Source organism: Arvicanthis niloticus, chromosome X (genome assembly GCF_011762505.2).
Source record: "Arvicanthis niloticus isolate mArvNil1 chromosome X, mArvNil1.pat.X, whole genome shotgun sequence".
NCBI lineage: Eukaryota > Metazoa > Chordata > Mammalia > Rodentia > Muridae > Arvicanthis > Arvicanthis niloticus.
The window spans coordinates 33,303,582-33,447,760 of NC_047679.1; the positions used below are offsets into that span (position 1 = coordinate 33,303,582).

The 144,179-nt window shown below is 39.8% G+C and overlaps 2 protein-coding genes, 2 long non-coding RNA genes and 2 pseudogenes across 9 annotated transcripts; 2 read left to right on the forward strand and 4 right to left on the reverse strand.

The window, feature by feature from the left end:
- Positions 1–11,762: 11,762 nt before the first annotated feature.
- Positions 11,763–19,651, reverse strand: LOC143435489 (uncharacterized). The gene is made up of 2 exons (XR_013105831.1): positions 16,216–19,651; positions 11,763–14,041 (listed from the first exon to the last, which is right to left on the reverse strand). It is a non-coding gene; the product is annotated as an uncharacterized LOC143435489 (long non-coding RNA).
- Positions 19,652–20,517: 866 nt separating this feature from the next.
- Acot9 (acyl-CoA thioesterase 9) lies at positions 20,518–56,982 on the reverse strand. 6 transcript variants are annotated; one of them, XM_076918903.1, is made up of 17 exons: positions 56,769–56,967; positions 55,290–55,347; positions 50,773–50,867; positions 49,482–49,515; positions 48,526–48,571; positions 46,263–46,433; positions 45,969–46,006; positions 37,873–37,956; positions 37,237–37,340; positions 28,397–28,473; positions 24,131–24,198; positions 22,865–22,976; positions 22,620–22,710; positions 22,374–22,459; positions 21,729–21,816; positions 21,441–21,591; positions 20,518–20,824 (listed from the first exon to the last, which is right to left on the reverse strand). In XM_076918903.1, the coding sequence occupies exons 4-17, from the start codon at positions 49,489–49,491 to the stop codon at positions 20,736–20,738; spliced, it is 1,215 nt and encodes a 404-aa protein (XP_076775018.1). In that variant the 5' UTR covers positions 49,492–49,515; positions 50,773–50,867; positions 55,290–55,347; positions 56,769–56,967; the 3' UTR covers positions 20,518–20,735. The 6 variants fall into 6 exon arrangements, with proteins under 6 accessions (XP_076775018.1, XP_034341481.1, XP_034341480.1 ...); XM_034485590.2 differs by lacking the exon at positions 49,482–49,515; XM_034485589.2 differs by lacking the exons at positions 55,290–55,347; positions 56,769–56,967 and adding an exon at positions 55,203–55,221.
- Positions 34,967–36,181, forward strand: LOC117694614 (acidic leucine-rich nuclear phosphoprotein 32 family member B pseudogene; annotated as a pseudogene).
- Positions 56,983–74,573: 17,591 nt separating the features above from the next.
- On the reverse strand, positions 74,574–95,311 carry LOC143435575 (uncharacterized). Its single transcript, XR_013106013.1, has 3 exons — positions 95,110–95,311; positions 77,612–77,711; positions 74,574–76,942 (listed from the first exon to the last, which is right to left on the reverse strand). It is a non-coding gene; the product is annotated as an uncharacterized LOC143435575 (long non-coding RNA).
- Positions 83,243–84,228, reverse strand: LOC117694787 (large ribosomal subunit protein uL30 pseudogene; annotated as a pseudogene).
- A 156-nt stretch (positions 95,312–95,467) lies between the features above and the next one.
- Positions 95,468–98,666, forward strand: Sat1 (spermidine/spermine N1-acetyltransferase 1). The gene is made up of 6 exons (XM_034485707.2): positions 95,468–95,713; positions 95,983–96,034; positions 96,175–96,258; positions 97,658–97,759; positions 97,854–97,894; positions 98,136–98,666. The coding sequence occupies exons 1-6, from the start codon at positions 95,648–95,650 to the stop codon at positions 98,304–98,306; spliced, it is 516 nt and encodes a 171-aa protein (XP_034341598.1). The 5' UTR covers positions 95,468–95,647; the 3' UTR covers positions 98,307–98,666.
- Positions 98,667–144,179: the final 45,513 nt, after the last annotated feature.

Genomic DNA, 144,179 nt, shown 5'->3' on the forward strand with positions numbered 1-144,179 from the left:
GATGCCAAGTACCCTGGGTTGCTGATGCTTATGTTCTTGCGCTTGCCTTTTGCCATCTGGATCTCCTTAGTGCTACCTGCCCTGTTTCTGACTGTAGCCTGTCTTTCCTATTATCTTGGTTGTATCAGAACTGTGTTGAGTGAGTGTTACTACTGGGGTTAGAGCTGGGGCCCAAAATCTGCTCAGTACTCAGGCACAGACAGGAAGGAACCAGTGCTACCGGCCAGGAGTGACTTCCTGGGTCCTAGTGGGTCCCAGTTACTCCGTTTGGGGTGGACCTTGCTGTCTGCTTATCTAAGATACTACCCAGGTTAGAACTCCTGGGAGGCTTGCTTCCTCTGGGTTCTGTAAGACTGGGGGCAGAGCTGCAGCCTGGGATCTGCTCAGTGTTTGGGCCCAGACCAGAAGGAACCAGTGATCCAGGCTAGGAGTGACTTCCTGGGTCCTAGTGGGTCCAGGTTACTCCCTGTTTGGGGTGGGTGTTGCTGTCTGCTTACCTAAGATACTGCTCAGGTTAGAGCTCCTGGGAGGCCTGCTTCCTCTGGGTTCTGTGAGATTGGGGGGCCTTATGTCTCCTTTTCAATTTATACACAATCTGTATAATTGGAAAACTCATAACCCACCATTGCCTAAAAATCTTAGAAAATCCACCTCTGAGCCAGGGAGAAGGATTGCTGCCAGAAAACACAGCCTGGATAGAACAGATTTGCCCTTCAATCCAACACTGACCAAGGAGACTTTAAACAATTTTTGCTAGGTACTTTTAAAAAAGGATTAAAGATGGCTTCTAAAAAGATTTCATTTGTCACCCAGTTGGCCCCAGATATTAGGGGGAATAAAGAAAAATGTAAATGTATAAATAGGTTCCAGTTGTTGGAGGTAGCTCAAAAGGTGTTTAACAGCAAAGAACTGATTGAGAGACAAAAGCATTTGCATAAACCAAAAGCCACCATCACCTTCTGGATGATGACACCCAGATTTTTTTTTATTTATTTATTTTTCTTTTTTTTTTTATTAGATCTTTCATTTACACTTCAGATACCATCCCGTTTCCCCATTCCCCCCCCCCCCCAGAAAACCCCTATCCCATGCCCCCCCTTCCTTTTTGCATTTGTACATTTTTTTAAGAAATGTTAATCATAGGCTTTATAAGTTTGGTATTGTTCAATCAGAGGTGTAACCCACTACCCAACCTAGATATATCAACTATCTTTGACTGGTGGAGATACATGAACATCTGCTTCCCTGTCTCCCCCCTCTATCTCTCTTTCATCACCTAGCTTCTCCTCTCCTTCTTCTTCTCCTCTTCTTACTCCTTTTCTTCCTCTCAGTACTCCTCCCACCTTAGCTCCTCCTACACATCACCCTTCCTGTTAAAAGGAAACTTTTCTCTCAAAATACAATTAGAGCATAATTATGCCTATTTGTACCAGTGAGGTACAAGATAGTCCTAATACCCAGTCCATCCTTTTGTTGACTAACCAGCACCTCTGTCATCTATCCTAACTAAAACACTTAGTTCTGAACCTGGCTTTTTCCTTGGCTTTAGGATGAATGTCAGCTGATGACCATACACTCAGATCTTTTCTCTCAAAGTAAATAGCTATAAGTTTTCAACCCCATCAGAAATCCAGAATGACTGAGTTGACTATAATTGTGGGAAGCACAAAGCATAGCTTCTAAAACTTAGCCAATTTATAGAGACCTCTGAACACCTGGACACTCGCTTTACTTCAAAACGTTGGAGCATCTGTTCTTCTGCCTTCTGGCCCAGGATCATCTGACAGACCTTAGTGCTGCAGAATTATTAAGGGCTGATTACTCTGTCTAGGCAGATATAATCAGTCGACTATTCTGCAAGTGTGTCCTTTTCTGGACAGTAATTTGTCTGTAGAAGGAAAGTGGCAATTCTTGCTTAGTGGCTGTCTCACCACAACTGGAGTAACTCCAAGGATGCTCAATTTCTTCTTAGAATTTAACATAGGAAGCTGTCCAGAGAAGACAGGTCTCTAATGAAAATGAACATTAATACTGAAATGTTTGTCACGTCAATTCTAAGGATTTCTGATGTTTTGAAAACCAGCTATCCATGTAAGGTAATCTGGACTGTTGCCTGTTAACTCCACTCAGCTATTTCTAAATAAAACATAGAGAACACCCTTATAATAAACTCCAAGTCATGAATTTGCTATAGTCCCTTAACTCACAGGCTGACCATCTCAAATCAGTTAAAAAAGTTAAAGAAGGACTGGGTCTAAGCTTTGTATTCCTAAGTGTGTTATACTGGTACAATGCCTATGAGAGTAACAATATTCATCTCACTCTTATATCACTAAGAAGCTCATGCCAATGAAAACCTTAAAATTTGTAAACAAAGTAAATTGGTGCCATTTAAGAATTTATATCTTCATCTTGATATTAATTATACAGATTTCTACTAATAGGTTATGGCTATGCAATAAACCCTAGCTAATCCTCTCTATTCTGACAAAACCACTACTTTTCCCTAGGGAGACAGCCCAACATTTACCACCTTAGTCCTTCTAATATCTCAACGACACCCAGATTTATAGATGCTGATGAAAATGTTGGTGTCTTACCCTCTGTCAGAAAAGTATCTCCAAGCTGAAAGTTCTGCCTCTAACTGAAAGATACAAGCAAGACATCTCAGGTTGGCAGCAATGATTCCCCAGGGGTATGGGCAGAAACCAACCCCTGACAACTGGCCCAATACCAATTTCCTATAATTAGTCAACTAATCAGTTGAGCTGCATCCATCAGATTAAACAATACCAATGATCCTGGAAACAAAAAAGGAACTTGCAGACCATAATGCTTAGAATGTGGAGATAGGCATGCTGGTGCCATGGCAGTCACCCTAGAATCACCTGCCTGTGAAGAAACCTGGGACTCTTGATTCTCTTAAGTCTGATTCTTCCAGAGAAACAGCTGTACACTGTTTTGGACCTGAAAGATGTGTTCTTCGGCACCCCACTGGTGGAGGTGAGTCAACAGAGCTTTACCTTTAAATAGACAGACCAAGAGGGAAGTTATAGTGGAGAACTTACAGGGACCATGTTTCCCCCACCCTAAATTAAAAAATTCTCTAACCTTTTTTGATGGGATACTACTGCGAAAACAAAATTTGAAAGCAGCATTGAAACAATAACAAAAATTCATGGTCAGCAAAGGCCACCAACAATTTGTTAAATATAGTCATAATAAAATATTAAGTCCCTGCAGGGGCAGAGTGACCAAAAATAAAAAGGCATGCAAGGGTGTGCCCAGACAAGTCCAAACAAGCCCAAGTGAGTAATGGGCTATCTGGTGTTTACTTCTCTCTCCCTCCCTTTCTGGGAGGTCCAAGGTTTCATGGTCAAAAGTAACTAGTCATCCGGACAGCTCAAATGATTGATGTTTGAAATATCCAATCATATGTAACAGCGCCAAATTTTCCCACTCTCCCCAACCCCTACCCATAAATATCCCAAGCTTCCTGGGCTGGGGGTCGGATCCTCTATCTCCTGCGTGAGATATGTTCTGACCTGAGGGCCCTTGCCATTAAACTACCTTTTGTTATTACATCAAGAAGGTCTCTTGTGTGTCCTTGGGTGCGTGCAGGTCCAGACTTCAGTGAGGGTTCCCTTTGGGGGTCTTTCACTACAAGCTGACCTTCTGACTTTAATTGGAGGTTTCTCCCAAAAAAAAAGGTGATTATAAAAGGGACTGCTGCAAGAGTAACAGACCTTGGGCTACAGAAGCTAGGGAAGTCCAACTGCATATGTCAGAGGCTGCTTATGTTGGCTATCAGATGAGAGGAGGCAAAAGGGGCCTGTCTCAGTGTAGGATTGTGGCCATCATCCTTCAGATTCCAACTCCAAAGATGAAGAGGCAGGTTCAAAAGTTCCTAGATGTAGCTAAGGTATTGCTGCCTCTGGATACCAGAGTTTGTGAAAATAGCAAGGCCTCTAAACACCAGCACAAAGGGAGACACTGAGCCCCTAATCTAGACTGAGACTAAACAAAAGGAATTTGAGGCTTTAAAAGCAGCTCTGATTTTGGCTCCACCCCAAGCACTTCAGACTTCAAAAAACCTTTTCATCTGTTTGTCTATAATACAAAAGACAGTACAGAAGGGATTTTAACCCAAACTTTGGGGCCATGGATAGGACCTGTGGTGTACTTGTCTATGGACCCTGTAGCCACAGGATGGCTCACCTGTCTAAGAGCGGCAGTGAGTGCTGCTCGTCTAATAAAAATAAAAAGCAAGTTAGCTCTGGGTTAGGATCTTACCCTCACAGCACCCAACAACCTGGCTGAGGCCCTTCTCTGAGGAACAACAGAACACTGGCTGTCTGATATCTGTGTGATCCAGCAATAGGCCCTACTCCTGGACTACCTTCTCAAGTGGGCTTGAGAAACCCACCACCATCAATGCTGCTTGCTACCCTCTTGCTTGATGACAACCAGCATGTGCTCACCTATGACAGTCATAAGTTGGAAGATGAAACCAGGTGAGCAGCAGTAGCTACTTGAACTGAAACAATTTGGGACAAAGCCAGCTAATTCAGTCTAGAGGGAAGTGAGCAATCTAACCCAGGCTAACCAATCTAACTCATTTTCTCAATGAGGAAATGAAAATATACCACCATATATACAAAAAGTTGCTATGTATTTCCATGGTATGATCTATAGAAGAAAAGGAGTTTCCCACCACTGGAGGAAAGGACATTAAAGCCAGAGAGAAAAATCTTGGCCCTCCTGGAGGCTATTTGGCTTCTCCTTTTGAGTGCCCTGAGGCAAGAGGTAATTGGGCTGCTGACCTAGATGCCAGACATGTAGGCCAGTGGGGCCTATTGATATTCTGATGACATGCCCTGACTGAGTGTTGCCTGAGACTCTATGGGAATTACCAAGGGGAAATAGAAGACACAAAAGAAGAAATGGACAGCGCAAACATATAGATTGGTGGAAGATACCAAGGAAGAAAGACCATTCTCCCAGAAACAACTAGCAGGACTCTGGTAACTGACCTTCACTAGGCTTCTCACCTGGGGGCCATAAAACTTTCTGAGTTGCTCAGACCAAGATGTGTTTTACCTAGACTGGACAGCCTAGAGCATGGAACATCTCAACCAGATGCCAGGTTTGTGCTCAAATAAATCCAAAATAGAAATCCCTTTCCCAGGAATGGATCCAAATGAGAGGCCAACACCCTCACAAATTCTGGGGAAACTGACCTCACCAGGATCAGCCAGCTTGGGAAGAATACAATACTTGCTAGTTTTTAAAGGCACCTTTTCTAGGTGGGGGTAGAAGCATTCCCCACATGGACTGAAACTGCTCAAAGAGTAGCTAAAAAGCTCCCTCAGGAACATGGCCCATAATTTGACCTTCCCATAGCTTTGGAATCTGACAATGACCTGGCTTCCATAGCCAAACCTCTCAATTAATAGTTAAACCTTTAGACATAGATTGTAAATTTCATTATGCATATAGAACTCGGAGTTTTGTGCAGGTGAAAAAAATAAACAGGATGTTTAAAAATACACAAAACTCTCACTAGAGTCTAATGAAGGGTGGGAGGACCTCCTTCCTTTGCTTTGCTTTGGGCCCCAAACCGCACATAGGAAAGGACTCACTATGAAATTGTTTGGAAGACCTCCTCATTCCTTTTTCAACTCAATGCAGGCCCTTCAGTATCCATAAAGGCTATTCATTGGTCTGCCTAAGAGACCCAGCTGATTTCTGAATCCACCACCAGTTTCTTCTGGTGATATTGTCTAGGTTAAGGCATGTAGCCAAAGAAGCAGTAAAGCCCAAATGAAAAGGACCTCACCGATCCGTGGAGAACTGCAGATGCACCCCAAATCACTCACGAGAAACATGACTTGATGCAATCGCATGAGGTTTACTGGCTAGCCAGGGCTGTCTTCACTTCAAGCCCACGCAGGGGCAGAGGAATTCAGCTTCAAACAAAAGAATTTTACAGCTTTTAAGGGGGGAATCTACAAACCAGGTGGGGGTGGAGTTAGGGAAGGGGGAAAGCTGAGAGTGGAGTTAGGGAAGGGGGAAGGAGAGGGAACAGGTCACTAGGTCATCGATACATTTGATCTCAAATTCTTAAGATGGATGGTGTATCACTTTATGATTGGCTATTTCGAACTAGTTTCACACTATATATCGTGAGCTCCAGTTCAAGGGGGAAGAGGCAGCAAAACCCTTCAGTCTCAGGAGGAGACAAATGGAGTGATCAGCAGACTTGCTAGGGAGATCACTGGCTGCTGCCCTGGGAGAGGTCCCAGGACAGGGATTCCCAGGGACGCCTGGGAGATTCCCATCTGAGCGCTGGGGAAGACGAGGTGGTCCTCTTGGTAGGGAGGACGTGGAATCCCTCTTGGCTGGCACTGGGTGCTGGAGAGGATACAGAATCCCTCCCGGCTGGCACTTGTGATTGAGACGGGTTTTTGTTAGTCTCTCTGTGTATATGTTTTGTCTGGGTTTTGTGTTACTTGTGACGATGGGACAGACTGTGACTAAAGTTTAACCCTAGACCATTGGACTGAAGTTAGAACCATAGCACATAACTTATCAGTTGAGATCAGGAAAGGACCGTGACAGACTCTTTGTGCTTCTGAGTGGTGGACACTTGATTTTGGTTGACTGCCAGTAGGGACTTTTGACTTGACTATTATTTTTGAAATTAAAGCTATTATTTTTCAGGAAGGACCAGGGTCACACCCCAATCAACAGCCATATATTACTGTGTGGCAGGACCTGGTCCAAGATCCACCACCATGGGTGAGAAGGAGGAAGCCAGGCTCCTGAGCCCTGGCCCTCCGCAGAATGAGACACAGACCAAACTGGAAGATTAATCACCCTTCCTTTCCACATAACCTTGCCAGTCTGATGGGACTGGAAGAGTCTTTAATGTTTTCCCACCAGCCCACCTGGGATGATTGCCAGAAACTTTTACAGGTTCTCTTACCACAGAAGAACAAGAAAGTATCCTGTTAGAAGCCCCCTTAACCAATCAGACTGAGACACGGCTACAGGTAGGGAGCGGCTGACAGTTTACCCCGCCAGGCTCTGGTGACAGGTAAGAAGTTACAGCGTACAGAGGGATTACAGGATTATACCCTGCAGGATTTAGTTAAAGAGGCAGAAAAAGTGTATCACAAAAGAGAGACTGAGGACTAAAATACTGGCCGCAGTTGTCGGAGATAGATAGATAGACAGATGATTGATAGATAGATAGATAGATAGATAGATAGATAGATAGATAGATAGATAGATAGGGCAGGGCCTAGACAGAGAAGGAACCTGGGCAACAGAAGACAAAGACCAAATGGGGCAGAGAGATGCAAAGACGTCTGTTAGAAAAAGATCAGTGTGTCTACTGTAAAGAAAAAGGACACTGGGCTCAAGACTGTCCAAAGAAGAAAGGCAGGACCCCTAAGGTCCTGGCTCTCGAAGAAGATGACTAGAGGGGACCCTAAATGTGGAGGGGACTCCTATGGATTTTCTGGTGGATGAGCAGAATATTCAGTTCTAAAACAATCATTGGGAAAATTAAAAAAACAAAAAGACCATAGTCATAGGGGCAACTGGTCAAAAACAATATTCTTGGACTAAAACCAGTACCTCCCCTATTAGAGTGCAGCAGTACCCAATGAGTTGTGAAGCCAGAGAAAGAATTAGACCTCACATTCACAGACTGTTACAACAGGACATTCTCGTTCCTTGCCAGTTGCCATGGAACACCCCCTACTAGCAGTAAAGAAGCCAGGCACTACATTTGACTACATCCACCATACTTAAAGGCATACAAAGAACTAATGAGAGAGTTCCTAGACACTGCTGGCTTTTGACCTAGTTGCTAGCAGATGGCCTACTTGTCTGAAAGCCATTGCTGCTGTGGCCTTGCTTGTCAAAGATGCTGACAAATTGACTCTGAGATAGCAGATAACTTTTGGGGAACCCCACTCCCTTGAGAACATAATCCGACAGCCCCCTGACTGATAGATGACTAATGTCCACATGAAAGGGTGATCTTTGCCCACCCCCTGGCCATCCTGAACCCTGCTACCTTGCTGCCTGAGACTGATAATTCCTCTCCTGATAATTCCTCTCCTGTCCATTGCTGTATTGACATTCTGGCAGAAGACCAACCTTGGCCAGGAAGTTTGAACTGGTATACGGACGGGAGCAGCTTTGTGACTGAAGGTAAGTGGATGGCAGGAGCAGCAGTGGTAGATAGAAAACAAGTGATTTGGGCCAGCAGGCTGTCAGAAAAAACACTGATAGCAGGTATGTTTTTGCCACTGCCCATATTCACGGGGCAATTTACAGACAGAAGGGACTGTTGACTTCTACAGGAAAAGACATTAAGAACAAAGAAAAAATCCTAAGCCTCCTCGAGGCCATCCATTTGCCTTAAAAAGTGGCCATAACTCATTGTCCTGGTCATCAGAAAACTCAGGATGCTGTTACTGAAAGAAATCAGTTGGCAGATTTGACTGCTAAAAAGGCTGCTCAAAGAGCTATGATCCTGACTGTTGAAGGTCTAGAAAATATCTTGATGTCCATGTTATCAGTTTCAAATATACTACAGATAATCATATAAACATAGACAAACTAAGATTTTAACCTGAGTCTCCTTATAGATGGGCAGAAACCTCAGAGAGAAAAATAGTCCTTTCATAGAGAGAAGGACAAAGATATGTGACAAATTTACATCATTTAGCTCATCTTGGAGCTAAACACCTGAAGAACTTGGTAAAGTCCTTCCAATTTTATGTGTTGAACTTATCTGATATAGCTGAAGCAGCAATAAAAAAAAAACTGTGAGGCCTGTGCCCTGACTAACGCTGGGTATTCAAGATGTCCCCCAGGAAGACTTTGAAGAGACAGACCTGGGGCCTACTGAGAAGTGGACTTCACGGAAGTCAAACCTGCTAAATATAGTAACAAATATTTGTTAGTCTTTATAGATACTTTTTCAGGATGGGTAAAAGCCTTTCCTACAAAGACTGAGACTGCCAACGTGGTGGCTAAGATCTTAGAAAAGATCTTCCCCAGGTTTGGAATACCCAAAATAATTGTGTCTGACAATAGACTCGCCTTTGTTGCCCAGGTAAGTCAGGGACTGGCCACCCAGCTAGAGAGAAATTACACTGTGCTTATGTACCCCAGAGTTCAGGACAGATAGAGAGGATGAATAGAGCTATTAAAGAGACCTTAACTAAATTAGCCTTGGAGACTGGCAGGGATGACTGGACAGCCCTCCTTCCTTTTGCATTATTCTGGGTTATGATTTAAACTAACACCTTACAAGATTTTATCTGTGTGTGGGAGGGTCTCCACCACTTACTGAGACAGGTATGATCCTGATGTTGTTCTTTCTAAATCCCTGTTCGCCCACATGAAAACACTTGAGGTGGTCTGACATGAGGTCTGAGAACAGTTAAAAGAAACTATGAGACTGAAGACCTGCGTGTGCCTCATCAGCTGCAGGTTAGAGACACTGTTCTCATCCAGCACCACCAGGCTGGGAACCTTGAGCCTCGCTGGAAAAGACCATACTTGGTGCTCCTGACCACCCCAACAATGGTGAAAGTCAAAGACATCTCTACTTTGATTCATGCCTCCCACGTAAAAAGAGCTTTTAATTATAGGCTCCTATATATTAAATAGATTAGTTACCTTTGTTAGAAGAAGAATAAGTGCTGTTCAGATTTTGATGTTACACCACCAATATCATGCTTTACAGGGTCAAGAAAATCCAGATTATAAAGATGCTGAAATTTCGTTCTATGATTAGAATGTTTTTACATCAGAAGTGCAGAGATGAAAGGGTTAAAAATTTTCAAAAACTCCTAGCAGGCTGAGCAGAACCAAGAGTGCAGGTCAGCTTGGTCATGAGCTCTGTGTTTCAGGAACTTGGCTGACCACAAGATAGATGGTTGATTACGAATAGGCTCTTGAGAATAGCCTATACAAAATGCTCCCCATGACTGTTCCTTGGACCCTGTCACAAACTGAATAATGGGCTGGGACTTTCCACAGGTACTCTCCAATAACCTTCCTTTACTCCCCCTGGGTTATGGTTCCCCCCTGGGTTGTAATTTTTTCCTTGTGGTTTTTGCCTTCAAATTTCCTCCACCTCCAAAGCTAGGGGGTCAGACCCCACTGCCCCTGCGTGGGTTACAGGTCTTGACCTCAGCATGCTGATTGAAATATACCTCTTGCTGATTACATCGAGTTTTGTGTCTTGTGAGTTATTGGGTGGCCATGAATTGCCAAGGTTTGAGTGGGGGGAGTTCCTCCCTTTCATGAGGACTTTACAGTACTAACTACCAAGCCTGATGATCTGAGTTTAATCCCAAAATTCATGATTCATGGTGAGAAGTAAGAGCTTCCTTACTTTTTCACAAGTTGTCTGTCCTCTCCATATGCAGAATATGGTACAGACAAACAAAGACACAGATACACATGCACAACTAAAATTTTAAATGTGATAAAAATATTTTAAATATGGAAGAAAATTAATTATAAACGAATCCTTACCATACTCTGGAAATAATTATTTTCACCTTTCTCTTATATACAAAATGAGGGAATGATTGAATTAAGTGCTAAAAGATTATTAGGATTCATATTTTCTGTAAAGCTAATTACATGTTAAAATTTTATAAAATATCAGCAGCAACTGTAAGCAATTGCACTCTGTTTTTTAAAAGACTAAGAAGCCCTTAAAGGTTGGAAAGGCCAGGTGCATCTAAAGTGTCATTCTAAATTTGGGTTAAATTAGTTAGAATAGAAAGTAGTACAGCCTTTATAGAAATATTGATATTCCTCAAAACCACAGAAATAAATCTGCCATATGATCAAGCAACCTCACCACTAGGTATACACCCAAAGGAAATGAAAGCAGTACCTGAAAGACATATGGTCATAAATAGTTTTTACAGGGTTATTCACAACAGCCAAGTAAATGGATAAGAAAAATGTGACGTATACTGGAATATTATTTGGTCATAAAAAGAACAAAATTATATTCTTTGTACATGGATACAACCAGAGAACTTTATGTTAAGAAAAATCAACCAGGCATGGGGAAAAATAAATATTGTGTGTTTTCATTTGTATGTGGAAGCTGAAACATTCATCTCATTCAGGTAATCTGTAGTAGTTTCTAGAGCTTTAGAAGAGGTGACTACAGAAAGGATGGTCAGTAGGATAAGAAGAATAATTTTCATGTCCCACAGCAAAACAGCTTAGCAATTAAGGACACATCTATTTCAAAATAACTACAAAAGTAGGATTTTGAATGTTCCAACACAGAATAACTTTTTGAGGAGGCTGATATGCCAATTTACCCACTACATACTGTATATATGTATATGTGTGTGTATAAACATATATATGTATACACATATATATATATATGTGTATACATATATATATAAATATATATATATATATATATATTTGCCCACAATTATGTACATAATGTGTCAACTAAAAGAGAATATATTTTTAAAGAAACACAACTAATAATTGATTCTTATAGTAAAAGAAGATTAACTTATCTCTTGGATAATGTTTTTCTTGCTACAAAACAGAGTATGGCCTCGAGCTTCCTAAAAATTACCAAAATTCCTAGTTTGCTTAATGTGCTTACAAATAAAATTTTAAATTTAAATTTTAAAATAAAATTTAAAAATGTGTTTGTGATAAAATAGGTTTCACAAGAGCTATTATCAGAAAGTGAAGCATGATTTTAAAAATTTATTATTTTGCATGAATGTTTTACATAAATGTCTATGCAACATGTGTATACAGTGCCCTTGGAGACCAGAAGAGGGAACTGAATCTCCTGGAACTGGAGTTAGAATAGCCACATGGGTGTTGGGGATCAAACCCTGGTCCTCTGAAAAAGCAGCCAATGTTGTTAAACCCTCTGCCATAGCTCCAGAGCAGTGACGCAGGGTTTTACAGGCACTACTTTCAATATTTTGTAAGTTAATACTCATTATAATATGTCCAAGTTGGGCACTGTTAATGTCAGGGTCAGACAGTGTTTCTCAATGTGACTTGTAAATAAAGTTCAGCTAGTAGGAATTCACTCAAGAAAAAGACAGATGCTTAAAATGAATGCAGTCCCTTGCCATCTAGCCCCACACACCAGAACTTTTGAAAAACTTTGCGAACTTTTGAAATACACCATCCTCTCAGAGGACTGAAGCAAGACCCAAATAAACACTAAGAATTTAGTGCCTTGGTGTGGTGGCAGCATGTCTATTATCCCAGAGGTTGAAAAGTTGAAATACAAGAATCAAAAGCTCAAGCCTGGTCTGGGTTCATTTTCAAGTCTCCTCAAAAGGGTCCATTCAGAAGTAGTAGGAAAGCTGGTCACAAGTTCTCAGAGCTGAAATAAGCGAAGGGAATTCTAGACTGTTCCCAGGAAGTGGGAGCAGCCCCTCGGCTACCGTAACTGTAATCGGATACAGATATCACAGAACGGATACAGATATCACAGAACGGAAATATTGAAGTCTGTGACCGTTATTTTGCCGCCATTGCTGTTGCCGCTAAGGAAGGAGAGTTTCGTCTCCAGCGTCAGGCCCTGGTTCTGGTGTTTCTTGGACCTTGTTAATAAGGTACTGGTGTTACTTGGATCTTGTAAATTTGTTAAAATGGCCTTATCTAAAGCCAAGGCCTTGTCTTTAGACGACTGCCAATGTCTCCTTTGTACGGAATTCCTCATTGAGCCCATAACTCTGCCTTGTAACCACACAGTGTGCAAATCATGCTTTAAAGCACTTCTCCGGAAAAAAAATTTATTCTGCCCCTTCTGCCGCTCCTGTATCTCGTCATGGGCTCGGTACCATACTCATGTGGACAGTCTTATCAATAAGGAACTGTGGGAGACAATTCAAAGTCAATTCCCAGAGGAATGTAGACACCGGAACCCTGGGGAAGAAAGGCCTTCATTGCGCTTCAGTGATGATCCTCCAGTTCGATTGCTAAGTAATCCCGGGGAATTGAGGAAAGAATATGAAGAGGAGATGATGAGGATGGAGGCCGAGCGCCAGGCCACCGAGGAAAGACAAAACAGAGCCACTGAGGAATTCATAAGACAATTATTGGCAAAGGAATTGGAGGAGGAAAAACTGTGGGCAGAAAAGTGCAGACTGGAGGAACAACAGCAAAGAGAGGCAGAAGAGGCTAAAAAGAGCTGCACCACTGATCCAGTCACATCGCCAAGAAAAAAAAAGAGCAAACAAAAACACTGTGACAATGTTCCGAAGTTTTCCCTTTCTCAGCCTCAGCTTGAATCAGCATTGCAGTATGAAACTGTTCAGGACAGCAAGAAAACGTCTGGTAGGGGACAAGAAACGAAAACTGAAGAAAATATGCCAGCAGCTACTTTGTCAACAGGTCCTGAGAATCCTAAACAAGGTACTTCAAATTCACCTTACAAAATTTTTCATAGCTATGATGCAGAAGTGGGCAGTTCACATGAGGCACCAAGCTGCTCCTATCACGACACTAATGTCCCATTTAAGAACATTAAACCTGAAGCTACCACTCATTCTTCTGCCCAGAGAAAGAGCATGAGCAGTGAGTCAGGTATAACAGAGGAAATTGGAAGCTGCACAACTGAGGCAAAAGAAAAAATGTCTCCTCCTTCGAGTGGAAAACATACTTCTAAAAGAAGGCATAAGGAATATCCATCTGAAGCAGAAGCTGATGAGCCTGGCGTTTCTCACGAAATACCCAGTACATCTTCCTTGGATGACAAGGAAGAACAAGATTTAATTACCAAAAAGCTGATAGATTTGGAGCAAATGTATTATGAGAAGCATTTACAAGAAAAACAAGACAGATTATTTGCATTGGAGCTTCAAAGAGCACTGGATGAAGAAGAAAAGAGGAAAATGTGGGATAAGAAGACCTTACGGAACCGTAAGGTCCACTATGATGTCTTCCATCCAGACACCTCAGCAAAAAAGGATTCCAAAGATAAGAACATCTGAAAGGTAAAGAAATATAAAGTATTTAAGATTTAAATTAACCATCTTTTTAAAAGATTCAGTTGAATCACTTAGTTAATGTTAGTGGGAGAAACATGCCTGATTCTACTACAGAGATTTAAACATAAATTTTTCATTGCTCATTGCCAAATAATTTACACAAAAAATTTTTTAAATGTTTTGAGAGGTAAAGAAAATGATACGGGTGTAGAATGGTTTAAAATCCTATCATTGCATTGTGAAGTGGTCTTTTCTAAGATACAATCTATAAATGTATAATTAGATATTTACTTTTTGACAATTAATTTTTATCACTTAATAATATACTAAATATAATTACAAAATATAAATATTTAATAATCATATAAATATTTAATATTTAATTTATTTGATATTTGATACTTAGTATTTAATATTATACTAACATATATTTGAAATTGTTATATATAAGAAATATATATTATTTGTTTATACATATATTTATATGTGCATATTTTATATTTTTATCTTATGTATAAAAATTATAATATACAATTTATTACATAAATATTATATATGATATAAAATATGCATAATTAATATATTATATATTGCATTATATATTATATTAAACATTCATATATGCTAACATACTTTTGTATATTGTATAATATTAATGTTAATATTTTATATATATACTATATGCCTATATAGTATATATGTATATGTAAATATATTTATATAATACATACCATATAATTATATATAATATATAATATAAATATATACTATAATCTATAATTTAAACATAATATAGATATAATAGAATATATTATACATTATATCATATATTTTATGTTATACAATTACATGATATATACATATATTATAATTATATATTATATATCTAAATATATATTTTATTGTATATAGATATAAAATATAATATATATTATGATAAATATATGTAATATATGAATGCATATTATTTTATATTATAATTATATATTGTATATGAATACTAAAAATACATTATATATAACAGTATATACAATATATACAATAAATATATATTATGTATTATATAATATACATTATATAACATTTTATTGTATATAATATATATTAGGTAATACAATATATATATATATATATATTACCTAATATATAATATAATATATATTAGGTAATACAAATTATATATATTTATATATATATATATATAATATAAATATATATTATATATATATATATTTTCATATAATATATATTATATTTCATATAATCTGTATATGTAATATGTTATATGAATGACATATAATGTATGTTATATATTTACTAGTATATGTAAATTATATATTTAATATTATAATTTTTATATTTGAGTATTTTAAAGTGTTATTTGGTACATTCTCACTACCTTTTTTGATTTGCTGTTTTTTAAAACAGGTTCTTTTTAGAGCCTCCTGCCAGCCTTCTGAGCACTGTATTTACATGTGTACACCACTAAGTCAAGCTGCATTTATAACTTTAATGGTCTTTATGATTACAGAGAATAGGAATATGGTTCTGTAAAACTTCAGTGATAAGCAAGGGTTCCTAGACTTCATGCTATCAATAGTTGTTCTGTTGTTAGTAGGGGTGATAATTTAAGTTTGAGGTCTTATGGATATACAGTGCCTTGGGAATATTATCTCTTGAGGTAGTGTATACCCAAAGAATTTCTTGCTAGTCAAACAAGGCTGTCAAAAAGGTGTTTTGTTTATTTGCTTGCTTACTTTGTTTTGAATGGAATAAAGAGTCAGGTAGATCTCTGTTGAGTTGGAGGGCAGCCTGGTCTATAATAGTAAGTTTTAGAGAGCTATGTAGTGAGACCTTGTCTCAGTCAAACCTAATCAAACAATAAACTTAAAATGGAATAAAGGGGTAGAGGTATAACTTAGTAGTAAAGTGCCCTTAGTTCCAATTTCCTGGTCTGGAAAACAGAACAAACAAACAAAAAAGTGAGAAAAAAAAATAGAATAGGAAGATAGAAATTTAATCCAAGAGAGTAACAGCAGAATATTTTATGCTAAGGAACCTGAAATAATTACATTATTTTCACATGGTTTTCCTTATGTAGATAGATACTAATTGTTTATATGTATTGAGACAAGTAGTAAAGTATTTAGGGGCTGGGTTTAGAAGCACTTACCTGATAATCCCAGAACTTTGGTAACTGAGACAATAGAATCACAAGTTCAAGGCCAACCTGGGATCCATGGCAAGACCCTGTCTCAAAAAGATTTAAAAATAGAAGTTGAGAATTTAGTTTAGAAGTAGCATACCCGACTGTGGGTTTGGTTCCCAGTGCCAAAACATAGAATAAAATAAATATAATAATATGATAGTCTTGAGCTGGTGAAGTACACCTTCAAATGTTTCCAGAGAAGGTTGCTATGTGGAACAGTGACTGAAGGAAATGGGGTCCCAGATGAAAAAAAGCTGAAGAAGCCAGCAGACATTAGATTCCAGCATCCACCTGTCAACATGAACCTGATGGCAGCAATCTCCAGGGAACATCTAGATCTTCAGCACCTGATGGGGACTTCCAGAAGCTTCCTGAAGACATCATTCTATCTATTGGTTTTATTTAATTAGAATGAACTTTTAGCAGATAGTTCTAACATTTCTAAGAGTCAGTTATCCTTTTTGTCTTTCACCTAACATTTTAATAGATTTTAATTAGCTTATAACATTGTAGGTTTCCTTATGATATTTATATACATAGTTTTGGCTAACTGTACTCCTAACCCTCTCTTCTCCCTCATGTCCCTGACTCCTACTCCATCTCCTCCTTTCTTCCATCTCCTTTACATGCCAGCATACTTGCATCCTCAATAATCCCCCTTCCTCATTCATATCAAGTAGTCTAAGTGTTCTTCTCCACATTAAATGCTTCATTTCCCTGTCTCTAATGGGCCTATTGCTAGTTTCCAGGCCTCTACATATGCCCACACTCATAAATTCACATACATAAAACTTAGAAGCTAGAATTCACTTATGGAATGTTTATCTTTTATGTCCTATGGCTAATCTACCTTACATTTGTTAATGCTTATCTTAATGTGCTATTCTCCAAAATTTGTAGTTTTGTATGTTTCATGTTATCTACATCAATTTTCACACACACACACACAGAGAGAGAGAGAGAGAGAGAGAGAGAGAGAGAGAGCAAAGAGAGAGAGAGAGAGAGAGAGAGAGAGAGAGAGAGAGAGAGAGAGAGAGAGAGAGAGAGAGGTTCTTGTTGTGCAGCTAGGGATCTCACGCAGTATCCTTCAGGTCCTGGGTAAGCACTCCATCACTAAACTACCAATCTTTTGGTGCCAATTTCAATTTTGCATTGCCTTTTCTTATTAAAAAGTGTCATTTGAGCAATGATTGTGATGGTAATATAGTATTAAAAACTAACCAAACTGTCTAAAACAAAAATATATCTTCTCATCACATCAATATTTTTTCTAAGAGAAATATTTCAGGGTAGAGATTTTTAGAGCTCCTCAAAATAAAACTTATGTAATTAAACCTTCGACTAGACCATAAGTAAAATTTTAAAAGGCTATATATAATATATTTAGGATTTATATATTTGTCTGTAAAGATGTTTCCCTAACTAAGGTTCATTTTAAGATTTTCTCCATTAGTTTTTGCTCTTTCTACCATATCTGAATTTGTTAAACTAATAAAAAGATCAGTGCTCACTATTAGAATGCACTGCTAACTTGTCACTATGGTAAATTTTAAAAATATCAAATTTCTTAGAAATACTAAAGCTGTACAAATGTTAAGAATATGAAATTAAAGGAATAAAATAAAATTAATAAAAATAAAAATGTTCTCATCTATTTTTTGAGAAGGGGGTTTTAGCACAAACTGTCTTCCAACTTACTATGTAGTTGAGGATAACATTATTATTATTATTATTATTATTATTATTATTATTATTGAGACAAGGTCTTACTATGTATCCTAGCTCTCCTGGAATTCACTATTTACAACAAGCTGGCTTCAAACTCAGTGATCCACCTGCCTCTGCTTCCTGAGTACTGGAATTAAAGGTGTGTACCACCATGCTGAGGTTGACATTAAACTGCCTCTATCTCCAGGTTGGAGCTTATGGGTGTGCATCACTATACCCAGTTTATATGGTGGTGGGAATGAACCCAGGGCTCAGGGATGCTAGAAAATAGCTCTACCAACTGTGTTACATCCTCAGCCCTCTCAATTATTTCTTAAGAGAAACAGAACAATCTACAAACAACCTTATCTTTTAATGCATGCTTTAATATTACCTACTTAAAAACCTGTATTAAAAATATAACCTTTATTTTCTGTGCTTGAGGTTGAACTGGTAAATGCTAACAAATTTTGGGTTAAGCTTCTAATATCTAAAATTACTTGAAAAGCTTAATGAAAAAAAATAAGCTATTTGTTTGATCTCATCAGGATTCAAAGAAAGACAATTAACAAATATCAAGTATCAAGGACAGTTTTAAAAGACAAAAATCTGGCTATGTCTAGAGAAACTGAGGACATGTACCTGAGTGTGCTTGACTATTCTGGAACTCTCTATCTTTGCTGTTTGCATGCTGTTTTGCCTAGTCGTTCTTGATACTTCTCCTGAGAAAGAATTTTAGAGGCTAAAATTTTAAAATTTTAGGTGTTTAGGATATTTCTTACAATACTGTGTTTAGAATAGGAAAAAACTTCCAGAAAAAGCTTCAGTGTTCACAAATGGTTAGTCATGTATACAAAGATATGTTGTCAATATCTTACTTAGTGGAGAGTGTCTCTATTTAGCTGACCAGCTAAGTCACAGGTCCCCATGTCATATGTACATCTATGAAACACAGGAGCAAATGGACAGAAATCACCAGGTGGTAGTACAACTTAATCTCATTCAATTAAACTGCATGCCTCAGAGTGAACAGTTTGTTCCCATGACTATTCGTGCCAGATACTATATATGGACTAGTATTATAATAGATATTACATAAATGAGTTTTAAAACATTCCAGTTCATTCCAAGGCAGATCTATGTTTGTTTTTTAGAACCCTTTTTTGGAACACTGCCAGAAATCCCTTTTATCTCCTATATAGCCTCTAATTTGCTCCCTCCTCTTCTAATTTTGATCACATTCCCCTCCCATCATGAATAAACTGTCTTGGGTGCAAATCAATAGCACTATACTAGCTGAAGTATAACACTGTGGCACAAGACAGACAAGTCCCTAGGTTTAATCTGTGACATCAAAAGGAAAAAAAAAGGAATGGGCATTGTCCTCTGAATGTGTCAGGACAATGCTCACAGCTAACCACTGATCTGATCAAGGGGTTCCCAACGGAGGACTTAGAGAGAACACTGAAGGAGCAGAAAGGGTTTGTGACCCCATGAGGAGAGCAACAATACCAACCAACCAGAGCTCCCCAGGGTCTAAACCACCAGCCTGGGAGCACATATGGAGGGACCCATGACTCCAGCTGTATATGTAGGGGAGGATGGCCTTGTTGGGCATAGGTGGGAGAAGAGATTCCTGGTCCCATGAAGGACGAACACCGAGTGTGGGGGAATGTGAGGGTGGGGAGGTGGGAGTGGGGGGTAGATAGGGGAACAGCCACATAGAAGCATGAGGAGGGGGGATGGGATGGAGGTTTCTGGGTGGAGGGGGGAAGTGGGGTAAGGGGATAAAATCTGAAATGTAAATATAGTACCCAATAAAAAAAGTAAAAAAAAAAAAGTTTAAAAAAAAAGGAATTGGTGAGGGGAAGGAAAAAAGCTTAGGTGAGGAGAGGAGAAGCAAGAACAACAATGTTTCCCTTTGAGTTCCCAGTGGATAACTGACACCTCCTGCTATATTCCTGAAATGTAGCATGCTATACTTCTAAGGAGTACCCTGCACTGAAACTGCCAGCAGTCCACTTCTGAGTTGCTGGACCTTAAGCAAGGCATTTAACCTCCATGTGCTTCAATTCTCTGAGTGGCGGCTAGCCCTATGGGGAGATATATCCTGCCTCACTATGATTCTTTGAAGAGATATGATCTCATACAAGTCAAATGTCTGCCTAGCATCTAAATGCTCCAGAAGCATGAGTAGTTACTGGTTTTCAATTAAGATGTATCCTGCCCAGACCATAGCATGGTGTATCTAAGCAATGCAAGAAGAAACAAATGGTTCTGAGTTTCCTCATCAAGCTCATCCCTGAACATTTCTTGGTGATATTTTCAGACTTAAACCTCATAAATCTTTACAAATTTCTTTATCCACTTTCCATCTACCCTCCAGCAACAATAAAACCTTGGGGGTGGAAGCAAAAAGAAATCATACAGAATTGATAGGACTTTAGACAACATAGAAGAACCGGTCAGCCTTAAAAAGAATGTACCCAACTGTATAAAAAGACATTTGGCTGAAATGTATAGCAGACAGGGGTCAGAAGGAACATGGGAGGCTCACAATCACAGTAATGTAAAAGGTTTTATTGTTTAATCATTCTTTCACTCCTCAGCCCCATCCAGTCACTCATTCTGCTTTTCTGATCATTCTCAAAGCTGAATATAGTCCCCTCTATGGAGGATAAAAAAAGTAATGGGAACATCAATACTTTTCAGCACGCCTTTATTAGGCACTATGTCACAGTGCCGGGAGTGCTGGTTTGCAACAAGTGTGATTTTTCCTAGGGCTCCACAGGGTAGTTCTTTTTCAAGGCCACTGGGGCACTCATAGACTTGAAATGCCGCTGTCCATCTAAATACAACATGGACTCTGAAACACAAGAAAGACTCCTCTGAAGAAATTTGCAGCACTTTGAACAACCATACAGATAAATGACTATTTGGGAATAATAGGACAACACTGTATATGCAAAAACCAGCTACAAGGATGCACTTTGGGGCTGAAGCTATACACCTAACCTAAGAGAGAAGCCCCTGACTCCATCTCGTCTTGCTGGCTGCACTAGTCTTTCATTATCAGTGGCTGCTTGCAGTTTGCACCAGCTCTGTGTACACAGATGTGCAAAGCAACAACAGCCATTCCTGGGAGCCAAAAGGCATATTCGGCCTTCAGGGATACAGAACTTCAAAACTATAATCTCCTAAAGACATGTGCTTGGGCTATTGGGCTTGGAGACACTGGTAAGGATAATTTAAAAGCAAGAGAGCTAGGGATATAGCTCAGTGGTAGAGCACATGTCCAGCTCATGTGAATCCCTGGGTTTAAGGATCATTTAAAAGAGGAGGGCTGAGAATATAGCTCAATGAGAGAGTACTTGCCTAACATATGTAAATCCCTGGGCTCAGTCCCATACCAAAGGGGGTTGCTGGGGGTGGTATTGAGAATTTCTTCTTCTCATTAGAAGGAAGCAATCATCACAGCTTACCTCCATATGTTTTGGGGAAAATCAAAGGTACTTCTTTTTCCGACATGAATGTAAAATGAAAGACATTGGTGGTCATATGCTCACGACTGTCAAGAGAGGCCACTTCACTATGGACTCTGACTTGAATGTAATGGTCCTGGGTGAAGCATACCTAAAAGATTATAGACACAATATCTTGTCAGCTGCTTTAAGAACAGGGAAGGAAACCAGTCATAATATAGAAGGTAAAAACTTCTTTTCTAGACTCAAAGGACAAAAAATACTTTTCATCCCTCATGATACACCTACCTGTGAAGAAAGAAAGAGCAATGAGCCAACTTCAACAGGTTTCTGAAACATGATATCATCTACTGTTACCACATATGGTCGGGAACCACTATTGGAGAAAGCCCAAAATTGAAATAAATTGCAAAATTCAGGTCTCAAATGTTTCCCTTAAAAATTCACTGATGTAAAGTAACAATGATTAAAAAAAATCAATGTAAAGAAAAAGAAAATTATCAAATGTAGCTACTATGAGGGTGATATTCATTAAAGCAAAATTGTGGGGCTGAATATGCTCTAAATATACTGTATTGAGTTGATATATAACATTATCTAGGAATGAAAGTTTTATATTAAAAAACATTATCAGAGGCATTTGGCTTTGATTTCAGAAGATCGTTTCCCTGACTTAGACCATTAATTAAAGACCTACTGAAAAAATATGGAAATATGTAAAAAGGAAGAGAAAGAGTGATTTTGGACCTATAAGGTCAGTGTCATCTCTTACATTTGCTACTAGTATGCTAATCTCTCCACCCCCTAAGCACACAGAGATCTTATAAAAGGTATCATCCTATAGTGTAGTCCATACTCAGACTGGTTTAAAATGTTTCCTTGTAGTGGACTGGAGTAAGTCACTTCTCAGAAGGTAACTTTAGTCAAACTTACCCAAAGCTACAAGCAGTAGCCCACGCAAGTTCATATGCTTTTCTCATAAGAAAGCCACCAAAGATCCGATTGAAAATGTTTCGCTCCTATAAAACATAAATGAGTATTAATAAAAGTCTGTGGTTATTTTTATACAAGAAAAAAGAAATTAACACTATAGAAATGTCCATTTAAATGTCTGTCAAAGTTCAATTATCATGAATGCAATCCAGCAAATTCAGAAGATTGCTCACAAAGTTCAAATACCTGAGGGTGACAAACATCCAAGCTCTTGAGTTTTGTATCCTCCATCCACACTGCCTTAGGAGGCAAAATTCGGCTCTGAAAACTTATAGTCCTGTGTAAGTGGAGACAAATGAAATAAACCCTGTTACTGGCATGTTTTCACTGTTGAGAGGAAACAGGTTAGAAACATTCTCCATGCAAGTTGGCTCTGGAAAGACCTTGGATTCGAATACTTTCTCAACTTGGGAATCTCAGTCTTAACTTACTTTGGATCCAGTGTGCTAAGAAACAGTTCATGTATGATGTTCCTCTCCTCAGAACTGGGAGCCACTTTCAGTAATGAACTGGTACTAAAGGCAATCCTCCGGCTCTTGTTCACTGAAGTATACAAAAATGAAGTATGATCAGGAAGCATCTAGGGTTCCTTGCAGACTAAAAAGTATTTCTCAGATTCAAATTGCACCAGAATAATTTATGGATATATACAAGGGAAGGCCACAGCGATCACATAAAATTTCTAGAGATGGAACTGGGACACAGTTCTGTAGTAAAGCACTTTCTTCACATGTATAAGGCCCTGGGTTCTAAACCCAGCACCACAAAAATTTTTTTTTAATTTTTTCCACTGAGTATTTTTTCTTATCTATCTATCTACCTACCTACCTACCTACCTGCCTGCCTTTGGTTTTTGAGCCAGGGTTTCTCTGTATAGCCTTGGTTGTCCTGGAATTTGGTGTATAGACCAGGCTTTCCTCAAACTCAGAGATCTGCTTACCTCTGCCTCCCAAGTGCTGGAATTATTGATTTATTTTATTTTTATTTTATGTACATTGGTGTTTTTATTGTATATATGTTTGTATGAGGGTGTCAGGAGCCCTGGAACTGGAGTTACAGATAGTTGTGAACTGTCATATACATGCTGGGAATTGAACCTGGGTCCTCTGGAAGAGAAGCAGTGCTCTTAACTGCTGAGCCATCTGTCTAACCTGAGTATCTTCTTTCAGATGGAAATTCTGTCAGTTTAATATGAGAACACTGGTTATCATCTGGATCTACAGCCCTGATCTGACTAGTACTTACACAACTAAGATATACTTCCCATTTCACAAAAAAAAAAAAAAAATAGCTACCTGTGTTCCAGAATGGCTCGGCATCCATGCACATACTGGCAACATTAAGTGAATTTAATGAGTTTAAAAATGAGTATATGAAGTTAGGAGGGAAACGATGGCAGTGGGTGGGGAGGGAAGAAAATGAAGGGGGATGGGGAGGGCTTGACCAAAACACATTATATACATGTATGAAATTCTTAATCAATAAAGAATGAAAAGACAAATTGCTTCACTTAATATTGTGCCATCAATAAAAACGTTCTGTGGAATAAAATACAATTCATTTGTCTATCAAAAAAATCCTGACATGAGTAAAACATTTGACTATTATAAGGAATCCATATAATCTTCAATAATTCCTTCTATAGTAAAATTAACATAGTTTAATTTTTTTATTTCACTGTAAGAAAAGTAACATACATTCTCCTTGTGTAAAGAGTTCTTCTTCTTCTTTATTTTCAGGAATGAGTGGATTTACAAATGCCGGCCTAAAGAAGACAGAAAAATTTAGTTTAAGATATTGGCTTGATGATTCACCTCTGTAATGCCAACATTAGAGATGCTGAGACAGGAGGATGTCAAGTGTTAGGACAATCTGGCCATAAATAAATAAATAAATAACATAAAACCAAAAAACCCACAGCGTATGCTATTATCTAATAAAAAATTAAGCTGAATAACTGCCTCCTAGTTTTAAGGTTTTCATCAGTATTATGTCTCAATGGTTGAGTGCTGGGTCTAGCATATGTAAGACCCTAGGGACCAGCATTACCAACATGAAAAGGTCTTCTTTTGTCACTTGTTTTATGTGATGCTTATTGATAGCCTCACACAAGATAACTGAAACAATTAAGTTAAGCCTTCTGTTTATAAACCTAACTATACACTAGAAAGTTCATATTATAAAAAGAATACTGAATTTGGGCATAGCAGCATATGCCTGTAATCCCAGTACATTAGAGATGGGGGAAGGAGGACTAGAAGTCCAAGATCATCATCATAATGAGTTAAGTCCATCCTGACATCTATAAGCCCCTGTCTAAAAAAGGAACAAAGAAAAACAGGATACAGATATTTGCCACATTTACATATGATTCTACTCATAAGAACACAAATATGAGTTTAGGATGGACCCTACAAAAATCTCAATGTCTTCGAAGATAGAAAAGGGTAGGGGTACTTCTGCTCAACAAACACAATAGCCAAATGTAATGTTCCAGTTGTCAACCCGTTAGTTGTGACTCCCACAATGGTTGCGCAGCAGGTATCCTGAATATTGGATATTTATATCACGATTCATAACAGTGATGGAGTAACAACAAAATAATTTTATAGCTGTGGGTCACCACAACATGAGGAACTGCATTAAAGAGTCCCAATGTCAGGAAGGTTGAGAACCATTGCTTTGATAGATCCTGAATCTGGGGCAGGACTTCATGAGGATATTTTAGGGACATCTGGTGAAATCCAAGTATGGATCATATATTAGATTTATATAATTGCTACACTGTTAAATATCTTTTAAACATTGTGATATAAAGGCATTGGAATCACGTAGGAGGATTACTTTGTTCTCAAGAAACACACACTGAACTAGTGATAGGTGAAGCCAACCAAAACTTACATTTAAATGATTCAGGGAAAAATGGTCCATGTGTATATTTACAAATGGTAAGAAAGGAAGACAAATGTGGTACCATGCTGACCAGGGAATTTAGGTAAAAGGTATACAAGGGTTCACTGCATCATTAAAAATTCTTCAAAATAAAAAATAAAACAAATAACAAATATGATGAATCATTAAAATGATAAATAAAATAAAAAATAAAAATTCTTCAAAATAAAAGAATGAATGCTTGAGAACTAAAAAAAAATAATGAGAGAGTTCTTCACTATAATGAAAGAATCCAACACGTCATTTGTGAATCTTAGATTTCAAACCAAAATATTAAATTTTATATATACATATGTATGTGTATATATACACATATATGTATATACATATATGTGTATATATAGATACACATATACATATATATACATTATATATATACATTATATATATATATATTATATATATGAATGACATGAAATTAGAAACAAGACTATCTGGGGAAATACAGAGTAAGAAATGTGAAGAAAAAAGATGGTTGGGGTCAATATGATCCAAACCTATATAATACCAAGTTAGACAGCTTGAGTTTAAACCCTGGAATGCACAAGAAATAGAGATCCAACTTTCAAAAGCTGTGTCTTAACTGTCTTAACCTTTACACACACACACACACACACACAAAATCAATCAATCAATCAGTCAAGTAAATAAATTGAAATTATGGAATAAGTATCCAATCAAAAGATGAAGAAGAATACAGGAGGAAAAACTGAACTCCACTGTGGAGAGATCAGCCTGTCCTTGTTGAATACACAGATCAATCTCATCAACATCCCAAGTGGGGCCTACTGAACTCACATTCTAGCAGAACATTCAGGAATAAGTAACACTAAAAATATGCTCTCATCAGTAACCTGACTGAATCTCACATGAAGCTCAATTGAACTTCAGATACAGGATATAGTAGGTACAGGGTACCAAATAAAAAGAAGTAAGACATCATGAGGAAGCAATAAGACAAATCCAGGAAGTAGGATATTTTGTATACTAGCTATCCCAGCCTTGCAACATGTTAATGATACAAAATAGACAGTAATAGAGACACACAAGTAGGCTAGATGTACAACTTGTAAGATATCAAAATCCAAATCGTGCACTTTCAATAGGTAAATAACACAGTATATGAATTATATTTCAATAAAGCTATTTTTGAATTTTTATAGTTTTATTTTTCAGTGCTGGGAATCAAACTTAGGGTCTCATACATGCTCACCAAATATGCTATCAGAGAAGTAAATAAGTCTCTAGCATGGTGATAAAAGTTATTTAAGAAAATAGCCAGTTTTGGTATCACACTACATGAATTCAAAATATATTATAGGCCTGATATGATGGCAAACACCTAGCATCCTAGCTTTTGGGAAGCTGAGACAGGAAGACAGCAAGTTTGAGACCAACCTGGCCCACATAGTGAGTTCAATGTAAGCACAAGAGACTTGCTAGACTTGCTTCCCAACCACACAAACAGTTGGGCATTGGTGATGATGCAATGCCTGTAATACCCAGAATTAAGATGAAGTCCAAGGTCATTCTCAGCTACACAGTTCAAGGACAGCTTGAGCTATACTAGATCCTGCCTGGGTCAAAAGACAAATAAGCATATTACATAGATTTAAAATGTAAACAGGACATTACTGCTATCGAAGAATATACAGATCAACTGAAGAGAATAGAAAGATTATAAGTACAATAACACACCTATATTATGTAGTACAAAGGACAGTCTTCTCAACAAATGATGCTGGGGAAACCCAATATCCACATGCAGAAGAAAGGAACTTAGAGTCATATCTCAGCACTTACAAAACATAAAATAGCCTGGCAGTGGTGGTGCACACTTTTAATCCCAGCACTCAGGAGGTAAAGGCAGGTGGATCTCTGTGTTCGAGGCCAGCCTGGTCTCCAGAATGAGTTTTAGGAAAGCCAGAGCTGTTACACAGAGAAACGCTGTGTCAAAACAAAACAAAACAAAACAAAGGGCTAAACATTTAAATCTAAGACTTGAAACCATCACAAGAAAATAGGAATGCTCCAGGACATTGAAATGGGTAAGGACTTTTGGGAAGGTATCTCTAAGCCAAAACAAAACAAAACACAACAAAAAACGAACAAAAAAAAAAAACCAAGAACAAAAGAATGAAGGAAAAATAAGCAAATGAGATTACATCAAAATAAAAAGACTCTATTGAGTAAAGGAAAAACTCAACAGAATAGAGAAAGGACCAAAAGAATGGGAGAAAAAGCTTTACAAACATTTAACTAAAATTTAATACTAACAATGATATGGAGGAAAACAAATTGTAGATATTCTTAGAAGGAATGTAAATTAGTATAGCCATCATAAAGAACTTTCTTTTTAGAAATAGATATGCTATATGGCCCATTTATCTCTCATATATATATATATATATATATATATATATATATATATATTAGCATACCAGAGATAGCTATAACCCCTATGTATGCAGCACTATTAACAGCCACTAAGATAACTGAGCAGCTTAGGAATCTATCAGCTATTGAATGCAAAAGTTAAATGGCACACACATATACAATTCAGCTGTTAGGGAGAATGTTCTGTTATCTGCAGCAAAATGTGCTGAAGTAAAGAGAATTATGTTAAGAGAAATGAGGCACTTGTTCTCTCTTCTATGCAGAAGCTAAAAATAAGTCAGTCTGAAAGTAAGCCAGTGACTCCTACAGCCCGGGGAATATAGAAAGTGGGTTTACTCAGGACATAGTGTATGTAGTCAATAAATAAAATATCTACATTTTTTTTTTAAAAAATGCACACACTAAAGTATTCTGAGGTAAAATGTCATCATGTATGAAATTTATTTTAAAATATTTACGTTCTTTAGAAAGAAAATATGAATTTTCAAACATGTTGCAATTAAATCTGTTAAACTCAGGTCACAAACATATAGAAACTCACTAGTTTTCTCTTCAGTCTTATGCTCCTTTGAAGTTTTTCAAATTATGGAATTATAAAAAAAATCAGCAATTACCCCTTATTTTCAGAATCTCGAGCCACCATTACAAAGGTTGCATCCAAAACAGGCCAATATTTATCATCACTGTGCAGCTAAAGAACAAAGAAAAGAAAAACAAAATTACAAGGAATGCATTTATCGGGAAGACATACCATGTTGCTGCTGCATCATCATTATTACTTTAAATTACTATACAGTATAGTCAACACCATATGTGTGAATATGGCTTCAAAGGTCAGAGCCCTAAGAACTAAAAGTACTCTAAGTCTAAGCTTTATCCAAATGTTATACCCATGTCAAAATTAAAACTTACTACAACCCCTTAAAAAACTGAAACAACTGGCCAGGTGTGGTAGCACATGCCTACAATCCTAATCACTTGGAACGCTGAAGCAGAAGAGTGCCTATGAGTGTGAGGCTAGCCTAGTGGGTTTCAGGCTAGCTTGTGTGATTATAGTCCTGTGTGACTGTGGTCCTGCCTCTATTTAAGCAAGGAAGGAAGGAAGGAAGGAAGGAGGGAAGGAAGAAAGGAAGGAAGGAAGGAAGGAAGGACGGAAGGAAGGAAGGAAGGAAGGAAGGAAGGAAGGAAGGAAGGAAGGAAGGAAGGATAAAAAGGAAGGGGAGGAGGAGGAGGAAAGAGGATAGCTAATGTTTTGTTTTGACCCATTCCTTCCTTCTAGCATCAACTAGGACCCAAAGGAAAACAGACCCCACTAAAAGGACCCTAGAATTCCAGCAAGTCATCTGTCCTTTTGACCAGAGGCCATAAGAGATCCAGAAGTTGGACTCTGCATATCTTGCAGAGTGAAGAGGCAGTAGACAGTGAAAGTGTAACTGTAACTAAAGCATAGAAGCAGTGATAATATTAAACTGGACTAAACAGAAACAAGAACTCCTGAGTGATATGCCAGGGTCTATTCAAATAGGTGCCATTAACCATACTGTTCACGGAAAAAACGGAAAAGTATGTCATTTTTAAATTTTTGTTTAATTAATTTATTTTATGTGTATGGTGTTTTGCCTACATCAATGTCTATGCAGCATATGCATGCAATGCAGGCAGGATCCAGAAGGCATCAGGATGCCTTGGAATTGGACTTGGGAATTGAACCAGGATTCTACATAAGAACAACCAGTGCTCCTAACCATGGAGCCATCTATCCTGCCTCAATCTGTGGTGCCATAAAAAGTCAGGGTTCTCTGTCCCACTAGCTCTCCAGATTTTATTGATGTTACCATTAAACTGTCAATAAATATCCAAGTAATAGCCACTTCTATGTAGGACATAGGCTCCAGGCCCTCCTGTCTTGAGCTTAAAATGTTCTTATGGATGCTCTCTACTTTTCCTATTTTAATTACTAGCATATACTTCTTCAGAAAGTCTAGAGGACACACCAAAATCATCCAGTGCAAGTACAGAACCCAGTCCCACAAATTTAAAAACAAAAATTAGCCTTCTACAATTATATTTTACAAAAACAAAAGATGAAATGGTCTGAGATTTTATTCAGACATTTATGTAATTACATCAGAACCCAAAAGGACAAGGAACTTAAAAAACTTGTGCTGAAGGAAACAAAAGGGACCCCTTAAAGGCTACTACACTAGAGGACAATCTAGGTTGCCCATGCCTTTAATTATACAACTCAAGGGGGCAGAGGCAGACACATCTCTGTGAGTTTGAGGCAAGCCTGGTCTACAGATAAGGCTACAAGGAGAAACACTGTCTTGAGGGAAAAAAAGGAAGGGAAGGATGGAGTGAGGGAGGGAAGGAGGGAGGGACAGGCGGACGGAGGGACGGACAGAGGGAGGGGACACACAAGAAGGCAGTAATGTGTAAAAAGGGTCCAGAGGGAGGACAACAAAACCCAAATTTTGAATGAAAATGCCATAATGGGACTAGCAAGACAGCTGAGCAGTAAGGGGCTTGCACAGCAAGCCTGGTAACTTGAGTTTGATACTCAGGACCCACAGAGAGATATAAACAAAGTACCAAATTCACAAAATTTTCTAATCTCCACACACACAAAGAGAAGAAAACTAACTGGCCATAAGGAAAACCAATTCTTTGTGTGCTACTATGTAAAACAGGATCCTAAAGAGGGCAATGCTTGCTATTGTGTGTGGAGAATCAGGCCATATATGATACTTAGTTGAGTTCTAAAAAACATAGCTTTGCTCTCTATAAACACGGAAAGTACTTAAAGCAAAAATGCCTGCCCCCAAGCTGCTTACGTTTTCCAGGTTTCTCCTCAAACAACTAAAGAAGATTATTTAGATATCTTAGATAACTCTTGTAACGGATAAAAATTCCCACTTTTGATTTGAGGACTTTAGATATAGAGTCTAGGTAAATAAAATTTCACTAAAAGGGGCTCATGAGTTTTACCATTTAGAGGACTCTTCATTAATTTGTTTTGTATTTTGAGACAGGGTCTCACATAGCCCAAGCTGGCTTTCTTGAACTTGTTGCATAGGCAATGACCATCCTGAACTCATGATCCTTCTGTCTTGGCCTTACAAGTACTGGCAGCCAGCAATACCTTCAGCTACTTAATCGAGTAATTAAAAAAAAATTATAGACAGCCCTAAATGGGACATCTATATCACCCTGTCCAAGGTTCAGGGAACAACATGGAAAAAGGACAAAAAAATCTAAGCCAGAAGATGGGAAGGATGGCTGTGGAATTCTATCCTCTGGACTTGGCCTGGCTGCTGTATCCATGAACTCAAAGAAAAGCTGGTGAACCTGCATAAGACTGTCCCCTTTAATCCCGAACCATGAAGAGGGGAGGGTGCTATGAGGCCTCACTCCTCCATGAGGAGCTACTGGCAGTTCATGGTTGCTGTGGAAGGGATTGTCAAATTTTTCCATGGCATAGCCACTGGTTAAGTTGTTCATGTTCCAGTAAATAATCCTCCACCCCACCCATGCTTATGCATGTAAACCTAATTAAACCCAGTGGGTAACCAAAATCTTACATGAAAGGAAGAAAACTTGCAAGAAGAAAGGAGGTGGTGCGAGGGGAAAAAAGATGATTATGGGGGGGGGGGTAAGTATGTTCAAAGTATATGACTGCATATGAAACTGCAAAAACCATAAATATAAGTATATACTTATTTCAAAAACAACAAAGGTCTACCAGCTCCTCAACAAGATGCTTACTCCGGCCAAGTTTGATAAAGGGACCTGATGCGCCTAACCAGTTAAAAAAAAGACAGTCATCTAGGAGACAGACTTCAGCCCATTTAAAAGGGAATACTTCAACAGCTGCCAGACTCCAAAGAATTACTGACAGTGTTGACCTGTGAAGAATAAAGTCCAATTTTCCAGTGAGTGCTTAAAGTGAGACACAATGGCCCTACTGAAACACCCAAGCACTAATCAAGAACTTAGACTTCTCTTCAAAATGGTTAAAAATCTCACTGTATACTGGCATGTCTTCAGAACTAAGAAATTTCCTGAATTAAATGCCAACATACCTTGTCTGAGAAATACTGCATAATATATCGCAAAAATTTCTTTATATAGAAAAGTCCTTGTGGACATGTGCACTGCCAACACTAAGCATAAATACAGGCAGATAAATATGCCATTGATATTTTAAAAATTAGTGAATGGGGCAGTTCATGGATGGGCTCTTGTAGAATACAAGCTTTAAGAGAAGATGAACTTTGTGCATCTTGCTAACTGTTGTATGCACAGACCAGAAGAGATGCTCAATAAATGACTGCCAATTGATATTATGAACAGATATTGGGATGTAGGTTGGGTGACTCAAACCCAGGTACTGCTGTTGAGAAGTATATATAGCTGGCAGAAGAAAAATTATGTTTGTACACAGTTCTGTAGGACAAAAGGCAGCAGATGCCAGGAAAAAGAGATAGAGAATGTGTCTTGAAGAAGGAATAATCTCTGCAAGCTGGCAGTGTCAAAGAAGAGGTGAAACAAGATATGACCCCAAAGCACAGTTCAAATGCACAGAATTGAAGCACAAGCCATTCCAGGTAAAGAAAAAGACATTGACAGAGACTTGCTTACTAAATATTTACATTATGATTTACTGTAATTACCACTTGCCCATAGCCATATGTCTAACAATCTGCAGAGCTGGGGTTAGACCCAGGATCAAACACGAGGCAAAAGGCTTATCCCCTCTGCCAACTCTCTGGCATATAAATATTGCAAAAGTCATGAATAGCCCACAAGGAAGGCAGATTTAAAATAAAAGTTTTTGGGCTAGGTATATAGCTCAGTTGGTACAGTGCTTGAAAGAAGACCTGGGCTCAATTCCTACTATGACATAAATCAGGCAAGCTGGCATGCACCTGTAATCCCACCACTCAGAAGGAGGAGATCAGAGGATCTTAAATTCAAAGTCATCCTCAACTCACAGTGAATTCTAGGCCTGGCATATAAAAAACAAACAGACAAAAACCAGTTTTATTTGTCTAACATTAATTTGATTTTTGACTTTTCACCAACTCTCTCTGTCTCTGTCTCTCTCTCTCTTTCTCTCTCTCTCCTCTGTATATATTTTTTCCTAATCTATCTAGTTATACAAGATTCAAATAGCCTTGAACACAGGCCCTAGGCTAGGAATCTACTGTACATAGCAGTGTGCAGGGTAGAAATTTGGTTAAATGGCTATGAATCACAGAGGCATCCACATCAACTTTATGGTTTTTTTTTTTTTGTTGTTTGGTTGTTTTTTTTTTTTTTTTTTTTTTTTTTTTTTTTTTTTTTTTTTTTTTTTTTTTTTGGTTTTTCGAGACAGGGTTTCTCTGTGTAGCTCTGGCTGTCCTGGAACTCACTCTGTAGACCAGGCTAGCCTCGAACTCAGAAATCCGCCTGCCTCTGCCTCCCGAGTGCTGGGATTAAAGAACTTTATGTTTTATTATTTTTAAAAGAACAAAAAACCTAGCATTACTATTAACTACATAAATATGGGAATACAATTCAATCACTTTGATATAGTATTTAATTTAAAAAAATGTATGGGTAGTTAATGCAAATACACCTAATAGGTCAAAGTGCTGAGAATTAAGTGGCTGTTGAACATGTAGCCCAGCATATGGACATCTATATCACCCCCTTTAAGGCTTGAGGGATACCCCAGGAAATGGGGCAGAAAATCTGCTAAGACTCAGAGAGTGGGAGAAGTACTGTGCAGTGCTGTTCCCTGTTCAGTATCTGGCCACTGCACTCAAAAAGCCACAGCACCTCTCGTTACCTGCGCAAGACCTGCAAAGCCCTGGGCCCTTAAATCCTTAACAGTCCCATCAGTGAAACATGAGGGTCTTAGAAAGCCCCACCTTTCGCCAAGGAGCCACTGGCGGTGAGCAAGGGGAAAGAGTCATTTTCTTCAGTGGTGTAGCCACTGTTCCAGTAAATAACCCACCCGTGCTCAAGCAAGCAAACCTAACTAAACTCAGTGGGTCACAAAAATGACATAAATGTAGGAAGGGAAAGAAAGAGAGAAGGAAGATAGGGATGGAAAGAAAGATAGAAGTGATTCAGTGGGACTCAAACGAGGCTAAGACAGGGCAATGGGGGTATATACATTCAAAATTCCCTATATGCCTACTGAAAATTATGAAAGTGAATTTTAAAAATTCTTAAGGCAAATTTACTTATTTTGACAACTACTATACACAGTAAACTTCAGACTTTTCTGAAGTCTGAATTTTTTTTTTGCTTTTTTATTTTTTATTTTTTATTTTATTTTTTTTTGCCGGGCAGTGGTGGCTCAGGCCTTTAATCCCAGCACTTGGGAAGCAGAGGCAGACGGATTTCTGAGTTCGAGGCCAGCCTGGTCTACAGAGTGAGTTCCAGGACAGCCAGGGCTACACAGAAAAACCCTGTCTCGAAAAACAAAACAAAACAAAAACAAAAAAACAACAAAAAAAATTTTTTTCTACCAGGAGTTGAAATGCTTTTGAATTGTATGGTAGAAAATAATGCATCTGGATTATAGGCCTATTGACTATCACATCATATTTAAATAAATCACTCTTAAGTTTTCCACAGTGAAAAACCGGGCATGCTCTAAGTTATTTAGTTTCTGTATTGCTTAGCTTCTGAGTTCTGCTCATTTAGAGGAGCTGCTATAACTTCTACCCAAATGACTATTAAGGGTTGATGGCTGGGCATGTAGCTCAATGGTAAAATATTTGCCTAGTATGTGCAAGAACATGAGTCTAATCCTCAGTACCAAAAAAAAAAAGGCAAAGAACTGAAGGGTATCTTTCATCCCTACAGGTGGGAATATTTGAGAACAGGGATATTACAGACATAATTAGATAAAATGAAAGCCAAGTGTAGCAACTCATGAATATAATCCCAGCATTTGTGAGGCTAAGGCAGAAGGATCGATATGAGTTCCAGGACAGCCTGTGTGACTGAGGTTCTGTCTTAAACAAAAAGGAAAAGAAAGAGCGCCGCGCTCCAGCCCTCTTTTCCCTCCATGGTTTCTCTGCGCTCCACGAGTAACTTGGCTCTGGGGGCTCCGCTCCTTCCAACGGCACTCGCCGCGCAGGCCCGGTCACCTCTCCCCCCTCCACCCCCGCCACCACGTAAAGTTAAGTTTCGAGAGGGGGGACGAGGGGAACATGGACATGAAGAGGAGGATCCACCTGGAGCTGAGAAACCGGACCCCGGCAGCTGTTCGAGAACTTGTCTTGGACAATTGCCAAGCAGTTGATGGAAAGATTGAGGGGTTAACAGATGAATTTGTGAACCTGGAGTTCCTCAGTTTAATAAATGTAGGCTTGTTTTCAGTTTCAGACCTCCCGAAGCTACCTAAATTGAAAAAGCTCGAGCTCAGTGAAAATAAAATCTTCGGAGGTCTGGACAGACTAGCAGAAGAACTTCCAAGCCTCACACATCTGAACCAAAATGAAATATATTAGCACCTTGGAGCCATTGAAAAGGTTGGATTGTCTGAAAAGCCTGGATCTGTTCGGCTGTGAGGTCACTAACCGGAGTGATTACCCAGAGACTGTCTTCAGGCTCCTGCCCCAGCTGTCCTATCTGGATGGCTATGACCGAGAGGACCAGGAAGCACCTGACTCCGATGTGGAGGTGGATAGTGTAGAGGAAGCCCCTGACTCAGATGGAGAGGTGGATGGTGTGGACAAAGAGGAAGAAGACGAAGAAAGAGAGGATGAAGAGGAGGAAGAAGATGAGGATGGTGAGGAAGAAGAGGATGAAGAAGAAGAGGATGAAGATGGAGATGAGGATGTAGAGGGGGAAGATGATGAAGATGAAGTCAGTGGGGAGGAAGAAGAATTTGGACGTGATGGAGAAGTTGATGAAGATGAAGAGGATGAGGATGAAGATGAGGATGAAGAGGAGGAAGAAAGTGGGAAAGGTGAAAAGAGAAAGCGAGAAACAGATGACGAAGGAGAGGATGATTAAGACCCAAAACAACCTGCAAGAAACAGAACTGTTGAGTATTGGTTGGGCTGCTCATGGATTTGGTAGCTGTTTTACAAAGGTAGCTGTGATCCAAGCCCCAGGACACCCCCACCCAAAGAGCCAAAGAATAGTTCCCACGACATTCCGCCTTCCTCTGTTTAGCCCCTTGGTAATCCACCACCAAGCCTGGGGACTTCGCCCCAACAAAATTGCAAATGTTGTTAGGTTTTCGTGTAAGACTCTTGCTGTATCGTGACAGCTGTGATTGGTGAGTTGACCGTCCTGGCTGCCAGTTACACTGCGATTGTAACAACATTTTTACTTTCTGTACAACAAGGAAAAGCTTTGTAAATAAAATCTTAACATTTTGGGTCTGTTTTCTCATGCTTTTCTTTTTTTCTTTCTTTCTTTCTTTCTTTCTTTCTTTCTTTCTTTCTTTCTTTCTTTCTTTCTTTCAAGACATTAGGACATTTTGTGTGATAACTGCCAAAACCGTATTTTCTAAGACTAAGCAAAATAAATGCATTACTCTTGATTTAAAAAAAAAGAAAAAGAAAAGAGACATTAACCCAGGCTTTGTAGCACATGCTATCCCAACACTTGAGAAGTGGAAGCAAAAGAATCAGGAATTTAAAGTCAGCCTAGACTACAGGAGATGAACTTATCTCAGAAAAACAAAACCTCAAAACAACACAAACGCCTCCAACTGCTTCTGTAAGGTTGCCTCACCAGTTGTCCCGATAGCAAAGCCACCAACAACTATTTTACCACCAGGTAACCAGTTCAAGGCCAGCCTGGGCTACATAAAACCCTCTCTCTCAAAAAAAAAAGAGCAATAAACAATGAGTTCATATTGAAGCATAGTGGGCCTTCAATCCAATACAATTATCATAATAATAACAGAAAAGACACAAAAACATAGACACATGAAAACCATGCAATGACAAAAGCATAAAAGTGTCCTGAAAACAAGAAGAGGTAAGCAAAGATAAGCTTCTGCAGGTTTCAGAGGAAATGTGACTCTGCAGCTGATACCTCTGTTTGGGAATCAGAGTCTCCAAAAACAAACAATAAATTGCTGAGATGTGTAAACCACCTGTTGTGGTATTTTGTGTGTGGTACAGCAGTCTAGGAAAGTGATACAGTAATCACTCCAATTAACATCTAATATAACTCAGACTTTTGTGAAATCCTCCTGAGCAAAACCAGAAACAAGCATCTTAATGTATAGTTGTATGATTACAAAGTCATAGATATGTAAGAAACAGATCATGTGTCAGGCTTTTGTGCAACAGGAAGATGCTAACTCCACTTGAACTGTCAATTGTTTCAAAGCTGGGAACTGCATATCTGTCCAGGAATATAGTTTTTTTTTTTTCAAGTGAGTCTAGTAGATTATATTTGAACAGTGGGGGATCTTCGGGTACATACATACCTGGAACATTTTCATCTTCACTTCCATGGATGTATTTCCAACCCAGCTAACATGGCCAGTGAACTTAATGTCCTGTTCAGGGCTTAAGCTGTGTTTACACATATCTGCAAAAGAGAAATTTAAGATCTGCCCAAACCGCATCAGAAAAGTCTACACCATAAGAGAACAATATCATTTGAAAAGCTGCAATTATACTTTTTTTTTTTTTTTTTTTTTTTTTTTTTTTTGGTTTTTCGAGACAGGGTTTCTCTGTGTAGCCCTGGCTGTCCTGGAACTCACTCTGTAGACCAGGTTGGCCTCGAACTCAGAAATCCACCTGCCTCTGCCTCCCAAGTGCTGGGATCAAAGGCGTGTGCCACCACCGCCCGGCTTGTACTATATTTTCTTATCTTTAAAACTAAACTAATTTTTAGCATACAAAACAAATTTAAATGTCTTCATGAAAACTGGAGACTATGCAAAGACTATAAAAATTAGGATCAAGTAAAATTCTTCCACCCATCTATATAAATATCATGTTATATTCTACTTTCATATATACATTAAAATCCCCTATAAGAGAAACAATTTTCCCCAATCCCAATACTTTACAATTACTGAAAATTCTAAGCATGCAGAGAAGCTGATTGTGCTTACCAATCTTGTCCACGAGGACTGTAACTATTGATAATGGAGACATCTTGGTAGAATGATTGTAGTTGTGCATATAGCAAACAAGAACTGTAGGGAACCAGGAGAGTATACAATAACAAAAAAACAGAATTATTTCTTCCATTTACAATTCTCTTTGAAATTCACAAAAGGACTTATTTTCAATAAAGTCCTCTAATACTCAAGTAAGGATCTTATCCTAGAACCAAAGACATTTTTCATTTGGTTAATTGAGTCAGGGTCTCATTCCATTGTCCTGACTGTCCAGGAATTCATTGTTTCCCAGGACACTTTCAAATTTGTGGTGATTCTTCTAACTCATCCTCCTAAGTACTTGAATTATACATGTAAGCCTTCAGGCCTGACAAAATCATTTTCCCCTCTTTTTAAAAATGCTCATTTATTTAATGTGTTTATGTGTGTGCCTGAGTGTATTTATATATACCACATTTATGCAAGAAGCTGTACAAGTCTGTCCTAGTTAGGGTTTCTGTTGCTATGATGAAACACCATGACTAAAAGCAAGATGGGGAGGAAAGGGTTAATTTTGGCTTATACTTCCACATCATTGTTTATCATTGAAGAAATTCAATACAGGAACTCAAATAAGGCAGGAACCTGGAGGCAGGAGATGGTGCAGAGGCCAATGAAGGGGTGCTGTTTGTTGTCTTTCTTTCCATGGCTTGCTCGGCCTTCTTTCTTATAGAACCCAGGACCACTGGCCCAGAGATGGCACCACCCATAATGGGCTATGCCCTCCTCTGTCAATCACTACTTAAGAAAATGTCCAACAGGCCTGCCTACAGTCCAATATTATAGTGGCATTTTTCTCAACTGTAGCTCCCTCCTCTCTGATTACTTTAGCTTGTGTCAACTTGACATAACTCTAAAAAGCACTAGGTCAGAAGAGGGCAATGAATTCCCTGAAATTAGTGTTATATATAGTCAGTTGTGACCTGCCATGTAGATTTTGAAAATTAAACCTGGCAGCTAGAGCTCTTAACTACTGATCCATCTCTCCAGCCCCTGCCTCATCTCTTAGGTGGCATCTCTACTACACCTGGCCTTAAAGACTTTTGTAAACGTAGTCTGGAGATCCTTTACTTTGTTCCCTAGGTTGTAGATTTAGTAAGGAAATCAAATTCCAAAGCCCAACCCCACCAAGCAATTTTTCAGAACAGCAAGGAAACAGTGCCAAATCAGGGTAAGAACCTAGGACATGTCTGACAGTATGAATGGAACACCCCCAGAAAAGAGGAAATAAGCACAGGACTCAGCTGTTTCACCAATTCTTCCCTAATCATGATGCTGTCATTTTACTCAGCTCTCCCTCTTTCCCAACCACACTCTTGGTTCCCACACTGCCCTGGAGTTCTCTGTGTACTCTCTATATCTTAACATACATTATATATTGAGCAAGTATAGCTCTATGTGCCTTATGAATATGAACTCATTTAAATTTACATTACAATTATACATTAACTGGAGTTCCTACTTTTGCCACCATGATCTCCTTAAATGGGTCTCACCACTCTCGGGGCAAAGTCTGCTCAATAATACATGCTAAATGACAGTTAATTATTCCATCCAGTGTACCCGTTAAGTAAAGGGCACACTTGGGCCTGAGATGTTAAAGGCAAGAAACTCCATTTAAAAGCTAGTCAGGTTTACAGAAATCTTTGTGAGTCTGACATGTGGTCACAGTAGTAGAATAGGAAAGAAAAAAACATTGAAGAGATAAAAATATAGCCCTAACAAGACTTGAGTAAATGTGAAGTTTCTAGCTTAGATAGTGAAGAAAAAATCCAGCAAGAGGAAAATGGGCCAACTGCACTGAAAGGTTTGTTTCATTTGTTCAGAGTTGGGAACTGAATCCTAACATGCTTAACTAGCACTCTATTACTGAGCTGTAACTCCCAGCCCAAGATGTTGAATTTGAGAACCCTAATAGGACATCCAAAGGAAGATATCCAGTAGATAGGAAGGCAACCTGGAACTCAGAGGAAGCCAGCAAATGTAGTTTCACAGGAATTCAAAATATTCATAGCAAGTGAAAGGCTGAAAATAGGTGAGATGGTTTATATAGAATGAAAAAAGGTAGCTTTCAAAAGCACAAAAAATATAAACCCCGGGATAGTCAACATTTACTGGATCAACAGAGGAAGAGCCAAAGAGGCAAGAAGAAATGTCACCAGAGACCAAGAATGAGTAAAACCATATCAGAAATCACAAGCCATATCAGGTAAGCATGGGGAAGTACTGTGTAAAATAAAGAAGCCAATGGTTGAGTGTGGCAAGAACATTTTCAATGGCACGGAAGAGCAGAAACCAGAGCATAGCAGTCTGACAGTAACGGGTCTCAATAAATGTCAATGAAACAAAATTCTTTCCAGGAAATCAGCAATGAAGAAAGGTGAAAGAAAGTCTGAGAGTGTTTATAAGAGAAGGGGGTTTATCTACTTTTCAGTTTAAGATGGAGAACCTTGATGTTTATAGCATTTGGGAAAAGTAAAGTTGGGAAATGGCTTGGCATACAAAGCAAAAGGCATACTTGATAAGGCAAGTTCCTCAAAGAAGGAAGTCGAAGTATTAAGAGAACAGGTAGAAGGGATTGGCTGTCCACAAGAGGCAATGAGAGACAACACAAGGTTAAGGTCAGCAAGTTGACTCAGCTGCTAAAGGCAGGTGCTGCTGAGCCTGAGGACCTCAGGTCCATCTCCAGAATCTATGAGGCAGAAAGGGAGAAGCAACTCCCACAGCAGCCCTTCGATTGCCTGTTAACACGTAAAAAATAACTGTAAAAACTTTAAAAAGAAAACTGAGAGTAATGGCAAGGGAGTTTAGTGACTATATCGACAGATAAGTAAATCAAAGTAAGATATACAAATATAAATGTGCATAATTTTTAAAGACCACTAAGAATTTTTAACTAATCTAGAGGAGAAGGGTAGCTACATGTAAGTAGTCTTGCGTGTCCTTTAAGAAATATCAGAGTCTTTCTTCTAGCCCTTTCCCAACAGCTCAGTCTAATAGTCATTAGGAGGGAATAAGAAAGGCAGCCTGGAGCAGGGAGTTCAAGTGGTATGTGTAGGACACTCATGCAGAGGGGTGAGGAGAGCAATGCAAGCATGTTGCAGCTTAAGCACAACGAGGAAGATGATCCATGCAGAAAAGACATGGTTCAGGACATCAGAGTCCAAGTGAGGTATGGGCCATGGCCACGAGGAATTCAGGTAGTAGCCCTGGTAAATGGGCTGCATGCAGGAAGCTGGCCATGTTAGTAAATGTATTAAGGATACTGGAGATAACTGGAAAAGGAAGTGTAAATCTCTAAGTGCAAATCAGAGAGTGCTAAAGTAAACTTGAAGCTATCAATGTAAAAGCAGTTTCCACGTACAGTGAGATCAGTAAATAAACAAAAGTAAATGTAAGTCCATAGACATAAATATCTCAGCTCATCCAACAGGGAGCATACAGGAATAGTGACAACCAATAGCAACAACAACTCCCAGCATACAGACCTTGCTTTCTAAATGTTGTTCTCTACTAAAAAGAACTAAAATTCTTTGGAGATTTGTCTGTCTAGCTGGTCCAGACAAAAGATAGGATGAATCTAGAATGTCTTACTGGCCAAAAAGTTAAGCAGTTCTCAAAGAACAATGGAGGACAGATTTTTTTTAAAAGCCAGGAGGCCATTGAGAAGTCTCCATTTTATAAAGTGCTTACCATGCATTCATAAATACCTATATAAAGAGCCAGGATTGCATCTGTAACCCCAGTCCTGGAAAGGCCAGGCCAGGATCATCCCTGGGGCATGCTGGGTAGCCAGTCAAGTCAATCTGTGAGCTCCAGGTTCAGTAAGAGACCTGTGTCAAAAAACTAATATGAAAAGCAACTGAGGAGAGCACCTGGCATTGATCACTGGTCTCTTCATACATGTGTAAACACACAATGCATCGCAACCATACCTATGAACACATGTATGCACGCACGCACGCACGCACGCACGCACACGTGCACATGCATGCGCAGGCACACACACACCCCAGAAGGTAGCTCAAATGAACTAAGATGATATTGCACTGATTTAAGCACTAAAAAGATGATATTACATTCTATTAAAAAGAGAAATTTCTGAGTCCATATCCAATTAAAAACGGTAAAGTGAGAATTGGGTGTAGTGATGTCTGCTTATAATTATAGCACTCAGAAGGCTGAGGCAGGAGGATCATGAATATGGGGCCAGCCTGGGCTAGGTAGCAAGTTCCAGGCCATCCTATACAGCAATATTTTGTTTCAAAATTTGACAGAAAATTGTGTTACTAAGAATGTAACTCAGTGGTGGAACAGCTACCCACCAAGTACAAGGTCCTGGGATCAATTTCCAGCACTGTAACATGACAAAGAAGAACTTGATAAAAATATCTGTATCAGATAAAGTCTGACAAGGAATGGGATACTTCCAAGGTCCCCAAGTGTCCCTTAAAAACATACTAATTTACTACAAAGGGGAAAAGGAATAATTTTACAGAAAACTTGTAAAATACCACATTCATTAAGTCCAAGTTTACCTCATCAGGAATCAGACAAACAAAAGGTAAGTGTCACTTGACAAGGCACAATAAGAATGGGACATCTCTTCTATGATGTTCCTGCCAAAGATACATATCGTAACACTAATCATGAGAAGGTATCAGACAAGGCCAAAGCAAGGGATAATATATAAGAAAAGCAACTTGCAACCCTCAAAAGTGTCAAGCTTACAGAAACCAAGGAAAGACTTGGGATCTATTCCTGACACAATTACCCAATGCAACCCATGCAAGACAAGCAAACCCTTCTTTAATAAATGACCACTAGTGAAGATTAAATAGGCCCTGAGGATTAAAGAGCATTAATTCTCTGATCTTGATAGTAGTATTATGGTGATGTAGGAAATGTTCTTCTTTATAGAAATATACACTAAAATATATGTTGGTCTACAATTTACTCTCTCATACAGGATTCAGGGAAAATAATTCTTTATATAGAATCTGTAACTTGTCTTTAAAACTTTTTAAAAATTTAGTAACCCAATGAGATTCACTGGAGTGCTTACATGGACCTAAGTGAAGAATTGTCTATATGAACATAGTAGAATGTGCCAATGACTACTATACCAATGAAGAAAACGTCTCAAGCCAGGGTTGAGGGGATGGGGGTTGGTGAAGTTGGTGGAACACAACTTTAATCTTAGCATTCTGAAACCAGAAGCAGGTGGATCTCTGTGAGTTTAAGACTAGGCTGGTGTATAGTGCTAGCTCCAGGGTATTGTGGTGGTCTGAGCATGCCTAGCCCAGGGAGTGGCACTATATGGAGGTGTGAGTTCCTTGTTGGAGTAGGTGTGCCACTGTGGGCTTGGGCTTTAAAACCTTCATCCTAGCTGCCTGGAAGCCAGTCTTCTGCTAGCTGCCTCAGGAACAAGAAGTGGGATTGTCAGCTCCTCCAGTCCCACATCTGCCTGATGCTTCCATGCTTCCTCATTGATGATCATGGACTGAATCTCTGATCCTATAAGCCAGCCCTAATTAAATGTTGTCCATATAAGAGTTGCCTTGGTCATGGTGTCTGTTCACAGCAGTAAAATAATAACTAAGATGGAAGTTAGTACCAGGAGTAGGGTATTGCTGTGATAGGACTGATCATGCTTTTGTTTGGAAAATTGTGGATGTGGGGACTTTGGATTTGGAAAGCAGCAAAATGCTTTAAGTGGGGCTTAATGGGCTATGCTAGTAAGAATATGGAAGACTTTGCTGCTGAGAGTGATTTGAACTGAGAAGACCTGGTCCAAGAGAGTTCAGTAGAGAAGAATTTCAGTATGTGGCCTAAGAGACTGTTTTTGTGGTATTTGGTAAAGAATCTGGCTGCTTTTTGCCCTTGTCAGAAGAGGCTAAGGCAAAGAGATTTATATTAATTGCATTGACAAAGGAAGTCTCAAAAAGCCCAGCAGAGGCTTTGTTCTCTGGTTAAGTCTCATGAAGAGCATTTTGAACAAGTGTAGCAAGCTTAGAAAGGAAAAATATAAAATATATGGTTCAAATATTAAGAAATTACTGGTGTAAGAGACCAGCATCAGTAAGATGAAATCTTCTGGGAAGTGTTTTCTGAGAGCACAAAGAAGCTGTGTTGCAGAGGTAGACAAGGTTGTACCTCGTGCTGCAGCTATAGTTGGTAGTGTGTAAGAGTCACCCAGGTGGTAGTGGTTTTGAAGGCATGAAGGGGTCATGCAAAGAAATTGAGGCTTGAGACCATGAAGAGAGCCTATGAGAGGCTATTGGTGAAGACTAGTTGCAACATTAGACCCCCAGCACATTGGAGATGCCAGTACCATGGGATGACCCCCAAGAACAGCAGCAGCAGCAACAGTACTGGAGTAGAGTCAAACAGAGCCTAGAGTGCTACAGGGGCTAGTACTGGAGAAGTGACCCAAGTCCTTTGGAGGACCTCAGAAGATCGTCTGTGGATCCCAGACATTGGAACAAGAAATTGTAATGTTGAAGTTACCTTGGAAACCCCAAGATGTTTGGGATGCCAGAGCCATGGACTATCTGCTGAGGAAAGCTGCAAACAGGGAGTGGAACCAGCCCAGGAGAAAGAAGTTTGTTACAGTCAACAAATATGAAAAAAGAGTTTGAGATCTGAAGACCACTTTAATAACAGACACAGAGATGCAGAGTTTGGAGTCTGCCCAGCTGGTTTCCTGTCTTGCATTGGGGATTGCAGTTAAGTAATTGGATGTATCTAAGAAAAGACACTGAACTTTGGACTTTTCACACTGATGAGACTACTAGACTATAGGGACTTTGGAAGTCGGACTAAATATATTTTTCATTATGCTATGTTTAGGTATGGCCCCCATAGACACATATGTTTGAACAAGCCTATGGGGCCAGGGAGTGGAATGTGGTGGTTTGAGTATGCCTTAGCCTAGGAAGTGGCACTATTTGGAGGTATAGCCTTGTTGGAATAGGTGTGTCACTGTGGGCTTGGGCTTTAAAATGCCCATCTCAGCTGCTTGGGAACCAGTCTTCTGTTAGCTGCCTTGGGAACAAGAGGTGGAACTCTCAGCCTCTCCAGCCTCACAGCTGCTTGGATGATGCCATGTTCCTGCCATGATGATATTAAATGTTGTCCCAATTAAATGTTGTCCTTATAAGGGTTACCTTGGTTATGGTGTCTGTTCACAGCAGTAAACTCTAACTAAGACAGTAGCCATAGCTATACAGAGAAACCCTGTCTCAAAAGACCTGAAAGAAAGAAAGAAAGAAAGAAAGAAAGAAAGAAAGAAAGAGAGAGAAAGAAAGAAAGTGAGCAAGCAAGCAAAAAAAAATTTTTTTAATTAAAAAAATTTTAAAAAAATTTAAAAAAAGAAAGAAAGAGAGAGTGAAAGAGAGAGGAAGGAAGGAAGGAAGGAAGGAAGGAAGGAAGGAAGAAACAAAGAAAGAAAGAAAGAAAGAAAGAAAGAAAGAAAGAAAGAGAGAGAGAAAGAAAAAAAGAAAATATTTCTTCCTTCCCTAGCAACCAACTGTCCCTAGATACTCAGGGAGGAGAGGAACCTCATAAGCCCCTCCTGCCTAGCAACAGTTAACTGCACATAGAGCTTCCAGGAGAGGCAGGGCCTCTTTATCCCTCTATGATGGAATGCCCAAAGGCCCAAACTTATATGAATCTTGTATAGTCAGTAACTTGCTGAGAGCTCAAGAATGTGATGGCCGTGTCATACCTAGATAATAGTGTCCCCTGACATTGCAGCAAGAACTACATCTAGAGTCTGTGCTTAGCATGTTTGAGGCCTTGGGTTTAATCCCCAGCAGGTAAACTAAATTTTACAACTAAAAATCATCATAAATGAGGCTCATTTGAATGGTAACTCTATTAAAGAGAAATCTTTGTTTAGAATAAAAATAATATAGCAATGAAAAATACTTTTTGCTTTTTTTATGCCCTCATATGTCCAGAATAAAAAATAAAATAAAATGGCCCTTTCTATCAAGGATTCACTGTATACCCATAAATGTTATTAGGAATATAAATACCAGTACCTCCTAGGCTGTCAAGGTCCTCAAGAATCCTGCCAAACCTGTGAAACAAAACAAAATATGAATTAAATGAAAATCACAATAAATTTCCTTTAAAATCCCACAATGCACTTTGAAATAATAAAAGGGCTCTACAATTGACTGTAATAATACTTATACAATGCTTTCTCTCTACTGAAACTACAGTTATACACTTTAAGTAGATTAACTACAAGGTTTATGGATTATATCACACAGTAGTTGTTTTAAAAGAAAAAATTAAAACAAACGGCAACAATGAATACAATACAGACTTACCTTACTGTATTTTGAACAGTCACATATTTGTCTCGCAGTTCAGGGTCAGTACCCAAAGGTAGGAGAACTTCGATGTAACTGTCCTTCATTTTCCTTGGTGGTAGGGCTTTCTGTGATTTAGCCAAAAAACTATGAAGTAACTTCCTTTCCTCCATTGCTTTTACATGGTCTCTGAGAAGAAAAGGCAAGACTTCCTAAAACCAGAACAGTGTTGACCCACAATTCCAATACCCAGCCCTCAAATAGGATAGTCAGACATAATAAATGGAAGAAAGGGGGATCTATGCCTACCTCATCTTCCATCCCTCCACTCCTTTCTCATGACCCTCTTGGAGAAACAGCATTTCTAATGACTTATTTAGCTTGTAGATAGGTTTCATGCTTTACCAACTGAGATAGCTGGGGACTGAGTATATACATAAGAAATGTATACTTATATAGATACATCTAACTGGGACACATAGTCAATTGACCAAAAAGTTTCTCAGTGGTTAAGAGCACTGGCTGCTTGTGCAGAAGACTCTGATTAGATTCCCAGCACTCATGCCTCATACAATGGCTCACAGCCATCCGTAACTACAGTTCTAGAGGATCTGATGCTACCTCCTGGTCTCCTCAGATACTGAACACAGCACATGATGCACATACATGAATGTAGAGAAAACACCCATACACATAAAAACATTAAATATATCTTTTAAAAGGCTTATTCATATTAGCAACATAACTTGGTGGTAGAACACTTGCCTAGCATGTGCAAAGTCCTGAATTCAATACTAAGGAAGAAAGTGGAGAGAGGCAAGAGGCAGGGTAATTACACTACTTTAGAGTCTCAGTATCCTGTCAGATTCATATTTGTCCTCATATTCTCTCTCCTCTCCCCCTCTCTCCCTCTCTCTTTCTTCCTCTCATTCTCTCCCTCCCTCCCCTCTCCCTTCAGTTTCAGAAAAGAGACAAATGAAAAACAAAAGAATGCTATCCAAAGGATGCATGCAAAGCAGAATAAAAGGTAAAAAGAAAGAAAACATTTTTAAAAGACAGAAGGGGAAAACAGAAAACTAAAATAGAACGCAAAAGAGAAAGCAGTAGAAAACTAAAATGTTAGCAGCACTAATTACATACAAAGTCCTTCTAAGTTTAAATGATCAACTATTATTGCCAAAGAGTTTGGCCTACAAAAAATAGTAAGATCAGAGAAACAAGTTAAATTAAGAATGCACAGTACTCTCAACACAAATAGCTCAGCCCTGTGAAAGTCGAATTCATGAGAAAAACTGAAGATGTCAAAAAATCACCAGATGCAACTAACTGAAGATGTCAAAAAATCACCAGATACAACTTTTAAAACTATTGTTGCACCTTGATGTTATTTTAAAAACCTAAGTCCTAGTCTGACCACCACCTCTTGCACCCCAGGAAATCTCTAGACTTTCATGAGGACCTGTCCTACCTAAATCCACCCACGGGGCAATTTGCTCCAACTTTACCACCAAACTCCATACCCAGATGTCAGAAGTCCTGCACTAGGATCTAGCCTGGTGAATACCTCGTACAACCTAATGCTTGTTTTCCTGCAACCTATCAAATCTAGCCAGGGGCTCACGTGCAGTGCCTTGGCTTAGTCTGGCCACTTAATACTGCACCTCAGTCATCTGGTAGACTTCCTCCAGGAAGCATTCTATCTCCAAGGCCCCTCTGGGGATTAGTCTGATGAGTGCCCCTAACCTGTCCATCCAAGACTTTCTTCAACCTTCCAGATTTAACCTGAGTCCCACAAACAGTTCACCACCCTAGTCTGACCTTCACTGCCTTCTCAGAAAAGGATCTGGGCTTGGGTCAAGATCTGCTCTACCCATTGCCCAAAACACAGGACTCTCCCAGGTCACATACCTTTCAATAAAGGGTCAAGTTACATGAAATAGTAAGACCAGAAGACTTGAATTAAAGTCTCAATTCTGAGTTTCAGTTTTATAGTGTGTGAAAAAATAGAACAGAAAAACATATGTGATAACCATGTCATAAATTTTCTTCTGAAAAATCAGTGAATACACCTAAACAGGTTTTGAAAATGCACAATATACATAAATCACACTCTTTCATGGTAATGAGGCATCAGCTGATTACCACACTAAGATGTTGCTCTTTTCCTTCTCACAGGAAAGCCCTATCTCTACATAGGCTCTCCAACGATAGAAGGGATCAGCGACTAAACCTAAATATCACTTAGCATGATCCCCTGGGGATGAAACACAAAAGTACATACCTCCAGACTGTAGATACGCCCACTATCTCCCGCAGCTTATCTCGAACTGGAACAAAGATAAAGACTTTACTCCATGAAACAAAGAAATAGCAAAGTTGGGTTAAGGCAAGATGTTCAAGAACTAAGTAAAATTTCTCATGCTCTCAAAAGGTATGAAAAGATTCAGGAATTCCCATTCAATGCCACTACAAACAGCTCAGGGAAGGAATCAGGTCTCTGGTTCTCTCAATTATGCAGCTTCCTTAGTGCAAATAAACATACTTTCTGACAATTACTGAGGTTTATTTAAATAAGTCAGAAAAAAATTTTTAATTTGTTTACCCAAAAGGGCTTTATTAAAATCAAGAATTTAATCTCTTTAGGATAGAACTCTTTTCTTTTCTACATGTATGCACATATGTAGAGGCCAGAGATCAACCATAGGTATCATAATTCAGGTGTGATCCACCTTGTTTGTTTCGAGACAGTCTTTCACTGGCCTGGAGCTTGCCAAGTAAGCTAGGCTAACTGGCCAGTGAGCCCTGGAGTATACACATGACTCCATGTCTTCAGTGCTGGGATTACAAGGGCATCCCATATGGCTTTTTGACATGGGTACTAGGGATCAAGCTCAGGTTCTCAGGCCTGCATGGCAAGTACTTTACCAATTGAGCTATCTTCCTAGTCTGGGAACAAAGATATTTATAACTAGAATCTCTACCCATCTTCTTATAGACAGCATTAGATCAAATTACTTAGTTCAGCTACTAATATTAATATTCCCAAACCAAGTTTATTGCAATTGATTTTTTACATATGTACACTATTCTAATTAGAGCAGTTTACACCAGAGAAATAAAGCAAGATTTTAATCCAGGTAAAGCAAGAGTGTGATTTAATTTTAACCAATGCCCACTGTGCGAGAGTGAATTAGCTTAAAACAAAACCTAAGTGCTAAAGAGAAGAAGTGATATTACCACACAGCATGGTTCACATGGATAGATGAACATGCTATATAGAAAGGGGAAAATAATTAGTCAGCAGTAATTAGAAATGAGAAAATAAATGTACAGCATTTCAAATAGCTGGGTTTTTTCTATATTTAAAATTTTTCTATATTTCAAAATATACATCCTAGTCATTGAAAATTAAATGTAGCTATACTTGGTACTCCAGTAACTCAATGATCAAATTATTCATTCCAGTCATGGGAAATTAAATGTAGCTATGCTTGTTCCTTTAATAACTACATGATCAAAACCAAATTATTGTTAGAATAACATGCAGTCTCATGAAAGTGGTGTAGTTTCTATCAGACTGCTGTGTATATATCACAAACTCAGTGCATACACTAATTATAGTTAAAATCACAAAAAAAACTACAAAACATAGCCGCTAGCAAATTAGTCTGATTTTTTTAAATTTCTTCCTGAGTAAAAGAATATATACAAAATAACCCAAAGACTGCACGCATTACTGACCCAAAACAGTTCTCACTAGTTTGGTCAGTGTAAATAGTGGTAGATGCTGATCAAGAATTTTGAATTTTACACACATTCATATTCTCTCCCCCACGTGCATAGAACCTTTAAAGATATCACAATTTTAATTTTAATGGACTCCTAATGTCCAAGACATTCTATAGTCTACATATGATAGCAGTGAATGAAACTAACTGTAATCAAGCATACATTAACAAGATCCCTCCATCATAACTACCTATAAGGGTTGAGGTTGGTACAGATGGTAGGCTCATTTCTTATTCATCTAAGTTCACTAGATCTGTATTTGAGTCATCTGTACCTCCATACGGGAAGTAGAAATAAGAAACAGTTCAGTCCCCAAGGTGCCTAAGAACAACTCAGATTCTCACTCTGATTTCTACCTAAAGCTTTTATGCAGCTATCTTCATTACTTTATATTTATGAAATATAGACACTTAACATTTATGTCTCAGGGATGGAGACATGACACAGTAGTTAAGAGTATGTACTGCTCTTGCAAAAGACCCAAATTCAGTTCCCAGCACCTAAATCAGGTGTCTCAGAACCACCTGTTAACTCCAATGGAATCTGATGCTTCTACATGCACATGTATATCTGTATACATATCCAACCACCCACCCCCATATAGATAGTAATTAATTAAATATAAATGGTTGACACGGATGTTTCATTATTGCTAAACTATCATTCTGTGCACCTCCCAAAGGAAAATGGGCTTTTTTTTATCATGTAGGCACAAAAGAATAAAAAATGCCCTGCTTGCCTTGATGTATGTGTAAGGGTTCACGTATTTTGTATTGGGATGCTTGAGCCAATCCTCTGCCATGAGTAAGAAGCCCCTTGTTCAAGGTCCAAAGCCTATAAAACAAGAGAAAGCATACTTAAAACAGTTTTCAGAGCTGCTTCTCTAGCAACCTTACAGTAAGACTTCACTTCTTCCAGAGTATCTAGCCACACGCCAGCTTTAGGCTATATCTTATAGGGATTTCCTGTTTACAAGTATGTGATTTAAGGGCCCTCTTTAAATCAGCTCTATCACTCCAACTATTTATTTTATCATTTCTTTTGTGTGCTTATGTGATGTGCAGTGGTCAGAAGATTGAGGCAGTATGGGGTCTGGATATGCTTGTCCCAGGGAGTGGCACTATTTGGAGGTGTGGCCTTGTTATTGGAGGAATCACTGTGTCACTGTGGCACTGTGGGTGTGGGCTTTAATAACATCATCCTAGCTGCCTGGAAACCAATTCTGCTAGCAGCCTTCAGATGAAGATGTAGAACTCTCAGCTCCTCCAGCACCATGTCTGCCTGGATGCTGCCATGCTCGAACCTTGATGATAATGGACTGAACCTCTGAACCTGTAAGCCAGCCCCAATTAAATGTTGTCCTTATAAGAGTTGCCTTGGTCATGGTGTCCCTTCACAGCAGTAAAACCCTATGACAGGCAGTGTCTCTTTTGTTCCTACCATGCTGCAAACTCCAGACTAGCTGGCCCCTGAGATTCCTTGTGATTCTCCTATCTCTCTATCTTATCCTGCCATAAGAATGCTGGGACTAAAGAGCATTCAATTTCTTTTTTTTACTATTTACATGGATTCCAATCAGAACTCAGGTTGACTACCTCTACTTTTGATTATTGTGACAGGGTCCATGAGCCCTGTGCCTGAAGACTGAACCTAGTGACTAGGGCAAGCTAAACCATTGTGCCACACTCTCAAACCCTTAGCCCCTGTAATTACTTATGTTTTAAAAGTAGAGTTTGTTAGGAACACATTTTAAGACAGAATTAAACATGGAAATTCCTAGAAAGAGAGGTGGCCAAGGAAAGGACAGACCCCAATACAAAGTGTACATTTCTCAAGAAAGTGTCAGCTGTTTTTTTTGAGACAGGGTCTTATGGTCTTGATATGTAGCTGAAGAATGACCCTGAGGTTGTGATCTTCATGTCTCCACCTTCTGAGTGCTGCAATAATAGGTATGACCTACTACACCTGGCACACAAATTGGAAGGTAGCACTTTTTATTTCTGGAATACTAGAGATTGAACCCAGTGCCTTAAAAATGGTAGGCAAGTGCTCTCTCCCTCTGAGCTATAAATAAATCCTCAGCCCAACTACTTCCTGAGATCAAAGACAAACTTTATAATTATCTGCGAAATAAACAAAAGATGTGAACCAGGTTTAATGGATTCCATCTTGCCCTTTCCATTTTATTGGCTTCAGAAGCCCAGAACTAATTTGATAAACAAATGAACACACTAATTATGAACATTTACTTTGTTCTTTATTATCACACCATACTTCCTCAATAAGTAAGATCAACTCAATTACAAACTAATCATCTTTGAACTTTGAATCAGCCCTTTGCACTTAAAGTACTTATTTGACTTGTCTAGAAATTTCCTAGGTTGCTAATGAAATAAAATAAAAGCTATGTACTCAAAAGGGACTTACCAATCCTCTCAAAAATAAACCAGGCAAGTTGATTTTAGCTTACTTTGCTTAAGTGTTGACTCTTAATCGTACACTACCATATCAGTAATAATTATATACATATATATATGTATATAATTATTGGCCTTCTTGAGCTTAACCTTCAAATTTGAGTTTCCTCAGAATGTCATTCAGAGTTTTCTATTTTTCACCATTGTATACATTTTATGTAAGTTCAAAGCTATTACTCATGGAAGTAGGTTATATATTCTTCTATCCTGTCACCCCACAAACCAGGGTTCTGAAAAAGAACATACCTACTTTGAAAGAACATAACAGCATATGGGGATGATAAAGTCATGATTCTGGCAAGATATGTTTGTCAATCTGCAGGAACCACATAAAGATAAAAGGAAAGACCTAACTCCACAAACCTAACCTTTCAACTCCACATGTACACCATGGCACAGACACACACACACACACACACACACACACACACACACACACACAGGGTGGGAGGGAGAGATTATGCAGATATAGACACATACACACAATATTTCTTTCAATAAAAAGCACTGGAAAGATTGGGGAGCTGCTCAGTGGGTAGGAATGCTAGCTGTGCAAGCATGAGGACCTGGATTCAGATATTGGCAACCACATACAAACTCAGGTGTGGCTGCATGTGTTAACTATAACCCCAGAGATGGAAAGATCACCAGGGCTTGCTGGCCAGCCAGTCTAGCCTAAATTATAATCTCTAGTCTCAGTGAAAGCTCCTGTCTTATGGGAATAAGGCAAATAATTGAGCAGGATGCCTGATGACCTCTTGTATCTGCGTGCAAACATGGACAAACACACTTGCACACATACATGTATGTGCAAACCTCACCTCACCCCAAATGCACACAGATATATAAAGAATGTGCTAGTCATTTCTGTTGCTAACATTAACTGGAAGACAAAATGGCCCTGAGTTCCAATGACTCTCCAGAGCTTGGAGTTACAGGTAGCTATGAGCTGTTTGAAATGGGTACTGAGATCCACACTCATGTCCTCTGGGAGAACAGAAAGTGTTCCTAGCCACACAGCCATCTCTCTAGTCCCTGAACTGTATATCTTAAACCTTGAACACTTAAAGAAGAGTGATTTGAAGAATAGATTTTTAACAGCTGTACAATATATTTGTGTTTTAAATTGACTCATCTATAACAACTTCTAGTCCTGCAAGCTCCATGTATAGAAAAGAAATGCACCCTTCCTTGTTTTATAGCATATTACTACTCTATCTTTTTGTGTTTTAGACACAGAAATAACTTACCAATGTGTTACAATAGCACACACTATTCAACATAGTACTCTGCTATAGGTTTCCAGCCTGGGAGCTGTTAATTGGTCTAAGCTATGTCTGAGTTTGTGTAAGTCTACTCTTTGATGTTGCATAATGACAAAACCTCCTGACAGCACTGTGCTCAGAGCACTGGTAGGTGATAAAGCACTGAAGTAGAAATGGCTTAATCGACACCCAGTCCCTCAGTACCTCAAAATTACTTTACTGGCTTCCTTATCCCCAATAAGCTCACAGAGAAGCTCAACATAATCCCTAGGATTTTAGTGGAAACTTCCATGGGTCCTTTAGGATTCTCAGGCCACAAACTCAGGATTGATTGAACCTTTCTAATGAAAGAGGCCCAAGAATCCCAACCTCCCCACGGCCTGCCTAGGGAGCCAGAGTCACCTGAAGTTGTGAAAAGAAACAGCTTGGCTCCATCCTGGGTACCAAATATGGAGAAATGGCAAAAAAAAAAAATTGTTAACCCATTATCAGAAAGAGCAAGGTTGGGGATATCAGCTTGGTAGAGGACTTGCTTAGGATACTTGGGGCCCTGTGGCTGCAACAGCACAAGCAAGGTTAGTCATACCCTGACTACTCAGAGGAAATACCTCAACATGCAGACTAAATCAAGTAGGATGACTTGCATGCATCTGAGAAAAAAACTCCACAAGCAAACACAAGCAATAACCCAATCCCAATCACCCCAGACACTCTATACTTATATAGGGATTGCTTCTCCTATTCAATAGGTTCAAAAGGACTCACAGAAAAGGAACACAAAAGCACAGAGAACAAGGAAGGTCTTCCAAACTGGGGGGAGAGGAGCTTGGGGAAGGTTGTGCTGGGGCTGGAAAGATAGCTCAATGATTAAAACTTAAAAAAGAAAAAAGAAAAATCTTTTTGGAGATTTTATTATTATGTGTCTCAGTATTCTGTCTGCATTCATGTCTGTGCTCTTAAAGGTCCAAAGAGGGGTTCACATCTCCTCCAACTGGAGTCCTTGAACCTGGGTCCTCTGGAAGAGCAGCCACTACCCTTAGCCGCTAAGCCAACTCTCCAGCCCAGTTAAGAGTAAGTACTTCTTGCTCTTGTAGAGGGCCTGACTTTGATTCCTAACACTCACATGGTGGCTCATAAACTTCTGCTACTTCAGTTCTAGAGGATGTGATGCCCCCTCTGGCCCCCACTGGCACCAGTCATGCTGATGGAACACATACATATATACAAGGGAAACACTCACACATATAAAATTTTGCAACACTTTTTAAAAGGTCATGTGGAAGAAGACACAAAGGCAAGGCAACAAAAGTGTTGAACCCTTTCGAATTATGTTGAAAGGTAACCGGTTATGCCCTTCTAATGACTTTCAACCTGTCTTCAAATAGTGTGACAAAGCTTAGGCGCTGGTGGGTATGGAGATAACACACCTCGTTCAACTGATGGCAAGAATCCTAGAAACAGTAAAGGCAGATCAAAGACAGAATTAATGAGACCCACAGCAAGGTCAGGCTCACCAACAGTGGGATGGCTTCTGAACCTGAAGCAAGTGTCATTCTCCTGTAACTAGGCAAGCTGAAAAAAAAAAAAAAAAACCTTGAATACCGTGGGACAGCCAGACATGACTGGCAGTCTAAAGACCATGCTCCTTAACTGTGCCAGTTGGAAATCAGATCTACCAAAATCGCCGAGGTGGTCCAAGGCTGCACTTTCATTACAAGGCCTTCCTGCTTACCAAAGGCATGTTCTAAACTGGGCATGAGAAAAATACATCTGTAAATCCCAGCACTAGAAAAGTTGAAACCTGACAGACTGCCACAGGTCCAAGGCCTGCTACTTGGCTGCTTCTCTCAAAGCAATAAATAAATATACAGATGAGAGCTGAAAGTAGTGACCCAACCTCTTAAGGCCAGCACTTGAAAGACATAGGAAGGTAGATATATGTGAGTTTGAGGCCAATTTGGTTGATTATACATACATACATACATACATACACACACACACACGTATAAATATGAAGAGAGAAGGAGGGAAGGAGGGAGGGAGGGAGGGGGAGAGAGGGAGAGAGGGAGAGAAGGAGAGAGAGAGAGAGAGAGAGAGAGAGAGAGAGAGAGAGAGAGAGAGAGAGAGAGAGAGAGAGAACACGCAGCAATTTGGGGCCAGCCAAGATTACACAGTGAAGTCCATCTCAAAAATAAACAGGGTATTGACAGTGCATGCCCTTAGTCCCTGCACTCCGAGGCAGAGACAGGCAGATCTCTGAGTTTGAGACCAGTTGGGTCTACACAGTGAGTTCCAGGACAAACATACCCTGCCTCGAAAAAAAATTAAATAAATAAGTAAATTAACAAACAAGGGGTTGAAGAGTTGGCTCAGTGGTTAAGAGCACTTGTTGCAAAACGGCCTGATTCCCAGCACCCACATGGAGGCTCACCAGCCCCTCGAACACCAGGCATGCATGTGGGACACAGACACACACGCAAGAGAAACACTCATACATAAAATAATTAAAAAAAAAAACTAAAAAAATTAAAATAAACAGATGAATCAGCTTAAGAGAGCCAAACGGCACTTCACAGTCTTTACACATGTGATAACATTCTTAAGTCAGATTCCAAGTGTGTCAAGCATGTAACCCCAAAAATGTTTTTTAAAGAGAAAAGCGCTGGCAAGGCAAGGCAGAACTGAAAGTACTGGCTTTTGGAAAAAGGGGCTACACCAAGATTCTAGCCACACCCTTGGTGAGCAAAAGGATAGGAATTTCAAGGAAACACCCAACATCTTCCCTTGTGAAAGTGTCAGATGTCGCTAAAGTAGAGTGGCATTTTTCCAGGGTAGGCCGGTGGGCCTCGGTCTGGCAACCGGTGCCTTTTCCTCCCAAACCAAACATCCACCGCCTCCATCCCGCCCGCGGCTTCTTCCGCCCCACTTGCTCCGCGCAGCAAAGGAAGGCGTGGGCACCCTGGGACAGCGCCCTTCCACGCCCTTCCACCTACCGCATCGCTGCCCGCTTCATGGCACTCCACTGCCTACCCACGGGTGGACAACCAAGGTCCTCCCGAGTAGAGACAAACGGGTGGCAGGAGGGCTTGAGCAGGAGCCCACCTCCAAATGCCAGCAATCGCGCAGGACTGAATCTTGTTCCCCACCTTCTTAGTGACGCCACAAGAGCACCCGGGGACAGGGAGGGCCTCCCTGCAGGAAGGGCGGGGCTGCGCTGCCTGAGGGCGGGGCTACGATGCCTGGGGCGGGGCTGCGCTGCCCGGGGCGGGGCTGCGCTGCGGGGGGGGGGGGAGGGGGGCGGGAAGGGTGGTAGGGAGGGAGTACCGCGTAGAGAATGTCATATCCTGCTGTTTGATTGGCGGGCAGCTGGAAACCGAGACAATGAAACTTCCCACTCAACCAGCTAGGTGGGGTCGGAGACTGTTTTATGAGTAGGAATCTTCCCTCCATTGTTAAGTAAATGAACTACTCCACAAGGCGCAGTGCTCCTCCGCTTTAGTAGAACTCTTATTTTTGATGCTTGAACCTTTACTCCCAGTCTGTAGTTCTTGCCCTTGGCATCATATGAGCAGCTTTCCAAAATATGGGTACCGCGCTTATTTTCCCAGAAGTAGGTAGACTGCGGCAGGAGAATTGCTACCACTTAGAAGCCAGCCTGGGCTGAAGTGAGATTTAGGCCTTAAGAAATACTGTTCCTGTTTTTATTTGACTTTTTTTTTAAAAGATGAAGCTTAGTGAGAAAAATTAAGTTGAAGAGAATTTCAAGGGAGGCCCATGCCTGTTATCCAAGCAACCCAGGAGGCTGAGACTGGGAGATCACAAATTCAAGACCTTCCTGATTAGTAAGTTCAAGTCCAGACTGCAGTTTACTGAGCTCCAATCTCAAAATGAAAAGTTTTTTTAAAAAAGGATTGAGGGATAGAGCTAAGTGGCAGAGTGTAAGCCTAGCATGCCAGAGTCCCTGGGTTCGGTCCCCAGTACCAAAAAAAAAAAAAAAAAAAAAAAAAAAGGAGAAAAAGGAACAAAAGAAATTTTCAGGCATGATGGCACATTCCTAGACTAGTCAATTATGAGAAAGTCTTATTTACCTACCAGGAATTCCCTCACTCAGACACATGAACAGGTGCTGAGTCACAATCTACTAATATACAAGTTTACTTAAGTGACCCTTCAAGAGACTACAAATCATTTTCTTAGAAAATAAGTCCTGAGCAATGAACCCCATAGACTCCACTGCAGATAATATCTAAAGTGGGAAATGTCTCATTACTTAGCTAATCTATCTTAGTTCTAAAGTCAGGGAAGCCCTATTAAAACCAGCCACCTAGCATTCATGTGTGTCTCTAGCTTAGTCTTTTAACCAGGATGAAAAGATTAAAAACACTTGCTGCTCTTGCAGGGGAGCACAGTTCCATTCCCAGTACCCATGTGCCAGCTCCAACCACTTTCAAGATCTGTTGACCTCTTCTGGCCTCTGCAGGTACCAAGCCATACACATAGTATACAAACATACATACATATATACAATCATACATACATACAATCAAAGACTCATGCACAAAAAATAGACATTTTTTTATTATTCTTTTAATGTCTTAACAATCCCGATGTCTCATTGTTGTTCTTGTTGCCATTGTAAGGCATTATGTATCACAGTTTGGGAAACACGGATGGAAGGCAATGTAAGTCACAAAACCAGACAGGAAACATGTAACCATGTAGAAAACATGCAGCAATTATGTAATGGTGAAAATCACTATACTTAAACAAGTGATCTGCTAACTCACCATTTTCTTACTTGTATCCCACATCTAATGAAAAATGTAAAATGCCTAATGATAGCTTGACAAATACTTTCTCAGTGTCTTCACTACAAGTAGAACAATGAACTAACAAAATCTAATACTATGTTATATATAGTTCAATCATGTGGTATAAATGAAAAGTATTAATAAATATATTTTCTTCAGCTAACAGAGATTCTGGGTATCCAGTTTAAATAAAGAATTTTCCTGGGAGTCTGTGTCATCGACTCTCAAGCTATTCTGGTTTCATAGATTAGAGAAACTGTGTTTTTAAAATTGACTCATTTCCTGTACTATATAGCTAACTCAAAAGCATCCAGATAAGACAGATGCGATGACACCTGCCTGAAATACAAAATACTTCGAGATTGAGCCAAGAGAGTCACAAATTCTGAAACTACCCTGGGCTTTTTAATGAGTTCAAAGCCAGCCTCCACAAAACAGTGAGACTCTTTCTCAAAATAAACTAAACGGGGGCTGGGGCATGTTTCTGAGATGTCAGCACAGTGGTAGTGTTGGCCTAACACGTGTAAGGTCCTGTGTTTGAGTCCTAATGCCAAAGAGTGGGAAAAGGATCCAGAATAAATTAGGAGACTAAGTTGGTTTTCTCCTGTGAAAAACCATGTGAGTGAACCACCTTAGAAGTAGGTCTGAAGGTCCTTCTTAAATGCATTATCTTTCTGACACTTCATTGATTTACTTTTTCAGAGAAATGATTTTACAGTTTTCATTATGTGTATCTGGGTGTATGTATGTGCACATGAGAGCAGGGACCTGTGGAGTCCAGAAGTGGAGATATAGGTGGTTTTGAGTCATTCTGAGCAATATATGTGAATGCTGGGAACTGAACTTGGCTCCTTTGCAAAAAAAAAAAAAAAAAAAAAAAAAAGTGCATGCATGCCTGTCGTACTCAATGTTCTACTGTAAAGAAACACCATGACTGTGATGGTTTGTATATGCTCAGCCCAGGGAATAGCACTGTTAGGTGTGGTCTTGTTGGAGTAGATGTGCCACTGTGGGTGTGGGCTTTAATACCTTCATCTAGCTGCCTGGAAGCCAGTCTTCTGATAGCTGCCTTAGGAACCAGAGGCAGAGCTCTCAGCTCCCCAGCCACATGTCTACCTGGATGCTTCCATGCTCCCTCCTTGATGATAATGGACTGAACCTTTGAACCTATAAGCTAGCTCCAATTAAATGTCCTTATAAGAGTTGCCTTGGTCGTGGTGTCTGCTCATAGCAGTAAAACCATAACTAAGACAATGACCAAGGCAACTTTTACAAAAGAAAGTATTAATTAGGGCTGGCTTATAGTGTCAGAAGCTTAGTTCATTGTCATCTGGTACTGCTCAACTTGGTGGTATGAACCTGGAAGAATGGATCCTAAAAATGAGGCCAACTACAGTCTCATGCAAAAGCCAACTTTATTTGGAGCATCAGACAGATTCTGAGGGTTAAACAAAGTCATATAAGCAAAGTGAATCATGAGCTCAAGCTCTATACAGTTTCATGGACAACTTTATGCTTGGAGACATCATCTGAATTATAGTAAGATAATAGGTAATTGAAAGTAAATCCACTCCTATTTACTCCACCTGGGAGTGGCAGGAAAGCACCTTCCAAGAACAATCCTGTACTTTGGAGGATTGAGGTGACCACCGGAGTCATACTGTTTTCTTGAAGTTTTCTCACACCCAATCAGAATTCTCACCCAGCTTCATTCATGAACTGCATTCTCTAAATCATCATGGTGGGGAGCATGGTGTCGTGCAGGGAGATGTGGGGAGAGAGAGAGCTTGCACACCTGGATCTCAATGATAACACTTCCTCCAACAAGGTCACTTCTAATCTTTCAAATAGTGCCACTGCCTGGTGACTACACATTCAGATATATGAACCTAAGGGGACCATTTTTTTTAAAGATTTATTTATTTATTTACGTTATTTATTTATTTATTACTTTTTTATTGGATATTTTATTTACATTTCAGATGTTATCCCCTTACCCCATTCCCCCACAACCAGGACCTCCCTATATTATCCCCCTTCCTCCTGCATTTTATGAGAATGTGCCCACACTCACAAAACCCACTCCCAGCTCTCCACCCTTGAATTCCTCTACACTGGGCATCCAGCCTTCATGGGACCAAGGATTTCCTATTCCACCTATGCCCTTACAGGGCCATCCTTCCTTACATACATCTGGAGCTATGGGTCCCTCCCTGTGTGCTCCCAGGCTGGTGGTTTAGACCCTGGGAGCTCTGGTTGGTTGGTATTATTGCTCTCCTCACGGGGCTGCAAATCCTTTCAGCTCCTTCAGTCTTCACTCTAACTCCTCCATTGGGAACCCCTTGATCAAATCAATGGTTAGCTGTGAGCCTCTGCCTCTGAATATGTCAGACTCTGGCAGACCTCTAAGGAGACAGCTATATCAGACTCTTGTCAACATGCACTTCCTGACATCCACACCAGCGTCTACCTTTGGTGACTGTACATGGGATGGATACCAAGGTGGAACGGTCTCCAGACGGCCCCTCTTTCAGCTTCTGTCCCTTACTTTGTCTTCATATTTGCTCCCTTGAGTATTTTGTTACTCCTTCTAAGTAGGATGGAAGCACCCACACTTGCTCTTCCTTCTTCATGAGCTTCATGTGGTCTGTGGGTTGCATCTTGGGTATTTCAAGCTTCTGGGCTAATATCCAATTATCAGTGAATGAATATCATGTGTGTTCTTTTGTGATTGGGTTACCTCACTCAGGATGATATTTTCTAGTTCCATCCATTTACCTAAGAACTTCTCAAATTCATTGTTTTTAATAGCTGAGTAATACTCCATTGTGTCAATGTACCACATTTTTTTGTATCCATTCCTCTGTTGAAGGACATCTGGGTTCTTTCCAGCTTCTGGCTGTTATAAATAAGGCTGCTATGAACGTAGTGGAGCATATGTCCTTGTTATATGTTGAAGCATCTTCTGGGTATATGTCCAGGAGTGGTATAGCTGGATCCTCAGGTAGTGCTATGTCCAATTTTCTGAGAAACCACCAGACTGATTTCCAGAGTGGTAGCACCAGCTTGCAATCCCACCAACAATGGAGGATTGTTCCTCTTTCTCTGCATCCTCACCAGCATCTACTATCACCTGAGTTTTTGATCTTAGCCATTCTGACTGGTGTGAGGTGGAATCTCAGGGTTGTTTTGATTTGCATTTCCCTGATGACTAAGGATTCTGAACATTTCTTTAGGTGCTTCTTGGCCATTCAAGTTTCCTCAGTTGAGAATTCTTTGTTTAGCTCTGTACTCCATTTTTAATGGGGTTATTTGGTTGTCTGGAGTCTAATTTCTTGAGTTCTTTGTATTTATTGGATATTAGCCTATCAGATGTGGGATTAGTAAAGATCTTTTCTGTTGGTTGCCATTTTGTCCTATTGACAGTGTCCTTTGCCTTACACAAACTTTGCAATTTTATGAGGTCTATGGGGACCATTCTTATTCAAATCGCCACAATGCCATTAACTTCTAAGCCATTTTTCTCTAGTTCTCTCATTCTTTTCTTTTGTAATTAACTACATCATTTTCCCTTTTCCCTTTCATTACTCTAACTCTACCATGTACCCTCTCAAATTCTGAGCCTCTTCGTTTTATTATTGTTACACATACAAATAGATATATAAATATAATTTGCTGAGTATATTTAGTGTTGTTTGTATGTGTATGACATTATGGCTGACCAATTAAAGGGCTCATCCATGGGAAAGACTAATTCGCCCTTTCTCACTAACCATTAGTTGCCTATAGTTATTTGTCTAGGGATGGTGTTCCTTAAAATTTCTCCCTTCTGGGGCCTCAACCCTGTCACAGAAGAAGGGGATGGGGGGAATGAGAGAGGGGTTGTGGGAGGGGTGACCAGGAGAAGGGGCAGTGATCAGTAATAAAGTGAGTAAATTTAAAAAGAAAAGATTCCCTCTTTCCACATTAGATTGTCTATTAGTGGCCTCACTGTTTAGGCAGCCATATTATTATAGTAAGTGGTGTACCTTCCCTGTCATTTTTAGGAGAAACAAAAATCAGTCTCACATCAGACTTCCTAGTCTTATCTTTCTGCTCGTTCCTCCTTAAGGTTCCCTGAGCTATATATGAAGGAATTGTGTTATCCACTGGGGATAAGCATTCCACAATAAGTTGTTCTATATAATTTTGACCAGTTGTGGTTTTCTCTGTGATCTCTGTCTGCTACAAAGAGAAGCTTCTTTGATGAGGAGTGAGAGCTATGTATGTCAGACAAAGATGGCTAGTGAATAAGTTCATTCTTTAAATATCAATAATTAACATGATCCCTTCCCATTTGCTACCACAGATCAGGATTTGTTCGGTTAGTTACTACAGTGAGGCTTTATTCTTGTATCAGCTGAATCGGAAGACACCAAGCCCGGAAAAGGCACTGCTATATGTACCCTAGAGTGGCGTGTTCACTTCTGATTGGCTGTTCACTCATCACCCCATATTACACCCTGGGATGGGCAGTGGCTTGGCGCGCTTTCGCCTCTTGCACTTGCGCAGTTTAGTTGTCTACTTGTGGGAGCACCGGATGCCAGCGCCATCTTGTAATGGTGAATGTTGTCACTGCTCGCCGTGGCTCCCTACATCTCCCCCTTTCTATTTTATTAAGATGGAACAGCCTTTTGCCTATCAAGCGTGGCACCAACTCAGTGAGGGAAAGCAGAGGCCTGATCCCCTGTGCAAAATGAGATATTGTAATGGGTTTCTTCTCTTGTCGTCCTGCAACGAGTAATACTTCCCATACCCATCTCGATGCCTTTTGTCGGGGAAAGGGAGCCTCTGCCCTGGGGAGCCACCAGGGGAGGAGGTTTCTTGGCATCAAACCTTTGTGCAATCAGGCATACTTTCGGGAAATCTATCCACACTTGTGGAACATTCCCTGTCGAGTACCCACTCGCAAACACCTCTAAATATTCAGGTACCACAGTTATTCAGGCAAGGGCTGGCTAGACTTAGACCTCTCATTGACCCAGTGCAATGGGCTGAACCCTTGGGTTGCATCGACTGAGGGTCTCAGTCATCAGTTACTTTCTAGCATAGATAGCCAAATTTCAGGGGATGATCCTTGTTCTAAGGCTACAATGGTTTGGGCAATAACGACCTTGTCACGTTTTTGTTGGGCTCTGAGCTTGCAGACCAACTGTAACATGAACACTAATCCACAACATAGGGCTGCACCAAACAGGCCTATCCCCACCCTTCCCTTAAAGAAAGAAAAGGCAGAAGATAATCAAGAAGAAAGTCCTTTAACGATGGAGGGATCCAGGTGGGTGGAGTTGACAAGAATAATTTCTCTGCGAAGTTGTTCAAGAAGATTACCAAAATTTTCAGACCAATTTCCTGAAAGATATAAGGACAATTTATGTGAGAGATTGGCTGCTTTTGTAAAGTTTTCATATTGAATGTTGGTAATACACAAAGCTCCGAATTTCCTTTCACAGCCAATTTATGTCAACTGAAATAAGATATCCAGTCTTTCCTCAACCAAATCTAATCTCTGATTGAGTATCATAATACCTCCTTTCAATTCTGCTGTGGAGGAAGAGTGGGTAGCCATTGCCTGGCTAACTCTTTCTGCCAAATATTGACAAATTCAGTGGTTTGTACTTGGTGAAATATGGCAATAGCTCCAACGGTAGCACCTTCTGCTCCGAGTATAATAGCTGTGACAATGGCTGCCATTATATCAAAATCTCTCTTCTGTTGAAATAAAGTCAAGGTCCCAGACGTCTGAACGGGGATAGGGATCCATTGTGGTTTTCTGGCTATTAGGGCCTGCTTATAGACAAGAGCAGACCAGCACTGGGACATAAAGCAAGTTACATTGGTACAAGTATTAAAGGAGTGGTTGGATAAGATGAAAAGAAATGGAGGATACACACAAACTGGAGTGAGGCATTAATTCGCTCAGTATAGTTAAAGGTATAGGAAAAATTCTGTTTAGCAGAAGCGGCGCCTTTTAAGAAGGCAAGGGCATAGGTTTTGGAAAAGCAGATAGGATAGCCCATCTAAATTCACTATATATACTAGGAACCCAAGCTTGGAGAATCCATGTAGCGATCAAAAGCATTCATAGGGGAACCCGCTGAGGAATCATCATCCACAACTGTGAGGTGTCGCGTCAGGCGTTCCGGCAACCAAAAACCAAAAAAAGGTTTGTCTTCTTCCTGTGGAAAAACACAAACCGCTCCCCTGGATCTTATTAAAATAGGATCCAGGCCTTTCCATTGACCAGTCAAAACATCTTTCCATTTTATCATTTCTTTTGGCCTAGTTGGTTCCAGGCAATGGCGATCAGCCGCCATGTTGCCCTGACTGTCCAAATTCAAAAAATTAAGAGTAAAAAGTGCCAGAGAGACAATAACCCGTGGCACCGTGGGCAGAGCTTCCTCAACTTCTCCTTTTTGTTTTATCAAATAAGTTTTAAGGGTACGATGAGCACGCTCAATGATGCCCTGTCCCTGAGGGTTGTAAGGAAGATCTGTCAGGTGTGTCACCTCCATTTGGCGACAAAATTGTCCAAACTTTTGAGAAGTGTAGGCTGGTCCATTGTCAGTTTTAAGGATTTTTGGCTTTCCCCAGGAACTCCAAGCCTCGAGACAATGTTGATTAACATGGGCCACCTTTTCTCCGGTCAATGGAGAGGCGAACATAACTCCAGAACAGGTATCAATGGAGACATGCAAATATTGTAAATTGCCAAAGGATGGGATGTGGGTAACATCCATTTGCCAGATCTGTAATGGCCTAATTCCCCGAGGGTTAATTCCGGTATGGGAAACAGGTAGGAATTGACAGCAGTTTTGGCATTGAGTCACGCTATCTCTAGCCTCTTTTCTAGTGATGTTAAATCGACATCGTAGCGTCTCAGCTGTCACATGAAACCTTTTATGAAAGGATTTAGCCAAATCCAATTTTGGCGAAAGGGCAATTGCAATCAACTTTGTGGCTCGATCTGCCAGGTCATTTCCACGGGACATAGGTCCTGGTAGGCCTGAGTGAGCCCTAATATGTGTAATAAAAACAGGGAATCTTCTATTAACCAAGGTAAACTGAATCTTTTGAAAAACTTCTACAAGTCTGCTAGATGTCTTAATTAACCCAGCAACTTCTAATGCTTTTACTGCATTAACCACATAGAAGGAATCTGAAACAATATTTTAGGGACCTGGAAAGATTTCCAGAACCTCTGACACCACTAGGCATTCCACAATTTGAGGTGAGGTTTCATGGTATTGTTTGGATGTAACCTTATCATTAACCACATAGGCACCCACTCCTGTTTTTGACCCGTCCGTATAAACTACTGTTCCATCTGGGAGTGGCTCCTGAGACACAATATGTGGAAATATGATAGCTTGAGTTAAGGCAAATTGTAAGATGGGATGCTTAGGATAATGATTATCTATTTGACCATTGAAGGAAGTAACCAGCACTGCCCACACATCAGAGGTCGTCGTTAATATTTGGACTTGTATTGCAGCTGATGCTATCTGTGCGTAGACCTGCCAGGGATGAGTGGTCTGGTCGTTCGCGTGTACGCCAACTCCAGCCAGCATGTCAAAAGTCCATAATTGTTGACCCTCAATGCTTGCATTACCTCTGGCTTGTGCTTGTGACTGCTCATGCCAGAGCACTTTCCATTCCAAATATTGGCCCATATTGGTAAGTACTGCCTTCACTGTGTCCTGCCAGTCTCCTGGCGTCATAGCAGCTGCACTTAATCTCTCCACTTGGGATACGGTAAAATTAGCCCCAATTCTATATGCACGTACTGCCTCAGCTAATTCTTTGACCTGCCTATACTCTACTGGGGCATGAACACGGGCTCCCTCTGCCCCTTCAAAGACCGGAAATGCCAGCTGTAGCTGTCTCCAATCTCCTGGGCTGAGAAATGAATTAGAGACGCTGCCTGGGGCGTAGGCCGGAGGCAAGGGCGGGGCCGAGGGACTCAAGGTCTTTCTTAGTCTTATCTCAGGACGGTTATTTTTTGGTCCATATCTGTTTTGTTCATAGGCGGCTGCCTCTTCCTCTAGGCTTTCTTCCTCTCCTTGTGTTAGATCTTCTTCGGAGCTGCTAAGGTCTATGGCGGCAAGCTCCTAAATGGGGTAAAGGGGAGTCCTTTTGACCTCCACTCTCTCTTCACCAGCCAGTGAAGGGTCCTTATTCTTAATAGGCCCTGCAGTGGCCTCTGTTTCTTTTGAGTACTCTCCCTTTTTACCAGACTCCTGGGTCTGCTTCTTTTGTCCAGGCCTTCTGGCCTGCTTCCCTTTCCCAGGCTTCTTGGCCTTATCTTTTTCCCCAGGCTCCTTGGCCTGATGCCGGCTAACATGCTCTGTTTCTGATACACTGGAGTGGACCTATTCTAAAACCTCTTGACTTGCATTAATAGCTGTGCTGCAAGCTGGATCTTCACAACACAAATAAGCTAAAAGTGAAAGCAACACAAACAAGAGGCCAACTAGTGCAGCGGCGGCAATGGGTGAAAATCCGCTCACAACCAAGGCTTCCACCCCAAACATACCTCTCAGAGACATACCTCGATCCTGTAGTCTTTTAACCCTCCCCGAGTATGGGGGGGGGGTCTCTGCAGCGCCTTGAAGTTCCTGGGTTTTTGGCACCAGATGTTCCGTGCCCCTTCCGAATCCCCTCGCCCGCAAGAGAGACACGGGAGGCAGTGTTCCGGTAGTTACTACAGCGAGGCTTTATTCTTGTATCAGCTGAAGCGGAAGACCCCAAGACCGGAAAAGGCACTGCTTATATGCACCCTAGAGTGGCATGTTCACTTCTGATTGGCTGTTCACTCATCACCCCATATTACACCCTGGGATGGGCAGTGGCTTGGCGCGCTTTCGCCTCTTGCACTTGCGCAGTTTAGTTGTTTACTTGTGGGAGCACCGGATGCCAGCACCATCTTGTAATGGCAAATGTTGTCACCACTCGCCACGGCTCCCTACAAGGATTTACAGAACAAAACTGAAGGATGTATGTGTGTCTGAGTCCTGTCTTGGCATTGCACTCTGGGAAAATAAATGGGGAGGCCTAGGCTACTGTTGGGGTCCACACTAGCCCCATGTTGGGGCGGCCAAAATAATGTTGGGGTCCACACTAGCCCCAAGTTGGGGTGGCCAAAGGTTCAGCAAGAGCGAGGGTGAGGGCAGACTCTACCTAATGTCTGATGTGTCTGATTCGTCTGATCTCAGTCTGATTCTGATCTGTTCTGTCTCTGCCTTTTATATGTCTTACTTCTAAGCCATGCCTCTAAGTTACACCTTTAATCATGCCCTTAGGTCTTGTCTCTAACTCTGATCTCTATACTTCTAAGTCATACTCTTAAGTCACACACCTTTAATCTCACACACCTTTAATCTCACGCACCTTTAATCTCAAGGTATCTAAACCAAGATTATTGGAGTGTGCTCAGCTGTTGTAGGCTATTGTAATCCAAATATCATGTCAGGGTATATGGCTCAAGATGGCTGCAAAGCTGATAGCCGCTTTCTGCTAAAAGTCGGCCCCCAACAGGCTACATTCCATCTTCACCACCAACAGGATCCAGGGGATGTAGAGCTCAACCTAAGATGAGGGTCCACCCAGGTGAGAAACAAAGCATGCTGGGAGCCAAAGCTGGGGTTTCCAAACTCCCAGACACCCAAATGCCCCTGGGAAGCTTGAGGAGTCTGGAATGGAAGGGGCTTGCGATGAGCCTGGGCTAGGAGGAGGGGGAACTCTGGCTTAGCTCAGGGTTTCTGGAAAGCAGAGGATCCTTCTGCAGGGTCCTTATGTGACCACCTCTCACAGTGGTTTTTGATGAGAGAGACAGTCCTTACTTGTCCAAACTATTTATTGGTAATGAAAAATGGATACATACAACTTACTCAGGGTAGACCACAAATTAAATACTTTTTACATAAAGGAATGTCCAGGAAGGTAAGTTTATTGGCTAAAACCCCAGGCTGGCACATCTAGATATCTCATTAGCATGGAGAACTCTGTGCTCTGTGCTAAGTGACTAGGAGTCAGTCATTCCTCACATTGACTGTCATGGTCATGTGCTTCAGGACAGGAATCAGGTCGGGAATAGACGAAATGCCTACTGTTCTCAGATATATACGAAGTTACCAGGGGTTCTGAATCCACGCAACCTTCCCAGTTTTTGTCTGGTGACACGGTTCCACTTGCCCCACAGATGTAGCTCAGTGGTAGAGCATTTGTTAAACATGCAAAAGGTCTGTGTGGTTTGAATGAGAATGGCCTGCATCAGCTCCAATGTTTAAATGCTTGGTACCAAATTGGTTGAACTGTTTAGGAAAAATTAGAAGATATAGCTTTTGGAGGATGTTTCTCACTGGGAGGAGGCTTTGAAGTTTCAAATGATTCATGCTATTCCCAGTGTGCTTTCTGTCTTCTATTTGCTGTATGAGAAGTGACTAGCTGTTCTGCCACCATGTTGCCACTATGTTATCATAAGAGTCTAACCCTCTGAAATGGTAAGACTAATCATATACTTTCTTTTATAAGTTGTCTTGGTCATGATAATTTATCACAGCAACAGAAACCCAAACTTACACAACAGTTCTTGGTTTGATGCTCAGAACTCCAAATTATAATTTAAAATGTGAAACTGTAGGTTCAGTTTCCCCAGAGAAAAACTATTTCTCTAGGGACTAGCATTTTCCAGCACCCACGTGGCAGCTCACAATTGTTTGTAACTCCACTTCTAGGGGATCCAGTGCCCTCTTCTGGCCTCCTTGGGTATTAGGCACACAGGTGGTACACAGATATTTTCAGGCAAAATATCCATACATATCAAATAAAATTACTTTTTAAGAAAAAATATTTCTCTGATGAATTCTAATCAGTAGGTCACACATTAAGTCTGGCCAAAAAATAAGTCATGTGGTTAACTGAGAATGTCTAACACTCAGGGAAGTGTTCTAACTCAGAGAAATCACATTCCAAAGCTCATAGCTAATGCCTAAAGCTATGAGTGTCCCTAAAATCAAATGGTAAACTTTAACTGCACCACAAGATGTGCTGGTTGTTCTGTGCTTGAGGGCCAGTATCCAGCACAACATGCAAACTGTTAGTTCAGATAAAGAATAAGAAGTGAGCAATTAATCTGACAATAATCCTAGATTAAATATTATCCTAGAAACAGTTTCACCCAAGTGATTCAGACACGATTAGCTGGCCCATTTAAATGTCGCTTGCTGAGATTTTGTTCTGTCCTAACTGATTTTCTAATCCATGCCATCAATCATTAGGGTACATGAACAGGAAATGAGATCAAGAAATGAACGAGCTCTGTTTGACTCAGCTCAGCAATTGTGCATGCATTAAATTCAAGAGCTGTAAAGAAAACCTTCACATCACAATCATCTGTTCCATATGTATCTTAAATCCTCACTACGAATGATCTTGATGTTAGAAGCCCAGGATAGAGCTGATCTCACCGCTTACTTAATCCCTTTTTTTACTATTTACCATTAATACCAACATCAATATATATTATAACAATTTTTACAAAAAAAAAAATGGCTTAGAGAAGTTAGAAGCCTTGCCTAAAGCAATAGTCGCAGAAGAACTTTAGTCTGAGGCTCTTAAGACCAAAACAAGACATATTCAGTCACCCACCCTGTCTCTCATAGTCTAAATAGAAATTTGTATAGATGAGGAAACAGAACACACTTTCCAATTACTAAATTAAGCTATGGGGCTTTTAAAAATAAAGGATACATAGTTCAAAAACAAGGAAAAGTTACTCAAACCATTTTCATGAATCAGTTGAGCAAATTTCATTTGCAACTTGGGGCAAAGACAGATGGAACAATTCCATCTTGACTTTCCACCTGTCTAGAGACTAAACTTTATTAACTAAACATATTATTTATTAATCTAAACATATATGAATTAATCTAAAACATATATGAAAAATATAGAGGAGCCAAATATTTCCTGGGAATTGATCTAGAAAGAAAAAATATAAAATGTTGAAGTTGGCAAGATTTCTAAAACACAGGTACTATTACATCTTTGCCATAAAGCTAAACTGCCATTCTGTGACCTTTTTCCCAGAAGTTCCCCATTTTTAGGGCAGTTATTTGTGGGATATAAATTATATATGTGTGTGTGTGTATGTATATGTATATGATGTATATATACTCACAAATTGTGTGCGTGTGCGTGTGTGTGTGTGTGTGTGTGTGTGTGTGTGTGTGTAGGAATGTGCTCATGTAGGAAGGGGCCCATAAATGCCAGATGAGAGCTCCAGATACCAGATCTTCCAGAGCTAAAGGTGGTTTTAAGCCACACCATATAGGTGCTGGAAACTCAGTTCATGTCTTTGGGAAAAGCAGCCAGCACTTTTTTCCACTGAGTCATCTCTCCAGGGAGCCCTTTTGTTATTAAATGAACTGCTGAACTAGTAGCTTCTTCCTAGAAGCTAGCCTTGATACAATACAGAACAAGTGTGCTTTCATTTTTGTGTATAGACCTAATGTGCTTTGTGTTCTTGCAATGTTACTACTTTTTCTCCATAATCTCCACTTCAAGGTGAATTCAATTACACATTGCAGTTTCAAGTGCTACAACTGGGTAATACACAGAAGAAATGTTCTAGAAACCTATACCACATACACAGATGTAAGACTCGATTCCATGTGCCTTATGAAGGATGTACCTTCCATTGTAATAATAACAACAGCATTGCCTGTTAGTTTCGATATTGGGTAAATATTACTGGAAGCAGATAACAGGGATAGATGGCTTCACAATCCAATCTTCTATACCAGGTTTACCTTAACTTCCTACTTCATATGTCACCTGGGAAGTTCAACCCTGATTGTTTCTGATGTCTGAAACCCAGCTGATCATCTACCAATATTTTTAGCATTCATTCCCTTTGTTTCTAAGGAAAGCAATAATGCCAAGCATTGCTGGGACTAGGGTTAGGTGAGTGAGGCATACACCTTGATTATAAATTTTGATTTTAAAGAAATATCACATTAAAGTATTTATATCTTCCTTATCTTTTTGTGCCTATTAAATTTTTGCAAACAAAGAGAATGACACACTTTCCTTACCTTAATTTTAGCAACAATTCACAAGTTAAAATGATGGCACCGTTAAGGCCAAGAAGCTTCAGCTCATTTCCCAGACAGATTATATTTCACAGCTGGCCTTCAACTCAAAATCCTCCAGTCTTAGCTTCCTGAGTAGCTGGGATTATAGGTGTATCACATTGTGCTCTTATTTACAACTCAGTTTCAATCATAGCCTTCTAATTCTATTATAAGATTCATCTGTCTCCCTCAACAGCTTACCCTCACAAAGAATTTATTGAATCTCATCAAGGTAGAGTCTTTTACATCAAATCCAAGACCTAAACTTTAATGACTAATTTCTGCTTTACTCTAGAATATACATAGATAATCACTAGGCAAAAATAGATCAGGAAACAGGGTGCCAAAGCTTACAAGTGAAGGAAACATAGCTGGAATCGTCTATTGCTGGCTAGTGCATTAGTCCCAAGGCACTAAGGGCTAAAGCCTTTTAATTAAAAACAATGGGTTTTCCATTCTAAAATTGTGGAACTTGTAAAAGCTAGCTTCAGAAAACTCATTTTTAAAAAAGTCAACCACCAGAAGCAATTCTTAAAAGTTTATAATTGAGCAGGGATGTTGTTAGAATGTTTCACTAGTATGCACAAAGCCATGGATTTGTTCCCCCAGAGGAGCTGTAATTCTAGTGCTCAGGAAGTAGAAACAGGAGGACAAGAAGTTCAAGGTCCTCCACTCTCAGCTACATATTAGGTTTGTAGGCATGTAGTTTGGGAATGGGTCCCTCCTTCTACCATGAATTCTGAGAATTTAACTCCACGTACCAGGCTTGCCCAGTAAGTGCTTTTACCTGCTAAGCCATCTATCTTATCAGCCCCCATTTCTTTTCAGAGTGGAAGGAAAAGGCATGCATGGATACAGCTTATTTGATGGACATTTATGTTTTTCTCTTTTGGGGATACTGTGAATTGTGCTGTGATTAATCATGTACAATTTTCAAATCACTTTTATCTGTAATTTGAAGCTCCCACCATAGAGACAGTCTCCAAGGTCTCAGCTAGTTCTAATATGCTATATCAAGGGCAGAAGAAGAAATGTAGTTATTTCAGGGTTTTTTTTTTTTTTACCTGTATACTAGAATGCAAACTGTACATTAAAATTTAGATGAGTTTTTGATTATTTATGATACAACAAATATAACTATGTGAGTAGAAATAGTTAATCAGTACTGTGTTTTATGGCACTGAATAAGTGCCTTCTAGAACTTTGCATCTAAAATGCCCCTCCTTCACACTTTCAGTATACCTTGAGTTGGCTTTACTTGGGCTTTTATGTCTATGCCTGCTCTCATGGTAACTCACTCAAATCTATGAAAATCTCCTTTTTGTCTGGTTCTCTCTGTCTCTGTCTCTGTCTCTGTCTCTCTCTCCTAGCGTGTGTTGTGGGAGGGTGTACATGCTTGTGAATATGTGTTTTTGTTGGTGTGTTGCTGGGACTACAACTCAAAGCTTCGTGTATGCTGTGCAAGTGTATCAGTTTTGAATCTCACTTTCTCTTTGGATTCAGAGCACATCCCACAAAGAGCCTGGTCCTCCCTCATTCCTCTTCTCAGAATCATCAGCAAAACAATTTGACAAATGACTTATATTTAGCTAAGATTTATACTGTGCATATACTTCTAATGCCAGCACTCTGGAGGCTGAGAAAGGAAAATCTTGAATTTGAAGCCAGCCCAGGTTAGGTATATTTTGAGATGAAAGAAAGAAACAGGACGGGAGAGGAGAGAAAGATGATGTATATAGGGCTAAGAAAACTTTATCTTCAGCACTTTAAAAATACGCAGAGCTAATAAAGTAATTCAATTCTTCTGAATGAATTTATTGAGTTTCTATATGTTAAATCATGAGCTGGGTACTGAGCCTACACAGGTCAAAGAAGGAGAATTCATGGATTAAGTCTCCAAATTGTTGGAGTGTGAATAGGTAGCTAGAGTAACACAGATAAGCACTGCTAAGCTTTAGGTCATAGAGACAGCAAGTAGTAGCTTTTGAATCCCAGTTGTATGGGAGGCTGTGCTCAGTGAGCTAGAGCTGCCAGTGTTTCAAGGTTCCATGTGAATAACATTATTTAAGTATTCATGCCATCCAGAACACACTACCATATTCTTCATGCTTCACAGGTTTCTCTGTCTTTCCTATGTTTGGTAATTAGAAAAGATTAAGAGGACAGTTGAGAAGGTGGCCTTAAAAATAATAGTTAAAGAACAGCCTTTGTCTGCCAAGCTATCTATCATATTCACACACACACACACACACACACACACACACACACACACACACACACACACAGAGTTTAAAAAATAAGGGCTGGAGAGATGGCTCAGCAGTTTAGAATACGTCTTGCTCTTTCAGTGGACCAGACTTTGATTCCCAGAACCCACATTGTGACTCAAAATCATTTTTAACTATAAATCTAGGGGATCTAACACCCTCCTGTACTTCAAAGGCACCAGACAGGCCCATAGCATATGCCCATATACATACAGGCAAAAGATTCATATAGACATAAAAATAAATCTTAAAATCAATCAATCAAACAAACAAACACCAAAACCAAGCAACAACAACAACAGGAGAGTTTCTAACTCCTGGGAATTCATCATTTTCATTAGAGAGAAAAACGTGGAAATGTAGGTAAATGTATTCTCATAACTTCTCCAGTGCCCAGTGTTCACTCTTTCAGAAGTAGCAGCAAACAATTCATTCTACCATGGCAGAGTATGAGAGGCATGTAGGGGATGATGCAGAACAATGTCAATGCAGAGAATGTGACATTTGAGGGACTTCTGTACTTAGAAATAAAAGCAAAAAAAAAGTTTTCAATAGAATTTTTAAAGTTTTAATATAGTCTTCCACATACTATCATACATCCAGATTCCAACTCATTGAAAATCAGGTCAATTACAGTGACAGGAAGGATGATTTATTGTATGAAAGAAACAGCATCTTCTGTTATATGTCAACCTCAAAAGTACCTCCAGAACCTCCTGAATTTTATATACATTATTATTTTTTAAAACAACTGCAAAAAATCAAAATATCAGATGCCAAAAATAACCAGACTGAAAATCTAATTTTATACACACTATTATTTAAAAAAAAAAACTGCACATAAATCAAAATATCACACATCAAAAACTAACCAGACTGAAAATCTACTCAATAAACTGTTGCACAGTTGCAATAGGCATTTAGAATGGAAGCTGTGAAGTTTCACATTAAATTTTACTCTTTCAGTATCAAATTTATTTTATGTACTTAACTATAAAAAAACAAATAAACAAACAAAATACATGACATACTTAGAACCAGAAAAGCAGTGACCTTTAGAGTCTCTTTCATAACCCGTTTCCATTACATGCGTGCAGCACATCCTAAACTGAGATGATTACCTCATCATCCATTAAGCTAAAGACTTCAGGGTGTTTTCAAATGGAAAAGAATTTATTTTCCAGTTGCCATGTTTTTTTCTCTATATATTGCTCCTATTCTTGAACTTCAATGCCTCCTACTAAAAGTTGTTCAACAGAGGAGGGCGCTGAGCAGGGAAAGAGACAGCAGCTCTCCTTGACATTATAGTACATGAGAGAACATGAGCACGGGGGGGGGGGGGGGAGAGGGGGGTGGCCCTGGAACTGAGCTTTCCTAGTTTATTCTCTCCGTGGGATAAAGACCTCTTTCTTTCCTTCTTTCTTCTACCTACTTGCAAGGTTGAGGCTCAACGAAGTCCGTCCCACTTTTCTCCTGTCTAGTCCCCTTCAGCCTGAGAGAACTGGGTGAGTGACACTAAAGGCTGCAGATAGGAAGAAATCCTTAAGACTTGGTTTCCTCTCTGTGCAGAGGAAAGACAAGCCCTCTAGCTTGTTCCCGTGTCTAGAGGGAAGTCTGGGGTTTTGGTTTGTGTTGCTTCTGTATCTTTTACCTCCTGTTTACAGCAGAATTTGTCCCCTTGGTTTGTCAGTGGAATTTCTCCCCTAGTACACTAGGTTCTTCTAAAAAGAAGAAGGAAAACTAAAGCTTTCATTTAACTCCACCTACCTACATGTGCATGAACATTTTTTTGGATCTTGATAACCCCTGTTCTGATCTGTTAGTCAGTCAGAACCAGGCATGTTGTAGAAAGGCATCTGGCATTGAATTCTTTCACTGAATAGAATTTTGTTTTGCTTTGTCTTGTTTTGCAGTGAGAGCGGTGGAACTCGGGGCCTAGTAAGTACTAGATGCTTAAGTGCTTTATCTTTGAACTATATCACCAGCCCTTGGTTCCTGAAGCAAGATCTCCCTATGTTGTCCACATATCTCCCTATATTGGCCTCCACTTAAAATTTTCCTGCTTTCACCTATCTATTGCAGGAACTACAGGTTTGTGCTATGATGGCTTAACATTTTTTTTTCGTAATGCTGAGAATCCAGGAGCTTGTACAAAGTAAGAAAGTTTTCAATCAGTGAGCTACATCCAAGTCCAAAGAGATATCACCAAAAATGTCTAACCAATTAATAAGAAGGAAGGAAAATGTCCTATTGGCAGAACCAAAGCATGTAACCAAAGTCCTGAAAGTTCTGTCTCATTCACAACTATGGTTTCTATATGTGGCACAGAGCCTAATACACTGTAATTACATAATGTGATTGACTAAATGACTAAAACAGAGTAGTGGCAGTTCTCATATATTCAGTATTTATCTCAGTACTTACATGTTGAGAATGAATAATAAAGACATATTAAATAAATTAGGGATTAGCAATAGACAGAAATATTAATTGAGTACTTGTTGATCAATTATCTCATGTAATTCTCATAAAAAAACAAAGAACTTTATATCTCCAGTTTACAAATAAAAAAATCACATTTCAAAGACATTAAGTAATGGTCCCCAAAGGCATTATGCCTAACAAGCAATAGATAGCAAGAATTTGACAAATTGTTCTTATCAGATGTGTAATTAGTTGTGTCCTTCTCCACCAGCAGAAACATTGGACACTCCAGCCTTGCTGGAGGAAACTGGTAATGAGAGAAGACCTAAGGAAATTGTAGGCTCATGACTCCAACGGTCTAAATGATCATGGGGTCTCAGACTGCAAGACTCAAGTTCCTCTCTCATGTACACATTCAGCATTTCAAGGCCTTCAAACGATGTTTCTTCCTTTTTTGACTTGTTTCTGCTTAGGAACAGATGTCTTCTTACTTTAGCAAATTAGAAGGTAATGATTAAATCCAGGATTCCAGCTTAATTGATGGTTTACAGTTAACATATTGCAAAAAAAAATGTCCTAAAAAATGTCATGTCAAGTGTGGTGACACATACGTGGCATCCTAGCACTTTCCAGACAAGCCTGAGCTACATAGTAAGAACCCCTCCCCCCCCCCCCCCGCAGCACACACCCAAATGGCATACGGATTACATCTATTTTGTGCTAGGAGGAATAATTGTAAATGGCCCAACTGGTTTAGAAGTTATTTCCAACCTGTTTTATCTTGCCCTTACACCAGATCATTCTTTCATTTTAAAAAAGATTTTTCTTTAATTAGCATGTAGTATAATGAGTTTCTATGTGATATTTTCATAACATATATCATTATACTTAGTTGTTCTTTCTGCTCCACCTCCTTAGCCTATTCTTCTCCCTCTTCTTTAATAAATAGTCCTTTCCTTAATAAATAGTCCCTTCTCAGACTTGTATGTCACATATATTCTACTGCTATTCCTTGGTTTCTCTCCTCAATCTCATAATCATTGCCCTTTTGTGACATATTGAACTTCCTCAGCATCTTAGTCAGTGTTCTATTGCTGTGAAGAGACACCATGACCATGGAAACTCTTAAAAAGACAATATTTAGTTAGGGCTGACTTACAGGTTCAGAGGTTCAGTCCATTATCATCAAGGCAGGAAGCATGGCAGCATGCAGGCAGACATGATGCTGGAGAAGGAGCTGAAAGTTCTACATCTTCATCCTGCAGGCAGCAGAAGGAAACTGAGTGTCACACTAAAAAGCCAGCCCCCAACCTGTTTCACACTTCCTCCAACAAGGCCATACCTTCTAATAGTTTCACTACTTATGGGCCCATGGGGGCCAATTACATTCAAAGTACCATGCTCAGGAATAATAAATATGCAATGATTCTTACTTTGATGTCTTCTAAACAATGAGATCTGTCCTAAATGGTGTACAATCACAAATCATCACAGAGGTCACATAATCAGTGCTATTGCCCTTTGTTTGGAGCATTTTATCTGCCTGGCCAGACATCATGGAAACAAGGTCCAGTCAAGAACCTATCACCTAGGATAAACTATTTACAACCTTATCTCACTTTAGAATCAGATCTCATCATCTATAATGTAATCAGCCTTCAACTGTAAGTCACACTTGGAAATATTTGTAAAGAAAGCTTAGAGAGAAGGCAAAGGTAGCAGAATATGTTGGTACACACCCATAATCACACTTGGAAGACAGAGGCAATAGGACTGTGAATTTGAAGACAACCTGTGACACTTATGGACAAGTGCAGCTTCCTTCAGCCTCTTCAAGTAGCAGGTTCCTACTAGCATGGTCTGTCTACTTAACCTGGTCTATAAGCATTATTGATTCATACTATAGGCAGAATTCTACTTAGCAGTTTTGATTTTTGGAAGTGGGGATGGTAAGAGGAAGGTAAGACAGAGGAAGAAGGCTTAGAATGATGAAGTTATGGAGACAGCACTTGTCAATCATAGTTCCTGTTGTAATTTTTTAAAAAGATACATACATAGGAGCATAGTGGTACAGGCATAGAAGATCAGCTCTAGGAGGCTGAGGTGAGAGCCTCAATTTAAAGGCTAGCTTGTGTTACATAGTTGCACCCATAAGAAAAACACAAAACAGACATGTACCAAACAGATGTTTGGTTCTGTAATGCACATGAGGTCATGCTTCAATATCACAGCAACACACAAAAAAAATCATAATAAAACCAGACATAAAGAAACTAGACTAGAGAAACTGAATTTGTAAGACATAGACCAAATGTGTTGATTATTTGATTTTCATCTAGACTCTAAATCAGTACAGTATTTGATATAATAGCTCTTTTTATGCTTATAATTTTTATAAGGAGATATATAAGGGCTGGGACTGCCCAGGTACTTAATTAAAGATTGACTAAGCAAAAGTCAGGAAACTAGTTGTATTTCTGACTTTGCCACTGTCTAGCTGTGAGACCACAAACTAGTAGACTAGCATCTTTGGACTTCAGTTTTCCATAGGGAGATGATGAGGAATTTAGAAGAGAACCAGGAATATTTTATGCTTGTGTAATGACAGAAATGTGCACAACATACATTGGAAGCACTGGAAGATAAAAATAGACAAAACATTGATCTGGTTTTGTTATCTGTGTTTTCATTGATTTCTAGGATTGAAGAAAAACTTTTATGCATCCAAATAATGTTCATGTAGATTACCCTTACTTAGACTGACAATTTACTTCCTAGTTTTTCTGAATATAGAAATAAGAGAAATGTATGATCTCTTTTTCTGTGTAGCATCAAATATATTTTCCTATAAAACAATCATTCTGGTATCTTAAATGCCAAACAGAGAGTCTTATAGAGAAAATCTAGGACACTTGGAGATAAGACAGCTTTACACAAACACAGAGGTGTATATGATCTCATGAGGGAAATGATTACAGCAAAATTTACAGAAGTCTTTCACATCTGTCAAAATCTATCAATGCATAAAACATTAAACACAATTTGAAAGTTTCTCCATTGATTTACAACAAATAAACTTAAGCCTGTTAAATAGTGAATTTATTTTTATATGCTTCTGCAGGTAGGGTGGCTGGGAAAGCTGTGGGTTCCTCCAGGGGGAAGTTGGGCACAGTAGCTGTGGCTACTGCTGGCTCATTAAAGGACTTCTCCACGGTTCCTCATGGCACGGCCCCAATGACATGAGAAAGTCCATGGGTTTTTACAGGCTTTAATGTCATGGCAGATTGTGGTTGGATCTGGATGTGCACCCCTCGTGAAACTCAGGGCAGACTTGAGTTAAATAAGGAGGGTAAAGGGGAGTAGGGTCTAGAGAAGAATGCTCAATTGGCTCTACCCTCTGGCCTTCAGGCATCTCATTAGTATGTCAATCTCTCTAGGGCCTGAGGCCTGTTCCTTGTGACTGATGGCCATAGACCTCTCTGTAGGAAGGGCTGTGGAGGGCTGAAGCTAATTGAAAAGAACCAGGGCCTGGGAGCAGAGCTGAAATCCTGCCGTCCAATAAGGGTTCGGGGTTCCAGGCTTATGCTCGACCAAGCACGCAGCTGCTTCTCACAGCCCACCGCCCCACATGCTTCTGTTTAATAACATATGCTGTACATTGACAAACCTACTAACATTTTACTTCAAGAAATACAGTTTTCAATTCAAATTGGTGACTTTTTAACTTATATTAATATATCTTTTATCTCCATTATAATACAATATCTTTCTAGTGGTTCATTTTTAATCGACGAATATATGAAAATTTTTTTGTTCCCCTTAGTGTTGGAGATAGTGCCAGAGCCTCAAAAACATTAGGCAAGCATTCGACCATGGAGTTACATCCCCATCAGGAATTGGGAAGTTTAAAAATATATCATATTATTATTACAGAACTATGGGTTTGATTTAACAATTGAGGTAAATTAGGGTAGCAGCATGGACTGTTGAAACTAATTCTCAACCATAGCCAGGCAGTGGTGGCACATGCTTTTATTCCCAGCACTTGGGAGGCAGAGGTAAGCAGATTTCTGATTTAGAGGCCAGCCTGGTCTACCGAGTGAGTTTCAGAATAGCTAGAGATACACAGAGAAACCCTGTCTCAAAAAATCAAAAAATTGCAACCATAAGAAAACATTTGATTTTCTAAAAATATGATCAATATGAGTATATAGTTAGGAATAGGACAATACTAGAGACTACAGCATGAATAAGTAAGACATTTTTCATTAGTGACCACTTAAAATTTTGACTTTAGAAACCTCTAAGACAGCTGACAAGCTGGCTCAGTGGGTTAAAGCACTTGCCACATAAGCCTGAGAGTCTAATTCCCAGGACCCACATGGAAGAAAGAGATGAGTGACACCCAAAAATTATCCTCTAATCTCCACATATGTGCCATGGAATACACATACACACACACACAAACACACATACAGAGAGACAGAGAGAGAGACAGAGACAGAGACAGAGAGAGAGAGAGAATAACAACAACAACAACAAACAATTTTTAAAGAAAATAGGAAGACATTTATTTTTATTGTTTTTTGTTTTTTACTTTTGTGGTCATAGGGTTGAATCCAGAGACATTCACATGCTAGTCTATATCTACCTACACCTCCCTTTCTGAGGAGCCGGGTCAAAGATGTGTGCCACCACAGTCAGAAAAATTGTTGTGATGAATTTCAAGCATTCTAGTAACTTGGGTCATTTCACAGATTCCTCAATATCAACTTGAATTACTGAAATGGATAATTCTAAAAAAAAAAAAAAAATCAAACTTCTTTTCTGGTCTGAGGTGGCTAACAGTAGCCAACTTGAGGAGTTCCTCCATGGAAATCCTCTATAAGGTAGGCATGGCCTGAGTTTCCATGGACATGTTCATATCCTTGTAGTTTGGGTTCCAACCCAGGCTCACAACCATCATTAGAGACATATTACCTTTCAAAAATACTCTGAATATAATGCCAGCATATGTTAGTTACTTATTTCACTGCTGCAACAACATACCTGATAATAGAAAGTTAGAAAAGGAAGGAAGGAAGGAAGGAAGGAAGGAAGGAAGGAAGGAAGGAAGGAAGGCAGGCTGGTTTGTTTTGGCTCATAGTTTGGTGGTCCAGTCCATGCACTTAAGTCAGCTGGCCATGTTACATATGCTGTCAGTAAGAAAAGCACAATGAATGCTCATGGTTAGCTAGCTTTCTCCAGTGAAGACCCCAGTCTTCAAAATGGTACTGCCTACATTTGGAGGGGGTATCCTCTCCTCAATTAGCCTAAACCAACCAATCCCTCGAAGGCTTTTCTAGAAGGTTGTCTCTTAAAAGATTCTAGATGCTGTCAAATTAAGTCAATATTAACCATCATATAGCTGATACATCAGCTAGAAAAGTGTCTACTACCTCAGCAACTTGAAACCCCATACAATCTGATCAAAAAGCATAGCAATTTCCCCATGATATCTTCTGCTGGGGACACAAGCTAGGCCAAGCCCATGAACCCAGGAGGTTATTAGAAATAACTGGCAGCAAGATGAGCATGTCAAAGGCTGGAAGGCACCAACAACATGTAATCCTTCACACCAATGAATTCTACATTTTTTAATTTACTACAATTTACACGAGAAGGCTAGACAAAAGTTTAAAAAGAAACAATGTATTGAAATTGAGTTAAGTGAAAAAGTGTGACATATTGGAACACACCTCTAATCCTGGTAGTTGGGAGGTAGGTGTTTGAAACCAATCTGGCTAAACAGAAATATTTTGCATCAAAAATCAAAAAGAAAGTGACCTCTGCTACCCCACCGTGTACCCAGTACCCAGTACTACATCCTTCTTCAGGGTCTAGCATGAAGGATATCCCTGACCACCTCACCCACGGTTTTTCTCCAACCCACCAGATTGAGCCTGAGTCCTACATACAGTGCACCAGCCTACTTTGACACGACAAAGGAGCTCTAAGGGCCAGGATCAACCCTACCTATCTTCAAACTCCTGAGCTCTTTTATAATGTATCCACCTTTTCCACTCAGCCAGATTTACCCTCACACTACAGGTTTGGAAGTAGAAGTACATTCTGTATATCATCTCAGACCCATCTGTCTACCTGACTTCATTCTATCCCAACAATTTCCAATCTCTAGACCCACCCCATGCCCCACATTTTCTCTTCTTCCTCACTCAACCTGTGCTATGCACAACAAACTCAGAACTAACAAAGAAAGCCCACATGCCCAACAATACTAAAGATCAAGCCAGTAGGCACTGTTCAAAACGTACCAGTTCTGTACAAATGTTTACCGATGAAAATTACCTGGGTGAATTCCAGACACAAAATATAAATGAACAATCAAATCACAAACTTCATAAAAGGGCTTAAAAAGTTTAAAGAAGATACAAAGAAACATATCAATAAAATCAAGGAGAAGGGGCTTAAGGAGAGATACCCAAGAAAACACAAACATAAAGCTGGTAGAAATGACAAAGACAACACAAGACTTGGGAGCAGAATTCAATTAAAAGATAGAAATGTTGAAGAAGACACAAGTTGAAATGAAGTTAGAACTGAAAATTCCAGGAAACTTACCAGAAAATTCAAAGGAAAGCCTCACAAACAGAATGACTCAAACACAAAATAGAATATCAGGGATCTAAGATAAAGCAACAAATTTAGATCAAATATTCAAGGAGTATTACTAAACAAACAAAAACCACAGGAAAGGAACACATAAGAAATGTAGAACACCATGAGAAGATAAAAACTCCAACATAATCATCTTTTTTCCCTATTTGCCAAGCTGTGATTGTTTATTAACTGACCAGATTACAAAAATACCATGGGCAACACCTTAGTTCATCCATCTAATAAGCCTGTTTATCTGATCTCCCCTGTTGCCAGCATCTCCACCTTCTACAAAGTGAGTTGTCTTTTTCTTCATTCCACCTCGTGGGGAAGATAATTTGAAAGGCCACAGGAAGTTATCTGCTTCCTTGAAGTGTTTCCCAACTGTATAGATCTCATGAATTAGATCCTCCATGCAGATGATGCCAAATTTACCAACAGAGTGAGCGATCAAGGAATTGTCTGTCAAGACAATCCGCTTCTTATTGATTTTGCTATAAGCCTCGCTTTTAGATGAGCTCATTTACTGACTTCCGGTTGCGGTACCCACATGCAATGTACGGTTCCACAATCCTCAGCATGTTAACGAAAGCCTCGTTGAGCTTAACAAAGGTGCCATTGAAGATCTGTCGAAGACAAAGAAGCTGCAATACCTTGCAGCTTAGTCCACTGATACCTCAGATTCTGATGACAAATGCCAATTTTGGTTCTGCGGTCACATAGAAGTTGCCAGCTTTCCTTGCCATCCTGGCTATGCGAATCTCAGTCCAGTACATCTGCCTGGACTCCATGTGATAGTGCTTTCCCTTCTCATAGATGAGCTTCCTTCTTGCCTTTAGTAATGTCTTCAGAGCAAACTTCTACAGGCACTTCACCTTCAACTCTGCCAAGTTTTTTCCCTTTTTCTTGGGTTTCTGGCACAGCAGGAACCCTTTTCTTAAAGAGTTTCTGGCACAGCAGGGAACCGTCTTTTTCTTCTCTGGCACAGCCTCCATGGTTCCAGCCAGAAAAAGAGAGAAATCTGACACATGCCATGATTATTATCTTAATTACTATTCTATTGCTGTGAAGAGAGACACAAGGAAACTCTTATAGTCGGGACAGGTGCATGAGAGAGAGAGAGAGAGAGAGAGAGAGAGAGAGAGAGAGAGAGAGAGAGAGAGAGAGAGAGAGAGAGAGAGAGAGCAGAGAGAGATACTGGACCTGGCTTAGGCTTTTGAAACCTCCAAAACCCACCCCCAGTCACACACATCCTCCAGCAATGCCATATCTTCTAATCCTTTCAAAATTGTCACTCCACATTCAAGTATGTGAGTCTGTGAGGTGGCCTTTATTCAAACCACCACAATCATAGAAGAAAATTTCTCCAAACTATAGAAAGACACACCCATAGAGATAAAAGCAGCAAGTACATACAAAACTAAGTAGACAAGACCAGAAAAGAAATTCTGAAAAGTATATCATGCTTAAAGCACTAAGAATACATGGCAATGAAAGAGTATTGAAAGCTACAAGAGATATTCCCTGGGGAATCTCACCAGATCTTGGTACAGACCAGTTTTTAGCTCTTTCCCGGTTTAGCTCTTAACCCTCCCTTTTAGCCCATTCCGATTCTGTGGTGTCAGAAGCTGATACCTAGAAACACTTTCTACCATGGATCCCCAGTGGCCACATCTGGCTGGGACTCACATAAGTGACTTTCACTACATTCCCACTGTCACCTTCAGACCTGTAGCAGTGTGCTTGCAGGTATCTCTTTGTCCACCTCAACTCCATTCACTGGAGACTCTAACTCTTGCAACAGACCTGAGATCCCTCTAGACCTTTTGTCTTTATTTCTCCAGACAGAATCTTGGTCCTATTGCAGCCTACTTTCAGGATTCCTTCCTCCTGCCACACCTCTAAGTCACTAGGGACCTGCTTCTTGGTGTGAACAGGATCCTACTAGCTCTTTTCCACAGCCCTTGTCAGCCCTTTCTCCTATTTCATTTTTATTCTTCTCTGTCACCCATTTACCTGCAGAAACACCCTTCCAAAGAACCCACAGCTACCATACTTTTCAAAGATCCAGAGATGGCAATGGAAACCAATGAATGAAATACCCATAGAACAAAGACAAGAACAGATAACAATACCTAGGGTTGCTTCAAACATCATAACTTCAAATGCCTAGACACTAGTGCAAAACTACAAACAGAAACAGCCAAGACAATATTTTTTCACCAGGATCCAATAACCCTACTATATTAGGCCCTAAAAATGCAATATAGCTGAAGCACAAGACAAGGGTTGAAATAGCAATTATTAATATGTTCAAGGACCTTAAAAAGATCTTCAAAGAAGTCTTTGAAAACACAAACAAATGGTGAAATGAAGTAATGAAAACAATTTAAGACATGAAAATAGAAGTAGAATCACTAAAGAAAAGCCAACTGAAATACAATTTGAAATAAAAATTTAGGAATTAAAATGAAAACCTCAGAGGTAAACCTAGCCAACAGATTATAAGACATGAAAGACAAAATCTCAGGTGTTGAAGACAAGGTAGAAGAAATAATGAATACCTCAGTCAAAGAATATGTTAAATATAAAGATATCCAGACACAAAGCATCTAGAACATCCAGGATACTATAAAAAGACCAAATTATGAATAATAAAAATAGAAGGAAAAGAAACACAATCAAAGGCACTGAAAATATTTTCAACAAAATAATTGTACAAAAATTTTCCAACCTAAAGAAGGCATTACCTATCAAGATACAAGGATTATACAGACCACCCAATAAGCAGGATCAGAAAAAAAAATTCCCTATGACTCATAATAATCAAAACACTAGATATATAAAACAAAATAAAAAATTATATTAAAAGCTACAAGGGAAAAATACCAAGTCACATATAAAAGAAGACCTTGTTAGAATAATGCTTGATTTCTCAATGGAGACTCTGAAAAGCCAGAAGGGCCTGTGCAGATGTTCTACAAATTCTGAAAAACTACAGGTGCCAGCCCAGACTACTATACCCAGCCTGACTTTCAATTACAATAGATGGAGAAAATAAGACATAATAAAATCAAATTTAAGCAATATCTATCCACAAACCCTGTAGGCTTAGATTTTTCAAAATCCACGTTAATAAGGGTTCTTAAATGCTTCAACCTCTTTTAACGGTAGAGGAGAAGGATAGTTAGTAGATCAAGGGGGATGTGGACTTGTTTAGGAGTAGTTCTTTTGGGTGATCCCAGTCTTTGTTGTCAGGATATCAGCAGTCCAGTCCAGAACATCAAACATGAATCAGTAAAAGTAGATTGATCCAGAAGAAACTTTGAGGCCACCAAATTGGCATGAATCTGCAGAAGCAGTAGGAAACAGCTGGAATACCATGCATTTCTCTCTTGGAAGTCACATGGGAAGATTCACGAAGACCAGCAAAGCATTGCAAGGTGAACCAATGCAAGAGCATCCCCTTACTGTCTGTGGGGTTATATTTATGTTCTTTCTAAACCCTGTGGGCCCTCTCAAGCGACTGCTCCAGCAAAACATCCTTTCACATGTCTGTCTCAGCAAAACATCCTCTCATAAGACAGATTCCAGAAAAAAACATCACATGACATAACTGAGTCTCCAAAGAAATCAGAAATTTTCACATCAAACCCCAGCCATACAGAAGGTGCTAATAGGAAAGGTTCAACATGAAGAAGTTAACTACACCCAAGAAATCACAGGAATAAATAATTTCAGACCAACAAATCAAAAGAAAGGAGAAAAAACTCACACCACCACAACAAAATAACAGGAATCAATAAACACTGCTCATTGATGACTCTCAACATCAATGACCTCAATTCTCCAACAAAAAAGATACAGACTAACATATTGGAGTAGAAAACAGGATCCATATTTCTGTTGCATCAAAAGACTACACATCACCTTCAAGGATAGAGATTACCTCAGGGTAAAAGATGTAAAAAGATACTCTAAGCATAAAAGATGTAAAAAGATATTCTAAGCAAATAGACTCAAGAAGCAAGCTGGTGTGGCTGTGGTGGTTTGAATAGGTATAGCCCTCATAGACCCATGTGTTTGAACGCTTGACCCATAGGGAGGAGCACTATTAGGAGGTGTGGCTTTGCTGGAGGAAACTTGTCACTGTGGAGGCAGGCTGTGAGGTCTCATATATGTTTAAGCTACACCCACTGTAAAAGACACAGTCTCCTTCTGCTGCTTGCAGATAAAGATGTAGAACTCTCAGCTTCTTCTCAAGGATCATGCTGGCTTGCATGCTGCCATACTTTCTGCCATGATGATAGTGGATTAAGTCTTGGAAACACAAGGCAGCCCCAATTAAATGTTGTCCTTTATAAGAGTTGCCTTGGTCATGTTTCTTCACAGCAATGAAACCTTAACTAAGATAGTAGCCATTTTAATATCTGACAAAATAGATTTTAAACCAAACTAAATCAGAGACAGTACATACTCATCAAAGAAAAAAAATCACAAGATAATATTATAATTTTTAGACAAGTCAAATAGGCAAAAACTAAGCAGAAAACACTGGGGTTAACTAATGTTATAAACCAAATGTACCTAAGAGAACATTTTATTCAAACACGAAAGAATATACCTTCTTCTCAGTTGCTAGTGGAACTATTTCTCCAAAATTGACCACATACTTGGACACACACACACACAAAATGTCTCAATAGATTTATAAAACTGAAATAATACCTTGTATCCTATCTGACTACTCTGGATTAAAACTGGATATCATCAACAACAGAAACAACAGAAAGTTTACAAACTTATAGAAATTGAACAACTTACTACTGAATAAAAGGGTAAATACATAAATCAAAAAGATTTATTTAAAAAAAAACAAGTGGGAAACAAACATTCAAATATATAAGACTATATGGACCAAGCCATTCTTATTCAAACCATCACCAGATCATTAAAGAAATTTCTCTTTGCAAAAGAGGGAGACCACCACTACAGAAAATTACATCTAAGCTAAATGCAGAGGTACATAACACAGTCTCAACTGGTACAGCTACAAAACACTCATGCATGTAAAGCCCATGGAACATTTTGGAGGAAGGGATGGAAAGCTTGTAAGATCCAGAGGTTCAGGAAGTTTGCAGTGAGGTTGTGTCTTCTAGTAATGACAAAAGTTACACCCATAAGGTCTCACCAATACTTAGTGCAAAGGGGGTGGGGAAAAGTTCATGAGGCCCCAACCCTACATAAAGAATTACAGATCATTGAGGAATGCTGAGAACAGGAGAAATAATCTTCACCAGGGAAAAGGACACAAACTAGTGGTTATTCAATACCAAGTGTTCAACCCTGAAAATATGCATACAAGTAACATTATACAGACTAAGCGGGTTATGTGTCTGCTCTTGTGTGCACCAAATATCAATCCATTAATGTAAAAAGAAACCATACATTTCAAGAATAGGAAAGGGTATATGGGAGGTTTTGGAGGTAAGAAAGGGAAAAAATAAATGCAAAATATTGAAATCACATCTTAAGGTGACAAGCAATGCATGTCACTCATGACAAGCAGTATGAAGTTTTATTTATTGGATATGTGTGTAGCTCAGTAGTAAAGTACTTTTCCAGGGGGCATAAGGTCTGGGTTTGATCTCAGTACTATGAATGAATGAATAGATGAATGAACAAATGAAACAAATAGACTACATGCACATACTTTTGCTGCAGCACACACATACATTTTTGAAGGAGACATTTAAATGTGTTCCAATTCTGTCAGTTTTAAGGTCATTGGTCTCCTTTCATCTTCTTACCTGCGTCTTTTAACTATATCATCCTTCCATGAGAAATGACTCGCTCCCAAGTATTCCAATTCCAAAATGAGTTCTCAGGCAATAACCTTTGTGCTGGCCAGCAGACTCTGCCAAACATCATGTACACTGGGGCAAAACATGAAACCGCTCCTAGTTGCTTAGACAAACATGAGGCTACTTGGGTGGAGTTTATTTACTCTCTTGCATTTTCCTCTTTGAAGTATCCTCTATTTTCTTGAATTCTCTCTTAACACTTAATTGCCAGTTTGCAAATGGTACAAAGACTGGTAAGATGTATTCTGAACTTTGAAATCTGTTACATATACCCAGGGGCCATAGGGAAAAGTGGGGGTGTCTTACACTTTGAGTACTAACAGGCAATTATTTTCTATGATCTTCTTATTGGGTAACTTCCATACCCAGATTCAAAGTGCTGATATTTTTAGGAGGCCTAAGGTAGTTGATTGCACTTTTCAGATCTCCTACATATTTATGAGGAGTTAGCGCCTTGATCTCTTGAATTGATGGATGAACAATAATCTCCCCTTAGGACATCACATCAGGAGGCATGATCAGACTGGAGATAAGTCACACTGGCTGAGTTACAAACTGTCCTGCATCATCATTCTAATTGTACCTGGTGTTTTCATCTGGGAGGCTGCATCCCTTCTCCCCACAACTAGAATCTTAAGAGCTTCAATCATTGAACTACAAGTCTCTATATAGTAAGAATCATGCTAGTGAAATATTGGAGGCAGGTTACTTTAAAATGAAAAAAAGACTTATTTAGCTCACAGATGTCTAGGCTGGAAATGCAAACAACATGACAGGTTCTGGTAACGGGCTCTGTTGACTGTCTTGTACTGTGGCATAAATGCATGTATATTTCTGTGTCTATGTGGTATCTTTCCCTCTCTTTATAAGACTACCAAGATTCACTTGGAGGGTGCTGCATCAACCTTTACCTCATAGTTACATTGCTTGTAAAGTGTGTGTCTGTGTGTCTGTGTGTCTGTGTGTCTCTCTGTCTCTGTCTGTCTCTCTGTCTGTCTGTCTGTCTGTTTCTCTCTCTCTCTCTCTCTCTTTCTCTCTCTCTCTCTCTCTCTGTGTGTGTGTGTGTGTGTTCGCATGTGTGTGCATGTCTGTATAGAGGGGCAGGAGGCAAAAGTTGGTGTAACGTGTCTTTCTCACCCTTCACCTTATGTTTTAAGTCAGTGTCTCTCAGTGCATCTGGAGTACACTTGATTTGGCTAGACTAACTGGCCAGCAAGCACTTCGGTTATCCTGTCTCCACAGAAACTGAGATTACAGGCTCATGCCCCTGTGAAGTTTTTCTTTTACATAGTTACTGAGGATCACATTCATACTTGTGAAGTAAACATTTTGGGACTGAACCATCTCCCTAGTCTCTGATCTTGACTGGGGCTTCAGGCTTGCAAGGCAGTCATTCTATCAATGAGCTACACCTCCTGCCCTGTTTTTAACTTCTTAATAGCATTAAAAGATGACAGATGTAAATCATATTCAAAGCACACTGATAGACCTGAGTATCTTATAAGTTAACTAAATATTGGTCTTTTACTGACCTTTCAAAACATGGTCCTGTGGATTCAGCAATAGACTCTGTGACTCTGCCTCTTAGTACTTATGACTTTGTGTGCTCCCCTCTCCTTCATGTGGCTGGGACCTGTGACTTGCTTTGAACTAGTATAGTGTGGTATAGGCGATAAGATGCCATCCTCACAATTATGGCACAATCTTGTAAGACTCTAATGTGTCAGATAAATGAGAAAAAACAGACACTCATATATAAAACTATGAAACTTCAAGTAATAGAAACAATCAAGAATGAAAGGGCAAACTGTGCATTAGAAGAAAATATTTGCATACCTGTAGACAACCACTATCAAAACAGAAACAATCAGAAAACGGCAAGTAGTAAAGAATATGGAGAGATTGAAACCTTTGTATATCATTGATGGGAATAAGCATTGTGTAGCCACTATGGGAAGCAGTGGTACATCCTTCAAAATGTTAAAATTTCAACCATTATATGATGAAACAATCTCACTTTTTGGTAAAAAAAAAAAAGTCAAGAACAATTTAAAGTCAAGGGTGGTGTCTTATAATCTCAATAGTCTTGAGGCTAAGGCAGGAGGATTGTCAAGAGTTTGAGATCAGCCTGGACAACCCGGGACTATACAGGAAGGAATATTACTCTGTTTTAAAGAAAGGTAATCTCATCCTGTGCTGAAACAGGGATGAACCTTGGAGGCATTATGTTAAGTAAAATAAGCCAGTGTATAGATAGATATAGATAGATAGATAGATAGATAGATAGATAGATAGATAGATAGATAGATAGATAGATATTTTGTTTGATTGTAATTACACAATCTGCTGAAAGCAATTCAAACTCATTCAAACTCGTGGAAATGAAAAGTAGAATTTGACTAAAAGGAGCAGGTGGTGAAAAGGTAAAGGGAAGCCATTATTCCTGGATACAGACTTTTAGTTTTGAAAGATGTGAAAAATGAGCAAGTTCTGGAGTATTTCATTTGTTATTACTCTATACACTTAAAATAGCTAAGAGAAAGCTAGGTGCCATTGTGTTTAACAACTTTAGTTCTTGCACTTGGAAGTCTGAGGCAAGAGGACTATGAGTTTGAAATCACACAAAGACCTTGTCTCAAAACAAACCTAAACTAAAAATGGTTAAGATAACAAATTTTATGTAAGAAATTTTTACTCAGAATTTTTAACACGGTCTTGGTAGCTACTCAAGAGACTTTTCTGGCTTATAAATGGTCACGTTAGGTAAGACTTATATGATAAGAAATAGGCACTCCCCAGAAACTCTAGGCAGCCTGTAGCCAGACACCTGATAGCCAGCAAGAAGTCAAGGTCTACAATCAAGAAATGAATACTGCTGGGCCTGGAGAGATGGTGCAGCACTTAATACATAGTACTTGTTGCTCTTGTGAAAAACCTGAGTTCTGTTCTCAGAACCCATTCAGGCAGGTCACAACCACCTGTAACTCTTAACTCTGGGGCAATGGTTCCCAAACTTCCTAATGCTTTTACCCTTTAATAAAGTTCCTAATGTTGTGGTGACCCCCAAATCATAAAATTATTTCATTGCTACTTCATAACTGTGAATATCAGATATGCTAGTTCATGGGGGTCATGACCCACAGATTGAGAAACTCTGCTCTAGGTTAACTAATGACCTCTTCTCACTTTCTCTGGCACATGCACTAACATTCACACACAAATACACATACACACACACACACACACACACACACACACACACACATGCATACATATGCACATATATACATATATACAGGGATACATCTAATTACAAAATACATCTGTTTAACACAGAGATGATGCAGGGCAGTGGTGGTGCATGCCTTTAATCAGAGCATTTGTGAGGCAGAGGCAGAGGCAGAGGCAGAAGAAGGAGGATCTCTGTGAGTTGGAGGCCAGCCTGGTATACAGAGTGAATTACAGGGCAGCCAGGCCTACACAGAGAGACCCCATCTCAAAAAACCAGGGAGGGGGGAATACTGAATACTGTCAAGATCAGTAATTCGAGTGCACTTGGAGTTGTTTTATCTAGGAATGCAGCTGCCCGGACTGTTGGCCTGTACATTCTACAATAATAAATATGTGTTATTTTAAACAACTGAGTGTGGGGGGACTTTCTGTGTGGTGACTTTCTATGTGGCAACTGATAAACAATACAAAAGGGATGGCATAGGACAACCTGTTTTCAAATAACCAACTTCTGGTGGCATGGTCTACATGAAATATAAAAATCTTTGGGGCACTGAACTTTGTGGAACCTTGAAACAAGGCAAAGAGCAAAACCACTACTTTGGCTATTTTTTTCCATTCACTCTCCTCATCTGTCCAGCTCAGTGATAGGAATTCCCTTTCTCATAAAGAGTCAAATCCAGTATAGTAAACTACAAACACAACTCTATAAGTAAACTGTACACCTTTAGGGCTGGTTATAACACTTCGTGACCTTTTATAATCTCCAAGTACCTCTCAGATAAGATTCAACAAGTTGAGCCGGGCGTGGTGGTGCATGCCTTTAGTCCTAGCACTTGGGAGGCAGAGGCAGGCAGATTTCTGAGTTCCAGGCCAGCCTGGTCTACAGAGTGAGTTCCAGGACAGCCAGGGCTACACAGAGAAGCCCTGTCTCGAAAAATCAAAAACAAAACAAACAAAAAAAAAAAGATTCAACAAGTTGAAATGTTGACTCATTAACCAAATAAAGGTTTGTCAAAAGCTAAGTTCAATCCCAATTCTAAAACACTAAGCAACATAAATAGAAAAATAGCTTTAGTTTTGCTTCTTTGGGAAGTTATTCTTGGTGTTGAGTCACAGAAGTCAAATGCATTGCTATCAGTAAATAAGTGACAACCTCCTGTCAGTGCTCTAGCATTCTAAACAGAAGCAAAAGAGGGAAGGGCCTGGCCATCCATGTCAGGAAAGACAGCACTTGCAGGAACTCAGGTAGAATGGGTGCTATTTTTAAAGCTCTTTATAAAAATATTGCATAAGTTCTCACAGTGACTCACTAATGCATTGAGTCATGAGAGAGTGGGAGGAGTAACAGAAAATGCTTTTCTGCTTTCATTTCTACATACAGGATATTACTCGTTAATACAGGCAAAGTCACTTACTAAATATTAGGAGTGGCCATGTGGTACTAGTCCAACCCCTCACTGTACAGACCAGATACTGAAGACCATCTGATGCTTTATCTCATTACAAAAACAAAACAAAACAAAACAAAACACCTCTTATGGAATCTAGGCAAGGAAATGGAAGCAGAGTACTCAACAGGATCTGTCCAGGAAAGTCTATAGTAAAAAAAAAAAAAGGTCATTCCCCAGAGACATGAATACTGACTTGTTCCAATGGGTATGACCAGGAGTAGGCAAACTCAACTGTTCCCAAACATTTTGATCTCTGGGCATCTAAAATTTAGTGTATTGAAGTTTTCTTACCTTTAAAAATGATAGAAAACATAACACAGAGCTACATATCCCTGTAATCATTGGAGTAATGATATCGTGACATGTTCAGTAAGTTTAGAATATTGCAAAATAAAAAAGTTAAAGGAAACAAAAGAAGCACATGGACAATAGCTTTCAACAGCAAAGGAAGCCAGGAGATGGTCATGTATCAGTGTGTGGAAAGAAAAGGTCCAAACCTCAAAATCTATAAGCAGTGAAATAAAACCTTCAATAATGTAAGATGACATACATCATTAAAGGGAATTATCAAGTATTTCTCTCCTTCAGAAGAAAAGTCCACAGGAAAGAACAGAGGTTTAAGAAGAAAATGGGGGAGGGGAGTAAATAGTGCCAGGTGGTGGGGGACAGAGGCATGAGGATCTCTGAGTTTCAGGCCAGCCTGGTATACAGAGTTTCAAGACAGATGAGGCTACTCAGAGAAACCCTGTTTCGAAAAATAAATACAGAAAGAAAGAAAGAAAGAAAGAAAGAAAGAAAGAAAGAAAGAAAGAAAGAAAGAAGAAACTAAGAAAGAAGAAAGGAAGAAAGAAGAAAGGAAGGAAACATTTTAAATCTACCCATTGCATACCTGGTTCTCAACCTTCCTAATACTGCAACCATTTAATACAGTTTCTCATGTTGTGGTGACCCTCAACCATAAAATTATTTCTTTTCTACTTAATAACTGTAAATTTGCTGCTGTTATATTGTTATGAATCATAAGGTAAATATCTGATATACAGGCTATCTGATATGGGACCCCAAAAGGGTTGTGACCCACAGCTTGAGAACCACTGAATTAGAAGGAAAGCAATCGAGGAATCCTAAGAATTGACCTTAGAAAATACCAGGCGAGCAGGCTATGGTGAATGTGTTTAATCATTTAAGCACTGGGCAGACTGGGGTAGGCGATTTGTGAATTCTAGGACAGCCTGTTGAAACATAGTGAGTTCCAGGATAGCCAAGACTACATAGAGAGACCCTGTCTCAAAATCAAAACAAGATTCAAACCCACACCTTTTTTTAGTCATGAAAAACGATGACATCACCACATCTCAATGAACTGCCTGTGGAAAATTACTAGAGAGGATAGGAAAATTATGCCTCCAGACCACGCTTTGAGAATGGCTGCTCTTATCTTTCTGTCATACCCTAAAGCTGAGCTTCCTGAGTTTGCTTTTCTCGGCAATGTTGGGGTCACAGAGGCAATCCACATTTTCAATTTTACCACGGTTACCAGGGGACAAGCTGGTATTCATTTGCTTCCGGGAAGGGTCCGCAAGGCGCCGCTAGAGGATGCGAGGCGGGAGAAGTCAGCTGCGCACCTCGCCCTACCCCGCCCTCCCGGTTTGCGTCATGGGTGTCACGAGAGAGCCCGGAAGAGGGCAGTGTCTGGAACAGAGGGCTGTGCTCCCGCGAGCTTGCATCCTTACTGGTCGCGATCTCTCCGTCTCCTGGTCCGGGGAGGAGTCTCTGCAGACTTAAAAGGCACTGTCTTTCCACTTCTTAGCTGCGCAGTTTCCCCAAAGTAAATCTGCCAGTTTTCTGTCTTATACTGAGGTTCGCCGGGTCATGGTGCCAGCCTGACTGAGAAGAGGACGCTCCCGGGAAACGAATGAGGAACCACCTCCTCCTGCTGTTCAAGTACAGGGGCCTGGTGCGCAAAGGGAAGAAAAGCAAAAGACGAAAATGGCTAAGTTTAAGATCCGTCCAGCCACTGCCTCTGACTGCAGTGACATCCTGCGACTGATCAAGGTAGAGAAAAGTCCGGGCTCTCCCTAGGGCAGAGGTTAGGGGAGGCTCCGTTTCCCGGGGAAATCCTCATCTTTCAGTTCTGAGACGCGGCCAGGCCAGTAAATTCCCTTTTCTCTGCCGGCCAACCCCAGCCCGGGTCAGGCTCCAAAGTTCAGCGCCAGGCAGGGTTCAGTCACCGAGGGACCCCGGCTGCCCCATTTCCCCTCCTGTGAGCTGACTAGGCTGGTCAGGAGTTTCATTACCGTTTCTTTTGTATGTATCGTCCCCAGGAACTGGCTAAATATGAATACATGGAAGATCAAGTAATTTTAACTGAGAAAGGTAACAAAGGCGTGGCGGGGGAGGGGGGACAAAGTATCTGTTTCCTGACACCTCCAAGGTGGGGAGAGAGGGACAAGGTACCTGTTTCCTGGCACCTCCAAAGGTCAACTCATACTGTCTCTGTCTCCCCCGTCTTACAGATCTCCTAGAGGATGGTTTTGGAGAGCACCCCTTCTACCACTGCCTGGTTGCAGAAGTGCCTAAAGAGCACTGGACCCCTGAAGGTAACCCCTACTCCCCGTCCAGAAGCCAGCGAGAACTAGTTTTGTAATCGAAACCATAGAGCCTACTGTGTAGAACCCATGACTACACGGGCAGAGGTTACTGAGGAGCTGGCTGGAACTAACAGCCAGCCAGTGTGCAAATGACTGAGGAAAAAAATGTATGTAGTGTACTTTATAATAGGGTGGGTTATGAGAGTTGTTTTCAGAGTGCTGTAGAAACCCGGAAAAGTTAGATATAATGTCATTTGTTGTAATTCCGTTTCATAAAATGGTTTTTATTTGACCCTAACCTAACCTTTTTTTTTTGTAATTGTGTTAAATCACATTTTTTTTTCTTTAATTTGTCCCAATCTTCAGGTTACAGTCTCTAGCTTCGCCATGTACATGGCCCTTCTGTGTACATGGATGGGCGGGGAGGTAACTAAAAGATCCTTTACACAATAAAGTAGATGATCATGATAAATGAGGTAAGGTCCTATTATCGCACACTTAAAACACGGTAGATCAGAAATTTATATTCGCTTCCTGTCTGTCTGCAAAGAAATAGAAAATGGCTAGAAAGTTTAATTTGCAACCTTTGCCTCCATTTGGAATTGAATTGGCACTCCATATGAAGGAGTCAGTTTTTAATTATTTTTATTTTTATTTATGTATTTACATTTTTTTTTTGCTGGCCCTTGTTGACTGGTCAAAGGCGGCTAAAAGGGGAAGTTGTTTGGGTTGGTGCTTTCTTGAGTTTTCTTCTGATGTCTGTTCCTTAGGCTAGAAGATAATCAGAACACATAAGGGATGAGATAAGTTTTAGAAGTGAATGTTATGTAACATTCTGGTTACTGCTATTTCTCCTATGTTAAAGATTAGGGGAAGTAAATTGAAAATTTATATGTGGGAGGGCAAGTTCTGAAAGTAAACACTGCACTTTTGGCCTGGTATTCTGACCTTAAGGAAGCAAGAGTTGGTAAACTACAAGTATTTCCTCTTCTAAACTGCTGTGTAAACCCAACTTTTGCCAAGCCAACATACCAGCATGTCATTAGGATGTGAATAATATGTGTGTTTAGTTTAAGTCCATGGCCCTTTTGCTCTGGCAAGTAATGAAAGTGTTCTCATTTCCTGAGTGTGAGGCCAGCAGACTAACCAGTCCACAGGTATAACCTAGCTTCAGCTATCTCTAATGTGTGCTTTTTGCAAGTACTTGTCTGAGACCAGAGAGATCATTCAGCATTGGTCTGGACTGTACTAGCATAAACATAAGGAGGCAGTCCAGTTCCTGGTTACTTGTTTCAGTGCTGCACGCATGTATATTTCCTTTAAATCTACAATAGGCTTCTGATTCTGCCGGTACAGCTTGAATGGGTTGTTTTTCTTCTGTGCATCTCATGGGATACTCTTATTACAGGACACAGCATTGTTGGTTTCGCCATGTACTATTTCACCTATGACCCATGGATTGGCAAGTTACTGTATCTTGAAGACTTCTTTGTGATGAGTGATTACAGAGGTACAGCTGACTTTGGGATTGGAGGTAGTTTAAAGAGAAATCAGAGCTCTATGGCCTTAAAATGACTAAGTTGAATTGTATTTCTTTCTTTTAGGCTTTGGTATAGGATCAGAAATTTTGAAGAATCTAAGCCAGGTATGTTCACCAGCATTGCATTGTATAGCCCAGCCTGGCCTGGTATTCCCTATGAGCCCTGGCTGGCCTCAAGCTTGTCTTCACCTGCCTAGTGCTAGGATTAGAGCTGGGACCAGATGTCCTAGATTTGGGCCTCTGCATTTTTAAGAGTTATTGGGTTATTGTAATGAATGAGTCAAAGTTGGGTCTTGGCAAGAGGGTGAAATGTTACTGGGCTTATAGTCTCTCTGGCTTGTACTAGGTTGCCATGAAGTGTCGCTGCAGCAGTATGCACTTCTTGGTAGCAGAATGGAATGAACCATCTATCAACTTCTACAAAAGAAGAGGTGCTTCAGATCTGTCCAGTGAAGAGGGATGGAGACTCTTCAAGATTGACAAAGAGTACTTGCTAAAAATGGCAGCAGAGGAGTGAGACGTGCCGGGGTAGACAGAGACAACCTCCATTGTGCTTTAGAATAAATTCTCAACTTCCCCTTGCTTTCTATCTTGTTTGTAGTGAAATAATAGAGTGAGCACCCATTCCAAAGCTTTATTACCAGTGGCGTTGTTGCATGTTTGAAATTCGGTCTGTTTAAAATGGCAGTCATGTATGTGGTTTGGAGGCAGAATTGTTGAACATCTTTTGATGAAGAACAAGGTGGTATGATCTTACTATATAAGAAAAACAAAACTTCATTCTTGTGAGTCATTTAAATGTGTACAATGTACACACTGGTACTTAGAGTTTCTGTTTTGATTCTTTTTTAAAAAATAAACTACTCTTTGATTTAAATATTCAGTGTGAACATTTTTACTAGTCCTGTCTTCCTCATTATTTTTGTAACCAAAATAATATGTAAAATAAAAATACCTATCCAACAGTTCTCAGGTGCCGGTAAACATGAATAAGAGAAGCTGCCTGGTGTTTGGAATACCCTAGGTTTCATCCCTAGCACCAAAGGGGGTGAGGGATGACTTGGGAAGGAAAGAAATGCAATGAAATGGAGTGATGCACACAATGAATAAGTCCATTGTTGTACAAGTAAAATGTGAAGGTGGGTTTATGAAACACTAATAATCAGGAAAAACATCTTGTCCCCAATGACCTCATCCCACACAAAATGTCCTTTGAAAGTAAAACTAAGTGGGTCATTCTCCTAATTGAGAGGGAGCAAAACTCCTGATTTTTAACAAGATTGCAACTTTAAAAAGTGACTCACAAGCAACTTTGTCACAAGCAAATCAGATGACTTCGCATGTATGTGTTAAACTAATGCCCTTCTACAGTAAGGACATAATAGGAGTCTTTCAACTAGGGAGACAGAAGCAAATATTTTTTTCAGGAACTGAAAATGAGCCTTTAAAAAGCAAAGGGAAAAGACAATTTTCTTAGGTCTATGAACTTTAATTACTCATTACATTGACCTACATTCTCAAACCCACTAATTTGCACCATCATAAAGATAATAGTTGTTAAGAATTTCTGAAAACTACTGCCCAAGATTAGTGTTTTCCAAAAGCAGTTCTAGGATTCCTACACAATAGCAGGAAATACTGAACTCTTCCACTTAAACAGCTTTGGTTCTGTGTTCCTTTGGCTCAGTTTCTGCTACACAGTTCTAGATTAGAAGGCAGCTATATATAACAGTGTGTTTATACATTTCTTTTGAGCTTTGGGGTTTATTGGTGGTTCAATACGACATGAAAACCCGCTCAGATGGCAAGTAATGGAATTGCTGGCAAAAATCAAAGGCTAACTGAACACAAAGAGCCTTGTGAAGAAGGAAGATATTTTGAAGGTTGTGTTCTGGAAACTGGGCCTCTTAGAGGAAAACAACTGCTTGCTGACTGTGGCTAGATGAATAAATTAGCCCAGGGAGTAACAATCTAACCTTTTGTGTTTACACCTTAAAGACACAGTGTTGCAAAACCAGAAGCAGTTTTGAAGTTTTCGTCAACTTTTTGGAGGAGTCCCTTAAAAGAAACTCAGATCCGCTTAATATTCAACTCAATTACAGTGATATCTCTTTGCAAGCAGCTACAGAGCCAGGCATATTAATGCACACCTCAAGGGGCTGAGGCAAGGGCTCAGGTTTCAGAGCAGTCTGGCCTACAACAAGGAGACTCCTGTCAAAAAGGAAATAAAACATTTCAAACAACAATAACAAAAACCACTTTGGAACAGGAACATATGCCTATAGTCTCAAGTGCTTTGACAGACTGAGGCAGGAGGATCACTTTACTCACGAGTTTCATACCAACCTGGGCAGCACACTGAACACTGTCTCAAAACAAACAAACAAACAAACAAACAAAAATTTGTTTGGGAGAGATGGTGGTACAAGCCTTTAATCCCAGTACTTGGAAGTCACCGGCAGGTGGATTTCTGAGTTCCAGGACAGTATGGCCTACAGAGTGAGTTTCAGGACAGCCAGGGTTACACAGAGAAACCCTGTTTCAAAAAACCCAACTCCCTTGCCTAAAAAAGGAATAAATTTATATTTGTAAGACTTAAAGTTAATACGTGGATTTAAAAAAAATACAGGTTAGAAGAAAATTATCTACAAAGAAACAGCAAGCAATTATAAACTTAAAATAAAAGAAAAAATGAGTCTGTGTAAACAATAATCCTGTAAAGATAAATTTTACACTGGACCTAGAACCCATGACTCACTGGAGAGACTGAGGAGACTGAGACAGGAGTTCAAAGCTAGCTTGGGGTTCAATGTGAGACCTTTTGTTTAAAAAGAAAAAAAAAAACACCTTAAGATGAGTGTAGTAGTGCATACTTGTAAGTGCTGGGCCTACTTCCTTTTCTTAGCCCAATGTAAAGATTCTTGACAATATCCTTTAAGTGGCAACAAGAGCTCTCCACAATATTTTTTTTTTTTTTTTGCTTTTTTATTGGTTATTTTATTTATTTACATTTCAACTGTTATCCCCTTTCCTGGTTTCCTCTCTGCAACCCCCCTATCCCATCCCCCTCCTCCCTGCTTCTATGAGGGTGCTCCCCCAGGATTCTACCCACTCTCACCTCACCACCATAGCTTTCCCCTACACTGGAGCATAGTGGCTTCACAGGACCAAGGGCCTCCCCCCACCATTGATACCAGATAAGGCCATCCTCTGCTACATATGCAGCTGGAGCCATGGGTCCTCTTTGGTTGGTGGTTTAGTCCCTAGGAACTTTGGGGGATCTGGTTGGTTGATACTGTTGTACTTCCTATGAGATTGCAAACCCCTTGATACAGGGACTCCCTGTACAATCCTGGCTAGCCTTGACCTTGTGATTCCCCCTTGTCTTGGTCTCTCTCCTAAGTACTAGGATTGCAAGCTTGTTTCCCCCATAGTACTCGGTTTAACACTTCATGCATTATTATCTGATTTAATTGCCACAAATACTCTCTTTGGTAGGTATTATTATTAGTTTCTTCTTTGTCATTTGAGACTGTCTCCTCGTCAACTTTTAGGAGTTGGCTCTTTCTTTCCACACTATGGGTCCCAGGAGCTGAACTCAGGTCACCAGAGTTGATGGCTCCTGTGTCACTGTCCCTAATTTACTGATATTTTAATGTGTATTTCAAAGTGAAGATATAACTGAGACTCACCAATCTGGATAAGCAGCTTGGGCTTGGATCCAACTTAAAATGGAAACTATTTTAGCTCATCTTTATGCTGACCATCTCAGGACCACAAATTTAACAACAAGCTGTCTCCAAGCAAAGAACAAGTGAATCATAACACACTTTGTAAAGGAGAACCTTCTGAAGCATTTTCGAGAAGGATACTTGGGAAAGCTGGGACATCCCAATTCTCCAAAGGGCAGGGAACCTTCAGAACACCTCCCTAGGTAGTTAGTACTTGCTCCTTGACAAACAACTTTGTTTCATCAAAAATATCTGCCCTCTCTTTAAATTAATAGTGTTCACTTGAATTTTATGCACTCAGTAGTTCTGTTTATATTCAATATGTAATTGTACATTGGTTTAGGAACTGGAACTGTCCATTAGTTTGGGAGCTTTTTCAGAGGACCTGAGTCCAGTATCCACATTGGATGGTTCACAACTAACTGTCATCTAGTGTTGGGGGTTCTGACATCTCCTTCTGGCCTTCTTGAGCACATGCACACACAGAGCACATACACACACAAACACACACACACACACACACATACACAAATCTTTAAATGTATATTGTTTTTTTACCTGTCTGGAGCAGTATATAAAATGCTCACATCTACTTGTATGCTTATAGTCATATAATAAAAATAACTCCAATTGCTACTAAGGGTTTGTGGGAATTACAGTTCCTGTAAAGGGACTCATGTAACTCAAGTTTGAGAAATAGCATTATAAGTGAGCATTTTGCAAAAGTATCTGCTCTGATAGTTTATGAAAAGGATCAGGAGGGCAAAGAAGTAGCTCAATGGTCAAATGAATGCTTGTAATGCGAGGGCCCCCAGTTTTTGTTTTTAGAAAAAAAAAAGGAAAGGAAAAAGAAAAAAATCAGATTCAGGTTTAGCTTTTGTGTGTGTGTGTGTTTGTGTATGGTCAAGAATCATTGATTGGTGACATTTTTCTAGCAAGAGGATAATGAGGGTTGACATCTCTGAGTTGCTAGAGGGCTTAGTGACTATCAACATGAAAGCAAATGATTCATTAGAGTTGTAAAATAGTGATATCTTCTTTCAGTCCTTCCTCATCCTGTGTGTGTGTGTTTATACTCTGAGGTTCAGCTTACTTAGAACAAATGGTTATTTCTTTCCTTTTATTTACTAATTTTCAAAAAGAATGACTGCATTCCCCCAGCATCTTCCAACTAGGCATTTTTCCTTTTCATAGTCTTACTGTGTCCTTTGTTTTAATTAATGGTTATTATTTTTCTTATCTAAGCTTAGATTTCGCTAAACACTCAGTGAAAACGTCTTCAAGTTGGTCCCAGAGTCTGTTGGAAGTGACCTCAGGAGCCTTTGGGAACTTCCTGCTGTTAAGTTGTCCCAGGCTCAAGGAGTACATTTCCTTCCTCAGACTTGACATCAGTGGCTTGCTCATTTCAAGTTTCAGAGGTTCCCAAGGGAAAACAATGTTTATTGAAAGCAGGTGGTGTTCACAGCTCTCTGTTTTGATAAAGTCAGAGGCTCAGCAGGGAGATTTTAAATGGAGGCTCTGAGTGGGGGAATTCACTCCAGGATTGCAGAGAGAGGGTTCGTTCCATCAACAGCACTGCTTTCTTTCATTCAACAAATCCAGAACAAAATAGTTTCAAGACAGCTACATCAGCGAGTGTATGGACATATGCCTATCATGCTCTGGAAACTATAGTAAGACGATCTATAGTTAAAGGCCAGACTCCACTGCAACAAACAAAGAAAAACAGGAGTTAACATCAGAAACAAATGTAAAAGGCAGCTAAATGATTGCATAACAACAGTACTTTTTGCTGGCAGAGACACATAGTCCAGAAGCCCTTTGGATCTGGTGAACATTTGACTTTGAGTCAAACAAATTTAAACTAGATCTTGGCTCTTTATGCTAATAAAAGTAAACTTCATGAACTGGTGAGATGGCTCTTGACACACAGCCTGACAACCTGGGTTGTATCCCTGGGACCCCACACCGTGTTAAGAGAGAATCAACTCCCACAAGTTGTCCTCTGCTATGCACATGCATGCACATGAGCGCACACACACACACACACACACACACACAAATGTAATTTTAAAAAATGTCTGAAACTAAAAAATAAATTGCTAGAGATCCTGTGATAATTAGATGAGAACATGAATGCAGATATTCAGAATGTATTAATAAATTTTTATCCCTTCTCCCTCCCTGCTTACTTCCACAGGACAGGGTTCCATATATCTCAGGCTGGCCTTGAACTTGTTATGTAGCTTTGGATAATCTTGAACTTCTGGTCCTCCTGTGTCTATTCCTCAGTTCTTGGATTACAGGGATATGTCACCACACCTCAGTTTACAAGGTGCTAGGTAAAACCAAGGGCTTGGAGCATGCTAGGCAAGCAGTCTATCAGCAGAGCTACCCTTCATTTATTTCTATTTACATTATTAATATATTGTGATTATATTTATGGTAACCCTATATTAAGTACCTATTTGTGCTAGGCATTGATCAGTGCCCATAAAATTATTGTGTGTGTGGGGGGGGCGAGGGGGTCAATGATGTGCTGGGAACTCAGATAAGTATAGGTTATCCTTGATTTGTATAATTTCTACTTCCCAAAGAGCAAATACTTCCCCCAAGGTTATACCAATGGTTTTGTTCCTTTTTTGGATTTTGGTTTTATTTCAGTTGTAAGACAGGGTCTCCTTATGTAGTGTTTACCAGTCTCAAACTTGAGGTCTTCCTGACTCAGTTATGAAGTACTAGGATTACAAGCATGTATCACTACATTGGGACTGTATCAATAATTTTAACAACAGTGCAAAAGTATTTCAGGATACCTTTTTCCAATCTACTAGGCACACCCAACTGAATTTGGCCAATTTAAAAATTATGTTTTATTTATTTATTTTATTTATTTATTTATTTATTTATTTTGTATGTGTATATGTCCATATATGTGTGACCTTGTGTAAAGGTCAGAGGACAACTTGTGTTAGTCAGTTCTTTCTTCCCATCAGGTGGATCATCAGAATATAACTTGGTGTGTCAGGCTTTACCAGGCCCTGGACCAATTTCAAAGTAAGTAAACATAGGCTTAGAGAAGTTAAAGGACTTGAAGCCACTTTGTGTGGTACAGAAACAGAATGTCAAGAAGGCCTGTGCCTCAACAAATGTGTGCTTTTCCATTACCCATCTGGCACTTGTCTTAGTAGATTGCTCTATACTGTTTGACCTCATATTGACTTTTAAAATAAAATGTGTTTTAAAGTTAGTATGCAACGTAATGTGTCTTATGACTTGTTTCTTCTTTTTTTCTTTTCTTCTTTCTTTCTTTGGTTTTAATGAGACAGGGTCTCACTACATATTCCTGGCTGGCCTAGCTTGGTACTCACTAAGTCTACTGGACTGGCCTTTGACTTGCAGAAACATGCCTGACTCCCCCATCTGAGTGATGGGATTAAAGGCATGTGACACCACATCCAATCTATTATGGCCCTTTCATGTGTATGAGCCCACATACCTTGTTCTTTTTATAAATGAATAAATTTATTTATTTATTTACATCCCAAGTGCTCCCCCTCCCAGTTGCCCCTTTACATAGTCCCTCCCCCTCCCCTTTTCCTTTGAGAGGGGGGAACCCCCCTGGGTATCCACCCACCCTGGCACATCAAGTCTCTGCAGGATTAGGCACATCCTCTCCCATTGAAGCCAGACAAGTCAACTCTGTTGGGGAAGTGATACCACAGTCAGGCTACAGCTGTGGGGACAGCCTCTGCTCTAGTTGTTGGGGACCCACATGGAGAATAAGCTGCCCCTCTGGTACATATGTGCAGGGGGCTCGGTCCAGCCTGTGTATGTTCTTTGGTTGCTGGCTTGGTCTCTGAGAACTCCCAGGGGTCCAGGTTACCTGACTCTGCTGGTCTTCCTGTGGTGTTCCCATCCCCTTCAGGGCCTTCAATCTTTTCCCCAGCTCTTCCATAAGAGTCCTTGTTCTCTACCAAATGTTTGACTGTGGGTATCTGCATCTGTTTCAGTCACCTGCTGCTTAGAGCCTCTCAAAGAGTAGTTATGTTAGGCTCCTGTCTGCATGCATAACAGAATATTAATAATGTCAGGGATTGGTGCTTGCCCATGGAATGGGTCTCAAGTTGGGCCAGTTACTGGTTAGCCATTCCTTCAGTCTTCGATCCTTCTTTGTTCCTGCATTTCTTTTAGAGAGGGCAAAATTTGGATCCAAGATTTTGTGGGTGAGTTGGTATCCTTATTCCTCCTCTAGGGGTTCTGTCTGGAGGTGGCCTCTTTGGGTTCCATGTCCCCACTGTTAGGCATCTTGGCTAAAGTCACCTGCATTGACTTCTGGAAGATTCCCCTATCTCAGATCTCTGGGACTTCCTAGAGATTTCTCCTACTTCCCCCCCACCCCCACTCTCTGGCAGCTGCAGATTTCCAGTCATTTTCCTGGCTCTTTGGGTCTCTCCCACCCACATTCCTCCCTCACTCTGCCTTTTCTGACTATTTTATTCTGTCTTCTAAGTGAGACTCAAGCATCCTTGCTTGGGCCTTCTTGTTTAGCTTCTTTGGATCTATGGGGTATGTTGTGGGCATCCTGTTGTCCTTATTCATTTCCCATTCCCTCTTGCCCACTTCCTCTTCCTGCTTCTTTCTTGTTAATCCCCTTCTTTCATGAAAATAGTCTCCAATTTTAGATTTGCTTTAGGACAGCATGCGTACAAAAATATTTGCCTCTCCAGACTGTAAGAAAGCAGGGACCATGCTCCATAACATCTGTTTTCTCAGCGCCTCAATCTTTGCATAGCACTAAGTGTCCATTTCATAAAAATCTATTAAGTGCATGGGATAAAAAACTTGTTTTAGAAGGAAACAGAGATAGAAATAATATTTAATATTACTCAATAGACACCCACTTTGATATTCAATCGCCAGTTGAAATAAGAACTCTAAAATTCCTCACTCATCCCCTTCTTTCCCTCATTTTCTTTCTTTCTCTTTCCTTATTTCCTTTCTTTTTTCTTTCTTTATTTTTTTCTTTCTGTCTGTCTGTCTAAGATAGGGTCTCATTTCATATTTCAGGTAGGATTTGAACTTTCTATGTAGTTCAGGCCTGTGGCAATCCAGCCTCTACTTGCCAAGTGTTAAGATTATAGGTGTGTATTACCATCCCTGAAAAAAAATCTAAAAATTGTAGGATATTTTATACATCTCCAATGTTATATCTGTATTGTGTCATTTAATCTTCTTTCTATATAGGGAAGTTAGAATATAGGGAGGTAGAATTTATATTTTATGAAGACAGAAGCAGGAGGGGCTGGTGATGGCTCAGTGGTTAAGAGAACTTGCCGCTTTTCCAGAGTATCAATGTTTGTTTCCCAGCACCCACATGACAGCTTACAACTGTTCATAATTCCAGTTTTGGAGATCTCTAGCACTCTTCTGTGCTTTATGAGTGTACTACATGCATGTGGCATAGATATGCCTGCAGTCTATATACTTACTTACACAAAATAATAATATACATAGAAAAGGTTCAATATCATTAGCCATCGGGAAATAAAAATTTTGGTGAACTATTCTGATATTTCATTTTACATCAGTCAAAAGAGCCAAGATCAACAAAGCAAATGACAACACATGCTTCTGAACAATCATGGAAAGGAGAACAGTTATTTATTACTGGTGAGAATACAAACTTGTACAGCCATTATTAAAATAAATGTAATTTTTCCTCAAGAATATGGGACTTGATGTACCTCAAGATCCAGCTATACCACTCTTGAACATACACCCAAAGGCCTCTACATTTTACTTCAGAGATATTTGCTCATCTATGTTTACTACTGCTCTATTTTTAATAGATAGAAATTGGACACAGCCTAGATGTTCATCAATTGAGAAATGGATGATGAAAATATAGTATATTTACACAATGGAAATATTATTCAGCTGTTAAAAATGAAATAATGAAATTCATAGGTAAATGGATGAAGTTAGGAAAAAAAATGCAAGGGAGGTAACCCAGACTCCAAAGGACAAATATTATCAGTTCTCTCTAATATGTGGTTGTTAGCTTTTAAGCCTTCCATATGTATGTTACAGTCTGAAAAACCACAAAAGTTAATGTACTGGCTGGTTTTACATGTTAACTTTGATATAAGCTAGAGATATCAGAGAGGAAGGAGCCTCAGTTACGGAAACGCCTATATGAAATCCAACTGTAAGGCATTTTCTCAGTTGATAGAGGAGGGCACATTGTGGATGGTTCCCTCTCTGGGGTGGTGGTCCTGGTTTCTACAGGAAAGCAGGCTAAGCAGTCAAAGAGAAGCAAGTTAATCAGCACCCCTCTGTGACCTCTGCATGCTAAGCTCTTACCTCCAGGTTTCTGCCCTGCTTGAGTTTCTCAGTTCCTTTGAGGAAGTCTAAGCAGAATAAACTCTTTCCTCCCCAACTTGCTTTGTGGTCATGGTGTTTCATCACAGCAATAGAAACCCTAACTAAGACAATTAGGTATAGAGTAAGGGACTGGTGGAAGAGGGGACTATCTCCTAAGAAAAGGGAAATAGAACATATTGTTATGGAGAGACAAAGGAAAAATGTAAATGTAAATATAGTTATTATTATGACCCAGCCATTCCCTCTCCAATAATTAAGTCAGAGACCAATGTACTTTTAGAATCAGCTCTAGCATAATAACTGTGGGATCACCCCTAATCTATATTTCTATTTCTTAAATTATCTACTTTGACCTGCATTACCCAAGTACTTGCTGTTTGAATCGCTCCTGGGTTACTTCTGTTCCATCAGTATGCTCTCAGGATCCATTTCACAGGAGCACATGCTCCTGGTGGAGACCTACTGTTCTCTCCTCTCCCTTCACACTCCTTTCTTCTTCTTCACTCTTCTCTGTCCTCCTCGTCTTCTTCCTCCTAGTGGTCCCTACCTGTGATTCCCCCCCTCCACCTCTTCTGTTCTCCATAGTAATTGGCTGTAGCCACCTTTATTTAACCAATAGTTTTAAATTGGGGAGCAAAGTTTTCAAAGCATCACCTTGTGTACTTGAGGGCAACCAGATCTTGAGGGCCAGTATTTAGCATTTGAATACACAGCAGCACCAGACTAACTCCCTACAAAGAAAGGAGAATAGGATTAAGTAGAAAAGGAGATAGAAGTGTAAAGTAGGAAATGTGGGGAGGGACAACTAACACTAAAAGTCTTTTGAAAAACCACATGGAAACCTACTACTGTAGAAGTTTCCTAAACTACATACATATATGAAAAGAATCTAAATAGAGTCATCAAATAGAAGGGGAGTCAATGCTGCAACTAACATCTTATGCACCTAGCAAAACCAGGAATGGGTCACATGTTGTTTGTTGAATTGTTGCCTAAAGGAGCTACATAAAGCCCTCCACCCCCACCCCAAATCACAGGCTGTTGTTAAGGCTATTCGGTATACCTCACAATCTGACAATAGGCCCTATTACTGAAAAGAACACTGCTATCAAACATGGTAGAGTCACGCTCACTAGAAACTTCACCAATACTGACTGGCATTCATGGTACTAGAAAGTACTCTGTGTGCTATCTGAGGAGAAAGGAAATCATCCGTTCTTACCAGCTACAATCTCTATGACCTACAAAGGTCCTCTATGACCTGTCTGGAAGATATTCTGGATCAACAGTGGCACAAATGTTATGAGAGCAACAACCACTTACTGATTGGATTTAAGGCTCACTCCATGAGATAGAACTCATACCTGAAACTGCTCAAGGGGGCAAGAACCTGAGACTAGATAGATCATGGGCCTAGGGGAAAACATAATGCTATTATATATTCTGCTAAAAAAAACACCACAATAAATGATATCTAGTGATAGACTGCTATACCTGTAGATCATTGACTCACTCAGCCATCATCAGAGAAGCTTCTTCTTGTAGTAGATGAGAACTAACATACAGATCCAGAACTGGACAATATACAGAAAGTGAGAGATTTTGGAGCACTTAGTTCTAAATAGGATGTCTTCATCAAAGACTTCCCTGCAAGGCTCAGGAATCCATGAGAAAGATGAGATGGAAAAGATTGTAAGAAGCAGAGGTGATGGATGATTCCAAAGAAAACAGTATCTTCCAGACACAACAGGACTGATGTGTGTATAAACTCACAGAGACATTGACAACACACACAAGGCCTTTGCAGGTTCAAGCTAGACAGAATACCAGCACTGGAATCGAAGAAATAGACACAGACTTCTATCCCTAACCAAGAAGCTATCAGTAATTGATACCCACTGGCAAAGGAAAAATCAGTATTCTCCAATGCAGTCTCTGTAGGTATATTAACCACTCCTCAGGGCAGCTCCCAAGTCCAGGAAGCACCAACACAAACTCAATGGTACTTTTGTAGAACTTTTTTTTGTCTCATCTTGCTTTGTTTTTGTATCTTTTGTCTTTTGCTTATTGATTTTAATTTTCAGTTTTGTGGCTTTTTATGTGGATTTTTTTGGCATGTGTGTTTCTTGATTTTATCTGTTTTTTTTTTTTTAATGAGAGAATATAAAGTTGTGTGGGTATGGATAGGAATGATCTGGGAGGAATTTGAGGATTGGGAAACATGAATAAAATACATGAGGATTTTTTTCAATAAAACAAGCTAAAATTAATAAATAAGACCTCAGATCAACAACAATAAAAATGAGGATGGCAGGAAGTCATATACACCCCAGGATCCACTTTTTCTATGGTGGCTTTTGTCATGTAATACTGCTAGTACTTTAGAGCTGGGGCATTTTCTTCAAAAATGTTTGCCTATGTGTCATGAGGTTGGTGGTACCAGGAGGGAAGTGGGCCCCCTACCTTCACATTTGTTGACTCTGCAAGAAAGTTTCAGTTTTCTGCAGAAGACTAGCTTCAGGGCCATGCAAGAAAACCATCCTATTTTGTATTCATGTTCTTGAATTATATCTGAGTGTTGGTATTACATACAAAATTTTGGTTTTTGTGTTTTTTTGTTTGTTTGGATTTTTCTAAATGATCCAAAAATAAATCAATAAAGAGCCTCCCTCCAAGGAGTTAAAAAACAAAAAAAATCATTTTCCAGTTCCTCTGGCTTCAAGGCTGACTCTCAGCCATGATCCAACCCTAATAATCATCCAAAGAGCTGTCAGTGAGATGGTTATTATGTACTCTGGCAGCCCTGAGGCACTCTTGAGCAATGTTGTTATAACATTATGTTATAATTATACCAGACCTTGTTTCCTGCACATCTCACAAATGCTTATCCACCACCAGGATGATGTTAGCTGACTATCACTTTGAACAAGCTTGGACAAAAGAAATAATAGCGGTAACTTCTGAGAGAATAATATACTGAAGTTTGAGAATAAATACTCTTTTCACCAGTTAAGTATTTTGTTACAGGTCAGTTACATCAAGCTGCATTTGTTTCGGTTCCTTCCAGAATTATGTCACTTACTTTAGTAAGTTTCAACCTGAAGACACATGATCTGGGTGTGTAGCTTGCTAGTAAAGCTCTGTGCCAAATCCTGGGTTCAATCGAAAGTATCAAAAGACAAAGGAGACTTTGAACTGCTGGAGAAAACTCTTACAGCCCCTACCTCCTAGACAGGCACGTAAACCCCACACCACCTTCCAGGAGAGCAAAATTGTTCAATTATGTAGACATGCTCTCCTCCCCCTCTACCTATCTCCTCCTCCTCCTCTCCCTCTCCCCCTCTCGTCTCCTCTCCGTTTCATCTCTTTTTTTCCACTAGGAGGGGTAGGGTATGCCCGTGTCATGGAGCTGTGGTCTTAGCCAGACCAAATAAAATGCTGTAGCAATGTTCCCACTGGAATGTGGGGAAGCAGGGAGGAGAAATTTCTGGAAGGAACAATCTAGGTAGTGGTACTTTCCCTTTCAGGCTGTGTTTCCAAGCAGGTTTTCATTAACCTCCAGCTGAAACTTGCTAAACAAGTTTTGCAGACCATGTTATTGTGTTGGTGATTTTCTGGTTGTATAATTGTCCAGGATTTGCTGAAGAATGATACCCCAAATAGTATGTAACTGCAATGGTGTTTTATTCTGCAGAAGTCCAGCATACTGAGGGCTCTCATTACCAAGATAGAGAGACAACCAAGAGAGCTTGAAGGCCTGATTTAAAGCACTGTAGGGGATTGTGGGGTAGATGACCTTTATCTTATTCCTTCTCTAGGGACATTCCATTACCTGGGTGTGGGGGCTGGAAAATATTGCTGAGGAAGTCTGGAAACTGCTGCTGACCCTTTGTCCTTGCCTCAGGCCAAGTGTCGAAGCAGCTTCTGAGGCCTAGACTAGCCTGGAATTGCCCAGTTCTTGGAAACAGAGATTTAGGCCTTGTCTCTTTAACTGCCAATTTGAAGCCTGTTGTGGAATCAGCCTATCTCATCCCTCTCAGGTGTATTGTCCTACATTTAATATCATGAAGTTTGTTATTCTTTTTAACTACAGTTCAGTAGGAAAACACAGTTAATGTACCTTTTTAAATATAGGGATTTCCTGCCACTGACTTCTGAGAAAAACTATCTTACTAAGATTCAGACTAAGAGAGAAGTAAGGTTTTTAAATTGGCATTTATGAGTAGCAAAGAAACAACAAAAAATATTTTTTAAAAAGTATTCTTATTTTAATGAAATATCCCCTGTCTTTTGGCCCAGACAATAATGACTTGAAATTTACCTCTTAAAACAAGCCTTTTGGTTTCATATGCTCCAACTTGTATGGAACAAGTATCCAACAGATTCACAAGAGTTTGTTTCTTTAGTGAATTCTATTAAGGATGGCCTTTGAGAGTTTATTTTTAATGAGCTCCACATGACATATCTGGAATAATAACCACTGAATACTATTTGCTCTATCTTCTGTGAAGGGGCCACTGAGAAAAAGTAGGAATGGGGTGTGGCCTTTCCTTTTGTATCAGGAGTGTCACATTTGTCTTCCCTATGAAAAAAAAGAAAAGTTAACAGAAGAAAACCATAACAAATTTGCAATTGACCTTTGTGGTTTGTTGTTGTTTTCTTTTGTTTTGCATTATTAGACACTCTCAAGAAGCCAAAGGTGGCGTTGAACTTCTGATCCTCCTTCTTCTACCTTCCAAATATTGGTAGCAAACTTGTTTAAACTGAACTTTTGAATGTAAAAGAGCTTGAGAAATGAAGACCAGAAAATCTGAGGAAAACTCCCTCTCCCTCCCCCTTCCCCCCTCTCTCTTTTTCTCTCTGTCTGTCTGTGTCTCTCTGTCTCTGTCTTTGATTCTGACACAGAATCTCATTATATAGCCCAGGCAGGTCTTGAACATATACTCCTCCTGCTTTGTTCTACTCCTACTGTAGTGTAAGGGTTTATAGGTGTGTACCACCAACACAAGGCCCATGTTTGTACTTAAATTAGATGAAGCACAGACAATGACATAGAACTACAGCTGAACAAAAAAAGTAATGGTAGATACTCTAATGAAGAAGATCTATCTATCTATCTATCTATCTATCTTTTTGAGGCAGGGTCTCACTGAGTAGTCCTGGCTGTCTGTCCTGGAACTTGCTTTGTAGATCAAGCTGGCCTTGAACTCAGAGACCTTCTGTCTCTGCCTCCCAAAAGCTTGGATTAAAGGCAAGCACCACCACACTTAGCTTTACATTCATTTGGTTTTTGAGGTGGTGGGGTAGAGTGGGGTGGTGGAAGGGTTAGGGTCATGGCCCAGCTTGTATGTGGAGAACAGAGAACGACCTCTGAGGCCTTTCCTTCTATCATGTAAATTATAAAGGATCAAACTGAGAGTTGTCAGGCTTGCTAGTAAGCTCCCTTACTCATTGAGTCATCTCACTAGCCCTAGAATGAGGATTTTATGGCCTAGTGGTAAATAAAGTTGTGTCAGAAATGTCTTTATGGCCAGCCTACCCACAGAGAAGCAGAGAATTCAGAGTAATGTGTCTAGGTTTTATGGCTGACTTTGAGGGAGAAGTGTAGGCATATATTTTTCACAATTTACTTAAAAAAGAGTTCAACCTCCCCTCTAGCCCACCACCCACCAGAGGTAGTAGAAAAGAAAGGTTATGAGAATATGGGGAAGTGGACCTGTTTAGAAACAGTTCTTCAGGGTGATTCCAATCTTTGTTGTTCTCAGTTTAGTCCACTAGCAGATACCACACAAGGACCAGCAAGGACAGTTCAATCCAGAAGTGTTGGGAGCTGACTTTTAGCAGAAAGTGGCTAGAAAGCAGCTCTCAACTTAGCAGTCATCTCGAGCCATATACCCTGATAGAGACTTGTTTTTCAACAGCCTACAACAGCTGAATCACACTCTGACAAACATCTTGTTTATTCCACATAGCTTGTTTTGCTGTTTAGTGACCCCAGCTGCATGGTGCACGTGGTAAAAGTGTCTTCACCTGTGTTCTCCTGCTTGTGCTTATAAATTCCCAGGATTTCCTTGTAGTAGAGTGAATAGGAAGTGAATAGGAGGTGTGGATATAGTGAATGGGAGACAGTAAAGTAAACTTGACTACAGATCCTCTGGCTTGTCTCTTTTCTTCGAGTCTCTTCCCCTTCTTCCCCCACTCTCTTTCTTGCTAGACCCTGACCTGAGGACCGGAGCAGCAGAGCAGTCTGGGACATTTTGACCCCCAAGTGTGGATCAGAGAGGGCTGCAACATTTTGGCTGCCCAAAGTGGAGCAGCTCGGGTCTCAACACAGAAGAAACCTTGAGGCTCTCCAATCAGCCCGAGTCAGCGGCAAGAAGCCACAGGAATCTCATAAGAACTTCTTTAGAGCAAGTTTCCCTCTATGAAGTCACCACAAGCAAAGTTCAACAACACAATGTAAGGCGAACCATCACATGTGTGTCATCAGAGAAAACTAGTGAGGCAGAACAAAGCAAGCCAATGCTCGAGCTCCTAATATCTGTGGGATCATATTTGTATTCTTTCTAAACATCATGCATCCTTTCACATGTCTGCTATAAAAACATCCTTTCGTCTGTGTCTGCTTCAGCAAAACCTTCTTTCACCTGTCTGCCCCAACAAAACATCATTATAACTCGTGTCTCCCAAGAAACCTCTCAACCTCACACTGGGGAGGAAAGATTCTAGTTTCCTGTCTTAGAAGGAGAGGGGACCAGGAGAAAGAACGTCAAGAAGTCACAAAGAGATTGTTTTGAGGCCCTTCTGTGAGTCTTAGATCTCAACTTACATCTCATCATCACACCTCTATCATTCTACCTTCTTCATTGAACTTTCCCCAGTATGACCAACTGATTCCCTATGAAATTCCCAGAATAACATCTAGTCTGCTAGCTGAGGAGCTTCATGAAGTCTAAGATCTTATCAGTTTTAGGGTAGGTAGGGTGGCTCAGCAGACAGAGGCACTTGCTAAAGCCCAGTGACTTTGAGTTCTCTCCCAAAGACCCTCATAACAGAAGGAAAGAACTACTACATGCTGGTGGTGCACAGAAACACATGCGGACAAAACACCCACATAAAGTTTTAGAAAAATAAATAAAATTTAGGAAATAAAAATTTATAAATTATTTTAAAAAGTCAGTTGTAAGTCACATTTTTCTAGTTCCAACTATTTTCCTAAAAATTTTATGATGTCATTGTTTTAAAGTCAAAAAAAAAATCTTCAACACTTTTTTATTGGATATTTCCTTTATTTACATTTCAAATGTTATCCCTTTTCCTGGCTCCCCCCCTCCCCTGCTTCTATGAGGACATTCCCCCACCCACCCACCCACTCCCACTGAAGACCCCCAAACTCGGGAGACCCTTCCTCAAGTCTTGACCCCAAAATCACAAGAAACCATACCTGGATGCAATCAGCAGAGGTTTATTGGGGAGAGTTGGCTAGCCAAGGTCAAAACTGCTCGTCCACGCAGGAACAGAATTTTGACAAAAGGCCAGCAAGCTGAGTGTTTTATTTATTTATTTTTTTATAGCATGGGGTGGGAAAAGGAAGGAATTTTCACGAGGTTACACATGATTGGTTGTTTTACAAATTTTGAACATAAGCAGGCTGTAACACTGGGAAAACCTCAAGGGGGTGGGGGGTAACCAAGAACAGTGGAAAGTTAGCTACTTCTTGGAACCACCCAGATGACTTATATTCTTGCTTTGGGCCTTCCCCACCCTGAGGCTTGAGGGATGTTAATCCAGCAAGTGTCCTCTGATTCAGGGATAATGCCCTTCACCGGGAATGTTTCCAGGGGCAGTGAAAGCCTGAAATCTTACATTCAGTTCCGCCTTCTGTTACCTGCATTCTCTTGCTCAGGTTTAGGGTAAAGAAAAAGCCTGTATATATTCCACAAAATGGTCTTTATAATTTTTCACTCTACACCACCTCCTTGCCCTTGAATTCCCTTACACTGGAGTGTAAAGAAATGTTCAACATCCTTAGTCATCAGGGAAATACAAATAAAAACAACCTTGAGATTACACCTGACACCAGTCAGAATGGCTAAGATCAAAAACTCAGGTGACAGCAGATACTGTCGAAGATGTGAAGAAAGAGAAATTGATTTCCAGAATTTCTCCATTCTGGAAATCAGTCTGGCAGGTCCTCAGAAAATTGGACATAGTACTACCTGAGGACCCAGCTATACCACTCCTGGGCATATACCCAGAAGATGCTCCAACATATAAATTTTTTTAGAATGATTTTCTTTATATATATATATATATTTCTCTTTCCCCCTTCCCCTCAGTCTCTCCCTGCCACCTTCCCTTTGTCTCCAATCCACTCCCTTTACCTCCCCTCAGAAAAGAGCAGGCCTTCCAAGGACACCAACCAAATATGGCATTATAAGCTGCAATCAGACTAGGCACATATTCTCACATCAAAGCTAAACAAAGTAACCCCGTAGGAGGAAAAGGATCCTAAAGACAGGAAAAAGAGTCAGAAACAACCCCTGCTCACACTGTTAGGAATCCCACAAGTACACCAAGCTACAGAACCATAATATGTATACAAAGGTCCTAGATCAGACCCATACAGGCTTCCTGAGCTCTGTGAGCCCACTTTCATCCAGGTCAGTTGATTCTGTGGGCCTTGTTCTTGTGATGTCCTTGAATCCTCTTGTTCCTTCAATCTTTCCTCACATTCTCCATAGGACTTCCTGAACTCTGCCTAATATTCAGCTGTGGGAATCTGCATGCTTCCCATTAGTTGCTTGATGAAGTCTCTCTGGTTTCTCTGATGACCGTTATGATAGGCTCTGGTCCCAGCACATCCTGCAGACATGCCAATCTGTAGGTCAAAGGTTTTGTGCAGGATTGGTGTCCCAATCCCTTTATTGCAGGCCTTGCCTGGTACAGGGAATGGCCAGGTCAGGCTCTGTGTCCATGTTACTAGACGTCTTTGCTAGGGTTATTCTCATAGATTCCATCGAGTTTCTACTGCACTAGGTCTCTACCTCACCCCTGAAATACAACCCAATTTTCAGTCATTTCTCCCAGTATTTTCTCCCTTATCCCTCCTATTCCCAACCCTATCCACCCCCAGTCCAGCAACAAAATCTATTTCCCCTTCCTGGAGAGATCCTTGTGTATATCCTTAACACCTATTTCTTACTTAGCCTGTCTGGATCTGTGGATTATAGAACAATTGTCTTTACTTCATAGCAAATATCCACTTGTAAGTGAATACATGCCACGCTTGTCTTTCTGGGTCTTGGTTACCTTACTCAGGATGATTTTTTTTTTTTAGTTCTATTCATTTGTCTGCAAATTTCATGATGTCATTTTTTTTAACAGTTAAGTAATACTCCATTGTATAAATGTGTCATTGTTTTATCCATTCTTCAGTTGAGGGACATTTAGGTTGTTTCCAGTTTCTGGCTATTATGAATAAAGCTTCTCTGAATATAGTTGAACTAAAATTTTATTTATTTATTCTTATGTATGCTTTTTGCATGTTTATAGGTATACCAAGTGCATGGCTGGCACTGGTGGACGGCTGAAGTAGGTGTCTGATCTCCTGAAACTGGAGTTGTAAGTCTTCATGTGGGTGCTGGAACTTAACCTGGGTTGTCTGGACAGGAACAAGTAATCTTAACCACTGATCCATCTTTCCAGCCTTCTAGGTTCAACATTTTTTGGTGACCTGAAAGAAAGCTAATATATTTTACAACTTTTAAAAACTTGATTTGATTTGGTTGATTGTTTATGCTTGTTATTTTGTATTTTGGGATATCAGGGATAGAACCTGATTGCTGACTATGCTCTCAACTCCCAAATGAATTTTTACATTATTTATTTGTTAATTTATGCAGAATTTCATATAGTTCAGGCTGGCCTTTAATTCACTATGTAGCCAAAGCTGTCCTTGCATTACAGCTTCTCCTGCTTCAACCTCCATCATAATACAATTAGATGTATACAATACTGTGCCCAGCTCACAAATGGGAATTTTAAATAGCCAAATCTGTTTGAGAGTGTATACAGTTAAGGCATGTATGAGAAAAATATGAATGTAATTGAAATAGTACAGTCGTTGCATTAATGCAGATCTCCCATTTGGTGGTGTTTGGCATATAGTCAGTGATGAAGAAGTTACTTTCTGTGGTAGCTCAAAGCATTACTTCAAAGTTCTATTTATTAGGGGGTTCAGTGGACTTAAAAGTTGAAAGCTGTCTATGTTGTTACCTCTCACCCAGTTGTGCCCTTAATACTGCCCACTGGAAATGGAGGATACTTTTACCCATGGAGCTGGCTTTTGATGACTCAAAGGTTTTCAGTCCTTCAATGACTGTTCATTAAATATAATTTACTTTGAAGAACTCCATTCCCTGTACTTAATTAACCCCTCTTCCTTAGCTCTCAGCGCTTCTCCTTTTTCTTTTTTTATAAAATAGGTTTCACTATGTAGCCCAGGCTTGCCTAGAACTCGTGAGCTTCCTATCTCTGCCTCCTGATTGCTAGCATTACAAGTGTGTGCCGCCATACCCAGCTTAATTCTCAGTTTAATGTTACTTCCTGGACCTCCAATGAGTCCCTCCCATTCACCCTTCCTTTCCTTGCTTTTCAATGGTGCTGAGGATTGAAGTGAAAGCATTTTGCATACTATACCTCTGCCACTGAGATGCACACCCAGCCCCAGTGTGTTCATTTTTAAATGGGAAAGGAAGGGGGTGCAGAGTACAGAGGGTCAAAAGCACAGCCTTTCCTCACACAGCTTGGCTTTTTTTCTCAGTTGAGAAGGCTGTCAGTGCTAAGCATGCTCCCCTAGATTTCATTGTCTGCAATGTGTTATAATTCCATTGTAAAGAAGTTTGGATATTCTAGTATTTTGCTTTTGACTTTTTCTAGCGGAGGAAGCCACAAATCTAAAGTAAACAGAGTAATAAAACTCATATACAGGAATTACAAGCTACTGTCTTAAAAGTAATTTGGGGTTGGGTGAGATGGCTCAGAAAGTAAAGGTACCAGCTTGTAAGCCTGATGACCTACATTCAACCTCAAGGACCGACTTCTTGACAGGAGAGAAATGATCCCTGTAAATTGTCCTTTCATCTTCAGACATGCTACATGGCAAGTGAGACCCTTCAAGAAAGGGTCTCACTTAACATTTTAACATTTAAAAAAGTTAAAAAAAACTATTTAAGAAAGTAATTTGAGGGGCTGAGGAGATAATTCAGTGTGTAATATTTGCCAATAAAGACCCATTTTGGAGTTTGGATATGACTGGATTTTTTTTATTGTTGTTAAAAGTTATCAGAGACTTCCTGTTTCCAAATCTTCCCAGTCTCAAAATGTTGAATGATTGTGATTTTCATGTTTTCTAATCAGTATGTGAGTCTGACATTCTTTTATCTTTTTCCCAAACCAGGATCTCACAGCCCCAATGACTGTGAATTCATGATCCCCCTGCCCTAGTATGAGTGCTAGAAGACAGAAAAGCTTAGGATACATTTTTAATTGTGTATCACACTGTTATATAACTTTGTCTGGGAAGGCAACAGATCTTCAGGCAAACTTCATTTTTTTAATGTTTTTTTGAGACAGGGTTTCTCTGTGTAGTCCTGGCTGTCCTGGAACTCACTCTGTAGACCAGGCTGGACTCGAACTCAGAAATCTGCCTATCTCTGCCTCCCAAGTGCTGAGATTAAAGGTGTGCGCCACCACCGCCTGGCAAACCTCATTTTTAAAATAGCTGTACACAAATGTCCATTTGACTTTTGAGATAACTGAGTCAGCATGATTTCACCACCAAGTGAGGTCCTTTACTCTGCCTTGTGAAACACTGGTGATTCTGCTTTCAGTTAAGGAAATACTGTCCTCAGAACTCCAATAAAGCTTTGCCTTTATTGTTTGACTACTGAAGAGAAACAAATAAATGCACATATATATTTGGAGAACACTGTGTCAAATATGTTTTGGGAGGATTATTTGTTTTGACTGAAGTATTATTATTATTATTATTATTATTATTATTATTATTATTATTTTGTGGTACCAGTGCAGTGCCTGGCAAATGCTAAACAAGTACTCTATCTCTGAGCTCTGTCCATAGCTCCTGACTTCTTTTTAAGGAAATGTTTTATTTTATTTATTTAGCATTGTGTTCATGTATCATGGCACCTGTATGGAGGTCAGAGGACAACTCTTTGAAGTTGGTTCTCTCCTTCCACCATGTGGTGGGGATTGAACTCAGGTTTGGCAACAAGTACTGGCCACCACCTTAGTTTTTTTTCTTTTAAATCTACTCATAAGGAAATCATTTTGAAGTTATCTTAACTCATGCTGTTGTATTCTCATCTGCCTACTGTTGTCCTCTGTCACAGATCCCTACATCCCAATCTACACATTGTTCCCTGGTCTTTCAGAACTAAGCCTGGGGTGGCTGCTAGGGAAACAGCCCAAGTTTTCTCAGTCTAAATTGGAAAAGACATCTGAAGGCCTTTTGCAGGAGGTTTTTATTATTAGCTTTTTATAGTTTTAAAAAAAGTCCTAAAGAAGATGTGTTGATAAGTCTTCAAGGTTTACGAAGATAAGAGAGAAAGAATTTTCAAAAATCAAAGCATTTTCATTTGCAAGCAGGGCAAGAGGGCAGTGGAAGGCAGAAAAACAGCTGAGCTGTGCGAAGTCACAGAGAAAATGGGAGTGGTGGAGACAGAGTTGAGCAACATGTGAATATGTCTTTATTATCGTCACAGGGATCAGTATGACAATTGCCTTGAGGAATCTGCAGGCAGTTCAGGGTTTGTTTGGATTTTGTATTGTTTGCTTGGTTTTATCAGGCAGTTAGGATTTTTAAAACTCTGTCTGGAAAGGAAACGGTCGAAATGTCAAATATCAGAGCCTTTAGTGGCTTGAGCCTGTGTCTAGCCTTTTTCCTGCTTTTCAGATTTGCAAACCTCTCCTGACACCTGCATAGTGTTCCAGTAGTACAAGTAGTCATGATGTTTTACAGTTCTACAGAGCCATCCACTCCCAGCTCTTTACCCAGGGTTGGAGAATGGAGGCAGCTAAGGAAGGAGTTCACAGCTCCTGCTATTTCACTGTATTTACTGCCTTAACAGTGTGCTTCCTGCAAAATGTAGGCGAAAGTGGGTATATTAGTACCTATTTAAGATGACAGAAGGATTACTTTGGCTGAGGACACCTAAAAAAAGCAGACACAAGAAGCCTTTCTAATTTTCCCCTTTTCCCTGAAAACAAGAAGGAAAACCTCAGGTGGAAAGATATATTTCATTATCAGGAAAATTAAACATTTTTCCATCGGGAGTCCTAGTCAGGAAAATCCTGAGTGAACACTCTTAAAATAATTAACTTCCCTTAGCCTACCATATAACATAGTGACTTTTCCATAAGAGCCTCTTTCTGTTCAACTTACTGCATGATAACATTGACTTTTATAACTTCTCTGGGTATGGCCTCTATGTCACGTGAAATATATATTCAGTTTGTATACTCATCTGTGAATATACTACATACCAAGTTAATACTCACACCAAGGTGGTGACTTAAGGAGAGAGTTTGGACTCCCCTCCACTATCAGCACTGGTAGAATCAGAGCTTAGTCAAGACTTTAGTCAAGAGTTAACTGCAAGGGGCCTTGTGATGTTTGTCCTGTCAGGAATTCTGATCTGTTCTCAGTCCTTGGCCTTCCAGTCCAAGGCCACAGTGATCACTCTAGCAGACTGAAGACTCTGCTTGAATGTGTTCCTCTTTCTTCATTGTCTTTCTTTCCTCCTTTCCTTCTTCTGGAACAGGGCCTCATGCAACCCAAACTAGCCTTGAATTCACTGTATAGCTGAGGATAACCTTGAACTCCTAATCCTCTGTTCTTTACTTCCCAAGTGCTGAGATGATAGGCATATACCATTGTGTCAGGCTATTGGGGTATTTAGTTTTGTTTTCAGACAATATCTTCCTAAGTACTAAGGGCTGGCCTCAAATGCTTTTTCATTATACCTCAGTCTCTTCAGTGTTGGGATTCTTTTCTCATAACAAAGTATAATAAAGACAATAAATGATTTTTCTGTAATAGAGGATACCAATCTGAGTGCCCTTGAGTGATTACTGTAAAAAAATGAGGGAAGTTGGTTGGGGCACAAAAGGACTAGCAGAATCTAAAAAGTTTTCAATCTCTTTAAAGAAGATGATGTCCACTGATATGTTGTCAGAAATCCCTTAAAGAAGTTAATTGATCATTTACTGAGAAAAATTTACTAAGTATAATTTGTTATCTCATTTAACCCATATAACCAATTTCTGGACTTCAAGTTTATGATTGTGGGATTTTGAGCTGAATTATGAATTGAAACAAAACATGTATCTCGGGCCGGCAGTGGTGGCGCACGCCTTTAATCCCAGCACTTGGGAGGCAGAGGCAGGCGGATTTCTGAGTTCGAGGCCAGCCTGGTCTACCGAGTGAGTTCCAGGACAGCCAAGGCTATACAGAGAAACCCTGTCTCAAAAAAACCAAAAAACCCAAAAAAAAAAAAAAAAAAAAAAAAAAAAAAACCCAAAAAAAAACAAAAAAAAAAACACCCATGTATCTCTGGTTCAAATTCCATACAAGAAAACATTAGCCTATAACTCCTTCTCTTTACCATTTCCTCTCAACCAACAAGCCAATGTGCATCCTGTCCTATCTAGAATCTGGAAGAGAAAGTGAAAAAACTCAAAGGAGGATTCTCACTCAAGTCTCAGGACGGTGCCCACCCAAAAACTTACGAGAGACCAGCTTGCTGTAAACACATGAGGCAGTGTAATATCAGAGCTCTGGGCCAGCCCATATCTCCATATCTCACATAGGGGATAGAGGGACTGACCCAAAGGCTCACAGGATTAGGACTTTTATAGGCAAGGGGTGGGGGAAGTGGGAGATTTTTACATGGGTACACATGATTGGTTGTTTTACATTTTTGAACATCAGTGGGCTGTATAGGCCGAGCGGGCCCAAAAGGGGGAAGGGTGGAAGAACACCAGATGGCCCATTACTCATTTGGACATATCTCTGTTCTTCTAAGGATGTCCTTGCATATTTTTTTTATCATTCATGGTCAGTCAGTTTCTGGAAGGCTTTACAGGCCTTTGTCCTTGTCTTATTATTATTATTATTATTATTATTATTATTATTATTATTATTATTAGTTATTTTCTGTAACTAATTAACTAGGCCCAAAACTGCTGACAGGCATTTTTAACTATTTAGGTTAGGGAAAAGGAATCACAGGGTCCTGCTATTTTTATTAGTTTGGGCCTATTTCAAAATTTTCTTTCAAAAGGACATTCAAGGGCAAAGCCTTACATGCTCCACAAACTGGGCCAAATTCCTCATTTAAGTTTTGTGAAATGCATTTCCCAAGCAGCAACCTAAGTGCTTCAGCAGAGGAAAAAGTAACTGCCAACACAGACTGAAGCGGGCCAACCTTGACAACTTGGCCTGTGAAGGACAGCCTCCGCCAGGGGCATGGGAGTTGGAAGGACGTGTCACTTGGACTAGGACTTTCCAAAACCACAGCTGAGGGCCCAAACAGGACAGTCATCTGGACCTTTCATTTACTTTGATTTTATACGTGTGTTTAATTCCAAAGTGGGAAAACAAAACAAAACAGGAAATGAAGCCGGTTAACATCAAGGAGACCAGGAGGCAAACTGAAAAAAAAAAAAGAACAAAAAGAGTAAACACTTCAGTGAGTCACAACCTTTCAGGACTCAGCGTGGGAACCAGGAGACACCCCAAGGGAGAATAGACTTAGAGCTCTTTGAAGAGTAGCAGCTTCTATAGAAATAGAAGGGAGCAGCCATATGCTGCAGTGAGGCCAGTCAGAGGATGGAAAAATGATTTTGTTTGTGGAAATTAACTTGGGAATAATACCTTAATTGGCAGCTCTTGCATATTAGCCACTCACTCTTTGTTGTAGAGAGAACAATCCTTAAGGGTCTTTCCCCTTAGGCTTCTAATGCTGCAACTGTTATGGATGATATGGCACTTCAAGTTGGGAGGAAAGTTTGTGTGTTGTTCTTAGGTAAACATTGTAAATTTAGCCAGCTGTGGTGGATCTCGTCTTTAAGCTCCGCTGCATGAGCTCAAGGCCAGCCTAGTCTACATAGGGAGTTCCAGGTCAAAAAGCACTACATAATGAGACACTGTCTCAAAAACGAAAGAAAAAATGGTAATTAAAAACATGACTATAATGCAATTATAATGTTTCTACTTTATCTTTCTTCCCTCAAAACCTCCTATATATCCCTCCTTGTCCTCCTTCAAATCATGGCCTCTTTTTGTTCACTAGTTGTTATTGAATCCATATATGTATTTACACATATATTCCTAGATATAATCTGATCAGTCCATATAATGTTACTTTTAATGTATATTTTCAGGGCTGATCATTTTGTATTGTACAACCAATTGGAGTTCTTCCCTGGTGAAGACCAGCTCTTCTGCTCCCAGCTTTCTTTAGATGCCTTTAGGTCTTTGTACAGAGTTTGGGCTTCATGTTATTCCCCCTCCGTTTTGTCTTGTTTATTGGTATCATCCTTGTTCAGGTCAGATTTGGGTAGTCATGTTGATAAGATTCTACCAGAGTAGCTTTTGATAAGAGGAGGCACAATCAAGTGGTAAACTCCCTGATCTTTTAGCTCTTATAATCTTTCTACCCATTCTTCTACAAAAAGGGGTGAATTTGAAGTCATGATGTTGGGTCAATGATAGAAAATGGTAGAAATTTTGTTCGCTGAGGCTCAGTAATTCTCATACTTGGTTATGTATATAAAAACTACTGATGCTTAGTTCCATCCCTCCTTTGACAGATTCTCTTGCAATTCAGGTGCTGTGTGGCTATCACAATAAGGACAACTTTTCATTTTATTATTTATTTATTTGTTTTGATGATCTAAGATCTGATCATTTATTTTGCTACTCATTTTTAAATTTTTATTTTATTTTTTTTACTTATTCACTTTACATCCTGATCACTGACCTCCTCTCTGGCACCCATTCCCATAATCCTTCCCCCGCCCCACTCCCATCCTCTTCTCCTCTAAATAGTTGGGTCCCCCATGGATGTCCCCCCCACCCTGACACTTCAAGTCTCTGCAAGGATAGGTGCTTCCTCTCCCATTGAGGCCAGACAAGGCAGCCCAGCCAGAAGAACATGAATAGGCAACAGCTTTTGGGATAGCCCCCATAACAGTTGTTCTGGACCCACATGAAGACCAACTTGCATATCTGCTATATATGTGTGGGGAGGCCTAGTTCCTGCCCATATATGCTCTTTTATTGGTTGTTCAGACTCTGACAGTACCAAGGGTCCAGATTAGTTGACTCTGTTGGTCTTCCTGTGGAGTTCCTATCTCCTTTGGGGACCACATTTTTTCCTCCTATTCTTCCATAAAAGTCGCCACGCTCCATGGGCTATTTAGCTATGGGTGTCTGTATCTGTCTGAGTCAGCTGCTGGGTGGAGCCTCTCAGAGGACAACTTGCTCTTGTCTGCAAGCATAACACATAGATAGTGTTAGGGATTGGTGCTTGCCCTTTGGATGGGTCTCAAGTTGAGCTGGTTATTGGTTGGTCATTCCCTCAGTCTCTGCTCCGTCTTCTACTCCTGTGTTTCTTGTAGACAGCATAAATTTTGGGTTGAAAGCTTTGTGGGTGGGTACATGTCTCTATAGCTCCACTGAGGTTCTTGTCTGGTTACAGGAGGTAGCTTCTTCAGGTTTCATATCTCCAATGTAGTGAGTCACAGCTAAGGTCACCCCCCATTGATTCTTGAACAATAGTGAAAAAAACTGCATGGTATTGGTACAGAAACAAACACAATGATCAATGGAATAGAATCGAAACCCCAAAAATAAACCAACACACCTATGGACAATTGATTTTAGACAAAGAAGCCAAAACCACACAATGGAAAATGAAAGTATCTTCAACAAATGGTGCTGGACTAACTGGATGTCAACATGAAGAAGAATGAAAATAGATCCATACTTATCATCCCACACAAAACTCAAGTCCAGGTAGATCAAGGTCTTCTACATAAAAGCAGATACACTAAATCTCATGGAAAAGAAAGGGGGAAATACCTTTGAATCCATTGGTACAGGAGACAATTTCCTGAATAGAACACCAATGGCTCAGGCTCTAAGATCAACAATTGATAAATGGGACCTCATGAACCTGCAAAGCTTCTGTAAGGCAAAGGACACTGTCAGTAGGACAAATTGGAAGCCTACAGATTGGGAAAGGATATTCACCAACCCTACATCTGTCAGAGGGCTAATATCCAAAATTTACAAAGTACTCAAGTAGTTAGACACTAACAACCTAAATGACCCAATTAGAAATGGGGTGTAGAGATAAACAGAGAATTCTCAACAGAGGAATCTTGAATGACTGAGAAACACTTAAAGAAACATTCAAAGTCCCTAGTCATCAGGGAAATGCAAATCAAAAGGACTCTGAGATTTCCTCTCATACTCCTCAGAATGGCTAAGATCACAAGCTCAAGTGATGCTGGCAAGGATGTGTAACAAGGGGAACAGTTCTTCATTGCTGATGGGAGTGCAAACTTGTATAACTACTCTAGAAATCAGTATGGCCATGTTTCAGATAACTGGGAAAATAGTTCCTCAAGACCCAGCTATACCACTCCTGGGCATATACCCAAAACGTGCTCCAAAGTCCTGCAAAGACACTTGCTCAACTATGTTCATAGCAGCTTTATATTTGTAATAGCCAGAAAATGGAAACAACCTAGATGCATCTCAACTAAAGAATGGATAAAATGTTTTCAACCCCGTCAGAAATCCAGAATGACTGAGTTAACTATAATTGTGGGAAGCACAAAGCATAGCTTCTAAAACTTATAGTCTCATAGCCAATCCTGGCTATTTACCTTGAGAGAAAAGATTTGAGTGGATGGTTTTCAGCTGACATTCATTTTAAAGCCAAGAAAAAAGCCAGGTCCAGAACTAAGTGTTTCAGTTAGGATAGATGACAGAGGTTCTGGTTAGTCAACAAATGGACTGGCTATTAGGACTATCTTGTACCTCACTGGTACAATCCAGAACTAAGTGTTTCAGTTAGGATAGACGACAGAGGTTCTGGTTAGTCAACAAATGGACTGGCTATTAGGACTATCTTGTACCTCACTGGTACAAATTGGCATAATTATGCTCTAATTGTATTTGAGAGAAAAGTTTTATTTAGCAGGAAGGGTGATATGTAGGAGGAGCTAAGGTGGGAGGAGTACTGAGAGAAAGAGAAGGAGTAAGGAGAGGAGAAGAAGGAGAGGAGAAGCTAGGTGATGAGAGAGAGAAAGAGGGGGGAGACAGGGAGGCAGATGTTCACGTATTTCCACCAGTCAAAGATAGTTGATATATCTAGGTTGGGTAGTGGGTTACACCTCTGATTGAGCAATACCAAACTTATAAAGCCTATGATTAACATTTTAAAAAAATGTATAAATGCAAAAAGGAAAAGGGGGCATGGGACAGGGGTTTTCTAAGGGGGGATGGGGAAAGCAGATGGCATCTGAAGTGTAAATAAAATATCCAATAAAAAAGAATGGATAAAATGGATAAACTAAAAAATGGATAAAGAAGGGATAAAATGTAGTACATCTTACACAATGGAATACTATCCAGCTACCAAAAATACAGACATGAATTTTGCAGACAGATGGATGGAACTTGAGAATATCATCCTGAGTGAGGTAACTCGGTCCCAAAAGGATTTACATGATATGTATAGCCTATACAAGGTTATAAATGGATATTAGCCATAAAATGCAGGTACCATATTACACTCCACAGACCCCAAGAAGCTAAACAAGAAAAGCCAAGTAAAGAAGTTTGAATCCCACTTAGAAAAGAGTCATAAGAGGAGATGGAGGGAGGTAACTGAAGGGAAATGTGGGTTCAGGATTAGTTGTGGGGAAGGACAAGAGAGATGACTAGGTGCTCATGAAAATGAATGGGAATCTGCAACTGAAGGTGGTGAGGAGGCAGAGAGCATCTCCAGGATGAGACAGAGACCTGGGATAAGAAAGGCATTGGAAAATATTTTGCTATGCTCAAAGATTCTATTAACTGAAGATAATTTTGATACAATATATTCTGATTATGCTTTCTTCTTTCCCACCTCCTCCCATATCCCAACTTCCCCACACAGAAAACCCATAAAAACAAAATCAGAAACCATAACATATAAGCAAAAGACCTGTAAGGGAAAAAAATGCTTACATAAAGCATTGTAAGAAAAAAAAAACTCCAAAAATAGTATTGAGTTAAATTTGTGTTGGCCATCTAGTACTGGGCATGTGGTCTGGCTTTAAGTGTGGCTTGTATATCCAGTAAGATTTCACTGGAGAAAACTGTTTTCTTTGTAAGTGGTCATCAATTTGAAATAAGTTTTGAGTTAGTGATAGGGACTTGTGTTTACACTGCCTCTCAGCACTGGGACTCCTTCTGGCTTAGACCTGAACAGGCTTTGTGCATGCTGCCACAGTCTCTGTGAGTTCATATGTGTGTCAGTTTTATTTTGTCTTGGAGGACTTGTTTCTTTAGTGTCTTCCATTCCACTGTCTTTTACATTCTTTCATACTCTTCTTCAGAGTTCCCTGATTCCTTATGGGAGAGATTTGATGGAGATATCCCATTTAGGACTGAGTTTTCCAAAGTCTCTCACTCTGCACATTGTTGAGTTGTGGTCTCTGTGTTTGTTCCTATCTACTGGAAGAAGAAGCTTCTCTGCTGATGGCCTAGCAAGATATTGATATATGAGTAGCAGAATGTCACTAGGAGTCATTTTATTGTTATATTCCTTTATAAGAACATTGGTATTTGGTTTTCTCCTAGATCCATGATCCATCTAGTTTCAAGTTATTGGCCATCTGAGCAGTGTAGGGCTTGGGTTCTATCACATGGAGTGGGACTCTATTCCAATTATGATATTTCTTGGTTACTCTCACAACTTTTGTGCCATGGTTGCATTAGCACATCTTGTAGGCAGATCACTATTTTAGATTACAAGTTTTGTAGCTGTATTGGTATTTATCTTTCTCCTTTGATAGTGTGCAGAGTACCTTCTGGTACCATGAACATTAGTCAATAGGGGTGAAGGTTTCATCTGGATTTCCCCATTGTCAGTGGGTTGTGCGGCTGTCAAACAATTCTTATTTTTTGGCTGGACTAAGACTTAGAAGTGTTCTCAGTGGGTACTGCCAATGTCTCTTTCCAATCTGTTCATGGTGTTTTCCTTTGGCTTTCTTCTTTCTCTTTATCAAAAGTTTAGCATATTCTTTAGCCTTCTTCTTATTTTTCTTAGTGTACTGTTTCTTCTGAGCAGTATGTTGGCATTTGTGTTGCAGGTCATGTATGGTAACAAGATGCTGAATTTGGGGTGCTTTGGTTCTGACCTTCTTATTCTCTTAATTCTGACAACATATAGTCAGGCATCATCTTCTTTAGAGAAATTGCAAGCATTTGGATTCTGCTAGTTCTTTTGGGCCTTAACCACTGAGACACTAGTATCTCTTAGTTCAAGAATCAATCCTCCCTGCCCCCTCTTTGTTACTTTCACACTAGCCAAGTTGAAAACACATGGCATCCACAATGCATCCTGACAGATTTGTACTTCTTCTCTCCAGTTCATGTTTTTTTCTTTTCTATTTTATTTTATGTTTTATTGGATATTTTATTTACATTTCAGATGCCTTCCCTTTTCCCCATCTCCCCCCCCAGAAAAACCCCTATCCCATGCCCCCTTTTGCTTTTATACACTTTTAAAAAATGTTAATCAAAGGCTTTATAAGTTTGGTAATGCTCAATCAGAAGTGTAACCCACTACCCAACCTAGATATACCAACTATCTTTGACTGGTGGAGATACATGAACATCTGCCTCCATGTCCCCCCTCTCTTTCTCTCTTTCATCACCTAGCTTCTCCTCTCCTTCTTCTTCTCCTCTTCTTACTCCTTTTCTTCCTCTCAGTACTCCTCCCACCTTAGCTCCTCCTACACATCACCCTTCCTGTTAAAAGGAAACTTTTCTCTCAAAATACAATTAGAGCATAATTATGCCAATTTGTACCAGTGAGGTACAAGATAGTCCTAATACCCAGTCCATCATTTTGTTGACTAACCAGAACCTCTGTCATCTCTCCTAACTAAAACACTTAGTTCTGGACCTGGCTTTTTTCTTGGCTTTAGAATGAATGTCAGCTGAAAAACATCCACTCAAATCTTTTCTCTCAAAGTAAATAGCCAGGATTGGCTATGAGACTATAAGTTTTCAACCCCGTCAGAAATCCAGAATGACTGAGTTAACTATAATTGTGGTAAGCACAAAGCATAGCTTCTAAAACTTAGCCAATTTATAGAGACCTCTGAACACCTGGACAGTCCCTATACTCCAAAACGTTGGAGCATCTGATCTTCAGCCTTCTGGCCCAGGATCATCTGACAGACCTAGTGATGCAGAATTATTAAGAGCTGATTACTCTGCCTAGGCAGATATAATCAGTCGACTATTCTGCAAGTGTGTCCTTTTCTGGACAGTAATTTGTCTGTAGTTGGAAAGAGGCAATTCTTGCCTAGTGGCTGTCTCACCACAACTGGAGTAACTCCAAAGATGCTCAATTTCTTCTTAGAATCCAATGCAAGAAGCTGTCAGGAGCAGACAGGTCTCTAATCAACATGAACATTAATACAGAAATGTTTGTAATGTCAATTCTGTGGAATTCTGACGTTTTGAAAACCAACTATCCATGTAAGGTAATCTGGACTGTCAGTTCATAGTTTAGAAACAAGAATTCTCATTAATCAACAGCAGACATAGTTGGACATTGATCAGGATACTTTAATTTATGGAAAAACCTTGTACTACAGATTCAGATCACGCATAACCCTTTCACTCTTCTCTCAGAGCATCAGCAGCTATTTCTATGAACCATGTGCTTCTCTTAGAAAGTACCAAGCTTGCATTCCTTTCCTACTTCAATAAGTTCCTGACAGCTGGTGGTTGAGACAGAGTATTCAGCTTCTTCTTGACACAGCTTAAGGCCTAGCAGATACCATGAAAAAGTAATAACAGCTTTTAAAATTGCTTCGGGGGCTTCAAATCATTCCTACCCACTAAAGGATGTGTTCTTACAGTCCAAAAATCTATATTTCAAATAATACCACCTAATATTCTGATTTTTCCCCTATGGAAGAAAACAATATAAAGGAAACATTCATACTGTCATGAAAGTAGTTCCATATCTCTTACCTTGTCAAAAATAAATTCAAATCAGGAGTGGTAGCTCATGTTTGTCATCTCAGCACTTAGAGAAATGAGTCAGGAGGATTATTGTGAATGTGAGGGCAACCATGGCTACACAGTGAGTATCAGGGCAACCTGGCTTATAGAATAAAACTTTGCCTCAGTAACAGTGTGTTTAAGGGGAGTAGTTTATTAGATGACTCAGCAGGTTAGAGTAACTTGCGATCAAGCCTGGCAACCTGAGTTCTGTCTGTGGGACTCTCAAAATGAGAGATTAGCAACACCAGAAAGTTGTCCTCTGATCTTCACTGTGACATGATGGCATGAACATATACACACACAAAATAAATGAACAAAATAATTTAAAATATGTAGATTGTTAAGGGCTATGCATATTGCTTAGTGGTGCAGCACCTACTTAGCATATACAAGGCCTGACTTTTCATCTCCAGCAGTACAAAAAAAGATGGCAAGTTTTACATTATGTTTTTTTCCCCAGTAAAAAAAAAGAGTCTTGGTTTTAAGCATCAGAAACAAAATCTGGGTATTTAAAGGAAATAATCTAATCTTTGGAAGATTATTATATAAATTATTCTCAGGTGTTCTGGGAAGGTTGATGATCCAAACTCAAGCTATAAGAAAAAAAAAGGCTGGTAAGATGGCCTAGCAGATAGGATACTTGCCACAAAGCATGATGATCTGAGTTACAGCCTTAGAGTTCAAATGGTGAAAGTATAAAATTCACACACACACACACACACACACACACACACACACCACACACACTTAAACAAACTAATAAATGCAATTTTTTAAGAAAGAAAAATGAAGACTGGGAACTTTGTCTATTCTCTTGACTGGGAAACATTCTGTGATGAATTTCAGGTTTTCAAATATCCTGAAACTACCGTCCACCCCCCACAACCAAGAGGAAGCACTGTCTAAAAGGAGTCAAAGTTCCAGCAGAAGATTACAGCTCACTCTTTTTATGACAGGAAGAGTCATGTAGTCACAAATTATGAAACTGCTTGGCTAAGGGCTCACCAGCATGCAAGACATTCAGCATTTTGATCTGAGCCTGATTTTTTTGACATGATCTCGTTATTTAGATGGCCTGGAAGTCATTACAAAGACCAGACTGGCCTCAAACTTAGAGAGATCCTTCTGATTCTACTTCTGCCTCTACTTCCTGAGTACTGGGGTTAGAGACACGCACCACCAAGCCTGGCTTTCATTATGTATTTTTTTAAAAGTTTCTCTTTGGTGGGAGCTAAAAACAAAATCTGATTCATACTGATATTTTCACCAAAGTTATACAAAAGGAAATCATAATGTTGACTGTGAGAATTAAAGTTAAAATCAGATCTCAGCCCAACTAGCATAACCAGTGGGAACAATGGACAATAACCATGACTCTGATGAAATCCATTTCTCAGCTTAAAGGCACTGGGCTGGTGTTTCTCTTGCTCTATTCTTAGTACTAAATCAAACTTTGGGGAAACAGCTCCCATCAGTTTGAAACAATGGATATTCTCCCTGAATGCCATATATGTTCTGGTTCCCACTGTGGTGTAAATGTCATGACCTTCTTTCTTCCTACAGAAATTATAACAGAGATTTCCCTTCCGAAAGGAGGTTCACAGCAGCCTTAAGAGCATCAGTGTGTAGAGTCATGTTATGTGGCCCAAATCTGCCTTGAGATACAAGCAGTACTGTCGAAGTATAAAATATAGAGGAAAGCCCAACATCCTTGTAAGCTTAAGCTACTGCCAGGTCACTATTGAACTGATGACTATGGAAGACAGACAGGACACCCTGGTTTCCTGTGTAATAACTTCTACCTTTGGGAAAATAACTGAGTAAACAGGATGTGTGGCATACATAATATATATTCCTACAAATGAGTCTGAGCCTACAGGGAATGCATTTGGATCAAAGAAGCAGAAAGACTACTACGGTTCCAGCTTTGGTCATGATTAGGTCCAGAGTAGACAGTCTTTGCAGTTCAGATGAAACTCAGTGGGAACACAAACAATGCATTTTTCAGAGAAAACAGGTGAAGGGGAAAGAGGTCTTGGAAAGATGGAAATACTAAATATGTTCTGTACTGTGAGATTTTGGAGATTGAATGTCATGCCCTGCTTATTATCCTTGGATCTTCAGTGTGATGACTAGCAGTCAGAAAATGTTTATTGGTTGAATAAGACAAGTATACCTACCTATATACACACCACATTGAAAGAAATTCTGGATTGTTTGCTTAGATGAATTAGATTTTCCACTGAATGGGCCTTCTTGGCTGTCACACTCTTGTGGGCCAGGCTGTAGCTTCATACCAAATTTCTATTCTCCAGTTTCTTCTCTAGTTAAAAGAATCACAGGTCTTCATTTGAAATACCAACTCCCAGTGAAACCAATACATTTTTCATGATATTTTAGCTAAGTTAAGTTATATAGTCAATGAGTCTACTTAAGTATTGGGTGGCATTTAGGCACTATCTTGGAAGGGAGATAACATGTGTTCCTTCCTTCTTTCATTCTGCTGCTTAAAAGTTAGATGGGATGGCTAGACTCTGGGTAGCTGAACTTAAGCTTTAAAGGATAAGGACTGTAGTAATAAATATTACTCCAGTGCGGGGCTTCTTCTTGCCTTTGACCACTTATGTTCCTAGATGAAACATATACACACAGCACTTAGCATTACAATAAACAGTAAAAGACAAAACCTCAACAAGAACCAACCCTGTAGATGATAGTGTGTGTAGCTATGAGGAGTTTGAGTACTTTGTGTCTTTGGAGATGTCATGTTAGCTCTGGGTTGCTTATGTATAAAGTTGTATTTCAGATGTAAACTTTTAACTATTAGTTTTAGGGCTACTGTACTATGTCTAACCATATTTCAATCAGATACAACTGTAGCCTTGTAAAATATACAACTAGGAGAGATGTCTCAAACCAGAATGCCCTCCTTTCTTTTCCCACTTTCAGGTTATAAAACACTCTATAAGGCCATGAATTCTCTGTCTCCCAGAAGCTTCCCAACTTGGATTGTGTTCATGCTAAATTTTCTTCTCTTTATCCCATCCCATCCCATCCCATCCCATCCCATCCCATCCCATCCCATCCTATCCAATCCCATCCCATCCTATCTCATCCTATTCTTGTTGTCCCCCAGAAAACACTGCCCAGATGTGGGTTTAAGCCTATGGAAAGTCTGTATTAGCTAGCCAGCAACTATACTCAGGATTTCTGTGTAGCCACAAGCCTTTCTTGGGGTGAGTTCTTAAGCACAAAAACCATGTTCTGGATTGATATACTTCAGTTAGCAAGAACAGTTAGCTACGAATGGAAGTACAGAAGCTAAAAATACAAGGTTAGTACATTTAGAGACTTTCCCAGAACTATGGAGTTTAATGGACTAGGTCTTTGTTTTAGTTTTGGCAAGTGGTATTGTGTAGGAGTTGAGTTTTTCAGCCTGAATGATGGTACTTCCATCATGGAGTCATGATGCTAAGGTCTGGGGGGGGGGGGTACTGAGATCTGGGAGCCAGTTATCTCCTCTCCTCTCCTCTCCTCTCCTCTCCTCTCCTCTCCTCTCCTCTCCTCTCCTCTCCTCTCCTCTCCTCTCCTCTTTTCTCTCTTACTTTTTAATTTTTTTCCTCAATGCTGGGGATGAACTCAGCATTGCTCACATGAAACAAATGTTTGGTTGCTGAGCTACATCCTCAGGCCTCTTATTATATATTCGTTCAGAACTATGAAAATAGTTTAACCTGGCTAGCAGTCTTCAATGTCTGATGCTCCCTGCTGCTTCTAGAAACAAAAGCAGTGTCTTGTTGCTTAGCCAAAATTTCCCTTTCTTGGCTTCTCTCCTTCTGGATACTTAAGCCTGACTTTCTCCATGTGGCAACGTGAATACTTAGAGGTTGAATGACTGCAAGGCTTAATCTGAGGAGTAAAGTAGGAACACATACATTCTACAAGTATATAATTCAGAACCTATTACTAGGAGACAAAATTCATAGGAAGGTTTTGGAGACACAGGAGTGGGACATGGCAAGAAAATGGGTTGAGAGGCAGATTCAAGACATAAATGCAAACCAACATTGTTACCATCAAAGAAGGTGGGCAGATATCTTTGGCAGTCCTCTTCAAAACACATGTCGACAGCTCTGGAATTGTTCTAAAAGCACACAGAGAGTAAGACATATGTCTTAGAAGGCAACCTGAGTTGGTTCTCAGAGCCAAAACTGCAGGAAGGCACAGGAAGGGTGGCATTGCAGGAAGGGTGGCATTTGGTGAGATGGCCTTGGGCTAAGTGCTCTCTCTCTCTCTCTCTCTCTCTCTCTCTCTCTCTCTCTCTCTCTCTCTCGATGAAGTAAGATTTCATTTCCTTGTTTCTCAAAGTAAGCTGGCTGAATTGGTAGTTTTAAGAGGTGATAAGTCAAAGATTCAAAATCCTATATCCTTATGTGATTCCTCTCAGTTTTCCTTGCTTTCAGCCTTGGCTAGGGATGACCACACCAAAGGAGAAGCTTCTTCAGTAATGTAATTTCACTGGCTTGAACTTGGTCTCCTGTTTTGACCAGCCACACATCACCAAGAATTTCAGTAGTACTTCTGGAGATTTTAGTTGTGATGCCTAAAACCTGGAAGAAAGAGGTCTTTTCAGGCCCCAGATGTGTGTCATGGGCTGGCATAGAGACCTCACATAAGGTGATGGCACCAACACTGGCAGCAGCTGTCACCTGATTAGCCTAATCTCCGTGAGGTCCTCCTTAGTGAAGACAAAGCCCACACTCCCCCAAATATGAGGCAGCAGTTTCTCCAGTGCTGGTGTCTCTAGATGGCCTCTCACATCATGGTGTTCTTACCTATCAGCACCACAACCTTCCCTTGAAGGAACGTGGGGATCTTCTTCATCTGCTTGGAGTCCACCCAGTCTACTCCCACAATGAAGCATTTTTCGTAATCATCCAAAAGTTGGATGATCTTAAGGAAAGTAGTTGGACTTCCCAGTTTGACCTGCCTTCCTTGGGCATAAGGATAGTATGTCAGGGATTGCCATGTAAGGTTCAAAGAAGATATCACTCTAATGAGTACCCCTGGGGGAGAGCCACTTAGAAAACATAAATTAACTCTGTTGGTATTCCTGTGGGGTTCCCATCCCCCTCAGGACCTTGAATCCTTCTTTCAACTCTTCCATAAGAATCCCTGATCTCTCCAGGTGGTGGTGGCGCATGCCTTTGATCCCAGCACTTGGGAGGCAGAAGCAGGCAGATTTCTGAGTTCGAGGACAGCCTGGTCTACAGAGTATCAGGACAGCCAGGACTACACAGGGAAACCCTGTCTCAAAAAAAACAAAACAAAAAAAAAAAAAACAAAAAAAAAAAAAAAAAGGAAAAAAAAAAAGAATCCCTGATCTCAGTTCAATGTTTGGCTGTGGGTATCTACATCTGCTAGGCTTGTGTCTGCAAGCATAACAGAGTATCATTAATAGTGCCAGGGATTGGTGCTTGCCCATGGGATGAATGGGTCTCAGGTTGGGCCAGTCATTGGTTGACCATTCCCTCAGTCTCTGCTCCATCTTTATCCTTGCCATTCTTTAGACAAGACAAATTTTGTGTCGAAAGTTTTGTGGGTGGGTTGGTGTCCTTATTCTTCCACTGGGGTTCTGCTTGGATGCAGGAGGTTGCCTCTTCAGGTTCTGTGTCCCTGACTCCTGGGAGCTCTCAGAGACTGAGTTGCCAACCAAAGAATGAACACTAGCTGGAACGAGGCCCCTGGTAGCAGACAGGCAGCTCAGTCTCCATGTAGGTCCCCCAACAAGTGGGGAAACCCATGGGATACCCTACCCTCTCAGAGAAGGAGAGTGGGGATGGGAGAGGAACTCTGGGAGGGGGACACTGGGAGGGGGCAGTATTTAGGATGTAAATAAATAAATTTAAATAAAAATAAAAACCATAAAATATTTTATGCATAATAATACAGTTAACTTATTAAATAATACTATAATAGAATATATATATATATATATATATATATATATATATATATATATATATATATATATTTCAAGACAGGGTTAAGACAGGGTTTCTCTGTGTAAGCTTGGCTGTCCTGGAACTCACTCTGTAGACCAGGCTGGCCTCGAACTCAGAAATCCACCTGCCTCTGCCTCCCAAGTGCTGGGATTAAAGGCGCCACCACTACCTGGTGATTTGATATATTTTAAGACTTAAAATGGATTTTGTTTGGTTACATATAATGTGTTTGTCTGTGTACATATACATTGATACTCAAGCTCAGACAGTGGCAGAAACCCTGGAGTTACAGGTAACTGTGATCCATTTGAAGTGCATGTTGGGAACTGAATCCAGGTCTTCTACAAGAGCAATACCAGCTCTTAAACACTGAGCTATCGTTCTAGCCCAATAATTAGATATGGGTTTAAACAGAAAAACAAAAAGAAAAATTTCAGGTTACAAAACATGCCCCCAAAGTTTTGAAAAATCACTTTTTCTTTCTTTTTACTTTTAATTGATTAGACTGATCAATTTGTAGCCTTAGCTGTTTTGGAACCCACTATGTAAACCATACTAGCTTCAAACGCACAGAAATCCATTCATCTGCCTGCTCTGTTTCTTCCTGGTACTGGGATTAAGGGCATGAGACACAATGCTTGGGTTATTTTTAGATTGTGTGTGCGTGTGTGTATATTTATGAGAGAGACAGAGAGATGGAGAGAGACAAAGATAAAGAGAGTATGAAAGAGAGGCTGTGTGTGTGTGTGTGTGTGTGTGTGTGTGTGTGTGTGTGTGTGTGTGTTGGGGAGGGGTATGTATAGAGAGTGCAGAGAACCAGAACAGGGTGTTGAGTCCCCTATAGCTGAACTTTAAACTGCCTGATTTGGGTGCTAGGAACCAAAATCAGGCCCTCTGAAAGAGTAACATGGGCTCTTAATCACTTAGCCATCTCTCCAGTTCCCAGATAGCCTTTTCTAGGTGAGTCAATAGAACAAATGCCTTCAGTGACTCTTTATGTCTAATTTCTGTTACAATAATGGTCAATGGGGCCACAAAGAAAACAAACAAAACATTCTCAATTGCTGCCTCAAATGGTTACAAGTTGCATTCTTTTGGAAGGCAAGAAGGGTTCTTGCTACTTCAATACCCAGAAAGTGGTATTCACTTATCAGGGCTAAACTTTGAACTCAAAGTCTCTGAGAAGCATGTGATGGGAAAGAGAAGTGGTTTGCTGAACTGAAGTGGTTTGCCTTCTGTCCCTTCCAACAGAAGTCTCATGAGGAAGAAAGGAAACCACCAAGAAGGCATCAGTGTAACTTCTTCCAGAGACGAGCTTCTGGCATGGGTTGTGTAACTCCTTGGTGATATTTAGAAGTAACTGTGTCAAACTGGGAGAGGAGCAGTGTGGGGGTCTGTGGATGTAGCTCAGTGGCAGAGCATTTCTCTAGCCAGCATAAGGTCCTGGGTTCCATTGTAGCACTGCAAAAAAGTAATATTTAAAAAATAGCAGATTTTATGCTATGTAGTAATAGTCACATAACCTAACATTTAACATTTTAGTAACATCTTTTGACAAGGTCTTACTGTGCAGCCCAGGCTAGCTTCAAATTCATAATCCTTTTGTTTCAGCCTCCTGAGTGCTGGTATCATCACCATGTTGGTTGTTGCAATGACTTTTTAAGAAGAAAAAAACATGAAATCAATACTGAAGATTGAACTCCGAGCTTTATACATGCTAGGAAAATATTCTATGAAGATATATCCCTGGACATATAGCAACTACTATTTTCAAAAGAGTTACTTTTTTTTTTATTTTATGTGTAGGTATTTTTGCCAGTATGTATGTCTATATACTATGTGCATGGTGGAAGATCCTTTAGAAGTGGAGTTACAGAGAATTGAGAGCCACTATGCTGGTGTTTGAAATTGTCCCTGATGTGCTCTAGGAAACACACATGCTCTTTAATCACTGAGCAATCTCTCCAGCTTTCCCATAGTCAGCCCTTTTAAGTGTACACTTCAGTGGCATTAAATAAGTACACTCTTATCAGCATTAACCATCTCTCAACATTCTCTGTAAGACTGTATCTTATGTATCTGAGACTGGCTTTGAACTCATTACATAACCCGGAGCTTCTGCTCTTTCAACTCCTACCCAACAAGTGCTGAGATAACAACCCTGTCAGATTTATGTAGTGCTGGAGGGCATAGCTTCCCACATTCTAGGGAAACCTTATATGAACCGAGCTCCACCCAGAGACTGTACCATTCCTCTTTCTGTCTCCATTAGTTTTACTACCCTAGGTTTCTCTTATAAGCAGAATCATAGTATTTGCCCCTTTCTGCTTATTTCACTTATTATCTTCCCTCATCCCATTTAAAGGATGAATAATATGGTATTGTATGTTCATGTACAAATTGTTTTTAGAGAAAAATGTTAGTACACCTCTCTCTCCCTCTTCCTCTCTCTCTCTCTCTCTCTCTCTCTCTCTCTCTCTCTCTCTCTCTCTCTCTCATGTGTGTGTATATGTGTAAAACTACAAAAATATATAGTATGTTGAAAGCTGTTAATTTTTAACTTTATCATTCATGTTTAGGCAACTGATAGTCTTTTCACATATCAGGTGTTAGAGAAAAGAGGTAATATAATGTGTGGGGACCTGCAAGAGAATTCCTGGCTTTCATATAAGACAACAAATGTTACACCAGAACAAAGGAGCAGATAAATTTTCCCCTACAAGGTGTCAGACAGATTGCTTTAAGGTTAATCTTTGACCAGGCTTTTAACAGCAATAAAGTCAGTAGTGTCTGGATTGGTGACCTCTGTGGCAGGGTGTAAACTTCCATAGATGGAAAGTGGGTGGGCCAGTGACCACAGCTGAATAAACATTTTGCCCCAGATTTGGAAGCCTAAATGTAATCACCTTTGAACTGTCACTTATATTTGTCATACCAAAGAAAGATGCCCACCTTTTGAGTTCTGTGGGTTTTACTTAATTGATGGTAGACTGCTTGAATGAGATCTGGGTTCAATTCCCAGCACCATATAAAGTGGATGTGGTGGCACACTTGTGTAATCTCACCACTTGGGAAGTAAAGTTCAGATCAGCCTGGGCTATATAATGAGTTCAAGGCTAGGTAGGCTGAGCTGTATGAGATCCTACCTGGAAAAATCTGATGCTGCCAGATTCTCTTAAAGCATGACAGGGGCAGTTTTCACAGCTCATAGTGCTCTGTTGGAAGACCAAAAGGCCCTGCATAAGAAAGAAACTATTCTTATCAGAAAGAATAGTTATACGATTTACTCAGCTACATATCTGATATGTATACCATCAGTTCTGATGGCACACCTACTAGTGGCTATTCTTTGGCCTGGCCTTTCTCACACTGTGGTGGTTAAAATCTGAGCATATTAAGAAATAACTAGGTAAAAGGCTATGGCCTCTTTTCATAAGTCACATAGTGTTTGTTTTGGGTACAATCTGTTAGATCAATGGTTCTCAACTTGCCTAATGCTGTGACCCTTTAATACAGTTCCTCATGTCATGGAGACCTCCAACCATAAAATTATTTTCTTTGCTACTTCCTAACTGTAATTTTGCTACTGGTATGAATTGTAATGCAAATATTTGATATGCAAGATATCTGATATATGACCCCCATGAAAGGGTCATTTGGCCTCCAAGGGGTCGTGACTCGTGACTCACAGGTTGAAAACTGCTGCATTACAAGGAAGTTCTTAAGGCTGATCTGAATAGCAAGGGAGAAGAGGACTGCCAAGGTCTTACAAAAACATGAGTAACCAGAATAATTGCTGTGCTCATTTTTAGTGCCACCGTGTTTGGCAGTGTGTTTCTGAGGTGGGAAGCATCTAAGTATGGCATGAGACTGTCTATGAGATAATGACTGAGTCCCTGAATACATAACATTGATAACCTCAGCCACCTGTCCTTGTAATGACTACTTTTCAGATAGAAATAGACATATTTCATTTAGAACTGATTCATTCAAAAATCAACTCCAGGGTTCCTAAATACAATTTGGTGGGAAGCTGGGAAAACTAAAAATTAGTATCATTATAAGAAAGTGACACCTCCAGGCTGGTGAAGGGTCATGGCTACCACAATTTTAGTACATCCATTTTGTAAGCCACCACAAAGTTAGAAACGTTGTAAAATTTGTCTAGCTTATCTGATTCACTAAAGGATTAATTATGAAAAGAAAAAAAAGCAAGCAATGAGATGGCTCCCTTGAAAAAAATCTTTTATTTCATACTCCCAAAATCTTTATTTTTGTCTTAATTTCTAGTTTTATGGACTTAGATACAGCACTAAATTGAGATGACTTTTAGTGTTGTCACCTCTGAATTATTAATAGGACTAAAAAACTTATTTTGTCTCATATCTATGCAAGTCTTGATATGTTCTAAGTATTCTAATTATTATTGGCATATGTTCATTGTACATGGTACTGAGCTTCATAAGGATATTTTCATGTAATTATATCCACTTCCCTCTCCATACCATCTACCTTTTCCTTTCTATCCTTTCCGTCTTGTTAGTCCCCTATATTCCCCTAAACAGGTTCACTTCTCCTTTCATGTCACATATATGTATATATATATATATGTATATATACAACTTCATGTATCTATATAATATCCAGGATTCATAAATAAGAGAAAATGTGGGGGGTTTTTGAGATTGACCTAATTTGTTTCTTTTGACTTCAAATGCACTATATAGTTGAGAATGATCTTGGACTCTCGTTTTTTATGCTTCTACCTCCCAGGTGCAAGGATTACTGGCATAAACCACTAAGCTTGCCTTACTTCTTTGCTTTCCCACTTAAATATATTGAGTGGGAGTTCTGGATGATGACTCAACAATTAAAAGTATGTGCTGGTAATGGAGACCAATGTTCAGTTCTTACTACCATGTCAGGCAGCTCACAACCATGAATAGCTTCAGTTCCATGGGAATACAATGATGCCCTTTCTGACCTTTGTTGGAACTGTATGAACATGATGCACATACATACATACATACATACATACATACATACTTAGTTAGTTACATACACAGACATGTGTTTCCCTTAAAAATCCCATCAAGTGTTGCATTCCTAATCCTGTCTGATGAAGGCAAATAAGAGCTGAGAAAGGCATTTAGAGAGGATCTGAGACATAAAGAATGAGAGGAAAATGAGGAGCTGGCAGCTCTGGGGGCCAAGTTGCTAGTGATGTGAAATTATCCCATGCATTCGAGGAAAGAATCATTTGTTATATTTCACTACGTCCCCAGCATAGTTCAAAGGGAGGGGATTCATCATCCATGTCTCTAATCTTTGCATTTTAGGAATTAGCATTACCCATTAGCATATCATACGAGGAGAGATCAGGATGAAATAGTATAACGATAGATAAACTATATATAGTGAAAGTCCAATAAGGATAATAATGTCCTCTCATGATGACTGATGAGAACCCACTCAAACAAAAGTGGATTTAAGTCAAGACCCAGAAGACAAGGAGTTAGCCTTGAAAAGGTCCCTGGCTCAACCTTAACATAGCCTACTCTTGCAACTAGGTCTTTCTTTGCTTTGGGCTGTCCTACTCATTGCAGGATGTTTGATAGTGTCCTTGAGCTCTGCCTACAGGAGGCCAGTAGTGACCCCTCCCAAATTGAGACAACTGAAAATTGAGATCAATAAGTTGGAGTTATCTAACTGAGAAGAACCAGGACCAGACAAAGGTCCAAGAAGGAACATTAATTGCAAAGGGAGGAAGGCTGAACAGGCCTGTCCAACCTCAGCAGCTCCGGCTCCCTGCTCTCCCTGTGAGTGAGTTTGTCTACTGGGACAAAGTAGTAGAGAGGCAATAGAAGAGGAAGTGGGATGGCCCTGAGGGCTGTGTGCTTCCTCATTCAAAAAAGGTCAGCTGCTGGCTGTTCTTCTGCCCCTCTTTATAGCCAGAACAGGACCAGATAGTCCAAGAGTTCATCTGGGCACACAGTCAGGCTTTAGAAAATTGGCAAATAGATGAACTTAAACTCCAAGTTTTTGTTATGTTGAATTTTGTCAGCTTCTAGAAAGAAGTTAATGAATTTAAATAGGCTACAATGCTATAAGCAATTGAGCAAGTATTGCTTGGAATCTCTAAGAATATTTTTATTTTATTTGATGGAAATCCTTCCTTGTTCTGAAGGTTACCTATAATGACATATATATAAAAGGGGACAGGGTCGGGGTAAAGTTCAGGTAATGCAGGGCACACATTTTTTTTTTCTGGGATAAAAACAGGTGACATAAACTATATAAATGTAACAATTTTTAGAGGGGTAGGCATCAAACCTCGGAACTTATGCCTACCAAACATATACTCGTAAGAATTTTAAGGCGTGGTTTGGTATTGTCATGAATATTCATGGGCTGGAGAGATGACTCAGAGTTTAAGAAATCTTGTTCTTGTTGAGGACCTGGGTTAGCTTATCAGTACCCAACCTACGGCTCACAGCTAACTGGTGTCTGTAACTGCCGTTCTAGGTAATCTGACATCTTCTGCCCTCTGTAAGCACTGAATGCTACTAGTGCACATACATACAAAATAAAAATAAATAACTCTTTTTTTAGAAAGAATATCCACAATGGGATGCACTAGATTTCCAAAGCTTTTTATTTTGTAAAATTAAAACTCTGTACTCTCTGACCAATTGTTCTGTGTCACACACAGTAGGCAAATACCTAGTACCTACCATCTACTATCACTTTTTGCAACATGGATACCTTTAGATAGACACTCTACAGAAGTGTGGTTGTGGCAAAATTACTCTTTCACAACTTGACATAATGTTTCTGTGGCTTATTTATTTTATAGTATGGTACACCAATTCTTT

What these genes read in the sequence shown, in the direction of transcription:
- Acot9 (XM_034485588.3), bottom strand. Translation starts at nt 56,788, where the DNA reads ATGAAGCGGGCAGCGATGCG. An exon ending in ACTCTTTACACAAGGAGAAT is followed by an intron (nt 22,977 to 24,130) that starts GTATGTTACTTT and finishes TGTATACTTCAG; the next exon opens with TGAACAAGAGCCGGAGGATT. An exon ending in TTTCCCCAAAACATATGGAG is followed by an intron (nt 20,825 to 21,440) that starts GTAAGCTGTGAT and finishes CTTGTGTTTCAG; the next exon opens with AGTCCATGTTGTATTTAGAT.
- Sat1 (XM_034485707.2), top strand. Translation starts at nt 95,648, where the DNA reads ATGGCTAAGTTTAAGATCCGTCCAGCCACTGCCTCTGACTGCAGTGAC. An exon ending in AGTAATTTTAACTGAGAAAG is followed by an intron (nt 96,035 to 96,174) that starts GTAACAAAGGCG and finishes CCCGTCTTACAG; the next exon opens with ATCTCCTAGAGGATGGTTTT. An exon ending in AGAGCACTGGACCCCTGAAG is followed by an intron (nt 96,259 to 97,657) that starts GTAACCCCTACT and finishes CTCTTATTACAG; the next exon opens with GACACAGCATTGTTGGTTTC.